The 144,179-nt window shown below is 48.9% G+C and overlaps 2 protein-coding genes across 2 annotated transcripts in view; both read left to right on the forward strand.

The window, feature by feature from the left end:
- Positions 1–8,522, forward strand: part of ppp4r1l (protein phosphatase 4, regulatory subunit 1-like) — a 66,925-nt gene extending 58,403 nt beyond the window's left edge. The window contains 5 exon segments of the mRNA XM_086005189.1: positions 1,622–1,722; positions 3,796–3,916; positions 5,300–5,434; positions 5,779–5,920; positions 6,556–8,522. Of these exon segments, the coding sequence (XP_085861315.1) occupies positions 1,622–1,722; positions 3,796–3,916; positions 5,300–5,434; positions 5,779–5,920; positions 6,556–6,704 (648 nt within the window). The 3' untranslated portion in view covers positions 6,705–8,522.
- A 10,542-nt stretch (positions 8,523–19,064) lies between these two features.
- Positions 19,065–117,220, forward strand: LOC147108527 (uncharacterized). The gene is made up of 4 exons (XM_086005190.1): positions 19,065–19,840; positions 21,615–21,745; positions 55,091–55,256; positions 116,496–117,220. The coding sequence occupies exons 1-4, from the start codon at positions 19,672–19,674 to the stop codon at positions 117,206–117,208; spliced, it is 1,179 nt and encodes a 392-aa protein (XP_085861316.1). The 5' UTR covers positions 19,065–19,671; the 3' UTR covers positions 117,209–117,220.
- The last annotated feature ends 26,959 nt before the right edge of the window (positions 117,221–144,179 follow it).

Raw genomic sequence — 144,179 nt, forward strand, 5'->3', positions numbered from 1 at the left:
CTTTCCATTGCAGATAGACACCAGGGCCGTGAATTTCCTCTGCATTTTCACCCAGAGGCAAGCATTACCGAGGCGCAAGTCAATTACGTGGCCTAAAAGATTGTGAATTTTGGTCGTGACGTGTGCACGCAAGTACAATATGTCCAAATCATTTTTGATCCCTCTGCCCGAACGCATCTCCGCCCATAAAGCTGGCCCCGCCCCCAAGTTTTAGAGCCTCCTATACACGAGTTTCTTGCAGTTGCGCTTGCTCAGAGGCTCTCTTCAAATTTCAACCAGATTTTCAAACGCAGCAGGAAACAGTAATTTCTCTGGTGTTTTATTGCCATTTTTTGAGCTTTTTAAAAAAATGTAACCTCACTGAGACCTGCACTGTGTTTTCTGTCTTTGAATGCATTTTTATGGCATCAGTTACGTCACCTTAAACATGCTGTACTTAATGTGCATGAATGATGCTTGAATGAGTTGAAATTTTAATTTTCGTACTTAGGAATATATGGTGTGAGTTTGGCGCTTTCCTTGGGCTCTAACTGTTTACGCTGATTTACGGCCATTTTACATTCAGGACTATTCTAATGAGATTCGTACTATAGACACAGTCTTTCTATGAGTTTACTGAAGCTGGAAGAACTATAAGGTCTTTTTTAAATGGTCAAGGCAGTTTGTATACAGTGTAATATGTTTGTGCTGTGGTAATCTGCCTTTTTTTTTTGCTTCTGTGAATAATCTTACTTTGTGAATAAATCTAGATCATAGTTTTAGCCTGTGGGTGGTGGTCCGATTATTTTTCTGTCATCCAGTTAACAGACATGGTAGGAATTGCCTATATTTCACAGTAGCCAGCTTGCCACAATAGTAGTCAATTCTGATACCTGGTAAGGCAGATATGGCCAAGATGTTTAAATGACACCATGTGGGTCACACAAGTCCCCCAGCCTTGGCAACCTGACCCACAAAGCTCAGGGTAATATGTCGCCTTTGAACTTTGTGGGCTTGGAGGTTTGAAAAGGGCAGTTCTTGGCAGTGTTGCCTCTTTAGTGGGTAAATCCCAACTTCAGTTAGTCTCAGCAATCTTGTGAAAGATGCAAATTAATGGGAATTTCCATTTCAACTTTACACATGGTCCCTAAGACTCCTTGGCACACACTAAGTGGCCTACGAAGAGACAAAGTCTGGATGCTCTTGTCTGCTGGGAGCCGTTTACATCGGAAAAGGTTGGGGGAGCCTGAACTAAGCTAGTCATCTCGTTGCCTGGATGGAGTCATGCTAAAAAGATTCAATAAGTACTGGGTTTGTGGTGGGTGTCTCTGTGTGTGTGTCTGTGTGTGTGTGTCTCTCTGTCTCCTGGGTACTTGTAGGAATTTTTTTGCTGTATTTTTCCCCTTCATTCTGGGAATCTTAAATGAGCTTCACTATAGAATCTCTTCTGTCCTGTCTGCTCTCCTGGTATTTATCCATATTGGTTTTGGAGACCTTTAAGCACGGTGATGGGCTTCCGCGTGTAGCAGACACACGGCTGCTCAGCGAGGGTTAGCGGCTTCCATTTAGAGTGTTGTGAAAACCCTGTTTAACTTGTTGTATCCGTCCACCCTGGAACTCATCGTATTCTCCTTGTTCACAGCTGCTTCACGTGGACAAGCGTCGCGAGTACCTGTACCAGCTCCAGGAGTTCATGGTAACGGATAACAGCCGGAATTGGCGCTTTCGATATGAGCTGGCAGAGTAGGTGTTCTGTACATTTTGAGTAGTGATCAGAAAGATCTGTTTGCTAGCAAATCTGAAACTGTTCTCCTGCAACCATATTGTGTGATTTGAGTGAGAGCGATTTGAGTTCAGCATGTTGGCTGGCAAGTATGTGAAGTAAAAGCCTGTATTGTCGTAAATGATGCAATGCTCAAAACATGGCTGTTCAAAAGTTATAAAATTTAAGAACAACATCTCAGTAAATGGCCTAATAGTGGGTGACAGCAATACGATCGTCACAACAGACGCTCCACTGGTTGGACTGTAAGCGGACTGAAGCGCAAACCGACTGTGTATTGCAAGCCCCCCCCCCTTCCCCACTGTTCCAATGTATGTTTTCTCTTTCTTCCTTGCCCTCCTCACAGGAAAGCACTGAGTCGAGCTGTAATTCAGTTTTTTTTCATTCATGGGATGTGAGCGTCACTGGCAAAGCCAACATTTATTGCCCAGCCCTAATTGCCCTTGAGAGGATGGTGGTGAGCCTCCTTCTTGAACCGCTGCAGTCTGTGTGGTGAAGGTACTCCCACAGTGGTGTTGGGGAGGGAGTTCCAGGATTTTGACCCAGCGACAATGAAGGAACAGCAATATGTCCAAGTTAGGATGATGTGTGACTTGGAGGTGATGGTGTTCCCATGCGCCTGCTACCCTTGGCGTTCTAGGTGGTAAGAGGTCGCGAGTTTGGGAGGGCGCAAGCTGCCCTCTAGTGCCTTGGAGAAATGGCCGTCCGACCCGCTATCATATTATCGGCCCCAGTGTGTCTGCTCTGCAGTATTTGTGTATTGCGTTGATGACTAGAAAGAAAATTTGGGACTTATTGCAGCAATAGAGGGGGGTACAGCAGAGATTCATTAGGATACTGCCTGGTGTGAGGAAATCCAAAGAAATACTTCAAAAATTGAGGCTGTTTTCATTAGAATGGAGAATGGGACAGAATAGATAGAAACAAACTGTTCACTGATTGAGGGGTCTAGAACGTGACAACGTAGATAAAAGGTTAAATGCAGCAGAAGAAACCTTTTTTACACAGAGGATTGTGAGGCTGTGGAATACACTACTGGAGTTAGTGATTGAAACAGAGACACTGTCAATGTTTAAGAATAGGTTAGATAGGAAAGGGAAATCTGGGGATGTGGGGACGAAGTGCACATATGGAATTAGGACTCGTGCTCATGTGGAGGATAAACACCATGCGGACTAGTTGGACCAAATGGCCTGTGAAGCGATCCATGCAAGAAGTGAAGTCCAGATGTGCTTGCTCCAGTCTTGTGATTCATTATCACTATAATTGTAATCTAGTTACCTGTTTTTGAAGAATAGCTGTCTGTAAAAACTGATGTATATGAATTGTCTTTAACTGCAGTTGAGGCATAGATGCTGCCTTCAGATCACTCGAGGAATGGACAATGAGAGGTTACTATGTAGAATTATTGGGTGATTGAACCCTGACTCCATTGTAGAGCAGGAACCATTGAACTTGACTTGGTAAAGCATATGCAGCCTTGTTGGCCTTGAATGAATGCCGATGAGTATGGCTCTAGTTTATTGTGGAGATTAAGCCCACTGTGCTATTACTGGCTATATGACCCTGCAACTAGGATCTGCAAACCATATGGGACTAAAAAATGCAAATGTTTCTTCTTTCCCTCCCACCCTTATTCCCCAAATGGCTCTGCAAAATGATCCAATGAAAAGCTGAGCCATACATACTAGGAGAGTCCCAGGTCTGTACTTGTCCTGAGTCAGCCTGTCTGGTAAGCGTGCTAATTGGCTTCAGGGTCCCTAGTTTAGGGAAGGCAAAATTAGGCAAGATTTTTGCACCTAGCTGTACATACTGGCTGTGATGCTCCCTGCAGATGGACCGTTTACCAAGGCTTTTACATGAGGTGAGTTACCTGAAGGTGCCTGGTACTTGTGGGACTGTTGTGGCAAGAGTTGGTGCTTTAAGAAAAGGAGAGGTGTGGACAGAAAATGGAAAAAGGCAAATTTGCCTTGTGTTTCAAGTGATTTTTCACTGTTTCATATGATGTTAACATTACTCTTAACCTATTTCAGACAAGTAATTTTGCTGCTGGAGCTCTACAACCCTAACGATGTGCACGACTACCTACGGCACATTGCGCTCTCTCTCTGTTCTGATAAGGTTGCTGAGGTTCGGTGGATTTCATTCAAGCTGGTATGTGCGACACGCATGTTACTGTTCCACGTTATTGTCAAATCACGTTTCAATTTTATATGATTCTCATTGATTTATTTTCACTTGGAGTTTGGGCCTGGCTAAGCTGTGGATTTGTCTTCAGCTGTTGAGGCCACTTCATGTCCGAATCTCCAACCTGCACCCCTGGTTGCACTTGTCGAAATTTTTAATTTCTGATTCTGAAATGTGGTTGCCTTCACTTAGTGACCCAGTGAGACTCAGTGATTGGCTGCCTTTCTAGCCTGTCAAGGTAAGGGTGGAAAATGGCAACATAAACTTGGCTCAGTGGTAGCACTCTCTGAGTCAGAAGGTTGTGGATTCAAGCTTGACTTGTAGGTGACATTTCAATGTAGTATGGAGTGTTGCAGTCTGAGGTGTTCCTTTAAGTGAGATGTTAAACCAAGGTCTGTTCAGCTGGATGTAAAAGATCCCAAGGTACTATTCAACAGCAAGAACAATTTTCATTTATATAGCACCTTTAATGTAGAAAAAATCCTTGTAATTTATCTCAGTAAGTATAAAAGGACCTTTAATTCAAAATGTTCTGACTATATAAATCGTTTTTTTGAGTGCCCTTGAGGTGAATGGATGACTGTGACTGGGCTGTATTCTGCTTAGTAGCTGGTCAAAGTGGCATTGAGTGTTAAGTTTAAACAATGCTCCCATTTTGTATTTTTAATTCTTATTGCTCAAGTAGAAGCTGGTTTTGAATGATTGCTTACCCCAAGCATTTGTGCTCTTGCACATCTCCTGTTTGGTTTTCCGAACATTCCAGCCTAAGATTGTGGCACCAGCAGGGTTTGCGTTTTGACATCCAAGAGTTGCTCACACCAGTTAGATTCCTGATCTATTGTCATTCGGTTTAATTGTCTGAACTTTAACCTTGTTTATGAAGCAAAAGGAAATTTGCATTGGCAGATAACTAGTCTTCAAAACTCTTGCCATGCAGATCGTCTGACTGCCAGCTCCCAAAAGAAATGTATATTTTTTAGAAAGAGTCTCAAATAAAATACAAAAGTCTGCAAATGTTGGAAACGTCAGCATCGGTAGAGAGAACAAATAAGTTAAAGTTTTGGGTTTCAGCCCTTCAGAATTGAAAAATGAATGGAGAAGCATTTTGGCAAGGTCAGAATGAAGGAGGGGGAAAGAGAGGAAGCGCTGGGACCTGCAACCTGCTGAATCATTTCTGTTTGAAAGTGTTAGGATAATGGGGGCCACTGGGGGAGGTTACCAAAGTGATACTGAGAGTGCATGGTGATATCCAAAGTCTACCTATGGAACAAATTCAGGTATTTAGCAGAAGCTGCTCCTTTTGCTGCTGCTAGCTTTCACTAATGGGCCTTGTTTGCTGCTGTTGAACAGGTAGTGGAGATCCTGAGGAAGTTCTATGCCACCGCCACTGACTCATTAGCCGTGAACTTCATGACCGAGCTCACCCTTCGGTTTTGCCACTGCTCCAAGTGGATCGGACGTCAGGCATTTGCCTTCATCTGTCAGGTGAGTGAGTGAGCAAAATAATTCCCTCTATTATTCAAATGGGTCCACATTTTTCACCGCTGACTCCTGGAGTCTTTGGCGGTAGGCCGGAGGAGAGGGGAACAGAATTGAGGTTGGCTATTGTTTTCCACTCTTGCTCATCCTCACTGTCCAGGTTCACGCACGGTCATTTGGTGGGGCTACTGGTGCATATGGGAATTGTGATCCCTTAAGAGTTGGTGCTGTTCAGGATAAAAGACAAGAAAAATGTTTTAAATACCAAAGAGATGTGGAGAGCAGTAAAGGGCACTAATTGATGGCAACAGTTGCTTTAATTGAGAAAATACACACTCGTTTCTACACAGGCCGTGGTGGAGGAAGAATGCATGCCAGTGAACCAGTTTGTTGAACACCTGCTTCCCAATCTGCTTGGTTTGGCTACTGATCCTGTCCCCAATGTTCGGGTATTGCTTGCCAAGGCACTGAGGCACACGCTGCTAGAGAAAGGTAAATATGAAAATGTATAGCGTTCTTAAAGGAAGGTATTGGTGGGTGTGATGTTCTAGGAATCATTATTCACACTGTGTCGCACTCTGTGTATAGTTTTATATATAATGAGCAATTCGGCTCTAAATGACCCAGGATTGCACAGCAATTACACCTTAGCAACATAATACATTTTGACTGCTTTGAGGAACACCATTGCTGTATTTTTAATAACCTAGGAACAGGGGTAGACTATTCACCCCCTCGAGCCTGTTCCGCCATTCACTTCGATCATGGCTGATTCACACCTCAACTCCATTTTCCCGCCTTACTCCATATCCTTTGATACCCATACCTAATAAAAATCTATCAACCCCAGTGTGTCTGCTCTGCAGTATTTGTGTATTGTGTTGATGACTAGAAAGAAAATGTTGGACTTATTGAGGCAATAGAGGGGGTACAGCAGAGATTCATTAGGATGCTGCCTGGTGTGAGGAAATACAAAGAAATACTTCAAAAATTGAGACTGTTTTCATTAGAATGGATAATGGGACAGAATAGATAGAAACAAACTGCCCACTGATTGAGGGGTCTAGAACGTGACCAAAGGCGAGGCGGCTCTGGTTAATGCTGCATTGATTCTTTGTTCTTCCCAGCGTATTTCACAGAGGCCGAGAACCCTCATGTAGAAGCCGTTGAAGAGATCGTTCTGATCCTGCAGTCGGACAGAGACCGCGATGTGCGGTTTTTTGCCAGCACCGAGCTCCGGAGCAACCCCGTAAACACCACCTCCTTCATAAACTGAGAACCTTTCTAACAAAGTTGTCTGACTTCCTAACCGCACGCAGTTCCAGAACTGGTGATACGTCCGGTGAGGCCCCGAGTCCCGCACAGGGTGGAGGCGACGCATAGCGGTGAAGTGGGCATTGCCTTGGTCTACAGGCTGGATCTGGACTGGAGGATGCAGAGCACCTTCCTCTTTGTTAAATATGTGTATAGATCTGCAACAGAGCTTTTATAAATGAGGGGAAGGGAAGGGGGGGGAATTCACTAACAAAGCTGGTAACCGCAAGAGCCTTACCTGTCCATATTTCCTCGACTACCTACTAATATTTTTGGATCAAAAAACTAACGGGAATGGTTTTTTTTTTTAAACTCCCTCCGATTCTTGACAAAACCTTTTTTATTTGCTAACACTTCTATTTCTAAAAGTGAAATTTCTAATTTGGAAACGGTTACGACTTGATTTTTTTTAAAAACACGCTCCTCATCTTTATAATTTTGTACAGATTCTTTGTATTAATATCCCCAACTGACACATGTTTGTACTTTTCAGAAAGCGTGTGAACAATAGTGATTTCAGGCACCGTTTAACTTTTTAGAAACTTACAGATCTCTTTTTATTTCCCCCCGCTCCGCCCCAAACAGCTACTTTCCCATTTGCACTTTGGAGGCTACACTGAGCTGTCCTCTTAGCTGGTTAACGACTGACTTCTGCTCACCGCCAGGGAGCGGTGCCTCCAAGCGGGCTGAGAGGGGAGACGAGCAGAGCGTCTACCGCTTTTACCCCCCCCCCCAAAACCTTTTTCTGAGTAACTGAGCCAGGTTAGTTGCGGGAAACCTAACCAGGAAGGTGCAGCCGCGCTTGTGAGACCAGCAGACTGGGCTCGGCCAGGCTGTTATACAGGTGCGTTTTAACTCTTTATAAATTCACAAGGTAATTGGGAACACTGCTGTAGAGTTCGATAGCACTGAGAATGCAGTTCATACCACTAATGACAAATGCTAGAGAATTGATATTCAGAGTTGAACGCAGTAAATGTGAGGTAGAATGAACGTTTAATCTTTTAAAAAATTAATTTAAATGTTTTTATCCTTGAACCAGCTGCTACGGGTTCCATATCTGCTGATTGGTTTGTGGTAAGGGCTTGGAGATGGGACTGCAGGGTAATGCAGGGACGCATTACATCTCCGTCTAACTACTTGGTGCTGAATTCATCTTGAATAGTGCTCTGGAGGATTTGCTGGTGCCAGTCTGGGCCTTCGTCAGTACTGTTCGTTGTTCATTGACTCATTCAGTGCTCAACACCTGCCACTGTTTCCACTGAGGTTCCCTCTCTTGAAGACTCGGTGCACTGTCAAATCTTGTAGCTCAGCATAATGAATGGAGGCTGGGACAGTTGGTATCTCCATGGCAGTGAACGAGGTAACCTGACTGGGTACAGTAGCTGAAATGTTCCCAGACTAGTTTTGCCTTTATGAAAGTGAGCTGGAACAGCTTGTAAAGCATCTTGATGGGACTGGTCTTGCCGAATGCAAGTTGATTCCTCTCCAATCTTTGTAAAGGAGGCTTTGGGTGTTACTGAATGTGCAGCATCTTTTTCTTTGTTTTGCCATCTCCTCCTCCTCCTCCTCCATGGTTTATGGTGAAAGAAATGCCCTGCATCAGGAATTCTGGCCTTTGCACTTCCCTTGTTTTGATGCCGACTCGTATTACCAAGCATTTTTTATTAAATGGTGTATAAGAATGAGGTTTTTGTATAGTGTAAAGACTGATTGTATTGTAACTATAGTTACAAGTTTTGAGTTTTTACAATTAACATTAAATACTGTGTTGCTGTAATGCTTTTGTGTATTCTCTTATTGCTTTCATCGAACTCCTTTGATGGGACCAGGAAAAGTTTATTTCTTTGTAGCCATTTATTATTCGTTCAGTTAATACCAATAATTAATAAAGTGTCATTGCCTCCAACACCTCCACCCATCCTGCCTAAATTATCATCGGTTTAGAGAGTGGCTTGCTCCTAAGGCCAGTCTCGTTCTCCCCACTCCTGGAAGGCACTGGCCTGCTGGGCTTCGGCTCCATGGGCAGCAGCCCTCCAGTCCCTCGCCATCCCTCGTGTGAGACCAGGTGGTGATTGCCAGCTCTCTATTCACCAAGGGGATATTATAGGTGAGCCCTAGCCCGGGGTGGAGAGGCATAATTGAGCTCGATCCTGTCCTCACCCGATGTCCACGTGTACTTTCCAGTAGCTGTTCATTTAATCTTCCTTGTTTTGTTCCCACCTGCAACAGGATGGCCCAAGTATTGCTTGGGGCAAGTCACTGGCACTTGGTTTCTTTACTAAGCAGTTTTATGTTATCCCCAGTCTGAGTAAGGCAACAAGCTGAAACTTAACAGAAGTCGTCCTTTTTTTTTTCATCAAATGTTATTTTGTTTTGAGTTAACTTGCTCTATTTGGGGTCTCCAATGTAGCCCATCTGGCCTGGACTTGTGCTATGATGCATTTCAAGACCCAAATCCATTAGTGGACCTCCTGTGCGGTTTGGGTTTGAAGGATTGACGTGAATGGCAGTAAAAGGCCTGATCTTCATGGCTCCCAAATCTGCACCATCCAACACGAGCCCGGCATTGGATGGGTGAATTATAGCACAGAAACAGAACCTTTGGTCCAACAGATCCATGCTGGTGTTTCTGCTCCACTCGAGCCTCATCCCACCTTCCCATCCTATCAGCATGTCCTTCTATTCCTTTCTTCCTCATGTACTTATCTAGCTTCCCCTTCAATGCATCTATGCTGTAACTCACTCCCAGGTATTTATTATTCTATGCATAAAACACCCAAACCCCTCAATTAGACTCCCAACTATAAAATATTTGATGGGTTCCTCCACTCGACATTAGGTTACTGTTCTATTCCGATTATCCATCGTTCCCGTACATTGGTTTTACAGAGCAGTTTTCCTATGTCCCTCAGCTTAAAAGCTTTACACACTGTTTTGATTGAATCACAGTCTCCTTGGTAACCCACGATTGGCCTGCTGTTCAAAACATTCTAGAAGAAGATTAGTTCCAAACCAATTGAGTTTGATTCCATGCACTACTTTAGAAGGTTTAAGGGACTTGGTTAAAGTACCAACCAGCTCCACTCGGGTAGGTTGACCTCTGTCTTCTAGGTTCTAGCCTGACATTTGAGGTTGACCAGTTCCTGAGGTTTGAGAATTAATTGTTTGGATTTAATATACTTTGGGGGAAGTTACCAATAACCAGGAGCGAATTTGACTAACCAAGGGGCAAGTGTGTGCAAGATTGACCGTGAAACTGGCCAATTAGCTTGTACAGCCTGAGATTTTTTTTTTGATCCTGGGATGTGGGCATCACTGGCAGGGCTAGCATTTATTGCCCATCCCTAACGCCCTTGAGACAGTGTTGGTGAGCCGCCTTCTTGAACCACTGCAGTCCTTGTGGTGAAGGTGCTCCCAAGAGTACTGTTTGGGAGGGAGTTCCAGGATTTTGACCCAGCGGTGATGAAGGAATGGCAGTATAATTCCAAATCAGGATGGTGTGGAACTTGGAGGTGATGGTGTTCCCATGTGCCTGTTGCCCTTCTAGGTGGTAGAGGTTGCAGATTTGGGAGGTACTGTCGAAGAAGCCTTAGTGATTTGCTGCAATGCATCTTGTCGTTGGTGCACACTGCAGCCATGGTGTGCCAGTGGTGGAGGGAGTGCATGTTTAAGGTGGTGGATGGGGTACCAATCAAGTGGGCTGCTTTGTCCTGGATAGTGCCAAGCTTCTTGTGGTGTTGGAGCTGCACTCATCCAGGCAAGTGGTGATATTCCATCACACTCCTGACTTGTGCCTTGTAGATGGTGGGGAGGCTTTGGGGAGTCGGGAGGTGAGACACTCGATGCAGAATATCCAGCCTCTGACCTGCTCTTGTAGCCACAGTATTTATATGGCTGGTCCAGTTAAGTTTCTGGTCAATGGTGACACCCAGGATGTTGATGGTGGAGGATTTGGTGATGGTAATGCCGTTGAATGTCAAGGGCAGTGGTTAGACTCTTGCTTGTTGGAGATAGTCATTGCCTGGCACTTGTGTAGCGCAAATGTCACTTGCCACTTATCAGCCCAAGCCTGAATGTTGTCCAGGTCTTGCTGCATGGGGGCATGGACTGCTTCATTATCTGAGAGTTGCAAATGGAATCATCTGTGCGAACATCCCCACTCATGACCTTTTGATGGAGGGAAGGTTATTAATGAAGTAGCTGAAGATGGTTGGGCCTAGGGCACTGACTTGAGGAACTCCTGCAGCGATGTCCTGAGACTGAGATGTTTAACCTCCCACAACCATCTTCCTTTGTGCTAGGAATGACTTCAGCCAGTGGCGAGTTTTCCCCCTGATTCTCATTGACTTCAATTTAACTAGGGCTCCTTGATGCCACACTCAGTCAAATGCTGCCTTGATGTCAAGGACCTCTCGCCTCACCTCTGGAATTCAGCTCTTTTGTCCATGTTTGGACCAAGGCTGTAATGAGGTCTGGAGCTGAGTGGTCCTGGCGGCATACTATGATTGAATTTTATATTAAGTTTGAGAGTGATGTAGTCCAATCTGAATAGAGGAAACTACAAGGGTGTGAGGGACAAGTTGGCCATGGTAGATTGGGAGACTACACTAAGGTATGAAGGTGGGCATACAATGGCTAACATTCAAGGAAATAATGCATAATTTGCAACATATATTCCTCTAGGGCATAAAAATCCAAAAGGAAAAGTGATCCAACCATGGCTAACAAAAGAAATTAAAGCTAGTATTAAGTCAAAGGAGGAAGCTTATAAAGTTGCCAGAAAAAGCGGTCAGCCTGAGGATTGGGATCTTTTTAGAAATCAGCAAAGGGGGGCCAAGAAATTGATAGAAAGGAAAAATGGAATATGAGCACAAACTAGCAAAAAATATAAAAACGGATTGTAAAAGCTTCTGTATGTATGTGAAAAGGAAAAGATTGGTGAATGTAAATGTAGGTCCTTTACAGTCAGAGACGGGAGAATTTATAATGGGGAATGAGGAAATGGCAGAGAAATTAAATACTTTTGTTTCTGTCTTCACGGAGGAAGACACAAAAAAACTCCCAGAAATACGAGAAAACCAAGGGTGTGGCGAGAATGAGGAACTTAAAGAAATTATTATTAGTAAAAAAAAAACAGTACTAGAAAAATTAATGGGACTAAAAGTTGATAAATCTCAAGGACCGGATGACCTAGAAACATAGAAGATAGGAGCAGGAGTAGGCCATTCGGCCCTTCGAGCCTGCTCCGCCATTCAATGAGATCATGGCTGATCATCCAAATTCAGTACCCTGTCCCTGCCTTCTCCCCATATCCCTTGATCCCTTTAGCCTTAAGAAATATATCCAACTCTTTCTTGAATATACTTAATGAACTGGCCTCCACCGCCCTCTGTGGCAGAGAATTCCACAGGTTCACCACTCTCTGGGTGAAGAAATTCCTCCTCATTTCAGTCCTAAATGGCTTACCCCTTATCCTTAGACTATGACCCCTGGTTCTGGACTCCCCGGCCATCAGAAACATCCTTCCTGCATCTAGTCTGTCCAGGCCTGACAGAATTTTATAGGTTTCGATGAGATCCCCTCTCAATCTTCTAAACTCCAGTGCGTATAAGCCCAATCGACACAATCTCTCCTCATACGTCATTCCTGCCATCCCAGGCATCAGCCTGGTTAATCTTCGCTGCACTCCTTCCATGGCAAGAACGTCCTTCCTCAGGTAAGGCGACCAAAACTGCACACAATACTCAAGGTGTGGTCTCACCAAGGCCCTGTACAACTGCAGCAAGACATCCTTGTTCTTGTACTCGAACCCTCTTGCTACGAAGGCCAACATACCATTTGCCGCCTTAACCGCCTGCTGCACCTGCATGCTTACCTTCAGCGACTGGTGCACAAGAACACCCAGGTCTCTTTGCACTTCCCCTTCTCCCAATCTATTGCCATTCAAATAATAATCTGCCTTCCTGTTTTTGCCACCAAAGTGGATAACCTCACATTTATCCACATTATAGTGCATTTGCCGTGTTTCTGCCCAATCACCCAACCTGTCCAAATCGTACTGGAGTTTCACGACATCCTCCTCACAGCATACCCTCCCACCCAGCTTTGTGTCATCTGCAAATTTGGAGATATTACATCCAATTCCCTCGTCCAGATCATTAATATATATTGTGAACAGCTGGGGTCCTAGGACCGATCCTTGCGGTACCCCACTAGTCACTGCCTGCCACTCGGAAAACGACCCGTTTATTCCAACTCCGCTTTCTGTCCGCCAACCAGTTCTCTATCCAAGTCAATACCTTGCCCCCAATCCCATGTGCCTTAATTTTGCATGCTAATCTCTTATGCGGGACCTTATTGAAAGCCTTCTGAAAGTCCAAATACACCACATCCACTGGTTCTCCCTTATCTATTTTACCAGTTACATCCTCAAAAAATTCCAGTAGATTAGTCAAGCATGATTTACCTTTTGTAAATCCATGTTGACTTTGTCCGATCCAGTCACTGCTTTCCAAGTGCTCTGCTATTACATCTTTTATAATGGACTCTAGCATTTTCCCCACTACCGATGTCAAGCTTACCAGTCTATAATTCCCCGCCTGTTCTCTACCACCTTTTTTGAATAGTGGGGTAACATTAGCTACCCGCCAATCCATGGGTACCGTTCCAGAGTCTATCGAGTTCTGGAAGATGACCAGCAATGCATCTACTATTTCTAGGGCCACTTCCTTAAGTACCCTGGGATGTAGATTATCAGGCCCTGGGGATTTATCCTCGGGTTTTGAAAGAGGTGCCCATTGGGATAGTGGATACATTGGTTGTCATCTTCCAAAATTCTATAGACTCTGGAATGGTTCCTGCAGATTGGAGGATGGCAAATGTAACCCCACTATTTTAAGAAAAAAGGGAGAGAGAAAATGGGGAACTACAGACCTGTTAGCCTCACATCAGTAGTTGGGAAAATGCTGAAATCTATTATAAAGGATGCAATAACTGGGCACTTAGAAACTAATAGTAAGTTTGGGCAGAGTCAACATGGATTTATGAAAGGGAAGCCTTGTTTGACAAACCTATTGGAGTTCTTTGAGGATGTAACTAGTGGAGTAGACAAAGGGGAACCGGTAGATGTGGTGTATTTGGATTTTCAGAAGGCCTTCGATAAGGTCCCACACAAGAGGTTGGTGAACAAAATTAGGGCACATGGAATTGGGGGTAATATACTAGCATGGATTGAGAATTGGTTAACAGACAGAAAACAAAGAGTAGGGATAAACAGGTCTTTTTCAGGATGGCAGGCTGTGACTAGTGGGGTACTGCAAGGATCGGTGCTTGGGCCCCAGCTATTCACAATCTATATCAATGATTTGGATGAGGGGACTAAATGTAACATTTCCAAATTTGCTGATGACACAAAGCTAGGTGGTAGTGTCAGTTGCGAAGAGGATGTGAAGAAGCTTCAAGGGGATCTCAACAGGCTCAGTGAGTGGGTGAGAACATGGCAGATGGAATATAATGTGGATTCATGTGAAGTTATCCACTTTGGTAGAAAAAACAGCAAGGCAGAGTATTTCCTAAATTGTGAAAGATTGGGGAATGCAGATGCTCAAAGGGTCCTGGGTGTCCTTGTACATGAGTCACTGAAAGTGAATGTGCAGGTGCAGCAAGCCATTAGGAAAGCAAATGGTATGCTGGCCTTCATTACAAGAGGATTTGAGTGCAGGAGTAAAGAAGTCTAATTCCAATCATATAGGGCCTTGGTGAGACCACAGCTGGAGTACTGTACAATTTTGGTCTCCTTACCTAAGGAAGGATATACTTGCCATAGAGGGAGTGCAACGAAGGTTCACGAGATTGATTCCTGGGATGGCGGGACTGTTGTATGAGAAGAGATTGAGTAAACTAGGCCTGTATTCTCTTGAATTCAGAAGAATGAGAAGGGATCTCATTGAGCATACAAAATTATTACAGGGCTTGATGGGGTGGATGCTGGGAGAATGCTTCCCCTGACTGGGGAGTCTAGAACCAGGGGCCACAGCCTCGGGATAAAGGGTAGGCCATTCAGGACTGAGATGAGAAGAAATTTCTTCACACAGAGGGTGGTGAATCTTTGGAATTCTCTACCCCAGAGGGCTGTGAAGGCTCAGTCATTGGGTACAGTATATTGAAAACAGAAGTTGATAGATTTCTGACTAGTAAGGGTATCAAGGGATATGGCGATAAGGCCGGTGAATGGAATTGAGGCAAAAGATCAGCCATGATCTCATTGAATGGCGGAGCAGGCTCGAGGGGCCGAATGGCCTACTCCTGCTCCTGTTTCTTATGGAACCCAAACTGAGTATCGGTGAGCAGGTTATTGGTGAGTAAGTGCTGCTTGATAGCACTGTCGATGACTCCTTCCATCACTTTGATGATTGAGAGTAGACTGATGGGATGGTAATTGGCTGGATTGGATTTGTCCTGCTTTTTGTGGACAGGGCATACCTGGGCAGTTTTCCAAATTGTCTGATAGATGCCTATGTTATAGCTGTACTGGAAAAGCTTGGCTAGAGGAGTGCCTAGTTCTGGAGCGCAAGTCTTCAGCACAATAGCCAGGATGTTGTCAGGGCCCATAGCCTTTGTTGTATCCAGTGCGTTCAGCTGTTTCTTGATCACGTGGAGTGAATCGAATTGGCTGAAGACTGGCTTCTGTGGTGGTGGGTCATCCACTCGGCTCTTCTGGCTGAAGATGTTTGCAAATGCTTCAGCCTTGTCTTTTGCATTTATGTGCTGAGCTCCATCATCATTGAGGATGGGGATATTCATGGAGCCTCCTCCTCCCGTTAGTTGTTTAATTGTCCACCACCATTCAGGACTGGATGTGGTAGGACTGCAGAGCTTTGATCTGATCTGTTGATTGTGGGATCGCTTAGCCTTGTCTATAGCATACTGCTTCCGCTTTTTAGCATGCATGTAGCCCTGTGTTGCAGCTTCTCCATTGGCGTCTCATTTTTAGGTACACCTGGTGCTGTTCCTGGCATGGTCTTCTGCACTCATTAAACCAGGATTGGTCCCCTGGCTTGATGGTAATGGTAGAGTGAGGGATATGCCAGGTCATGAGTATATAGATTGTGGTGGAATACAATTCTGCTGCTGCTGATGGCCCACAGCGCCTCATGGATGCCCAGTTTTGAGCTGCTAGATCTGTTCTGAATCTATCCCATTTAGCACGTTGGTAGTGCCACACAACACAATGGAGGGTGTCCTCAGTGTGAAGACAGGACTTTGTTTCCACAATGACTGTGCAGTGGTCAGTGCTGCCATGGACAGATGCATCTGCCACAGATAGATTGGTGAGGACGAGATCAAGTAGGTTTTTCCCTCGTGTTGCTTCTCACCACCTGCCGCAGGCCCAGTCTGGCAGCATGTCCTTCAGGACTCGGCCAGCAGTGTGCTACCAAGCCACTCTTGGTGATGGACATTGAAGTCCCCCACCCTTGCTACCCTCAGTGCTTCTTCCAGGTGGTGTTCAACATGGAGGAGTACTGATTCATCAGCTGAGGGAGGGCGGTAGGAGGTAATCAGCAGGAAGTTTCCTTGCCCATGCTTGACCTGAAGCCATGAGACTTCATGGGGTCCGGAGTCAATGTTAAGGACTTCCAGGGCCACTCCCTCCTGACTGTGGCACTGTGGGTTTCCACACTGACTCCATCCCTCTCCCGAACATCTGTCTGAGGCTGAACCACACTGTTCGCAACCTTAGTGTCATATTTGACCCTGAAATGAGCTTCCGACCACATAGCCGCAGCATAACAAAGACCGCCTACTTCCACCTCCGTAACATCGCCCGTCTCCGCCCTTGCCTCAGCTCATCCACTGCTGAAACCCTCATCCATGCCTTTGTTACCTCTAGACTTTGCTATTCCAACGCACTCCAGGCTGGCCTCCCTCAAAACACCCTACGTAAACTTGAGGTCATCCGAAACTCGGCTGCCCGTGTCCTAACTCGCACCAAGTCCCGTTCGCCCATCTCCCCTGTGCTCGCTGACCTACATTGGCTCCTGGTTAAGTAGCGCCTCGATTTCAAAATTCTCATCCTTGTTTTCAAATCCGACCATGGCCTCTCCCCTTCCTATCTCTCTAATCTCCTTCAGCCCCACAAACCCCCCGCCCGAGATATCTGCGCTCCTCTAATTCTGCCCTCTTGAGCATCCCTGACTATAATCGCTCAACGTTTGGTGACCGTGCCTTCTGTTCCCTGGGCCCTAAGCTCTGGAATTCCCTGCCTAAACCTCTCCACCTCACTACACCTCTTTCCTCCTTTAAGACGCTCCTTAAACCTACCTCTTTGACCAAGCTTTTGGTTACCTTTCCTAATTTATCTTTATGTAGCTTGGTGTCAAATTTTTGGTTTTAAAATACACCTGTGCAACGCTATGGGACGTTTTACTACGTTAAAGGTGCTATATAAGTACAAGTTGTTGTTGTTGTTCCTCCACCACCTCTGGTGGGTCTGTCCTGCCGGTAGGACAGGGATGACATACCCAGGGATGGTGATGGAGGATGCTGGGACATTGGCTTGACTAGTCTGTGGGACAGCTCTCCCAATTTTGGCACAAGTCCCCAGATGTTGGTGAGGAGGACTTTGCAGGGTCAACTGGGCTGGGTGTGCCTTTGTTGTGTCCGAACCCGATGCCGAGTTCGATGTTGGGTGGTCTGGCTTATTCTTATTATTGTTTTCCATAGTGATTTTTAACAACTGAGTGGCTTGCTCGGCCATTTCAGAGGGCAGTTATGAGTGAACCACATTGCTGTGGGTCTGGAGTCACATATAGGCCAGACCAGGTAAGGACTGCAGATTTCCTTCCCTAAAAGGGACATTAGCAAACCAGATGGGTTTTTAAGACAACCTGATCGCTTCATGGTCACCATTACTGATGCTAGCTTTATAATTCCAGATTTATTTAATTAACTGGTGGGATTTGAACTCATGTCTCTGGATCATTATTCCAGGCCTCTGGATTACTAGTCCAGTAACATAAACACTATGCTACCATTCCCTAACTGCTGACTATCTCAACGAATGCCTGGACACTAAATGCAGTGCAATTATAGTTTGATGTTATTCCATTCATAAATTCCCATGGTTGGTTCTGATTTATGAATTGGGAGCGAGCTTTTTGTACCTGGCGCTTTAAATTCCCACTCTGGAACACCATTTTTCATTTTGCTCCCAAAATTCCTTCTCGAGTTGCAGAATCCTTGCTCGATCCTGGCAATCCTCCCGCACTGAGCCATGTGACCAATCTCCACGTTATTTACATTTATTCTCAGCATGTGGGTGTTGCTGGCGAGGCCGGCATTTATTGCCCAACCCTAGTTGCCCTGAGAAGGTGGCGGTTGTGGGCCGCCTTCCTGAACCGCTGGTGCAATTGAGTGGCTCGCTGGGCCACTTCAGAGAGCAGTTAACAGTCAACCATGTTGGTGTGGGACTGAAGTCACATATCGGCCAGACTGGGTAAGGATGGCAGATTTCTTTTTCCATTGGTGAACCAGTTGGGTTTTTATGACACTCGGACAGCTTCATGGTCACTTTTAATGATATCAGATTTTATTTCCAGATTTAAAAAAAAACTGGTGTTCAAACTGCCTTTGTGGCATTTGAATTCACGTTCTACTGGATTTATTAGTCCAGGCCTCTGGATTGCCAGTCCAGTAACACGACCATTGTACCGTAGCCGTGTGAGCCTGGACAATGTTGGTCAGTGGGCTGTTTGACTGTGCTTCCCAGCCGTGCCTGTCCTCACTTGATGTCCTCTCTCATGACCTCATTCAGTGGGGAGGGGATGAATGGCCTCCTGCTGTTCCTATGTTCCAAGGCCAGTTGTGGTACACTGCCCAGCAGAGATCAAATCTGGGACCTTGCTGGCTCCTGTGGTTCAGTGCCACAATGACCAGTGACGTGACTCACTTGGTCAGTGTTGGGGTTGGATAGAGCTATTTCTTGTCCTTCAGAATGCTGAAACTGACCTCCAGGTCCAAGCTACGATGTAGCAGAGACTCGGTGGGCAACAGCGGTGGGTAGAAAAGGCCCTAAGTATGGCATTGGGCTTTAATGAGGGCAAATTGTCTCATCAATGGGGTGCTCTCCACAGACCGGGATTTACCTGGCTTTACTAAGGTTGATAGATTCTGGATATATTAAATAATTTTATATATTTTGCAATGATTTAGCATTCCGTCTGTCCAGCTCCCCACACATGGAGAGACGCACGCACGGAGACAGACACACACACACACATGGAGACAGACACACAAAGGCACGGAGACACGTGCGCACAGACACGAAGACAGACACGGAGACGGAGACACACACACACAGACAGACACACACGCGGAGACGGAGGCACACACACGCGGAGACGGAGACACACACATCTCCCTGAGCATACACACGTACTTCAGCTGGAGCTCTGACATTCCCAGTGAGGATTTGTTTTTTTATTAACTGTTGGTGCCATGTTTACTGCACTGGGACATGCAACATAATAAAACAGGTCCTTTAAACTAAGAGGAGCTGGCAGTGGCTGGGAGGCCCGCAGGAGGCTCCACCCCTCACACTGCTGAGGAAGCAAAGCCTGTCTCCAAGGAGATGTCAAACAGAAGCTCTGATTGTGATCCCCAGCCGATGCCACGAAGCAGAGAAACCCTCACCCTGCTTAAACCCAGGCACTGGAGGACATTTCTTTAGCCAATGCAACATTTAGGAATTTATGACTGATTAAATCCCTTATCATTCTTTGTGTTTTAATCTATATATTTTTAAATCCAGCTAGGTATCGGCGTGTGCTGGCCTCCCTACCTGGGCCACTGAGATCCTTTTATCAGCAGGTGGTCAGGAAGGCCCTGTCACTACCCCCGCCCCCAGACCCCAGCCCCTTACCTCCCTCATGCCACTTCAAAAGACCTTCGGCCTGAAAGTACTACTGGAGGACACGGGGGAGATCTTCCATATGCACAACTGTCACAACGACATGACGATAGGGGAGATGAAGTCCACGTTGGAGCTGGTGGCCGGAATACCCACCAACCTACAGAGGCTCTTCTACATCGACGAGGGTAAGGCTCTTGGTTAGCACCACTCCCCCACCCCTCGCCGTCGCCCCACCAATTGGCCATGTGTGTCGGGTATGGGTTGCCGACTCTTGGCTGGACATATTCAAGGTGGTTTCAGCACATGATCGCCATTGGTCGCCCGATATGTCCATCCTCAAATTGCCCCGCCTTCCCAGCCAATTGGAAAGCGAACAGACTCTTCGTTATCCAACTGGATGATTCCTGACTGTCGGTCGAACAGCCTTTTTCCCCCCCCCATGTCTAATATTTTTATAACTCGTAAACACAAGTGTTCAAATAATTTTTTATTGCTCCACTGATTTTTCATAGTGGTGTCCCGGAGATTAACCTTTAATTCATGGAGACTCCAGGGTAATCCTGGAGGGTTGGTAATCCTCTCCTTCCCTGTTTATGTTGCCAAATATCTCCCGCAAGGCAGGGAGTACCCCTCAGAGCTCGTTTAACCCGGGCGCCCTCCACATGCCAACGTTGGCAGGCTATTCGTCCATGAAGTCCCGCACCCGACTCTGCCCCGCGCAGGCCCACCTTCCAGCAGCCCGGGTTGCCGTCTGGTGATCAGGAGCCAGAACCCCTGGTCGATTGCTCCCCTCTCCAGCCCAGGGGACGCTGAAGCCAGCTGCAGCCGCCCGACTGCTGCCCAAATTTGAAGCTCAGCTACCTCAGCGCAGGCCGGGAATCAGGCCTGGGCCTTCCCTGCTCTGTAGGGCTGGGTCACGCTCCAAACGGTGCATGAACTAACCAGGTCAGTGGCGGACTGAAGTCCCCATCCACCATTCCGGGTCCCTCCACTTGCACTCCCCTTCTCTCTCCCCTCCCCTTCTTACATTCTATTATAGGGTATTGTTGCCTGGAAACGTGTCTCATTGATGAACTACGCACTGACATCATGACACACCTTGCCATTGTCATCACCGGAGACTCCCGGCCAATCCGGGAGGGTTGGCAACTGTGAAGTACATTTACTTGCATTGTGTGAGTGTGTGTGAGGTGTTTTCGACTGAAATTAGTGCACAAGGCTAAACTGGTGTCACCATTTTAGTGGCTAGTCAGTAATTTCTATTGGACGGCACGGATGTGGCCACACTTTCCATCATGGCTCACTGGATAGGGACCAGGAGCTGGCACCCTGGCTGATTCCCGTACCTCCTCTCCCCCCACCCCACCCCTCCCCGCCGACCCACTGGTACCGACACTAATCTTAACCTGACTGCTGCTCTGGATACTCTGCTGTCCATAGCTAGCCATTTAATAACGTGCTCCCTTTACAAACTGGGGCTCCCATGATCAGAGTCATCTCTTAGAGCATTTATACATCCTCGAGCACTTCATCACCAATCAATTACTTTTTTTTAGCTGAAGTGCAGTCACAAACGTTACGGAGGCAAATCTCGCAGCCAATTTGCACACAGCAAGATCCCAGAGACAGCAAATGAGACAGATCACCAGTTATTCCGATCTCAGCTAAGGGATACACCTTGGCCCAGGACACTGGGGGAACTGCCTTCCCCACGTCAGACAGAGCCCCGGGTTTCCAGGTCCACCTGAGTAGGTGAGCTGGGGCTCAGTTTAACAGCTCTTCTGAAAGACGGCACTTCCGAATCCAGCATTCCGCGGCACTGCCGAGGGTGTCAGTCTAGGTTACGGTCCACAGAGGCGTCGCTGATCCAAACTGACACTTCTTTTCGGTGTTTGAATGTTTCGTGTTATGTGTTGCCTAAAGTGTGGTAACACTGACAGAGGTGTGTGTGTTTCACAGGGGACCTGCCCGACAATGTCACCCTGCAATTCAACGGCATCATCAAAAATGCAACAATACACATGAAATCCTGGTTTCAAGATGGCTGGACGAAGCTGCTGCACGCTGCTGCACATGGTGATATTGAGGAGGTATCATTGCCTAATACTGAACAATAGATAATACAACTGGCCCATCAAACACTCCCAGTGCAGGTACAGCACAGGTTAGATACAGAGTAAAGCTCCCTCTACACTGAGCATCAAACACTCCCAGGGCAGGTACAGCACAGGTTGGATACAGAGTAAAGCTCCCTCAAGACTGTCCCATCAAACACTCCTACGACAGGTACAGCACAGGTCAGATACAGAGTAAAGCTCCGTCTACACTGTCCCAATAAACACTCCCAGGGCAGGTACAGCACGGGCTAGATACAGAGTAAAGCTCCCTCTACACTGTCCCATCAAACACTCCCAGTGCAGGTACAGCACGGGTTAGATACAGAGTAAAGCTCCCTCTACACTGTCCCATCAAACACTCCCAGGGCAGGTACAGCGTGGGATAGAAACAGAGTAAAGCTCCCTCTACACTGTCCCATCAAACACTCCCAGCTCAGGTACAGCACAGGTCAGATACAGAGCAAAGCTCCCTCTACATTGTCCCGTCAAACACTGTCCCATCAAACACTCCTAGGCAGGTACAGCATGGGTTAGATACAGAGTCAAACTCCCCCTACTCTGTCCCATCAAACACTCCCAGGGCAGGAACAGCACGAGTTAGTTACAGAGTAAAGCTCCCTCTACGTTGTCCCATCTAACACACCCAGGGCAGGTACAGCATGCGTTAGATACAGAGTAAAGCTCCATCGACACAGTCCCATCAAATAATCCCAGGCAGAAACTGCACGGGTTAGGAACAGAGTAAAGATCCCTCTACACTCTCCAATCAAACACTCCCAGGGTAGGTACAGCACGGGTTAGATACGGAGTAAAGCTCCCTCTACACTGGCCCATCAAACACTCCCAGGGCAGGTACAGCATGGGTTAGATACAATGTAAAGATTCCTTTACACTGTCCCATTAAACACTCCCAGGGCTGGTACAGCAAGGGTTAGTTACAGAGTAAAGCTCCCTCTACACTGCCCCATCAAACACTACCCAGGGCAGTTACAGCACGGGTTAGATACAGAGGAAAGCTCCCGCTACACTGGCCCATCAAACACTCCCAGGGCAGGTACAGCATTGGTTAGATACAGAGTAAAGATCCCTCTACACTGTCCCATCAAACACTCCCAGGGCATGTACTGCATGGGTTAGATCCAGAGTAAAGCTCCCTCTACACTGTCCCAACAAACACTCCTAGGGCAGGTACAGCACGGGTTAGATACAGAGTAAAGCTCCCTCTACACTGTCCCATCAAACACTGCCAGGGCCGCTACAGCACGGGTTAGATACAGAGTAAAGCTCCCTCTACACTGTCCCATCAAACATTCCCAGGGCGGATACAGCACGGCTGAGAGACAGAATAAAGCTCCTTCTACCGTCTCCCATCAAACACTCCCAGGGCGGGTGCAGCACGGGTTAGATATAGAGTAAATCTCCATCTACACTGTCCCATCAAACACTCACAGGGCGGGTACAGCACGGGTTAGATACAGAGTAAAGCTCCCTCTACGTTGCCCCATCAAACACTCCCAAGGCCGCTACAGCACGGTTAGATACAGGTTAAAGCTCCCTCTACACTGTCCCATCAAAGACTCCCAGGGCAGGTACTGCATGGGTTAGATACAGATTAAAGCTCCCACTACACTGGCCCATGAAACACTCCCAGGGCTGGTACAGCATTGGTTAGATATAGAGTAAATCTCCCTTTACATGTCCCATCAAACACTCCCAGGCAGAAACTGCATGGGTTAGATACAGAGTAAATCTACTTCGACACTGTCCCATCAAACACTCTCAGGGCAGGTACAGCACGGGTTACATACAGAGTAAAGCGCCCTCTACACTGTCCCATCAAACAGTCCCAGGGCAGATACCGCACGGGTCAGATACAGTGTAAAGCTCCATCTACACTGTCCCATCAAACACTCCCAGGGCAGGTACTGCACGGGTTAGATACAGAGTAAAGCTCCCTCTACACTGTCCCATCAAACACTCCCAGGTCAAGTACTGCATGGGTTAGATACAGAGTAAATCTCCCTCAACACTGGCCCATCAAACACTCCCAGGACAGGTACAGCAGGGGTTAGATACAGAGCAAAGATCCCTCTACACTGTCTCATCAAACACTCCCAGGGCAGGTACAGCACGAGTTAGTTACAGAGTTAAGCTCACTCTACACTGTGCCATCAAACACTCCCAGGGCAGGTACAGCATGGGTTAGATACAGAATAAAGCTCCCTCTACACTGTCCCATTAAACACTCCCAGGGCAGGTACAGCATGGGATAGATACAGAATAAACCTCCCTCTACACTGTCCCATCAAACACTCCCAGGGCAGGTACAGCATGGGATAGATACAGAATAAAGCTCCCTCTACACTGTCCCATTAAACACTCCCAGGGCAGGTACAGCATGGGATAGATACAGAATAAAGCTCCCTCTACACGTTCATAACAAACCGTCCCAGGCAGAAACTGCACGGGTTAGATACAGAGTAAAGATCCGTCTACACTGTCCCATCAAACACTCCCAGGGCAGTTTCAGCACAGGTCAGATACAGAGTAAAGCTCCCTCAACCCTGTCCCATCAAACACTCCCAGGACAGGTACGGCATGGGTTAGATACGGAGTAAAGCTCCCTCTACACCATCCCATCAAACATTCCCAGGACATGTACAGCATGGGTTAGATACAGTGTAAAGATCCCTCTACACTGTCCCATCAAACACTCCCAGTGCAGGTACTGCGTGGGTTAGATACAGAGTAAAGCTCTCTCTACACTGGCCCATCAAACACTCCCAGGGCATGGACAGCATGGGTTAGATACAGAGTAAAGACCCTCTACCCTGTCCCATCCAACAATCCCAAGGCAGTTGCTGCACGCGTTAGATACAGAGTAAAGCTCCCTCTACGTTGTCCCATCAAACACTACCAGGGCCGCTACAGCACGAGTTATATACAGAGTAAAGCTCCCTCTACACTGGCCCATCAAACACTCCCAGGGCAGGTACAGCATGGGTTAGATACAGAGTAAAGCTCCCTCTACACTGTCCCATGAAACACTCCCAGGGCAGGTCCAGCATGGGATAGATACAGAATGAAGCTCCTTCTACACTACCCATCAAACACACCCAGGGCAGGTACAGCATGCGTTAGACACAGAGTAAAGCTCCTTCTACACAGTCCCATCAAACAGTCCCAGGCCAGGGACAGCACGGGTTTAGGTACCGAGTAAAGCGCCCTCTACACTGTCCCATCAAACACTCCCAGGGCAGATACAGCACGGGTTAGATACTGTGTAAAGATCCCTCTACACGGTCCCATCCAACACTCCCAGGGCAGGTGCAGCAAGGGTTAGATACAGAGTAAAGCTCCCTCTAGACTGTCCCATGAAACACTCCCAGGGCAGGTACTGCATGGGTTAGATACAGATTAAAGCTCCCACTACACTGGCCCATGAAACACTCCGAGGGCTGGTACAGCATTGGTTAGATATAGAGTAAATCTCCCTTTACATGTCCCATCAAACACTCCCAGGCAGAAACTGCATGGGTTAGATACAGAGTAAAGCTCCTTCGACACTGTCCCATCAAACACTCTCAGGGCAGGTACAGCACGGGTCACATACAGAGTAAAGCGCCCTCTACACTGTCCCATCAAACACTCCCAGGGCAGGAACAGCAATGGTTAGATACAGAGTAAAGCTCCCTCTAGACTGTCCAATCAAACACTCCCAGGACAGGTACAGCACGAGTTAGTTACAGTGTAAAGATCCCTCTACACTGTCCCATTAAACACTCCCAGGGCAGATACAGCATGGGAGAGATACAGAATAAAGCTCCTTCTACAATGGCCCATCACACACTCCCAGGGCAGGCACAGCATGCGTTAGATACAGAGTAAAGCTCCCTCTACACAGTCCCATCAAACAGTCCCAGGCAGAATCTGCATGGGTTAGATTCATATTAAAGATCTCTCTACACTCTCCCATCAAACGCTCCCAGGGCAGTTACAGCTCGGGTTAGATACAGAGGAAAGCTCCCTCTACAGTGTTCCATCAAACACTCCCAGGGCAGGTACTGCATGGGTTAGATACAGAGTAAACATCCATCTACACTGTCCCATCAAACACTCATAGGCCAGGGACAGCATGGGTTTAGGTACAGAGTAAAGCGCCCTCTACACTGTCCCATCAAACACTCCGAGGGCAGATACAGCACGGGTCAGATACAGTGCAAAGCTCCCTCTACACTGGCCCATGAAACACTCCCAGGGCAGGTACAGCAAGCGTTAGATACAGATTAAAGCTGCCTCTACACTGCCCCATCAAACAGTCCCAGGGTAGGTACTGCATGGGTTAGATACAGAATAAATCTCCCTCTACATTGTCCCAACAAACACTCCCAGGACAGGTACAGCACGGGTTAGATACAGAGTAAAGCTCCCTCTACCCTGTCCCATCAAACACTCCCAGCGCAGGTACTGCTTGGGTTAGATACAGAGTAAAGCTCCCTCTAAACTGTCCCATCAAACACACCCAGGGCCGCTACAGCACGGGTTAGATACAGAGTAAAGCTCCCTCTACACTTTCCCATCAAACACTCCCAGTGCAGGTACAGCACGGGTTCGATACAGAGTAATGCTCCCTATACACTGTCCCATCAATCACTACCAGGGCAGTTTCAGCACAGGTCAGATACAGAGTAAAGCTCCCACTACACTGTCCCATCAAGCACTCCTAAGGCCGGGACAGCACGGGTTAGACACAGAGTAAAGCTCCCTCTACACTGTCCCACCAAACACTCCCAGGACAGGTACAGCACGGGTTAGATACAGAGTAAACTCCCTCTACACCAGCCCATCAAACATTCCCAGGGCATGGACAGCATGGTTTAGATACAGAGTAAACTCCCTCTACCCTGTCCCATCCAACACTCCCAAGGCAGTTACAGCACGCGTTAGATACAGAGTAAAGCTTCCTCTACATTGTCCCATCAAACACTCCCAGGATAGGTACAGCACGAGTTATATACAGTGTAAAGCTCCCTCTACACTGTCCCATCAAACACTCCCAGGGCAGGTACAGCACGGGTCAGATACAGAGTAAAGCTCCCTCTACATTGGCCCATCAAACACTCCTAGGGCAGGTACAGAACGGGTTAGATATAGAGGAAAGCTCCCTCGACCCTGTCCCATCAAACACTCCCAGGACAGGTACAGCACGAGTTAGTTACAGAGTAAAGCTCCCTCTACACTGGCCCATCAAACACTCCCAGGGCAGGTACAGCATGGGTTAGATACAGAGTAAAGCTCCCTCTACACTGTCCCATCAAACACTCCCAGGGCATGTACAGCACGGGTTAGATACAGTGTAAAGCTCCCTCTACACTGGCCCATCAAACAGTCCCAGGGCAGGTACAGCAAGGGTTAGATACAAAGTAATGCTCCCACTACGTTGTCCCATCAAACACTCCCAGGGCAGGTATAGCACGGGTTAAATAGAGAGTAAAGCTCCCTCTACACTGTCCCATCAAACACTCCCAGGGCAGGTACTGCATGGGTTAGATATAGAGTAAAGCTCACTACACTGGCCCATCAAACACTGCCAGGGCATGGACAGCATGGGTTAGATACAGAGTAAACTCCCTCTACCCTGTCCCATCCAACACTCCCAAGGCAGTTACTGCACGCATTAGATAAAGCGTAAAGCTCCCTCTACATTGGCCCATCAAACACTCCTAGGGAAGGTACAGCACGAGTTAGTTACAGAGTAAGACTCCCTCTAAACTGGCCCATCAAACACTCCCAGGGCAGGGACAACATGGGTTAAATACAGAGTAAAGCTCCCTCTACACTGTCCCATCAAACACCCCCAGGGCAGGTCCAGCATGGGATAGATACAGAATAATGCTCCTTCTACACTACCCATCAAACACACCCAGGGCAGGTACAGCATGCGTTAGATACAGAGTAAAGCTCCCTCCACACAGTCCCATCAAACAGTCCCAGGCCAGGGACAGCACGGGTAAGATACAGAATAAAGCTTCCGCTACAATGGCCCATCACACACTCCCAGGGCAGGCACAGCATGCGTTAGATACAGAGTAAAGCTCCCTCTACACAGTCCCAGGCAGAATCTGCACGGGTTAGATTCATATTAAAGATCACTCTACACTCTCCCATCAAACACTCCCAGGGCAGTTACAGCTCGGGTTAGATACAGAGTAAAGATCCATCTACACTGTCCCAACAAACACTCCCAGGCCAGGGACAGCATGGGTTCAGGTACAGAGTAAAGCGCCCTCTACACTGTCCCATTAAACAGTCCCAGGGCAGATACAGCACGGGTCAGATACAGTGTAAAGCTCCATCTACACTGTCCCATCAAACACTCCCAGGGCAGGTACTGCACGGGTTAGATATAGAGTAAAGCTCCCTCTACACTGTCCCATCAAACACTCCCAGGTCAAGTACTGCATGGGTTAGATACAGAGTAAAGCTCCCTCAACACTGGCCCATCAAACACTCCCAGGACAGGTACAGCAGGTGTTAGATACAGAGCAAAGATCCCTCTACACTGTCTCATCAAACACTCCAAGGGCAGGTACAGCACGAGTTAGTTACAGAGTTAAGCTCACTCTACACTGTGCCATCAAACACTCCCAGGGCAGGTACAGCATGGGTTAGATAGAGTAAAGCTCCCTCTACACTGTCCCATCAAACACTCCCAGGGCAGGTACAGCATGGGATAGATACAGAATAAAGCTCCCTCTACACGTTCATATCAAACCGTCCCAGGCAGAAACTGCACGGGTTAGATACAGAGTAAAGATCCGTCTACACTGTCCCATCAAACACTCCCAGGGCAGGTACAGCACGGGTTAGATACAGAGTAATGCTCACTCTACCCTGTCCCATCAATCACTCCCAGGGCAGTTTCAGCACAGGTCAGATACAGAGTAAAGCTCCCTCTACCTTGACCCATCAAACACTCCCAGGACAGGTACGGCATGGGTTAGATACAGAGTAAAGCTCCCTCTACACCATCCCATCAAACATTCCCAGGACATGTACAGCATGGGTTAGATACAGTGTAAAGATCCCTCTACACTGTCCCATCAAACACTCCCAGTGCAGGTACTGCGTGGGTTAGATACAGAGTAGAGCTCTCTCTACACTGGCCCATCAAACACTCCCAGGGCATGGACAGCATGGGTTAGATACAGAGTAAACTCCCTCTACCCTGTCCCATCCAACAATCCCAAGGCAGTCGCAGCACGCGTTAGATACAGAGTAAAGCTCCCTCTACGTTGTCCCATCAAACACTACCAGGGCCGCTACAGCACAAGTTATATACAGAGTAAAGCATTCTCTACACTGGCCCATCAAACACTCCCAGGGCAGGTACAGCATGGGTTAGATACAGAGTAAAGCTCCCTCTACACTGTCCCATCAAACACTCCTAGGGCAGGTACAGCACGGGTTAGATGCAGAGTAACGCTCCCACTACGCTGTCCCGTCAAACACTCCCAGGGCAGGTACAGCACGGGTTAGATACAGAGTAAAGCTCCCTCTACACTGTCCCATCAAACACTCCCAGGGCAGGTACTGCATGGGTTAGATACAGAGCAAAGCTCCCTCTACACTGGCCCATCAAACACTGCCAGGGCATGGACGGCATGGACAGCATGGGTTAGATACAGAATAAACTCCCTCTAACCTGTCCCATCCAACACTCCCAAGGCAGTTACTGCACACGTTAGATACAGAGTAAAGCTCCCTCTACATTGGCCCATCAAACACTCCTAGGGAAGGTACAGCACGAGTTAGTTCCAGCGTAAATCTCCTCCTACACTGGCCCATCTAACACTCCCAGGGCAGGGACAGCATGGGTTAAATTCAGAGTAAAGCTCCCTCTACACTGTCCCATCAAACACTCCCAGGGCAGGTCCAGCATGGGATAGATACAGAATAAAGCCCCTTCTACACTACCCATCAAACACACCCAGGGCAGGTACAGCATGCGTTAGATACAGAGTAAAGCTCCCTCTACACAGTCCCATCAAACACTCCCAGGGCAGGTACAGCACGGGTTAGATACTGTGTAAAGATCCCTCTGCATGGTCCCATCCAACACTCCCAGGGCAGGTGCAGCAAGGGTTAGATACAGAGTAAAGCTCCCTCCAGACTGTCCCATCAAACACTCCCAGGGCAGGTACTGCATGGGTTAGATACAGAGTAAAACTCCCTCTACACTGTCCCATCAAACACTCCCAGGGCAGATACAGCACGGGTCAGATACAGTGTAAAGCTCCATCTACACTGTCCCATCAAACACTCCCAGGGCAGGTACTGCATGGGTCAGATACTGTGTAAAGATCCCTCTACACTGTCCCATTCAACACTCCCAGGGCAGTGCAGCAAGGGTTAGATACAGAGTAAAGCTCTCTCTGCACTGTCCCATTCAACACTCCCAGGGCAGTGCAGCAAGGGTTAGATACAGAGTAAAGCTCCCTTTACATGTCCCATCAAACACTCCCAGGGCAGGTACAGCATGGGTTAGATACTGTGTAAAGATCCCTCTACACTGTCCCATTCAACACTCCCAGGGCAGTGCAGCAAGGGTTAGATACAGAGTAAAGCTCCCTCTACAATGGCCCATGAAACACTCCCAGGGCAGGTACAGCATGGGTTAGATATAGAGTAAAGCTCCCTTTACATGTCCCATCAAACACTCCCAGGCAGAAACTGTATGGGTTAGATACAGAGGGGGAGAAATTGGGTGGAGCCGCAAACGTGGCACCAAGCTCGCCTGGGCGCCAGATTTTGCGCTGCGATCGGAGCAGCAGCGATCGCTGGAAATTCAGCTTGAGCGCCCCAAGAGGGACACGGGGCGAGGCTCGAGGCGCTCCGCGTCCCTCTTAGGGCGCTGAAACTGAATATTGCAGCGCAACGTGCCGCAGTGCCACACGCTGCGGCACGGCGCGCTGCGGTACTGCAGGCCTTCCTCCCATTCTTAAGGGGGAGGGGCCTGCACCAGCGCGATGAGCGATCGCGAGTGCCAGCAAAAGAGCCCAGCACCGAGGAGAAGTGCCGGGCTCTCGGAAAACAGCCGGCAATGCCGCGGGGGGAGAACAGGAGGCCGGGGACGGAGGTGCTGGCAGGTGGCCGCCGAAAAAAGCGGCCGCCCCGCACTTCCACCTTAATTTGCGCCACCGCTGCCACAGGTAGTCCCCGTGAACCGGGTGCGGTTAGCGAGCAGCGCTACAGAGGCGGTCGCTGCCAAATATCGCGATCGGGGCGGTAGCGGGGCGCTGCGCACACTGATGACATCATCGGTGGCGGCGCAGCGCAACAGGCTAACGCCGACATTAGCGCCCAAGCTAAATATCGTGGGAGGTGTGGCCAGTGGCGCTAAAGCCACTGAGTGCCCTCTTTAGGTGCTAACTGGTGGCACAGCCCACCGAATTTCTAGGCCAGAGTAAAGCTCCCTCTACACTGGCCCATCAAACACTCCCAGGGCAGGTACAGCATGGGTTAGATACAGAGTAAAGCTCCCTTTACACTGTCCCATCAAACACTCCCAGGCAGAAACTGCACTGTTTAGATACAGAGTAAAGCTCCCTCTACCCTGTCCCATCCAACACTCCCAAGGCAGGTACAGCACGCGTTAGATACAGAGTAATGTTCCCTCTACACAGTCCCATCAAATACTCCCAGGCCAGGGACAGCACTGGTTTAGGTACAGAGTAAAGCGCTCTCTAGACTGTCCCATCAAACACTCCCAGGGCAGGTACAGCACGGGTCAAATACAGTGTAAAGCTCCAACTACGCTGTCTCATCAAACACTCCCAGGGTAGGTACAGCACAGGTTAGATAAAGAGTAAAGCTCCCTCTACACTGTCCCATCAAACACTCCTAGGGCAGGTACAGCACGAGTTAGTTACAGAGTAAAGCTCCATCTACACTGGCCCATCAAACACACCCAGGGCAGGGACAGCATGCGTTAGATACAGAGTAAAGCTCCCTCTACACAGTCCCATCAAATACTCCCAGGCAGAAACTGCACGGGTTAGGTACAGAGTAAAGATCCCTCTACGCTCTCCCATCAAACACTCCCAGGGTAGGTTCAGCATGGGTTAGATACAGAGTAAAGCTCCCTCTACACTGGCCCATGAAAGACTCCCAGGGCAGGTACAGCACGGGTTAGATACAGAGTAAAGCTCCATCTACACTATCCCATCAAACACTCCCAGGGCAGGTACAGCACGGATTAGATACAGAGTAAAGCTCCACCTACACTGTCCAATCAAACACTCCCAGGGTAGGTTCAGCACGGGTTAGATACAGAGTAAAGCTCCCTCTACACTGTCCCATCAAACACTCCCAGGGCAGGTACTGCATGGATTAGATTCAGTGTAAAGCTCCCTCTACTTTGTCCCATCAAACACTCCCAGGGCAGGTACAACACGGGTCAAATACAGAGTAAAGCTCCAACTACGCTGTCCCATCAAACACACCTAGGGCAGGTACAGCACGGATTAGATACAGGGTAAAGCTCCACCTACACTGTTCCATCAAACACTCCTAGGGCAGGTACAGCATGGCTTAGATACAGAGTAATGCTCCATCTACACTATCCCATCCAGCACTCACAATTCACAATTCACAATTCAAATCGCTTTATTGGCATGATAAGTTACATCTTATGTTGCCAAAACATCAAAATACATTTATGGTTTAGCACATAAACGCAGTTCTATTCATACAGTGTATAAACAGGTATATCCCTGAGTGTATAAATATACATTCGCATTGTTTATATATATTTTTTTCTTAGTTTACTGGTTGTCCCTCTGTTCATGGCAAGCTGTAACATAGTGTGCCGCCAGTGTTATACAGCTTCTCTCCTCTCCCAGTAGGAATGGGAGTTTTTGGTTGTCATTCAGATTTCTGAAATCAGGGCATATTTGTGAGAATTTTTGGTAGAAATTCTCCCTGATGCCCTGATATTTTCCACAAGCTGTGAGGAAGTGCATCTCTGTCTCCACCACTCCCTGACTGCAGTGAGAGCATATCCTGTCCTCTCTTGGCAGCCTGGTCTGCCTGTGTTTGCCTTTTTCGATCGCTAGGCTATGTTCGCTAAGTCTGTACCTTGTCAAGGTTCTTCTCAGTTTGTTATCCTTTACCATGGTCAGGTAATCAGCTATGTTGTATTGTCTGTTTAGGGCCAAGTAGCAATTGAGTTTGCTTTGGGTTTTTGTTGTTTCTGCCCAATATGTCAGATATTTTTCCTTTTGCTTAGCGACGATTGTGTTGGGTCGAATTCTTTGTGTTACCCTGTCACTGTCCTGGGGCTGGTTATTGTTAGTATTGTTAGTAGTTACTTCACTGAGTCCCAGGACTAGTTGACTGAGGGTATTCTTCTTTATGGTCAGCTCTTGGCACTTCAGGGCGTCGTAGTGATAGCATTGGGGATTGCTCATTTGCAGGTGATTCCAAAATTTGGTGGCTCTTTTTTGGATAGTGATTATTAATGGATATTGGCCTAGTTCCGCCCTGCATGCATTGTTTACTGTTTTCCTTTGAGTCCGGAGGATACTTTTACAGAATTCTGCATGTAGGATCTCAATTGGGTGTTTGTCCCATTTTGCAAATTCTTGTTGAGTTAGCGGTCCCCATACCTCACTGCCATAGAGTGCAATTGGTTCAATTACTGATTTGAAAATTTTGAGCCAAATGCTAATTGGGATTTCTATTTGGATTGATTTTTTGATGGCATAGAAAGCCCTTCTTGCTTTCTCTTTCAGTTCATTCACAGCCAGTTTGAAGTTTCCCGTAGAACTGATTTTTAAGCCCAAGTATGTGTAGTTAGTGGTTTGTTCAATTTTGGTTGTTCCTACTGTGAAATTTATTTTGGGTCCCTGATGTTTGGATCTTTGCTGGAACACAAGGACTTTGGTTTTTTGGGGATTTATTGTCAGGGCCCAAGTCTGGCAGTACGACTCCAGCAGGTCCAGGTTTTGCTGTAGCCCCTCTTTAGTAGGTGACAGCAGAACCAGGTCGTCTGCATAGAGGAGGAATTTAACCTTGGATTCATATAGGGTGAGGCCGGGTGCTGTAGATTGTTCAAGTAGTTTTGCCAATCCATTTATGTAAATATTAAAGAGTGTCGGTGAGATTGGCGAGCCCTGCGTCACCCCCCGCCCCTGTGGGAAGTATTTTGTTTGTTTGTCTCCAATTTTAACTGCACATTTGTTGTTTGTATACATTGATTTAATTACATCATATGTTTTCCCTCCTACCCCACTTTCGATAAGTTTCAGGAATAAACCGTCATGCCAGATGGAGTTGAAAGCCTTCTGGAAATCTACAAAGCATGCGTAGATTTTGCTTTTGTTATGGTGAACGTGTTTGTCAATTAGGGTCTGTAGGGTGAAGATATGATCGGATGTTCTATAGTTTGGCAGGAATCCAATTTGGCTTTTACTCAAGACATTGTGCTCCTCAAGGAAGTTTATAAGTCTTTTGTTTATGATGCTACAGAATACCTTCCCCAGGTTACTGTTTACACAGATGCCTCGATAGTTGTTTGGGTCGATTTTGTCCCCACTTTTGTATATGGGCGTTATGAGTCCTTTGTTCCAGATATCAGGGAAATAACCGACACTCAGAACCAAGTTGAAGAGTTTTAGGATAGCCAGTTTCATTTTGTTGTCTGTGTGTTTAATCATCTCGTTTAGTATGCCGTCTGTCCCGCAGGCTTTTCCTGGTCGCAGGTCCTTGAGTTTTTCAAGAAGTTCTTTTTCTGTTATTATGGCGTCCAGCGGGTTTTGGTTATCTTTTATGGCCATTTCTAGCTTTTCCAGTTTTTTGCATATTTGGTGTTGCTCTGGTCTTAGTGTATTTTTCTGGTATAATTTTTCAAAGTGGTTTACCCATGTGTCCCCATTTTGAATGGCCAAATCGTCTGTGTAGTGTTTTCAAGTTTTCCCAGAAACAATTGGAATCAATGGATTCCTCCATGGAGCTGAGTGTATTCTTAATATATTGCTCTTTTTTGGTTCTGAGTGTGTTTCTGTATTGTGTTAGTGTCTGACAATAAGTAAGGCGTAGTTCCTCGTTTTCTGGATGTCTGTGTTTTTGGTTTGATATTTTTCTAAGTTTTTTCCTCATGTTATGGCAATCTCGGTCAAACCATTTTTCATAGTTTTTTGTTTTGGGTTTGTTCTTGCGAGCTTTCAAGTTTGCATTTGTTGCCAAATTATCAAAAATATTGTTTAGTTTACTAACTGCCCGGTTTACGCCTTCTTTATTGTGAGTGTATATGTTACCCAGAAAGGTGTCTAAGAGAGCTTGAGTTGATGCATTGCTAATTGTTTTCTGGTATTTTTCCGTGTCGTTTTTGGCCCATCTGTACGATTTTTTGGTGTTGTACAGTTTACTGGGTTGTGTTTCTATGTTGTTTGTTTCTGTCTTTTTGAGGAACATAGTAATTTGACTGTGATCTGACAGTGTTGTTTGTGGTTTGACTGTGAATGCTCTGAAAGAGGATGGGTCTAAGTCTGTAATCATATAGTCTACTGTGCTGCAGCCAAGAGGTGAGCAATGGGTCGATCTTCCTAGGAGGTCTCCTATGAACCTACCATTGACAATGTACAGACCCAGGTTTCGACAGAGCTGTAGTAGCTGTTTTCCGTTGGTATTTGACTGCTTGTCGCAGTTATGCCTGTATGGAAGGGAAGGGATGTCAAAGTGGTTATTCCTGAAAACGTAATTGTTTCCCTGATTATTGGTGAAGTCTGGTTCTTCGCCCGTTCTTGAATTGAGGTCCCCACAGATCAACACGTTCCCCTGGGCCTGGTATTGGATAATTTCCCCCTCCATGTTGGAGAAGGTGTCCTCTTTAAAGTACGGGGAATCCATTGGAGGGATATAAAGTGCGCAAATGTAAACATCTTGGGTGTTTGAGATAATCTCCCTCTCAAGTTTGAGCCACATATGGTTTTCGCCCTTTTTTATAAATTTGATGTAATTCTTAAGTTCTGTTTTAAACCAGATCAGTATGCCTCCGGAGTCTCTGCCTTGGGTTACACTTGGTAATTTATTGGAGGGGACCACCAGCTCAGTGTACCCTTGGGGACAGCCAGTGTGTCCTTTTCCTTTCTACCAAGTTTCCTGTAAAATGATAATATCTAGGTCTTTAGTTTCACCTATGAACTCTGGGGTCCTACTTTTCACTTCTCGCAGTGAAGAGCGTAGACCTTGGATATTCCAGGTCGAAATATATAAGGATTTCATGTTAAGTTTGATCTTTTACTATGATAGGTTAAAGAGTGGTACGTGTTTGTCGTGTCTAAGTGTGGGGAAAAAAGAGATCACATCAGTTGTCCACAAAAGTTAATACAATTTGGTTACAGTTCTTTCTATTAATTAGTCCTTGATCCATAAGGCGGAAGTAGATGCTGCTGCACATCTGCTTATTGTCTCTTAATGGATTGTTTCTGTCTGAGGTATTGCGTACGTCCTGTGCATCTCTCCCTCTGTCTGGCTGGGAGCAGTCCTATTCCCCTGTGGGACAGGAGTGGTGCAGGTCTGATATTGTTGTTTTGCATGGGGATCCTCTCTGGTCTTGGTTGGTGTGTTGGTGGTCCTTGTAGTGTTCCTGATATGTACCCCGCTGATCTCTGGTGGTCGGGGGGGGGGTCCTCTTGGAGTCTGGGTATGGACCCGGTTAAAAGCGACGTCCTTCAGGGCTTTAGCAAAGATCGATATTCTTTGCCTTTGGATGTGGACGTGGTCGTAAAGACATTCCTCATCGAGGGTGGGGTGTTGGGCCAGGTGTACGTTGTGGTTTGATTCGCAGTCTCTTGCTATGCTGGCATTTATCTCATGAATTGTGTTGTTGTTGAAGTCTGTTCTCGGCAATATTGTGGAAACAGTGATTCTAGTGTTTGGAAATGTACTGCTTGCTTTCCTAATCATTGCTCTGAGCGATGTTGCTACTTCTTTCTGTTGGGTCTTTAGGTCATTTGTGCCCGTGTGTATTATTATGTGTTGGGGGGAGCCTAATCTGGCTTTGGTCAGCCATCCCATGGCTCTGTTTGTTGTTGGGCACCAGATCTTTTCTACTTTACTTCTAGGGAATAGCTTTTTCTCCCATAGAAATTTCCCATTTGAGTCTATGAGTATTACGACGTCAGCCTTGTTTGTGTTTACTGTCTGGTGGCTTTCGCTTGGACTCATAGTGTGTGTGCTGGGCTGGGGTGTCTGGTGTGTGCGTACCTCTTGTGAGCGGCCCGCTTGTGGTTCCACGGTGGTGGGGGAAGATTGCGAATCAGTATGCTGGTCGGTCTGTGTGGCACCCCTTGTATTGTGTGTCTGTTGCTTTTGTTCCGTGTGGGAGTGCAGCCGTTCCGTCCGGCTCTGTCTTGTCTTATCTCTAGCCTCTGGTTGCTGGTCTAATGGTGTTTTCTCTCCTCTATGGCTCTCTTCTTTTTCCTGCAGCTCTTTCACCTGATTCCTAAGTAGATTCACCTGGTTCTCAAGTAGCTTCAGCTCTCTCTTGTGTCTCTCCCTCTCCTGATTTTGATCGTCATTCATTTTGAGGAAGTCCTCTCTAAGTTTAACCATCTCTATCTCTAATTGATTAAATTTATCTTTTGGTTGTATCTGGCTGTGTGATCCCGGGGTATGTGTCTGGTCGGCCCTGGAAGGCTCACTCACTTCCTGGCTAGGCTGGTCGGCCCTGGAGGGCTCACTCACTTCCTGGCTATGCTGCTCTTCTCTTGGTGAGCTGGGAATGGTAGGGGGACTATGTGTGGCTTCCTCCCTGGTAGTTATGCTGGGGTTTGTCAGTTGTATCGTGTGGCTGTGGTTCCCCGGGGTTAGTGTCTGGCTTGAACTGTGTGGCTCGTTCACCTCCTGACCAGGCAGATTTTCTCCTGGTAAGTTGTCAATGTTGGGGGGAGTGCGGGCCACTCTGGGGCTGTTCCTTCCCCCCTTAGTTAATTTTTTCAGTGTCCTGAAGGCCGTTGCAAATTTGTCGAGGTTGCCTTGCACTAATATTGTTCCGGTATTGTACGCGTTGACTGTCGTAGTTGAACTGTCTCCTGGTGTGTTAATTTTCATTATGGACCCATTTGCGGTATTTTCTAGCTTAACATTGGTATAGTGTGATTTTATTGCTGTGATCCAAGCCACTGGCTGATCTGAGTAGAAAATGAGGTTACTTTTTGTCCCATTGTTGTAACAGTCAGCAAAAAGTGTTTCTGGTTTTTCTCTCATCTGCTCATGCTTGATCGCTTTTATAGCTTTTTTTGCGGTGTTGGGGGGAATCTGGAAGCGGGGCTGTTGTGGATCTTCTGATTCGCTCATTTTTGGTAAAGTATTGTTGATCTTAGAATAAGCTTTTCTGGGGCCCCGGGTTTGGTGTTTCCCTCTCCCTGTTCGCGAACTTTCCCGGTCCCCCTCTCTGACCCCGTGGTCCCTGGGCCTCGGCTTCTGGGTTCACCCTTCTCAGGTCTGGGTCTGTGAGCCGCTGTTTCCCGGTGCCTTCGGGCTGTTCCCCTCCCCCTCAGAGGTCTCTGTGCCTCTGTCTCGGCCTGGCTCCTCGGGCCTTTCCCTGGCTTCAGTCTCCCTCCCTGGGCCCTGTACTCACAGTCTTGGTTTGCTTCTGGAAGCCTTCTGGTTGCTCCCCTTCTTCTCAGAGGTCTCTGGGCCTGGCTCGTCGGGCCTTTCCCGGGCTTTCTAGCCCAGCCGCCGCTCGGGCTGTGCCTCGTTCGCCGTTCGGGTGCTGGACTGCGGTCGTCGCTCGGGTGCTGGACTGCGGCCATCGCTCGGGTGCTGGACTGTGGTCGTCGCTCAGGTGCTGGACTGCGGCCGCCGATCGGGCCGTGTCTCGTTCGCTGCTCGGGCTCCCCGAGTCACCTCGTTCCGGCTGCCGCTGCGTCTCCGTGCGGCCTCCCCGATTTCCTCGTTTCCCGAAGCGGCCTCCCCGAGTCTCCTCGCTCCGGCTGCCGCTGCGTCTCCGTGCGGCCTTCGCGCCTCGGTTCCCGATGCGGCCGAGTCACCTCGCTTCTGCTGCTGCTGTGGCCCCGTGCGGCCGCTGTTCTTTGGTTTGTATATTTTTTTTTTCCCTTATTTCTTTTTTTTTCTTTGGCTTTTTTTTCCTAATTTCCTCTGGTTTTATTTCCTTTGGTGGTCTTTTCCTTCCTTACTTAATCTAGACTAAACTTAAACTTAACTAAACAAACTAAACTAACTTAACTAGAACTAAATTTAACTTTAAAACCTTTTTAAACTTGAAATGAACCTTTTTTTCCCCCACTTTAAACACTAAAAACACTAAAAATTCAGCAGCCCATCTTCAGCGTGTGTATTCACTCTGTCTGGCTGTCTCAGGGCAGGTACAGCACGGGTTAGATACAGAGTAATGCTCCCTCTAGACTGACCGATCAAACACTCCCAGGACAGGTACAGCACGGGCTAGATACAGAGTTAAGATCCCTCTACACAATCCCATCAAACACTCCCAGGGCAGGTACAGCATGGGATAGATACAGAATAATGCTCCCTCTACACTGGCCCATCAAACACTCCCAGGGCCCGTACAGCATGGGATAGATACAGAATAAAGCTCCCTCTACACTGTCCCATCAAACACACCCAGGGCAGGCACAGCATGCGTTAGATACAGAGTAAAGCTCCCTCTACACATTCATATCAAACTGTCCCAGGCAGAAACTGCACGGGTTAGACACAGAGTAAAGATCCGTCTACACTGTCCCATCAAACACTCCCAGGGCGGATACAGCACGGGTTAGATTCAGAGTTAAACTCCATCTACACTGTCCCATCAAACACTCCAGGGCATGTACAGCACGGGTTAGATACAGTGCAAAGATCCCTCTACACTGTCCCATGAAACACTCCCAGGGCAGGTATAGCACGGGTTAGATACAGAGCAAAGCTCCCTCTACACTGGCCCATCAAACACTTCCAGGCAAGGTACAGCATGGGTTAGATACAGAGTAAAGCTCGCTCTACATTGGCCCATCAAACACTCCTAGGGCAGGTACAGCACGGGTTAGATACAGAGTAAAGCTCCCTCTACCATGTCCCATCCAGCACTCCCAGGGCAGGTACAGCACGGGTTAGATACAGAGTAATGCTCCCTCTAGACTGACCCATCAAACACTCCCAGGACAGGTACAGCACGGGTTAGATACAGAGTTAAGATCCCTCTACACAGTCCCATCAAACACTCCCAGGGCAGGTACAGCATGGGATAGATACAGAATAATGCTCCCTCTACACTGGCCCATCAAACACTCCCAGGGCAGGTACAGCATGGGATAGATACAGAATAAAGCTCCCTCTACACTGTCCCATCAAACACACTCAGGGCAGGCACAGCATGCGTTAGATACAGAGTAAAGCTCCCTCTACACATTCATATCAAACTGTCCCAGGCAGAAACTGCACGGGTTGTCCAAAGATGTGCGGGTTAGGTTGATTGGCCATGATAAAATATTGGCCCTTAGTGTTAGGGGGGATTAAATACGTGGGGTTACGGGGATAGGGCTTGGGTGGGATGGTTGCCGGTGTAGGGACCGGGTGCTAGGGTTTGGATGATCAGCCATGATCTCGTTGAATGGCGGAGCAGGCTCGAAGGGCCGAATGGCCTACTCCTGCTCCTATCTTCTATGTTTCTATGTTTCTATGGGTTAGATGCAGAGTAAAGATCCGTCTACACTGCCGCATCAAACACTCCCAGGGCAGGTACAGCACGGGTTAGATACAGAGTAATTCTCCCTCTACACTGTCCCATCAAACACTCCCAGGGCAGGTTCAGCACAGGTCAGATACAGAGTAAAGCTCCCTCTACACTGTCCCATCAAACACTCCCAGGGCGGATACAGCACGGGTGAGTATAGAGTAAAGCTTCCTTTACACTTTCCCAGCAAACACTTCCAGGGCGGTTACAGCACAGGTTAGATAAAGAGTCAAGCTCCCTCTACACTGTCCCATCAAACACTCCCAGGGCAGGTACAGCACGGGTTAGATTCAGAGTTAAACTCCATCTACACTGTCCCATCAAACACTCCATGGCATGTACAGCACGGGTTAGATACAGTGTAAAGATCCCTCTACACTGTCCCATCAAACACTGCCAGGGCAGGTACAGCAAGGGTTAGATACAAAGTAACGTTCCCACTACGCTGTCCCATGAAACACTCCCAGGGCAGGTACAGCATGTGTTAGATACAGAGTAATCTCCCTCTACCCTGTCCCATCCAACACTCCCAAGGCAGTTACAGCACGTGTTAGATACAGAGTAAAGCTCCCTCTACGTTGTCCCATCAAACACTCCCAGGGCCGCAACAGCACGGGTTAGATACAGAGTAAAGCTCCCTCGACCCTGTCCCATCAATCACTCCCAGGACAGGTACAGTACGGTTGAGATACAGAGTAAAGACCCCCCTACACTGTCCCATCAAACACTCCAAGGGCAGGTACAGCACGAGTTAGTTACAGAGTAAAGCTCCCTCTACACTGTCCCATCAAACACTCTCAGGGCAGGTCCAGCATGGGATAGATACAGAATAAAGCTCATTCTACACTAGCCCATCAAACACACCCAGGGCAGGTACAGCATGCGTTAGATACAGAGTAAAGCTCCCTCTACACAGTCCCATCAAACAGTCCCAGGCAGAATCTGCACGGGTAAGATTCATATTAAACATCCCTCTACACTCTCCCATCAAACACTCCCAGGGTAGGTACAGCACAGATTAGATACACAGTAAAGCTCCCTCTACACTGTCCCATCAAACACTCCCAGAGCTGTTACAGCTCGGGTTAGATACAGAGTAAAGATCCATCTACACTGTCCCATCAAACACTCCCAGGGCAGATACAGCACGGGTTAGATACTATGTAAAGATCCCTCTACACTGTCCCATCCAACTCTCCCAGGGCAGGTGCAGCAAGGGTTAGATACAGAGTAAAGCTCCCTCTAGACTGTCCCATCAAACACTCCCAGGGCAGGTACTGCATGGGATAGATACAGAGTAAAGCTCCCTCTACACTGACCCATCAAACACTCCCAGGGCAGGGACAACACGGGTTAGATACAGAGTTAAGCTCCCTCTACACTGTCCCATCAAACACTCCCAGGGCAGGTACAGAACGGGTTAGATAAGAGTAAAGCTCCCTCTTTTCTGTCCCATCAATCACTCCCAGGGCAGGTACAGCACGGGTCAGATACAGAGTAAAGCTCCATCTACGCTGTCCCATCAAACACTTCTAGGGCAGGTACAGCACGGGTTAGATACAGAGTAAAGCTCCTTCTACCCTGTCCCATCAAACACACCCAGGGCAGGTACAGCACCAGTTACATACAGAGTAAAGCTCCCTCTACGTTGTCCCATTAAACACACCCAGGGCCACTACAGGACGGGTTAGATACAGAGTAAAGCTCCCTCTACACTGTCCCATCAAACACTCCCAGGGCAGGTACAGCATGAGTTAGTTACAGAGTAAAGCTCCATTTACACTGGCCCATCAACCACACCCAGGGCAGGTACAGCATGCGTTAGATACAGAGTAAAGCTCCCTCTACACAGTCCCATCAAATACTCCCAGGCGAGGGACAGCACCGGTTTAGGTACAGAGTAAAGCGCTCTCTAGACTGTCCCATCAAACGCTCCCAGGGCAGGTACAGCACGGGTCAAATATAGAGTAAAGCTCCAACTACGCTGTCTCATCAAACACTCCCAGGGTAGGTACAGCACAGGTGAGATACAGAGTAAAGCTCCCTCTACACTGTCCCATCAAACACTCCTGGGGCAGGTACAGCACGAGTTAGTTACAGAGTAAAGCTCCATCTTCACTGGCCCATCAAACACACCCAGGGCAGGTACAGCATGCGTTAGATACAGAGTAAAGCTCCCTCTACACAGTCCCATCAAATACTCCCAGGCAGAAACTGCACGGGTTAGGTACAGAGTAAAGATCCCTCTACACTGGCCCATGAAAGACTCCCAGGGCAGGTACATCACGGGTTAGATACAGAGTAAAGCTCTATCTACACTATCCCATCAAACGCTCCCAGGGCAGGTACAGCACGGGTCAAATACAGAGTAAAGCTCCAACTACGCTGTCCCATCAAACACTCCCAGGGCAGGTACAGCACGGATTAGATACAGAGTAAAGCTCCACCTACACTGTCCCATCAAACACTCCCAGGATAGGTACAGCACGGGTTAGATACAGAGTAAAGCTCCCTCTACACGTCCCATCAAACACTCCCAGGGCAGGTACTGCATGGATTAGATTCAGTGTAAAGCTCCCTCTACTTTGTAACATCAAACACTCCCAGGGCAGGTACAGCACGGGTCAAATACAGAGTAAATCTCCAACTACGCTGTCCCATCAAACACACCTAGGGCAGGTACAGCACGGATTAGATACAGAGTAAAGCTTCACCTACACTGTCCCATCAAACACTCCCAGGATAGGTACAGCACGGGTTAGATATAGAGTAAAGCTCCCTCTACACTGTCCCGTCAAACACTCCTAGGGCAGGTACAGCATGGCTTAGATACAGAATAAAGCTCCCTCTACCCTGTCCCATCCAGCACTCCCAGGGCAGGTACAGCATGGGTTAGATACAGAGTAATGCTCCCTCTAGACTGACCGATCAAACACTCCCAGGACAGGTACAGCACGGGTTAGATACAGAGGTAAGATCCCTCTACACACTCCCATCAAACACTCCCAGGGCAGGTACAGCATGGGATAGATACAGAATAATGCTCCCTCTACACTGGCCCATCAAACACTCCCAGGGCAGGTACAGCATGGGATAGATACAGAATAAAGCTCCCTCTACACTGTCCCATCAAACACACCCAGGGCAGGCACAGCATGCGTTAGATACAGAGTAAAGCTCCCTCTACACATTCATATCAAACTGTCCCAGGCAGAAACTGCACGGGTTAGATGCAGAGTAATGATCTGTCTACACTGTCGCATCAAACACTCCCAGGGCAGGTACAGCACGGGTTAAATGCAGAGTAATGATCTGTCTACACTGTCGCATCAAACACTCCCAGGGCAGGTTCAGCACAGGTCAGATACAGAGTAAAGCTCCCTCTACACTGTCCCATCAAACACTCCCAGGGTGGATACAGCACGGGTGAGTATAGAGTAAAGCTTTCTTTACACTTTCCCAGCAAACACTTCCAGGGCGTTTACAGCACAGGTTAGATAAAGAGTCAAGCTCCCTCTACACTGTCCCATCAAACACTCCCAGGGCAGGTACAGCATGGGTTAGGTTCAGAGTTAAACTCCATCTACACTGTCCCATCAAACACTCCAGGGCATGTACAGCACGGGTTAGATACAGTGTAAAGATCCCTCTACACTGTCCCATCAAACACTCCCAGGGCAGGTACAGCATGTGTTAGATACAGAGTAATCTCCCTCTACCCTGTCCCATCCAACACTCCCAAGGCAGTTACAGCACGTGTTAGATACAGAGTAAAGCTCCCTCTACGTTGTCCCATCAAACACTCCCAGGGCCGCAACAGCACGGGTTATATACAGAGTAAAGCTCCCTCTACACTGTCCCATCAAACACTCCCAGGGCAGGTACAGCATGGGTTAGATACAGAGTAAAGCTCCCTCTACATTGGCCCATCAAACACTCCTAGGGCAGGTACAGCACGGGTTAGATACAGAGGAAATCTCCCTCGACCCTGTCTCATCAATCACTCCCAGGACAGGTACAGTACGGTTGAGATACCGAGTAAAGGTCCCCCTACACTGTCCCATCAAACACCCCAAGGGCAGGTACAGCACGAGTTAGTTACAGAGTAAAGCTCCCTCTACACTGTCCCATCAAACACTCTCAGGGCAGGTCCAGCATGGGATAGATACAGAATAAAGCTCATTCTACACTAGCCCATCAAACACACCCAGGGCAGGTACAGCATGCGTTAGATACAGAGTAAAGCTCCCTCTACACAGTCCCATCAAACAGTCCCAGGCAGAATCTGCACGGGTAAGATTCATATTAAAGAACCCTCTACACTCTCCCATCAAACACTCCCAGGGTAGGTACAGCACGGATTAGATACAGAGTAAAGCTCCTTCTACACTGTCCCATCAAACACTCCCAGAGCTGTTACAGCTCGGGTTAGATACAGAGTAAAGATCCATCTACACTGTCCCATCAAACACTCCCAGGGCAGATACAGCACGGGTTAGATACTGTGTAAAGATCCCTCTACACTGTCCCACCCAACTCTCCCAGGGCAGGTGCAGCAAGGGTTAGATACAGAGTAAAGCTCCCTCTAGACTGTCCCATCAAACACTCCCAGGGCAGGTACTGCATGGGTTAGATACAGAGTAAAGCTCCCTCTACACTGACCCATCAAACACTCCCAGGGCAGGGACAACACGGGTTAGATACAGAGTTAAGCTCCCTCGACACTGTCCCATCAAGCACTCCCAGGGCAGGTACAGAACGGGTTAGATAAGAGTAAAGCTCCCTCTTTTCTGGCCCATCAAACAGTCCCAGGGCAGGTACAGCAAGGTTTAGATACAAAGTAAAGCGCCCTCTACACTGTCCCATCAAGCACTTCCAGGGTAGATACAGCACGGGTCAGATACAGAGTAAAGCTCCATCTACACTGACCCATCAAACACTCCCAGGGCAGGTACAGCATGGGTTAGATACTGTTTAAAGATCCCTCTACACTGACCCATCAACACTCCCAGGGCAGGTACAGCAAGCGTTAGATACAGATTAAAGCTCCCTCGACACTGGCCCATCAAACAGTCCCAGGGTTGGTACAGCATGGGTTAGATACAGAGTAAAGCTCCCTCTACACTGGCCCATGAAACACTCCCAGGGCAGGTACAGCATGGGTTAGATACAGATTAAAGCTCCATTTACATGTCCCATCAAACACTCCCAGGCTGTAACTGCATGGGTTAGATACAGACTAAAGCTCCCTCTACACTGTCCCATCAAACACTCCCAGGGCAGGTACAGCATGGGTTAAATACAGATTAAAGCTCCATTTACATGTCCCATCAAACACTCCCAGGCAGAAACTGCATGGGTTAGATACAGAGTAAAGCTCCCTCTACACTGTCCCATCAAACACTCCCAGGGCAGGTACAGCACGGGTTAGATACAGAGTAAATCTCCATCTACACTGTCCCATCAAACACTCCCAGGCTAGGGACAACACGGGTTAGATACAGAGTAAAGCTCCCTCTACACTGTCCCATCAAACACTCCCAGGGCAGGTACAGCACGGGTTAGATACAGAGTAAATCTCCATCTACACTGTCCCATCAAACACTCCCAGGGCAGGTACAGCACGGGTTAGATACAGAGTAAATCTCCATCTACACTGTCCCATCAAACACTCCCAGGCTAGGGACAACACGGGTTAGATACAGAGTAAAGCGCCCTCTACACTGTCCCATCAAACACTCCGAAGGCAGGTACAGCACGGGTTAGATACAGAGTAAAGCTCCTTCTACACCGTCTCATCAAACACTCCGAAGGCAGGTACAGCACGGGTTAGATACAGCGTAAAGATCCCTCTACACTGTCCCATCAAACACTCCCAGGGCAGGGACAGCAAAGGTTCGATACAGAGTAAAGCTCCCTCTACACTGTTCCATCAAACACTCCTAGGGCAGGTACAGCACGGGTTAGATACAGAGTAACACTCCCTCTATTCAAGAAAGGAGGGAGAGACGAAACATGAACGACAGACCAGTTTGCCTGACATCAGTTGTCTGGAAAATGCTGGAATCCATTATTAAGGAAGTGGTAACAGGGCACTTAGAAAATCATAATATGATTAGGCAGAGTCAACCTGGTTTTATGAGAGGCAAATTGTGTTTAACAAGTTTATTAGAATTTTTTGAGGGTGTAACTAAAAGGGCAGATAAAGAGGAACCAGTGGAAGTAGTATATTTGTGTTCCCAAAAGACATTCGATAAGGTGCCACATAAAAGATTGTTAGCAAGATAAGGGTTCATGGGGTTGGGGTAATATATTAGCATAGATAGAGGATTGGTTAATGGACTGAAAGCAATAGGAATAAAAGGGTAATTTTCAGGTTGATAGGCTGAAACTAGTGGGATGCTGCAAGGATTAGTGCTGGGGCCTCAGCTATTTACAATCTATATCAATGACTTAGATGAAGGGACTGAGTGTAATGTATCCAAGTTTGCTGATGATACAAAGCTAGGTGGGAAAGTAAGCTGTGAGGAGGACACAAAGAGCCTGCAAAGGGATAGAGACAGGTTAAGTGGGCAATAAGGTGGCAGATGGTGTATAATGTGGATAAATGTGAGGTTATTCACTTTGGTAGGAAGAATAGAAAATCACAGAAAAAAATCACAGAAACCCCACAGTGCAGATAGAGGCCATTTCGGCCCATCGAGCCTGCACCGACACATATCCCACCCGATCCCCGTAACCCCTACACCAACACATATCCCACCCTATCCCCGTAACCCCACGTATTTAATCCCCCTAACACTAAGGGTCAATTTATCATAGCCAATCAACCTAACCCGCACATCTTTGGACTGTGGGAGGAAACCGGAGCACCCGGAGGAAACCCACGCAAACACGGGGAGAATGTGCAAACTCCACGCAGACAGTCACCCGAGGCCGGATTCGAACCCGGGTCCCTGGCGCTGTGAGGCAACAGTGCTAACCACTATGCCACCGTGCTGCCCGTCGAAATATTTTTTCAATGGTGAGAAACTATTAAATGTTGGTGTTCAGAGAGATTTTTAAGTGTCCTCGTACAGGAAACACAGAAAGTTAGCATGCAGGTCCAGCAAGCAATTAGGAAGGCAAATGGCATTTTGGCCCTCATTGCAAGGGGGTTGTAGTACAAGAGTAAGGAAGTCTTACTATAATTGTACAGGGCTTTGGTGAAACCATGCCTGGAGTACTGTGCACAGTTTTGGTCTCCTTATCTGAGGAAGGATATACTTGCCTTAGAGGCAGTGCAGCGAAGGTTCAGTAGATTGATTCCTGGGATGAGTGGGCTGTCCAATGAGGAGCAATTGAGTAGATTGGGCCTATACTCTCTGGAGTTTAGAAGAGTGAGAGGTGATATAATTGAAATATATAAGACTCTGAGGGGGATTGACAGGGTAGATGCTGAGAGATTGTTTCCCCTGGCTGGAGAGGCTAGAACTAGGGGGCATAGTCTCAGGATAAGGGGTCGGCCATTTAAGACTGAGATGAGGAGGAATTTCCTCACAGAGGGTTGTGAATCTCTGGAATTCTCTACCCCAAAGTGCTGTGGCTGCTGAATCGTTGAGTATATTCAAGGCTGAGATACATATGGAGATTGGGTGGGAAAGTGGAGTTGAGTTTGAAGATCAGCCATGATCTTATTGAATGGCGGAAAAGGCTTGAGGGGCCTTATGGCCTACTGCTGCTTCTAATTCTTATGTTTTTATGTTCTTATGATCTCTACACTGTCCCATCAAACGCTCCCAGGGTGGGTACAGCACGGGTTAGATACAGAGTAAAGCTCCCTCTACACTGTCCCATCAAACACTCCCAGGGCGGGTACAGCACGGGTTAGATACAGAGTAACGCTCCCTCTACACTCTCCCATCAAACACTCCCAGGGCAGGTACAGCACGGATTAGATACAGAGTAACGCTCCCTCTACACTCTCCCATCAAACACTCCCAGGGCAGGTACAGCACGGGTTAGATACAGAGTAAAGCTCCCTCTACACTGTCCCATCAAACACTCCCAGGGCAGGTACAGCACGGGTTAGATACAGAGTAAAGCTCCCTCTGCACTGTCCCATCAAACACTCCCAGGGCAGGTACAGCACGGGTTAGATGCAGAGTAAAGCTCCCTCTGCACTGTCCCATCAAACACTCCCAGGGCAGGTACAGCACGGGTTAGATACTGTAGTGTCCGTGTGTAGATAAAGACACTGAAGACAGGAGTTGGTTCATAGGTATTTACTAAGCAAGTCTGGGGGGGGGTGTTCTAAAGGATATACACAATACACAGGCTTATATAGCCCAAGTGGCAATTACCGGCATTACGCACACCTGGGGCTCTTAAAGGCACATACACCATAATTGCTCTTAAAGGCAGATACACCACAATTCCTCCCCTTCTAGCTAACTAGTACATCATATTTTAAGTAATTATTAATTACATGTTATATGCAAAATAATATACATTGCTGTATTAATTAATTATAAGTTAGTCTCTCAGGAGGCTTCCTGACTCGGTCCGGATAACGCCTCGGGGGTGTAGTAGTTTCTGGTGGTGTAGTAGGTTCTTCTGGCAAGGCTGATTCGGCTTGAAGGCCAGTGTCGGGTTCATCGGGCTCCAGTATCACCGGATCGGAGGTAGATATGGGTATCTCTACTTCATCGCTAGATGTATAGAGTGGTGGTGTAGGTTGTCCCTTTTCGGATGACTTGATGATTTGGTCAGCATGGCGCCTTATTATGCTGTCTCCGATGTCCACGGTATACATCAGTGGTCCTAATCGTGTGCAGATAGTTCCAGGCTGCCATTTCTCGGTACGGTAGTCCCGGGCCAAAACCGGTTGGCCTATCTGGAAGGCCCTAGTTGGCCTTTCATTCATGCCCTGAAACTGCCGGTTCTCCACGTCCCTTCGGATGTTGGGCTTGACCAAATCCAGCCGGCATCTTAGGTTTCTATTGTAGAACATCATGGCGGGAGTTTGGTTAGTAACCATATGCGTTGCATTCCTATATGCAAATAAGAAGTTATCCACCTTGTGCTGAAGTTTTATGTCTTCATTACCCATGGCCTTGATGGCCTTCTTGAAGGTCTGGACAAACCTTTCAGCCAATCCATTGGTGGCGGGATGGTATGGGGCGGACGTGTAGTGCTTTACCCCATTGTTCTTTAAGAACTTTCTGAATTCTTCGGACACAAATTGCGGTCCATTATCAGAACATATCTGCTCCGGCAGCCCATTCCTGGCAAATATGGTCCTTAATACTGTGATGGTTTTTTCCGTGGTGGTGGAGGACATCTTTATTACCTCCGGCCACTTGGAGTGTGCATCAACTGCGATTAAGAACATTGAGTCCATAAATGGACCAGCAAAGTCGATGTGCACCCTTTGCCAGGGAGATGAGGGCCACTCCCATGGATGTAGAGGGGCCTGTGGCGGAGCATTTTGGACCTTCTGGCATCCTAGGCAGCTCTTGGTCATGTCTTCGATGTCTCCATCGATACCTGGCCACCATACAAACGCCCTAGCTAGGTTCTTCATTTTCACTCCACCCAGATGCCCCTCGTGAAGCTCCTTTAGCACTTTATCCTGGAGTTTGGGTGGAATCACCACTCTGGATCCACACATCAAGGTTCCTCGGCACACTGACAGCTGTTCTCTTCTTTGCGAGAATGCTGGCAACAGTGGTTCGCCATGTGCTGGCCATCCCTTCACTGTTAAATCGTAGACCCGTGAGAGAGTAGGGTCATTTCTTGTCTCCCTTTCAATGGCAGAATTTGTCACCGGTAGACATTTCACTATGGTAGAGTGGAATATCTCTACTGGGTCTACTGTAGGTGCCTCTTCTATCGTTGGCAACGGTAGGCGTGATAAACCGTCAGCATTCCCATGCTGTTTTGACCCTTTGTATTCAATGTTGTATTGGTGTGCCCCTAGAAAAAAGGACCACCTCTGTAGTCTTTGTGCCGTCATAATGGGGACACCTTTTTTAGGGTTGAATATGGAGATGAGGGGTTGATGGTCAGTCAGCAAGGTAAATTTTTGTCCGTGTAGGTAATGGTTGAATTTCTTCACACCCCATACCAGGCTGAGTGCTTCCCTGTCTATCTGGGCATAGTTACGCTCAGCTGAGTTCAATGAGCGTGACGCAAAAGCTATCGGCCGTTCTGAGCCATCAGGGAATCTATGGGACAATACCGCTCCTATGCCGTAAGGGGATGCATCGCACGCCAGTCTGATTGGTAGTGATGGGTTGTAATGAGCCAAAATTTTCTCGGATGTGATTAAGTCTTTACATTTATGGAAGGCACGTTTACAGTCTTCGTTCCATTTCCAAATCACTCCTGTCTGTAGAATATCATTAAGAGGGTGTAGAATAGTTGATAAGTTCGGTAAAAATTTATGATAGTAACTTATTAATCCCAGGAATGACCTTAATTGTGAAACATTTTCAGGTGCTGGGTCTTTTATAACTGCTTCAATTTTTTCAGGTGACTTATGCAACCCTTCCTTATTAATTATGTGGCCACAATATGATATCTGATTTTGGAAAAATTCGCACTTGGGGCGATTTGCTCGTAGGCCCCGTTCTTTCAGCCTAGTGAGCACCTGCTCCAAATTGGCAAGGTGCTCGTTGTCGTTTTCTCCTGTTATAAGGGTGTCGTCTAGGTAGCATTGAGTCCCCGGAATCCCTTGCAGGACTTGCTCCATAGCTCTTTGCCAGATAGCTGGAGCTGATGCTATTCCAAAAACCAGTCGATTGTACTGGTACAGGCCTTTGTGTGTGTTTATTGTGAGATACTTTTTAGAGGTCTCCTCAACCTCCATCTGTAGATATGCCTGTGCCAAGTCAATTTTTGTGAAACGTTTCCCTCTGGATAGTGAGGCGAAAATATCTTCTATCCTCGGAAGAGGATACTGTACCGTGTGAAGGACCGGGTTTACAGTCACCTTAAAGTCCCCACAAATGCGAATTTTTTTCTGTTCCTCAGAGTTATTTTTCAATGTTTTTTTCATGACTGGAACGATGGGTGTTGCCCATTCGCTCCAATCTATTTTGGATAATACGCCTGCCTTTTCCAAATTCTTCAGCTCTGCCTCGACTGCCGGACGTATTGCGTATGGCACCGGTCTTGCCTTAAAAAATTTTGGAATTGCTGTATCTTCCACTTTTATTGAGGCGGTGATGCCTTTCAAGGTTCCTAGTTTCTCTTGAAACACTTCTTTGGCGTTGGCCAAGATGTCTTTTAATCGTTCAGGTATGATGTCATCATTGTTTTTTTCCTTACTGGTCACCGTCAGTGCCTGAATGGAGTGCCAGTCTAAACGTATCTTCCTTATCCATTCACGTCCCAACAACGGTGGACCACCATCTTGTAGAATGTATAAATACAACTTTTGTATTTCTTTGCCGTTGTATACCACAGGCACCCTTATTTTTCCTTTGGGGTAGACTTTCTGCCCCGTATATGTTTTTAAGATAATGGATGTGTCTTTTAGAGGTATATGCGAAAATAGCCTCTCGTAATCTCGTCGATTTATTACGGTTAGAGCTGATCCTGTATCTAGCTCCATTTTAACTGGGGACCCTGCTATTGTGAGGGTAACCCAAATGGTTTGGTAATCCTCTTTGGCAAGTACATTATGTAATTTGAGACAGCTTAGTCTCTTGTTTCCGGAGTCGCTATCGCTATTCTGGTCTTCGGAGCTATTGTCCGTCATCATTTGTACCTTCCTGTACTTTTCTTTATTGATTTTTTGTTTTCTGTCAGTGGATTTATTTTGTCCAGATTGGCATACCCGTGCAATGTGTCCAATCTTACCACATTGCCTGCATGCTTTGCCCTTGAACCAGCAGTCCCTCTGGTTATGGGTGGATCTGCCGCAGCGATAACATCTTCCGAACTCCTGTGTCATTTTATGGGTGCCGAAGTCCTGTGTCTCTTGTTGTATCTCTGCAGCTCCTTTTGCTGCTGCTTCGTATGATACAGCCATACTGAAAGCTTTGTCCAATGTTAAATCTTTTTCAGAAAGCAGTCTTTTTTGTGTTCCTTCACTTAAGAGACCGCAAACAAATTTGTCTCGAAGATAATCTGATAGTCCTGCTCCGAATTGGCAGTACTTTGATAGCTTTCTTAATTCGGTTAGGTAATCAGCGTTACTTTCATTCTTGTGTTGATTTCTCTTGAAGAACTTGAATCGTTCCGCTATCAGCAGCGGTGTTGGGTTTAAATGCTCCTGCAGGGTATCAACAATTTCTTTAAAAGTCTTGTCCTTTGGTTTGGCTGGAGAGATTAAATTTCGTAACAGCCCGTATGTCTTCGCGCCCATTAAGTTCAGAAGTACTGAAGCTTTTTTTTCATCTGTTATTCCATTTGCAGTGCAATAAACCTCTACTCTTTCCACGTATGTGGTCCAATCTTCTATTTCGCCATCAAAAGCCTCAATATTACCAGATTTAGGCATTTCAGAAAAGATATGGCGCTTCCCGCGCTTTTTTTTTCTCTCTGTAGCAACGATATGGCGCTTCCCGCGCTTTCCCGCCGCTGCTACCGATAACAACGCTGTTTTACTGTGGTTTCCGTTTATTCACTGTTGGAGACTCGTTCCCGACGGAGGTCTAAACGCTGACCTGCTTGCCGCGCCGGCCGTCTCTCGAGTGCACCCTCCCAGTCCGTTGTTGCTTGCCTCCGATTTCGCTGCCTGTCTCAGCTGTAGAGCCCGCCGCTGGAGCTCCAGCCTGACGCCCAGGAAGGATTAGCGCAGTACCTGTCACCAGCTTGGCCAGCTGGTGAAACAACAGTTTCTCTTACTTCCTTGAGTCTTCTGGACGCTGGAGGAATCGATGTCCTTGAGGTGCTGCCGAATTGCAGGTAAGTCCGTTTCCACTTCGTCGCCACTGTAGTGTCCGTGTGTAGATAAAGACACTGAAGACAGGAGTTGGTTCATAGGTATTTACTAAGCAAGTCTGGGGGGGGGGGGGGGGGGGGGGGGGTTTCTAAAGGATATACACAATACACAGGATTATATAGCCCAAGTGGCAATTACCGGCATTACGCACACCTGGGGCTCTTAAAGGCACATACACCATAATTGCTCTTAAAGGCACATACACCACAGATACAGAGTAAAGCTCCCTCTGCACTGTCCCACCAAACACTCCCAGGGCAGGTACAGCACGGGTTAGATACAGAGAAAAGCCCCCTCTACACTGTCCCATCAAACACTCCCAGGTCATTTCCACCCCCCCACCCCCCACTTTTCCTCTGATAGGGAGATGATATACCACTTTAAAGAGATCAATCAGAACTGTTGCTGTATTGATGACGAGTGCAGCCCTTCAGTGACTTAGTGTCCCATATTCCCTTCTTCACATGGGCAGATGGCTGTCGGCATTTCACCTCTCGGTCTCCGTGGCTGTGAATCCGGTGTTACCGCTGGCGACTTTCATATTCCCCGTTTGCTCCTATACACTCTCAAAGGCACTGAGTGCGTATCACCAGTGAGCCCGATCCTCTCCTCACTCGAAGTCCGCACAAACCCAATTTCCGGCAAGAGTCACTGGACGATGGTGAGGGCTGGCACACCTACCTGTAGATCAATATAGCACCCCTATCACCACCCACTGCGGTGATCAGTGAACTTATTGTAACCCCAGGGGATGGAAATTGCGATCCATAGCATATTTGGGGTTGCTGGATTTGAATCTCGTTGAGCTTACGAAGGTGGTGACTCTGTCATGTGATCAAGACTTGGAGGTGCGTTGCCTTTTGCTGCCTCTGTCGTAAATCGCCATGGCCTCTTCGGCAGCACCACCCAAACCCAAAACCTCCACCACCCACTTTCATTTATAGAGCGCCTTTCGCAAACTTTACAGCCAATGAAGTACTTTTGAAGTGTAATCACTGTTGTAATGTAGGAAACACGGCAGCCAAATTGCACACAGCAAGCTCCCACAAACAGCAATGTGGTAATGACCAGATAATCTGTTTTAGTGATGTTGATTGAGGGATAAATATTGGCCAGGACACCGGAGATAACTCGCCTGCTCTTCTTCAAAATAGTGCCATAGGAGCTTGAGGGGGCAGATGTTTCGTGTTTAATGACTCATCTGAAAGACAACACATCCAACATTGCAACACTTCCTCAGTACACGCTCTGGAGTGTCATGCTAGATTTTGTGCTCAAGTATCTGGAGTGAACTTGAACTCAACTTTAAAGGGCAGCAGGTGCATGGGAAGTCCTTCACCTCCAAGTTCCCCTCCAAGTCATACACCATCCCAACTTGGACAAATATCGCCGTTCCTTTACTGTTGCTTGGTCAAAATGTTCCCTCCCTAACAGCACTGTGGGATTACCTCCTCCCACAGACTGCAGCGGTTCAAGAAGAAGGCCCACCACCACCTTCTCAAGGGTAACTAAGGAGGGGCAATAAATGCCGGCCTTGCCGGCAACACCCACATCCCGAGAAGGAATATCAAAAAGGAGTGATTGGGCCCTGATTTTGTTGACGGTGTTTGTTAACTTGCAGTTAGTGTCTCTAGGCGTTACCAAGGACAGCGACTATTCCACTCCGAATTCGAGGCGAATGAATGCCGTTCAGAAGGCTGCCTGGATTACAGAACGTGCGTCCGTTGCACTCTTTGTCGCTGCTCACAGGGGTCACATCGATATTGTCAAATTTCTTCTGACGAACGGTAAGAATTCAGTAAAGTGTGAGTGGTTCAATGATGTGTTCTCATTCCCTGGAGACCAAATGGTGAGAAGAGGGATGCCACCACTAGGCAAAGGCAAAATTTTCTGCTTTCTGTACTCATTGCCAGCATCTCTAGTGCAGAGTAAAGCTTCCACTACAGTGATCTATCAAACAGTCCCAGGCCAGGGACAGCAGGCGTTAAATACAGAATAAAGCTTCCACTACAGTGCTCTATCAAGCACTCCCAGGCCAGGGACAGCTCACGTTAAATACAGATTAAAGCTCCCTCTACAGTGTAGTCTATATTGTTCCAGATAGGTAGAATCTTAGAACCCCATTCAGAGATGGACAGTGTGATAACCGACCCCATCACCTACTGATAGGGTGGGTTATCACACTGTCTATCACCCAGGGAAGACAATGTGATAACCTCACCCAATCACCCAGGGATGGACAGTGTGATAACCCACCACATCAACCAGGGATGGACAGTGTGATAACTCACCCCATTATTCGGGGCCCAGGGATAGACAGTGTGATAACCCAGCTTATCACCCAGAGACAGACAATGTGATAACTGTAGTGTATGTAACCTGTACCACCTTAAGAGGATACCTGTGGTAAACCACTGTTTGTATTCCACTGTGTACATGCCTGGACATGCCTCGGCTGACTCCTCCCACAAGTCCTAGTATAAAGGTGACTGCTCCCCAGCCCTTTGTATTCTGGACCGGTCGACCACTCGAGGCAGACCTTCATTCTTTTGTTAATAAAAGCCTTTAGTTACTCTCTTAACTCTCAGTCTTTTATGAGTAATTGATAGCGCATCAATTTTATTAACAAAATTTTTATAATGGAGAAGATCCTCACACCAGCATGCCTGGACTTAGATCATCGGGAGGCGGACTCATCCACCAAGTTTACTCACTGGCTTAAGTGTTTCGAAAAATTCCTGACCGCCTCCGCAGCAATCAAATCGGACGAGGACAAACTGGATGTCCTGACCTCCAAAGTGAACCACCGAGTGTACTCGGTCATCCAAGACGCGACCTCGTACGCGGACGCTATCAAGCTCCTCAAGGACCAGTACACGCGCCCAGTGAACGAAGTGTACGCCAGGCACCTTCTGGGGAGTCGTAAACAACAACCTGGGGAATCGACCGTGGAACACCTTCAGGCACTGTCTGTGCTTGGCCGGGCCTGTGGGTGTAAGGATGTAAAGGCCGCCGTGTACACAGAGGAACTTATCCGGGACGCTTTTGTAGCGGGCCACAGATCCAATTACACCCGACAGCGACTGTTGGAGCAGAGTGACCTCAACCTCAACAAGGCCTCTGAACTCGCACTATCATTGGATGCAGCCTACCGGGGCATGGATGCCTACTCCTCTGCACCGTGGACGCCGCGGGGAATGACAGCCTGGGACACGGTAGGACCGCTTCATAGCGCCGTGCCACCCCAGCCACACCCCAGCAACGGCCCAACTACCACAGAAGTGTCCCAAGGCCAGACAGCAGTGCCCCAAGGCCAGAAATGCTACTTCTGTGGCCAGGCAAAACACCCCAGAGCGCGCTGCCCGGCGAAAAACGCGATCTGCTCGGGCTGCGGGAAGAAGGGACACTACGCTAGCGTCTGCAGGGCCAAAGCCACCCCGAACCCCAGCAGCGCCGCATGTGGGCCATGCGGGCCGCCATCTTGGGCCTCCCCGGCCATGTGCGAACCACCGGTACAGCAGCCATTTTGGACGCCTCCAGCCACATGGGGATCATGGATGCCGCCATCTTGGACGACAGCCGGAACGCAGCAGGCCCCCAACACCGCCTCATCTGATACCCGCAGCGACACACCGACCCCTACGCTGGCATCCGTTACACTGGACCAAGCGAGACCGCACCAGCTGGCCAGTTCCACAATGGACATTGAGGTAAATGGTCACGATACAATCTGCCTTTTTGACTCTGGGAGCACGGAGAGCTTCATCCACCCCGACACGGTGCGGCGTTGCTCTCTCCCAGTCCTGCCTGCGCACCAGCGGATTTCTATGGCCTCCGAGTCCCAGTCGGCGGACATCGGCGGCTACTGCGTGGTGACACTCGTAGTAGACGGGACTGTGTACGATCATTTTAAACTTCTGGTCCTGCCCGACCCCTGCGCTGCCGTCCTGCTGGGGTTAGATTTTCAGTGCCACCTTAAAAGTGTTACGATGGCGTACGGTGGACCCCTACCCCCACTCAGTCCGCAGCCAGCAGCTTCCAAATTGCCCGCCGCGCACCAGGTGCAACCTCTCCACACTCAGAGTCACTCCCCCCCCACTGTTTGCTAACCTCACCCCCGACTGTAAGCCCATCGCCACAAAGAGCAGGCGATACAGTGCCGGGGACAGGGTTTTCATTAAAACCGAAGTGGAGCGGCTCCTGAAGGAAGGGATTATTGAGGGCAGCACCAGCCCCTGGCGAGCCCAGGTTGTGGTCGTTAAGACCGGCGAGAAGCAGCGCCTGGTCATCGACTACAGCCAGACAATAAATCGCTACACCCTGCTGGACGCCTACCCACTCCCCCGCATAGCTGATATGGTCAACCAGATCGCGCAGTACCGCGTCTTCTCGACCATTGACCTGAAATCAGCGTACCACCAGCTCCCTATCCGCCCTGAGGACCGCCAGTATACCGCCTTTGAGGCAAACGGCCGCCTCTATCACTTCCTTAGGGTTCCCTTTGGCGTCACCAACGGGGTCTCCGTCTTCCAAAGGGAGATGGACCGGATGGTAGATCAAAATGCGTTGCAGGCCACTTTCCCATATCTGGACAATGTAACCATCTGCGGCCGTGACTTGCAGGACCATGACGCAAACCTCGAAAAATTCCTCCGCACCGCCCAACTCCTGAAGCTGACATATAACAAGGAGAAGTGCATATTCCGCACAAACCGCCTCGCCATCCTTGGCTGTGTTGTGGAACACGGAGTCATCGGCCCCGACCCCGACCGGATGCGTCCCCTTATGGAACTCCCACTGCCCCACTGCCACAAGGCCCTGAAGAGGTGCCTAGGGTTTTTCTCCTATTACGCCCAGTGGGTCCCCTACTATGCGGACAAGGCCCGTCCGCTGATCAAGTCCACCTCTTTTCCCTTGACGGCAGAGGCCCGCTTAGCCTTCCACCGTATCAAGGAGGACATTGCCAAAGCCACCATGCACGCAGTGGACGAATCCATCCCCTTCCAGGTGGAAAGCGACGCGTCCGACTTTGCCCTGGCCGCTACCCTCAATCAGGCGGGGAGACCCGTGGCCTTCTTTTCACGAACCCTCCAAGGCCCGGAGACCAGACACTCCGCTGTTGAGAAGGAGGCCCAGGCGATTGTGGAGGCTGTGCGTCATTGGAGGCACTACCTGGCCGGAAAACGATTTACCCTGCTCACTGACCAGCGTTCAGTTGCTTTCATGTTTAACAACAAGCAGAGGGGCAAAATCAAAAATGACAAGATCTTGAGGTGGAGAATCGAACTTTCCACCTACAATTACGAGATCTTGTACCGGCCCGGGAAGCTCAATGAACCCCCGGATGCGCTATCGCGTGGCACCTGCGCCAGCGCGCAGATCGATAGACTGCGGGCCCTCCACAATGACCTCTGCCACCCGGGGGTCACCAGGTTCTTCCACTTCATCAAGGCCCGCAACCTGCCTTACTCTATTGAGGAGGTCAGGACCATGACCAGGAACTGCCAAGTCTGCGCTGAGTGCAAACCGCACTTTTATAGACCAGACAGGGCCCACCTGATAAAAGCCACTCGCCCCTTCGAGCGCCTGAGCGTTGATTTTAAAGGGCCTCTCCCCTCCTCCGACCGCAATGTGTACTTCCTCAATATTATTGATGAGTACTCCCGTTTCCCGTTCGCCATCCCCTGCCCGGACATGACCAGTGCCACGGTCATTAAATGTCTGAACGACCTCTTCACCCTGTTCGGTTTCCCCAGCTATATCCATAGCGACCGGGGCTCATCGTTTATGAGCGACGAACTCCGTCAGTACCTGCTAACTAGGGGTATTGCCACAAGCAGGACCACCAGTTACAACCCCCGGGGGAACGGACAGGTGGAAAGAGAAAATGCGACAGTTTGGAAGGCCGCCCTGCTAGCCTTAAAGTCTAGGGGCCTTCCAACCTCCCGCTGGCAGGATGTGCTCCCCAATGCGCTCCACTCTATTCGGTCACTGCTCTGCACTGCCACTAACGCCACCCCTCATGAGAAAATGTTTGTCTTCCCAAGGAAGTCCACATCGGGGACATCGCTACCGCCATGGCTGACGTCCCCAGGGCCGGTCCTACTGAGAAGACACGTGAGGACCCATAAAACGGACCCCCTGGTCGAGAGGGTCGACCTCCTCCACGCCAACCCCCAGTATGCTTACATTGCATACCCGGACGGGCGGGAGGACACAGTTTGCATAAGAGACCTTGCACCCTCGGGGGCCGCAGTAACCCACTACTCACTACCACCCCCCCCAACGACCCGATATCCAGCCCCAGCAGACGGCAGGCCTGGGCCCCGCGACCCGCTCGACATCTACGAGGACGACACGCCTGTGCCACAGCCTACGCAGGACTCGACGCCGGAAGCTCCACTACCCCTGCCATCGCCACGCCGATCACAGCGGCAGACAAGACCTCCGGAGAGACTCCAATACACTAACTTTTAATACACTTCACCCCGCCGGACTCAATTTTAAACAAGGGGTGAATGTGGTAAACCACTGTTTGTATTCCACTGTGTACATGCCTGGACATGCCTCGGCTGACTCCTCCCACAAGTCCTAGTATAAAGGTGACTGCTCCCCAGCCCTTTGTATTCTGGACCGGTCGACCACTCGAGGCAGACCTTCATTCTTTTGTTAATAAAAGCCTTTAGTTACTCTCTTAACTCTCAGTCTTTTATGAGTAATTGATAGCGCATCAATACCTTAAGGTGATGGACTACTTTTTGATGGCTCCTGTACATTGTAGTACCGGTGGTGACCACACCGGTATATAAACCCTGCGGAGCAAAGTGTATCTCAGTTCAGCCCTGACCCTCAATCACTAAAGACCTGTTTACTTACTTCTGTAGTCTGTGTCCTGTTATTCAGTATAACTGCATTTGAAAACACAGACTCAAGAGTGGCGACGAGTCTGATCTTACCTAGCGGCAGTTTTGCATCAAAGGAAGCTTCGTCCTCAGAAACGGGTGTCGAACAAGGGCATCCACCCTCAACATCCTGCTGAGCACTGCATCGCACGGGAGGCCATCGGGAACCCGGGTTGGTTTCTGGCCACGAAGTCAAACATCAGTGATCATCCCTTAGATGACAGCGGCGGGTAAGCCCGATCGAGTGGCACGGGAGGGAAGTCGGCCGAGTTGTCAGTGGGAGAAGGGGAGGGAAAACGACAAAAAGGGTGGAGAACACGACCGCAGCCGGTGTCTGGGCTGCAATCGGGACAGAGACGCGCAGCAGCCAGAAAGCGTTTTTGGCCACAAGGACCGCGGGAGCGGCGGGGGAACAAGAGCAGCAGCGCAGGGGAAAATAAAGGACCGCTGGGAGGCGTGGACGGCAACAGCGCAGAAATCGGCATTTTGAGTCGGCGGGGGAAGAAGACAAGCGCGGGAAAAGACGCCATCTTAAATAAAAAAATAAAAATAAAATAATAATAATAATAATACCCAAAGGGAAAGGAGAAACTCAGCAAGGATGCCAAAAACGGGTAACATCACTGCTTTTGATAGCGATGTGGAAGATTGGGCCACTTATATGGAACGCATCGAAGTTTACTGTACAACGAATGAGGTACCGGATGATAAGAAAGCACTAACCCTATTAAACTCGATGGGTGCGAAGATGTACGGGTTATTAAGGAACCTTGTAACACCAGACAAACCGGTAGGGAAGAGTTTTGCAGATATTGTTACTATCCTGCAAGAGCATTTAAACCCCACGCCGCTGCTGATAGCGGAGCGATTTAAATTCTACAAAAGAATTCAACTTAAAGAAGAAAGCAACGCGGAATTCCTAACAGAACTGCGCAAGTTATCAAAGTACTGCCAGTTCGGAACAGGACTAGCAGACGCACTGAGAGATAAGTTTGTGTGTGGGCTCCTAAGGGAAGGAACCCAGAAGCGACTGCTAGAGGAAAAGGACCTTACGCTGGACAAAGCTTTCAGCATTGCAGCATCCCACGAGGCAGCAGTACGGGGCACTGCAGAGATACAGCAAAGGCCATTGGAATTCAGCACCAATGAAATGGCATTGGGCACAGTAAAGTGCTATCGTTGTGGAAGGACAACGCATGACCAGAACCAGTGCTGGTTCAAAGATAAAGAATGCAGGCAATGTGGCAAACTTGGTCACATAGCGAGAGTATGCCGGTCAGGAAAGAAGACCAGCAGCAAAAAGTCACCGCAGGAGAAGTACAAAAAAGTACACAAGGTGACAGAGAACAGTTCGGATGAACAGAAGACGGATTCAGACTCCAGCAGTAAGGAACTGGGTTGTCTGAAAATACATAATGTGGGTAACACAGCAGACCACCAAACTATCTGGGTCATGCTTCGGATAGCAGGAGTCCAAGTGAAGATGGAATTGGACACTGGGTCGGCATTAACGGTCAGGAATAAGCAAGATTACAAAAGGTTATTCTCGCACATTCCCCTGAGGGATACGGAGATTGTATTGAAAACATACACGGGGCAAATAGTATACCTCAAAGGAAAGATAAAAGTAAATGTGGTCTACAATGGTAAAGAAAGTCAGAAAATGGACTTGTATGTGTTACCTGATGGAGGTCCGCCACTACTGGGACGGGAATGGATCCGGAGAATAAATGTGGACTGGCATTCCATACAAGCACTGACTGTGGATGCCTGTAAGGAGGACGACGTCAAACCTAAACGACTGTCCAAAATATTAGATGATGCTAAGGAGGTGTTCCAACAGGGACTTGGAACACTGAAAGGAATTACGGCAACCATCAAGGTTGAAGAACATGCAAACCCAAAATTTTTCAAAGCCAGATCGGTGCCTTATGCGATACGACCTGCTGTGGAAGCAGAGCTGGAAGGGCTAGAACGTTCAGGGGTACTGTCCAAGGTGGACTGGAGCGAATGGGCTACACCCATTGTTCCTGTCATGATGCGTTCGTTGAGCAACAAGCCGGGGGAACCTGGGAAGGTTCGCATCTGTGGCGATTTCAAGATCACTGTAAACCTGGTTCTTCACACGGTGCAATATCCGCTTCCGCAGATTGAAGATATCTTCGCTTCGCTGTCTGGCGGGAAACACTTCACTAAGATAGACCTGGCGCAGGCGTACCTACAGATGGAAGTTGATGAAGCGTCACGTCAGTATCTCACGATCAACACGCATAAGGGCTTATATCGGTATAATAGACTGGTTTTTGGAGTGGCATCGGCTCCAGCGATTTGGCAAAGGGCCATGGAGCAGGTTTGCAGGGAATCTCAGGCACACAATGCTACCTAGATGACATCCTGATTACAGGAGATAACGATAAGGATCACCTCGCGAATTTGGAGCAGGTGCTCATCAGATTGAAAGAATATGGGCTCAGAGTTAATCGCCAGAAATGCGAGTTCTTTCAAAAGCGAATCTCGTACTGCGGCCACGTCATTGACCGGGAGGGGCTCCATAAGTCACCTGACAAGATCGAAGCTGTTGTCAAAGCTCCTGCACCGGAAAATGTATCCCAGTTGAGGTCGTTCCTCGGGTTGGTTAACTATTACCACAAGTTTCTTCCAAATTTATCCACGGTGTTACACCCGCTAAACACTCTTTTGCAAATGGGAATACCATGGAAGTGGAGCGATGATTGTAAGCGGGCTTTTCAAAAGAGCAAGGCACTGATCACCTCTAAGGAAGTGTTGGCTCACTTTAACCCAACGCTGCCTATTCGCTTAGCTTGTGATGCTTCTCCATATGGTATCGGGGCAGTGCTCTCACATAAGTTTCCAGATGGCTCGGAAAGGCCAGTCGCTTTTGCATCCAGATCATTGACCTCCACTGAGCGCAACTATGCTCAGATAGATAGGGAGGCTCTCAGCCTCGTGTGGGGAGTTAAGAAATTTAACCATTACCTGCAAGGCCAAAAGTTTACGCTGCTGACAGATCACCAGCCGTTGGTTTCCATTTTCAACCCTAAGAAGGGTGTTCCGGTAATGACGGCGCAGAGGCTTCAGAGATGGTCCCTTTTCCTAGGGGCACATCAATATGATATTGAATTCAAAGGTACAAAGCAACATGGTAATGCTGATGGGCTGTCGCGCCTGCCACTACCTACAGCGGAAGGGGCACCGGCAGTTGACCCTGTCGAGATATTTCACTCGACCATCATCGAATGCTTACCAGTCACCAATGCGGGTATTGAGAGAGAGACCCGAAATGACCCGACACTGTCTCGGGTCTACGACTTGACAGTGAAGGGATGGCCAGCACATGGCGAACCACTGTTACTAGCATTCTCAGCCAGACGAGAACAGCTGTCCGTATGTCAAGGAACATTGTTGTATGGAACAAGAGTGATTATTCCTCCTAAATTAAGGGAGAGAGTTCTGAAAGAATTGCACGAAGGTCATCTGGGGGGGAGTTAAGATGAAAAGCCTTGCTAGGGCTTATGTGTGGTGGCCAGGTATCGACAAACAAATAGAGGATCTGACTAAAAGCTGCTCAGGGTGCCAAAAAGTTCAAAATGCACCTCCAATTGCACCGCTGCATCCGTGGGAATGGCCTTCAGCCCCATGGCAACGTGTGCATATCGACTTTGCAGGTCCATTCATGGATTCCATGTTTTTGATAGCAGTAGACGCACATTCTAAATGGCCAGAAGTGATTAAGATGTCGACCACTACCTCTGAGAAGACGATCGCCGTTCTAAGAACCATATTTGCAAGGAATGGGTTGCCGGAGCAAATATGTTCAGACAACGGACCACAGTTCGTGTCAGAAGAATTCCAGAAATTCATGAAAAAGAATGGGGTGAAACACTATACATCTGCCCCGTATCATCCGGCTACAAATGGGTTGGCCGAGAGATTTGTACAAACGTTCAAAAAGGCGATAAAGGCCACGAGTGAAGACCATATTCCACTACAACACAAGGTGGACAATTTCCTGATGGCGTACCGAAACGCCACGCATGCAGTGACAAATCAAAGCCCTGCCATAATGTTCTATAACAGAAGGTTGCTGTCCCGGTTGGTTTTGTTAAAACCCAATGTGCGACGGGAAGTCGAAAACAAGCAATTCCAGCATGTAAATAACAAGGCCACTCGTAGTTTCGAAATAGGACAACCAGTGTTGGCCAGGGACTATAGGGATGATAAATGGCAACCTGGGACAATTCGTGCACGACAAGGACCCTTGATGTACATGGTAGACGTTGGAGAGAACGTAATACGACGTCATGCTGACCAACTTGTGGAATCGAGAACAAGGGTCGACCCCATGTCTACGGCAGAGACACCAGTTGAAGAACTTATTGAGCCTGTAGCATCTACCTCAGACTCGAATGTATATGATGATGTTAAAACCATAGGAGATCAAGTGGATGAGTCACCCCAGCAACGAGAACCAGAGACCCCTGAAAGGCGTTATCCGGCCGGATCAGGAGGCCTCCTCAGAGACTGAATCTTCGAACAATTCTTGTGTGCAAATTGTATATATGTTATCCATGTAATGTTTAATTTGGGGTGTACACTGTTAAGCTAAAAGGGGAGGAATTGTAGTGTATGTAACCTGTACTACCTTAAGAGGATACCTTAAGGTGATGGACTACTTTTTGATGGCTCCTGTACATTGTAGTACCGGTGGTGACCACACTGGTATATAAACCCTGTGGAGCAAAATGTATCTCAGTTCAGCCCTGACCCTCAATCACTAAAGACCTGTTTACTTACTTCTGTAGTCTGTGTCCTGTTATTCAGTATAACTGCATTTGAAAACACAGACTCAACAATAACCTCACCCCATTACCCAGAGATAGACAGTGTGATAACTTCACCCCATCACCCAGAGATAGACAGTGTGACAACATACCCCATCACCCATAGATAGACAGTGTAATAACGTCATGCCATCACCCAGAGATAGACAGTGTGATAACTTCACCCCATCACCCAGAGATAGACAGTGTAATAACGTCATGCCATCACCCAGAGATAGACAGTATGATAACCTCACCCCATCACCCAGTGATAGAGAGTCTGAAAACCCACCCCATCACCCAGAGATGGAAAGTACGATTACCTAACCCCATCACCAGGGGATGGACAGTGTGACAAACTCACCCCATCACCCAGTGATAGAGAGTTTGTTAACCCCCCCATTACCCAGGGCCCAGGGATAGACAGTGTGATAATGCACCCCATCACCCAGAGATTGAAAGTGTGATAACCTCACCCCATCACCCAGGTGATAGCCCACCCGATCACCCAGGGCCCAGGGATAGACAGTGTGATAACGCACCCCATCACCCAGGTATAGACAGTGTAATAACATACCCAGTCACCAAGGGATAGATATTGTGATAACGCACCCCATCACCCAGGGATAGACAGTGTGATAACACACCCCATCACCCAGGGATAGACAGTGTGATAACCCACCCCATCACCCAGGGCCCAGGGATAGACAATGCGATAACCTCAGCCCATCATCCATGGATGGATAGTGTGCTAACCTCACCCCATCAGCCAGGGATAGACAGTGTGATAACTTCACCCCATCACCCAGAGACAGACAGTGTGATAACCGACCCCATCACCCAGGGCCCAGGGATAGGCAGTGTGATAACCTCACCCCATCACCCAGAGATAGACAGTGTGATGACCCACCCCATCACCAAAGGATAGACAGTGTGATAACCTCACCCCATCACCCAGGGATGGATTGTGTGATAACCTCACCCCATCATCCAGAGATAGAGAGTGTGATAGCCCACCCCATCACCCAGGGCCCAGGCATAGACAGTGTGATAACGCACGCCATCACCCAGGGATAGACAGTGTAATAACACACCCAACCACCCAGGGATAGACAGTATGATAACTGACCCCATCACCCAGGGCCCAGGGATAGACAGTGTGATTACCTCACCCCATCACCCAGCGATGGATTGTGTGATAACCCACCAAATCACCCAGGTATAGACAGTATGATAACTCACGCCATCACCAGAGATGCACAGTGTGATAACCTCACCCCATCATCCAGGGATTGACAGTCTGAAAACCCACCCCATCACCTAGGGATGAAATGTGCGATTACCTAATCCCATCACCAGGGGATGGACAGTGTGGTAAACTAACCCGATCACCCAATGATAGAGAGTTTGTTAACCCACCCCATCACCCAGCGCCCAGGTATAGACAGTATGATAACTCACGCCATCACCCAGAGATGGACAGTGTGATAAACTCAACCCATCACCCAGGGACTGACAGTGCGATAACCCACCCCATCACCCATAAATAGACAGTGTGATAACCCACCCAAGCACCCAGAGATAGACAGTGTGATAACTCAGCACATCACCCAGAGATAGACCGTGTGATAACTTCACCCCATCACCCAGGGCCCAGGAATAGACAGTGTGATAACCCAGCCCATCACACAGAGATGGAGAGTTTGTTAACCCACCCCATCATCCAGGGCCCAGGGATAGATAGTGTGATAACGCACCCCATCACCCAGGTATAGACAGTATGATAACTCACGCCATCACCCAGGGATAGACAGTGTAATAACACACCCAATCACCCAGGGATAGATAGTGTGATAACACACCCCATCTCCCAGAGATGGACAGTGTGATAACCGCCCCCACCACCAAGAGATAGACAGTGTGATAACCCACCCCATCACCCAGAGATAGACAGTGTGATAACCCACCCCATCACCCAGAGATAGACAGTGTGATAACCCACCCCATCACCCAGAGATAGACAGTGTGATAACCGCCCCCATCACCCAGAGATAGACAGTGTGATAACCGCCCCCATCACCCAGAGATAGACAGTGTGATAACCGCCCCATCACCCAGAGATAGACAGTGTGATAACCCACCTCATCACCCAGAGATAGACAGTGTGATAACCGCCCCATCACCCAGAGATAGACAGTGTGATAACCGCCCCCATCACCCAGAGATAGACAGTGTGATAACCGCCCCCATCACCCAGAGATAGACAGTGTGATAACCCACCCCATCACCCAGAGATAGACAGTGTGATAACCCACCTCATCACCCAGAGATGGACAGTGTGATAACCCACCTCATCACCCAGAGATAGACAGTGTGATAACCGCCCCCATCACCCAGAGATAGACAGTGTGATAACCCACCCCATCACCCAGAGATAGACAGTGTGATAACACACCCCATCACCCAGAGATGGACAGTGTGATAACACACCCCATCGCCCAGAGATAGACAGTGTGATAACACACCCCATCACCCAGAGATAGACAGTGTGATAACCCACCCCATCACCCAGAGATAGACAGTGTGATAACCGCCCCATCACCCAGAGATAGACAGTGTGATAACCGCCCCCATCACCCAGAGATAGACAGTGTGATAACCCACCCCATCACCCAGAGATAGACAGTGTGATAACCCACCTCATCACCCAGAGATGGACAGTGTGATAACCCACCTCATCACCCAGAGATAGACAGTGTGATAACCGCCCCCATCACCCAGAGATAGACAGTGTGATAACCTCACCCCATCACCCAGAGATAGACAGTGTAATAACGTCATGCCATCACCCAGAGATGGACAGTGTGATAACCGCCCCCATCACCCAGAGATGGACAGTGTGATAACCCACACCATCACCCAGAGATGGACAGTGTGATAACCGCCCCCATCACCCAGAGATAGACAGTGTGATAACCGCCCCCATCACCCAGAGATAGAAAGTGTAATAACACAGCCAATCACACATGGATAGACAGTGTGATAACACACCCCATCACCCAGGGATAGACAGTGTGATAACACACCCCATCACCCAGAGATGGACAGTGTAATAACACACCCAATCACCCATGGATAGACAGTGTGATAACCGACCCCATCACCCAGGGCTAGACAGTGTAATAACACACCCAATCACCCAGGGATAGACAGTGTGATAACACACCCCATCACCCAGAGATAGACAGTGTGATAACACACCCCATCACCCAGAGATAGACAGTGTGATAACCCACCCCATCACCCAGAGATAGACAGTGTGATAACCGCCCCCATCACCCAGAGATAGACAGTGTGATAACCGCCCCATCACCCAGAGATAGACAGTGTGATAACCGCCCCCATCACCCAGAGATAGACAGTGTGATAACCCACCCCATCACCCAGAGATAGACAGTGTGATAACCCACCTCATCACCCAGAGATGGACAGTGTGATAACCCACCCCATCACCCAGAGATAGAAAGTGTGATAACCCACCTCATCACCCAGAGATAGACAGTGTGATAACCGCCCCCATCACCCAGAGATAGACAGTGTGATAACCTCACCCCATCACCCAGAGATAGACAGTGTAATAACGTCATGCCATCACCCAGAGATGGACAGTGTGATAACCGCCCCATCACCCAGAGATGGACAGTGTGATAACCCACACCATCACCCAGAGATGGACAGTGTGATAACCGCCCCCATCACCCAGAGATAGACAGTGTGATAACCGCCCCCATCACCCAGAGATAGAAAGTGTAATAACACACCCAATCACACATGGATAGACAGTGTGATAACACACCCCATCACCCAGGGATAGACAGTGTGATAACACACCCCATCACCCAGAGATGGACCGTGTAATAACACACCCAATCACCCATGGATAGACAGTGTGATAACCGACCCCATCACCCAGGGCTAGACAGTGTAATAACACACCCAATCACCCAGGGATAGACAGTGTGATAACACACCCCATCACCCAGAGATAGACAGTGTGATAACACACCCCATCACCCAGAGATAGACAGTGTGATAACCTCACCCCATCACCCAGGGATTGACAGTCTGAAAACCCACCCCATCACCCAGGGATGAAAAGTGCGATTACCTAACCCCATCACCAGGGGATGGACAGTGTGATAAACTAACCCCATCACCCAGTGATAGAGACTTTGTTAACCCACCCCATCCCCCAGGGCCCAGGTATAGACAGTGTGATAACGCACCCCATGAGCCAGGTATCGACAGTATGATAACTCACGCCATCACCCAGAGATGGACAGTGTGATAACCTCACACCACCCCCCATAGGTAGACAGTGTAAGAACACACACAATCACCCAGGGATAGACAGTGTGATAACCCACCCCATCACCCAGGGCCCAGGGATAGACAGTATGTTAACCCACCCCATCACCCATAGATAGACATTGTGATAATGCACCCCATCACCCAGGGCCCATGGATAGACAGTGTGATAACCTCACCCCAACACCCAGGGATGGATTGTGTTATAACCTCACCCCATCATCCAGAGATAGAGAGTGTGATAGCCCACCCCATCACCCAGGGCCCAGGTATAGACAGTGTGATAACGCACCCCATTACCCAGGTATACACAGTATGATAACTCACGCCATCACTGAGAGATGGACAGTGTGATAACCTCACCCCATCACCCAGAGAGCGACAGTGTGATAACCCACCCCATCACCCAGGGATAGGCAGTGTGATAACCCACCCCATCACCCAGGGATAGTCATTGTGATAACGCTCCCCATCACACAGAGACAGACAGTGTGATAACGCACCCCATCACCCAGGTATAGACAGTATGATAACCGACCCCATCATCCAGTGCTCAGGGATAGACAGTGTGATAATGCACCCCATCTCCCAGGTATAGACAGTATGATAACTCACGCCATCACTGAGAGATGGACAGTGTGATAACCCACCCCATCACCCAGGGATAGACAGTGTGATAACCCAACCCATCACCCAGGGATAGACAGTGTGATACCCCACCCCATTACCCAGGGATAGACAGTGTGCTAACCCAACACATCACCCAGGGATAGACAGTGTGATAACCCACCCCATCACCCAGGGATAGACAGTGTGATAAAACACCCCATCACCCAGAGATAGACAGTGTGATAGCAAACCCCACCACCCAGGGATAGACAGTGTGATAACAAACCCAATCACTCAGAGATAGACAGTGTGATAACCGACCCCATCACCCAGACATAGACAGTGTGATAAACAATCCCATCACCCAGAGATAGACAGTGTGATCACCCACCCCATCACCCAGCAATGGACAGTGTGATTACCCACCCCATCACCCAGAGATAGACAGTGTGATAAACAAGCCCATCACCCAGAGATAGACAGTGTGATCACCGACCCTATCACCCAGCAATGGACAGTGTGATTACCCACCCCATCACCCAGAGATAGACAGTGTGACAACCCACCCCATTTCCCAGTGTAAGACAGTGTGCTAACCCCGCCATCACCCGGGGATGGACAGTGTAATAACCCAACCCAACACACAGAGATAGACATTGTGATAACCTCACCCCATCACACAGAAATAGGCAGTGGGATAACCCATCCCATCACCCAGAGATAGACAGTGTGATAACCCACCCCATCACCCAGGGATAGACCGTGTTATAACCTCACCCCACCACTCAGGGTTAGACGGTGTGATAACACACCCCATCACCCAGAGATAGATAGTGTGATAACCCATTTCATCACCCAGTGGTAGACAGTGTGATAACCCAACTCATCACCCAGGGATAGACAGTGTGATAACCCACCCCATCACCCAGGGATAGACAGTGTGATAACCCAACCCATCACCCAGAGATGGACAGTGTGATAACCTCACCCCATCACCCAGGGATAGACAGTGTATTAACACACCCAATCACCCAGGGATAGACAGTGTGATAACCCACCCCATCACCCAGGGATAGACAGTGTGATAACCTCACCCCATCACCCAGGGATAGACAGTGTATTAACACACCCAATCACCCAGGGATAGACAGTGTGATAACCCACCCCATCACCCAGGGATAGACAGTGTGATAACCTCACCCAATCACCCAGGGATAGACAGTGTATTAACACACCCAATCACCCAGGGATAGACAGTGTGATAACCCAACCCATCACCCAGGGATAGACAGTGTGATGACCCAACCCATCACCCAGAGAGCGACAGTGTGATAACCCACCCCATCACCCAGAGAGCGACAGTGTGATAACACACCCAATCACCCAGAGATAGACATTAGAAATTCAGGTTGGGGGCTTCCCGCGGGTGTGTAAGCCTACCTTGCGCGCCGGCAGTTGAGCTGTAGGGCCCCGTGGAATTCCGCTCCGGGGCCTGGCCCAGCTGCCGGCGCGCTGTGCTTGCGTGTCCCAGGGGTGTAGTTAGTGCGATGCGTCCCCTGGGATCATGTGAGCCTTGGGCAGCCAATCGGAGGAGGGAAAAGCCCATTCATATGATTGACAGGAAGGCCTGTCTAAACTTATGAATACTACGGGCCTCAAAATAGCATTAAACCTTCAAATAATTTTGTTTTTAAATCACACTTTTTCAATAAACCACAAATTACATTAAATAACTATTTTAAACAATAATTTAAATTTTTGAAAAAAATAATATTAATAAAACGGGGCTAAAAATAAACTTACCTTGCTTTAAAGTATTTAAAAATAATAAACCTGTGGAAAAAATGTTTTAATTTTAATTAATTGACCACTTACCTTGTAAAAAGCAGGCCTTACGCCTGCTTTTTAAATGTGTATATCCTACAGGTTTAACCTCACGTTGAAACCTGCAAAAAAAACCTAAGTTCAAAGCAGCGCGTTCGACCTCTGAACCCCTTCGTTCAGAGGATCGGAAGTGCCGGTTTCCCGTGCATGCGCAGTGCATGCAGGAAACCCGCACTTCCATTCGGCCTACGGGTGAGTACCCAGTGCGTACTCACCCGTGGAGAGCCGAATTTCTGGGCCAGTGTGATAACCCACCCCATTACCCAGGGATAGACAGTGTGATAACCCAACACATCACCCAGGGATAGACAGTGTGATAACCCACCCCATTACCCAGGGATAGACAGTGTGATAACCCAACACATCACCCAGGGATAGACAGTGTGATAACCCTACACATCACCCAGGGATAGACAGTGTGATAACCCAACACATCACCCAGGGATAGACAGTGTGATAACACACCCCATCACCCAGGGAAAGACAGTGTGATAACACACCCCATCACTCAGAGATAGACAGTATGATAACTGACCCCATCACCCAGGCCCCAGGTATAGACAGTGTGATAACGCACCCCATCACCCAGGGATAGACAGTGTGATAACACACCCCATCACTCAGAGATAGGCAGTATGATAACGCACGCCATCACCCAGGGATAGACAGTGTAATAACACACCCAACCACCCAGGGATAGACAGTATGATAACTGACCCCATCACCCAGGGCCCAGGGATAGACAGTGTGATTACCTCACCCCATCACCCAGCGATGGATTGTGTGATAACCCACCAAATCACCCAGGTATAGACAGTATGATAACTCACGCCATCACCAGAGATGCACAGTGTGCTAACCTCACCCCATCAGCCAGGGCTGGACAGTGTAATAACACACCCATTCACCCAGGGATAGACAGTGTGGAACCCAACCCATCACCCAGGGATAGACAACGTGATAACGCACCCCATCACCCAGAGACAGACAGTGAGATAACGTCACCCCAACACCCAGAGATAGACAGTGTGCTATCCCAACCTATCACCCTGAGATAGACAGTGTGATAACCCACCCCATCACCCAGGGACGGACAGTGTGATAACCCATCTCATCACCCAGGGATAGACAGTGTGATAACACACCCCATCACCCAGAGATAGACCGTGTGATAACCCACCCCATCACCCAGGGCCCAGGAATAGACAGTGTGATAACCCAGCCCATCACACAGAGATGGAGAGTGTGATAACCCATTTATCCCCCAGAGATAGACAGTGTGATAACCTCACCCCATCATCCAGGGATTGACAGTCTGAAAACCCACCCCATCACCTCGGGATGAAATGTGCGATTACCTAATCCCATCACCAGGGGATGGACAGTGTGGTAAACTAACCCGATCACCCAATGATAGAGAGTTTGTTAACCCACCCCATCACCCAGCGCCCAGGTATAGACAGTATGATAACTCACGCCATCACCCAGAGATGGACAGTGTGATAACCTCAACCCATCACCCAGGGACTGACAGTGCGATAACCCACCCCATCACCCATAAATAGACAGTGTGATAACCCACCCAAGCACCCAGAGATAGACAGTTTGATAACTCAGCACATCACCCAGAGATAGACCGTGTGATAACCTCACCCCATCACCCAGGGCCCAGGAATAGACAGTGTGATAACCCAGCCCATCACACAGAGATGGAGAGTTTGTTAACCCACCCCATCATCCAGGGCCCAGGGATAGATAGTGTGATAACACACCCCATCACCCAGGTATAGACAGTATGATAACTCACGCCATCACCCAGGGATAGACAGTGTAATAACACACCCAATCACCCAGGGATAGATAGTGTGATAACACACCCCATCTCCCAGAGATGGACAGTGTGATAACCGCCCCCACCACCAAGAGATAGACAGTGTGATAACCCACCCCATCACCCAGAGATAGACAGTGTGATAACCCACCCCATCACCCAGAGATAGACAGTGTGATAACCCACCCCATCACCCAGAGATAGACAGTGTGATAACCGACCCATCACCCAGAGATAGACAGTGTGATAACCGCCCCCATCACCCAGAGATAGACAGTGTGATAACCGCCCCATCACCCAGAGATAGACAGTGTGATAACCCACCTCATCACCCAGAGATAGACAGTGTGATAACCGCCCCATCACCCAGAGATAGACAGTGTGATAACCGCCCCCATCACCCAGAGATAGACAGTGTGATAACCGCCCCCATCACCCAGAGATAGACAGTGTGATAACCCACCCCATCACCCAGAGATAGACAGTGTGATAACCCACCTCATCACCCAGAGATGGACAGTGTGATAACCCACCTCATCACCCAGAGATAGACAGTGTGATAACCGCCCCCATCACCCAGAGATAGACAGTGTGATAACCCACCCCATCACCCAGAGATAGACAGTGTGATAACACACCCCATCACCCAGAGATGGACAGTGTGATAACACACCCCATCGCCCAGAGATAGACAGTGTGATAACACACCCCATCACCCAGAGATAGACAGTGTGATAACCCACCCCATCACCCAGAGATAGACAGTGTGATAACCGCCCCATCACCCAGAGATAGACAGTGTGATAACCGCCCCCATCACCCAGAGATAGACAGTGTGATAACCCACCCCATCACCCAGAGATAGACAGTGTGATAACCCACCTCATCACCCAGAGATGGACAGTGTGATAACCCACCTCATCACCCAGAGATAGACAGTGTGATAACCGCCCCCATCACCCAGAGATAGACAGTGTGATAACCTCACCCCATCACCCAGAGATAGACAGTGTAATAACGTCATGCCATCACCCAGAGATGGACAGTGTGATAACCGCCCCCATCACCCAGAGATGGACAGTGTGATAACCCACACCATCACCCAGAGATGGACAGTGTGATAACCGCCCCCATCACCCAGAGATAGACAGTGTGATAACCGCCCCCATCACCCAGAGATAGAAAGTGTAATAACACACCCAATCACACATGGATAGACAGTGTGATAACACACCCCATTACCCAGGGATAGACAGTGTGATAACACACCCCATCACCCAGAGATGGACAGTGTAATAACACACCCAATCACCCATGGATAGACAGTGTGATAACCGACCCCATCACCCAGGGCTAGACAGTGTAATAACACACCCAATCACCCAGGGATAGACAGTGTGATAACACACCCCATCACCCAGAGATAGACAGTGTGATAACACACCCCATCACCCAGAGATAGACAGTGTGATAACCCACCCCATCACCCAGAGATAGACAGTGTGATAACCGCCCCCATCACCCAGAGATAGACAGTGTGATAACCGCCCCATCACCCAGAGATAGACAGTGTGATAACCGCCCCCATCACCCAGAGATAGACAGTGTGATAACCCACCCCATCACCCAGAGATAGACAGTGTGATAACCCACCTCATCACCCAGAGATGGACAGTGTGATAACCCACCCCATCACCCAGAGATAGAAAGTGTGATAACCCACCTCATCACCCAGAGATAGACAGTGTGATAACCGCCCCCATCACCCAGAGATAGACAGTGTGATAACCTCACCCCATCACCCAGAGATAGACAGTGTAATAACGTCATGCCATCACCCAGAGATGGACAGTGTGATAACCGCCCCCATCACCCAGAGATGGACAGTGTGATAACCCACACCATCACCCAGAGATGGACAGTGTGATAACCGCCCCCATCACCCAGAGATAGACAGTGTGATAACTGCCCCCATCACCCAGAGATAGAAAGTGTAATAACACACCCAATCACACATGGATAGACAGTGTGATAACACACCCCATCACCCAGGGATAGACAGTGTGATAACACACCCCATCACCCAGAGATGGACCGTGTAATAACACACCCAATCACCCATGGATAGACAGTGTGATAACCGACCCCATCACCCAGGGCTAGACAGTGTAATAACACACCCAATCACCCAGGGATAGACAGTGTGATAACACACCCCATCACCCAGAGATAGACAGTGTGATAACACACCCCATCACCCAGAGATAGACAGTGTGATAACCTCACCCCATCACCCAGGGATTGACAGTCTGAAAACCCACCCCATCACCCAGGGATGAAAAGTGCGATTACCTAACCCCATCACCAGGGGATGGACAGTGTGATAAACTAACCCCATCACCCAGTGATAGAGACTTTGTTAACCCACCCCATCCCCCAGGGCCCAGGTATAGACAGTGTGATAACGCACCCCATGAGCCAGGTATCGACAGTATGATAACTCATGCCATCACCCAGAGATGGACAGTGTGATAACCTCACACCACCCCCCATAGGTAGACAGTGTAAGAACACACACAATCACCCAGGGATAGACAGTGTGATAACCCACCCCATCACCCAGGGCCCAGGGATAGACAGTATGTTAACCCACCCCATCACCCATAGATAGACATTGTGATAACGCACCCCATCACCCAGGGCCCATGGATAGACAGTGTGATAACCTCACCCCAACACCCAGGGATGGATTGTGTTATAACCTCACCCCATCATCCAGAGATAGAGAGTGTGATAGCCCACCCCATCACCCAGGGCCCAGGTATAGACAGTGTGATAACGCACCCCATTACCCAGGTATACACAGTATGATAACTCACGCCATCACTGAGAGATGGACAGTGTGATAACCTCACCCCATCACCCAGAGAGCGACAGTGTGATAACCCACCCCATCACCCAGGGATAGGCAGTGTGATAACCCACCCCATCACCCAGGGATAGTCATTGTGATAACGCTCCCCATCACACAGAGACAGACAGTGTGATAACGCACCCCATCACCCAGGTATAGACAGTATGATAACCGACCCCATCATCCAGTGCTCAGGGATAGACAGTGTGATAATGCACCCCATCTCCCAGGTATAGACAGTATGATAACTCACGCCATCACTGAGAGATGGACAGTGTGATAACCCACCCCATCACCCAGGGATAGACAGTGTGATAACCCAACCCATCACCCAGGGATAGACAGTGTGATACCCCACCCCATTACCCAGGGATAGACAGTGTGCTAACCCAACACATCACCCAGGGATAGACAGTGTGATAACCCACCCCATCACCCAGGGATAGACAGTGTGATAAAACACCCCATCACCCAGAGATAGACAGTGTGATAGCAAACCCCACCACCCAGGGATAGACAGTGTGATAACAAACCCAATCACTCAGAGATAGACAGTGTGATAACCGACCCCATCACCCAGACATAGACAGTGTGATAAACAATCCCATCACCCAGAGATAGACAGTGTGATCACCCACCCCATCACCCAGCAATGGACAGTGTGATTACCCACCCCATCACCCAGAGATAGACAGTGTGATTACCCACCCCATCACCCAGAGATAGACAGTGTGACAACCCACCCCATTTCCCAGTGTAAGACAGTGTGCTAACCCCGCCATCACCCGGGGATGGACAGTGTAATAACCCAACCCAACACACAGAGATAGACATTGTGATAACCTCACCCCATCACACAGAAATAGGCAGTGGGATAACCCATCCCATCACCCAGAGATAGACAGTGTGATAACCCACCCCATCACCCAGGGATAGACCGTGTTATAACCTCACCCCACCACTCAGGGTTAGACGGTGTGATAACACACCCCATCACCCAGAGATAGATAGTGTGATAACCCATTTCATCACCCAGTGGTAGACAGTGTGATAACCCAACTCATCACCCAGGGATAGACAGTGTGATAACCCACCCCATCACCCAGGGATAGACAGTGTGATAACCCAACCCATCACCCAGAGATGGACAGTGTGATAACCTCACCCCATCACCCAGGGATAGACAGTGTATTAACACACCCAATCACCCAGGGATAGACAGTGTGATAACCCACCCCATCACCCAGGGATAGACAGTGTGATAACCTCACCCCATCACCCAGGGATAGACAGTGTATTAACACACCCAATCACCCAGGGATAGACAGTGTGATAACCCACCCCATCACCCAGGGATAGACAGTGTGATAACCTCACCCAATCACCCAGGGATAGACAGTGTATTAACACACCCAATCACCCAGGGATAGACAGTGTGATAACCCAACCCATCACCCAGGGATAGACAGTGTGATGACCCAACCCATCACCCAGAGAGCGACAGTGTGATAACCCACCCCATCACCCAGAGAGCGACAGTGTGATAACACACCCAATCACCCAGAGATAGACATTAGAAATTCAGGTTGGGGGCTTCCCGCGGGTGTGTAAGCCTACCTTGCGCGCCGGCAGTTGAGCTGTAGGGCCCCGTGGAATTCCGCTCCGGGGCCTGGCCCAGCTGCCGGCGCGCTGTGCTTGCGTGTCCCAGGGGTGTAGTTAGTGCGATGCGTCCCCTGGGATCATGTGAGCCTTGGGCAGCCAATCGGAGGAGGGAAAAGCCCATTCATATGATTGACAGGAAGGCCTGTCTAAACTTATGAATACTACGGGCCTCAAAATAGCATTAAACCTTCAAATAATTTTGTTTTTAAATCACACTTTTTCAATAAACCACAAATTACATTAAATAACTATTTTAAACAATAATTTAAATTTTTGAAAAAAATAATATTAATAAAACGGGGCTAAAAATAAACTTACCTTGCTTTAAAGTATTTAAAAATAATAAACCTGTGGAAAAAATGTTTTAATTTTAATTAATTGACCACTTACCTTGTAAAAAGCAGGCCTTACGCCTGCTTTTTAAATGTGTATATCCTACAGGTTTAACCTCACGTTGAAACCTGCAAAAAAAACCTAAGTTCAAAGCAGCGCGTTCGACCTCTGAACCCCTTCGTTCAGAGGATCGGAAGTGCCGGTTTCCCGTGCATGCGCAGTGCATGCAGGAAACCCGCACTTCCATTCGGCCTACGGGTGAGTACCCAGTGCGTACTCACCCGTGGAGAGCCGAATTTCTGGGCCAGTGTGATAACCCACCCCATTACCCAGGGATAGACAGTGTGATAACCCAACACATCACCCAGGGATAGACAGTGTGATAACCCACCCCATTACCCAGGGATAGACAGTGTGATAACCCAACACATCACCCAGGGATAGACAGTGTGATAACCCTACACATCACCCAGGGATAGACAGTGTGATAACCCAACACATCACCCAGGGATAGACAGTGTGATAACACACCCCATCACCCAGGGATAGACAGTGTGATAACACACCCCATCACTCAGAGATAGACAGTATGATAACTGACCCCATCACCCAGGCCCCAGGTATAGACAGTGTGATAACGCACCCCATCACCCAGGGATAGACAGTGTGATAACACACCCCATCACTCAGAGATAGGCAGTATGATAACGCACGCCATCACCCAGGGATAGACAGTGTAATAACACACCCAACCACCCAGGGATAGACAGTATGATAACTGACCCCATCACCCAGGGCCCAGGGATAGACAGTGTGATTACCTCACCCCATCACCCAGCGATGGATTGTGTGATAACCCACCAAATCACCCAGGTATAGACAGTATGATAACTCACGCCATCACCAGAGATGCACAGTGTGCTAACCTCACCCCATCAGCCAGGGCTGGACAGTGTAATAACACACCCATTCACCCAGGGATAGACAGTGTGGAACCCAACCCATCACCCAGGGATAGACAACGTGATAACGCACCCCATCACCCAGAGACAGACAGTGAGATAACGTCACCCCAACACCCAGAGATAGACAGTGTGCTATCCCAACCTATCACCCTGAGATAGACAGTGTGATAACCCACCCCATCACCCAGGGACGGACAGTGTGATAACCCATCTCATCACCCAGGGATAGACAGTGTGATAACACACCCCATCACCCAGAGATAGACCGTGTGATAACCCACCCCATCACCCAGGGCCCAGGAATAGACAGTGTGATAACCCAGCCCATCACACAGAGATGGAGAGTGTGATAACCCATTTATCCCCCAGAGATAGACAGTGTGATAACCTCACCCCATCATCCAGGGATTGACAGTCTGAAAACCCACCCCATCACCTCGGGATGAAATGTGCGATTACCTAATCCCATCACCAGGGGATGGACAGTGTGGTAAACTAACCCGATCACCCAATGATAGAGAGTTTGTTAACCCACCCCATCACCCAGCGCCCAGGTATAGACAGTATGATAACTCACGCCATCACCCAGAGATGGACAGTGTGATAACCTCAACCCATCACCCAGGGACTGACAGTGCGATAACCCACCCCATCACCCATAAATAGACAGTGTGATAACCCACCCAAGCACCCAGAGATAGACAGTTTGATAACTCAGCACATCACCCAGAGATAGACCGTGTGATAACCTCACCCCATCACCCAGGGCCCAGGAATAGACAGTGTGATAACCCAGCCCATCACACAGAGATGGAGAGTTTGTTAACCCACCCCATCATCCAGGGCCCAGGGATAGATAGTGTGATAACACACCCCATCACCCAGGTATAGACAGTATGATAACTCACGCCATCACCCAGGGATAGACAGTGTAATAACACACCCAATCACCCAGGGATAGATAGTGTGATAACACACCCCATCTCCCAGAGATGGACAGTGTGATAACCGCCCCCACCACCAAGAGATAGACAGTGTGATAACCCACCCCATCACCCAGAGATAGACAGTGTGATAACCCACCCCATCACCCAGAGATAGACAGTGTGATAACCGACCCCATCATCCAGTGCTCAGGGATAGACAGTGTGATAATGCACCCCATCTCCCAGGTATAGACAGTATGATAACTCACGCCATCACTGAGAGATGGACAGTGTGATAACCCACCCCATCACCCAGGGATAGACAGTGTGATAACCCAACCCATCACCCAGGGATAGACAGTGTGATACCCCACCCCATTACCCAGGGATAGACAGTGTGCTAACCCAACACATCACCCAGGGATAGACAGTGTGATAACCCACCCCATCACCCAGGGATAGACAGTGTGATAAAACACCCCATCACCCAGAGATAGACAGTGTGATAGCAAACCCCACCACCCAGGGATAGACAGTGTGATAACAAACCCAATCACTCAGACATAGACAGTGTGATAAACAATCCCATCACCCAGAGATAGACAGTGTGATCACCCACCCCATCACCCAGCAATGGACAGTGTGATTACCCACCCCATCACCCAGAGATAGACAGTGTGATAAACAAGCCCATCACCCAGAGATAGACAGTGTGATCACCGACCCTATCACCCAGCAATGGACAGTGTGATTACCCACCCCATCACCCAGAGATAGACAGTGTGACAACCCACCCCATTTCCCAGTGTAAGACAGTGTGCTAACCCCGCCATCACCCGGGGATGGACAGTGTAATAACCCAACCCAACACACAGAGATAGACATTGTGATAACCTCACCCCATCACACAGAAATAGGCAGTGGGATAACCCATCCCATCACCCAGAGATAGACAGTGTGATAACCCACCCCATCACCCAGGGATAGACCGTGTTATAACCTCACCCCACCACTCAGGGTTAGACGGTGTGATAACACACCCCATCACCCAGAGATAGATAGTGTGATAACCCATTTCATCACCCAGTGGTAGACAGTGTGATAACCCAACTCATCACCCAGGGATAGACAGTGTGATAACCCACCCCATCACCCAGGGATAGACAGTGTGATAACCCAACCCATCACCCAGAGATGGACAGTGTGATAACCTCACCCCATCACCCAGGGATAGACAGTGTATTAACACACCCAATCACCCAGGGATAGACAGTGTGATAACCCACCCCATCACCCAGGGATAGACAGTGTGATAACCTCACCCCATCACCCAGGGATAGACAGTGTATTAACACACCCAATCACCCAGGGATAGACAGTGTGATAACCCACCCCATCACCCAGGGATAGACAGTGTGATAACCTCACCCAATCACCCAGGGATAGACAGTGTATTAACACACCCAATCACCCAGGGATAGACAGTGTGATAACCCAACCCATCACCCAGGGATAGACAGTGTGATGACCCAACCCATCACCCAGAGAGCGACAGTGTGATAACCCACCCCATCACCCAGAGAGCGACAGTGTGATAACACACCCAATCACCCAGAGATAGACATTAGAAATTCAGGTTGGGGGCTTCCCGCGGGTGTGTAAGCCTACCTTGCGCGCCGGCAGTTGAGCTGTAGGGCCCCGTGGAATTCCGCTCCGGGGCCTGGCCCAGCTGCCGGCGCGCTGTGCTTGCGTGTCCCAGGGGTGTAGTTAGTGCGATGCGTCCCCTGGGATCATGTGAGCCTTGGGCAGCCAATCGGAGGAGGGAAAAGCCCATTCATATGATTGACAGGAAGGCCTGTCTAAACTTATGAATACTACGGGCCTCAAAATAGCATTAAACCTTCAAATAATTTTGTTTTTAAATCACACTTTTTCAATAAACCACAAATTACATTAAATAACTATTTTAAACAATAATTTAAATTTTTGAAAAAAATAATATTAATAAAACGGGGCTAAAAATAAACTTACCTTGCTTTAAAGTATTTAAAAATAATAAACCTGTGGAAAAAATGTTTTAATTTTAATTAATTGACCACTTACCTTGTAAAAAGCAGGCCTTACGCCTGCTTTTTAAATGTGTATATCCTACAGGTTTAACCTCACGTTGAAACCTGCAAAAAAAACCTAAGTTCAAAGCAGCGCGTTCGACCTCTGAACCCCTTCGTTCAGAGGATCGGAAGTGCCGGTTTCCCGTGCATGCGCAGTGCATGCAGGAAACCCGCACTTCCATTCGGCCTACGGGTGAGTACCCAGTGCGTACTCACCCGTGGAGAGCCGAATTTCTGGGCCAGTGTGATAACCCACCCCATTACCCAGGGATAGACAGTGTGATAACCCAACACATCACCCAGGGATAGACAGTGTGATAACCCACCCCATTACCCAGGGATAGACAGTGTGATAACCCAACACATCACCCAGGGATAGACAGTGTGATAACCCTACACATCACCCAGGGATAGACAGTGTGATAACCCAACACATCACCCAGGGATAGACAGTGTGATAACACACCCCATCACCCAGGGATAGACAGTGTGATAACACACCCCATCACTCAGAGATAGACAGTATGATAACTGACCCCATCACCCAGGCCCCAGGTATAGACAGTGTGATAACGCACCCCATCACCCAGGGATAGACAGTGTGATAACACACCCCATCACTCAGAGATAGGCAGTATGATAACGCACGCCATCACCCAGGGATAGACAGTGTAATAACACACCCAACCACCCAGGGATAGACAGTATGATAACTGACCCCATCACCCAGGGCCCAGGGATAGACAGTGTGATTACCTCACCCCATCACCCAGCGATGGATTGTGTGATAACCCACCAAATCACCCAGGTATAGACAGTATGATAACTCACGCCATCACCAGAGATGCACAGTGTGCTAACCTCACCCCATCAGCCAGGGCTGGACAGTGTAATAACACACCCATTCACCCAGGGATAGACAGTGTGGAACCCAACCCATCACCCAGGGATAGACAACGTGATAACGCACCCCATCACCCAGAGACAGACAGTGAGATAACGTCACCCCAACACCCAGAGATAGACAGTGTGCTATCCCAACCTATCACCCTGAGATAGACAGTGTGATAACCCACCCCATCACCCAGGGACGGACAGTGTGATAACCCATCTCATCACCCAGGGATAGACAGTGTGATAACACACCCCATCACCCAGAGATAGACCGTGTGATAACCCACCCCATCACCCAGGGCCCAGGAATAGACAGTGTGATAACCCAGCCCATCACACAGAGATGGAGAGTGTGATAACCCATTTATCCCCCAGAGATAGACAGTGTGATAACCTCACCCCATCATCCAGGGATTGACAGTCTGAAAACCCACCCCATCACCTCGGGATGAAATGTGCGATTACCTAATCCCATCACCAGGGGATGGACAGTGTGGTAAACTAACCCGATCACCCAATGATAGAGAGTTTGTTAACCCACCCCATCACCCAGCGCCCAGGTATAGACAGTATGATAACTCACGCCATCACCCAGAGATGGACAGTGTGATAACCTCAACCCATCACCCAGGGACTGACAGTGCGATAACCCACCCCATCACCCATAAATAGACAGTGTGATAACCCACCCAAGCACCCAGAGATAGACAGTTTGATAACTCAGCACATCACCCAGAGATAGACCGTGTGATAACCTCACCCCATCACCCAGGGCCCAGGAATAGACAGTGTGATAACCCAGCCCATCACACAGAGATGGAGAGTTTGTTAACCCACCCCATCATCCAGGGCCCAGGGATAGATAGTGTGATAACACACCCCATCACCCAGGTATAGACAGCATGATAACTCACGCCATCACCCAGGGATAGACAGTGTAATAACATACCCAATCACCCAGGGATAGATAGTGTGATAACACACCCCATCTCCCAGAGATGGACAGTGTGATAACCGCCCCCACCACCAAGAGATAGACAGTGTGATAACCCACCCCATCACCCAGAGATAGACAGTGTGATAACCCACCCCATCACCCAGAGATAGACAGTGTGATAACCCACCCCATCACCCAGAGATAGACAGTGTGATAACCGCCCCCATCACCCAGAGATAGACAGTGTGATAACCGCCCCCATCACCCAGAGATAGAGTGTGATAACCGCCCCCATCACCCAGAGATAGACAGTGTGATAACCCGCCCCATCACCCAGAGATGGACAGTGTGATAACCCACCCCATCACCCAGAGATAGAAAGTGTGATAACCCACCTCATCACCCAGAGATAGACAGTGTGATAACCGCCCCCATCACCCAGAGATAGACAGTGTGATAACCTCACCCCATCACCCAGAGATAGACAGTGTAATAACGTCACGCCATGACCCAGAGATGGACAGTGTGATAACCGCCCCCATCACCCAGAGATGGACAGTGTGATAACCCACAACATCACCCAGAGATGGACAGTGTGATAACCGCCCCCATCACCCAGAGATAGACAGTGTGATAACCGCCCCCATCACCCAGAGATGGACAGTGTAATAACACACCCAATCACACATGGATAGCCAGTGTGATAACACACCCCATCACCAGGGATAGACAGTGTGATAAAACACCCCATCACCCAGCGATGGACAGTGTAATAACACACCCAATCACCCATGGATAGACAGTGTGATAACCGACCCCATCACCCAGGGCCAGACAGTGTAATAACACACCCAATCACCCAGGGATAGACGGTGTGAAAGCACATCCCATCACCCAGAGATAGACCGTGTGATAACACACCCCATCACCCAGAGATAGACAGTGTGATAACCTCACCCCATCACCCAGGGATTGACAGTCTGAAAACCCACCCCATCACCCAGGGATGAAAAGTGCGATTACCTAACCCCATCACCAGGGGATGGACAGTGTGATAAACTAACCCCATCACCCAGTGATAGAGACTTTGTTAACCCACCCCATCCCCCAGGGCCCAGGTATAGACAGTGTGATAACGCACCCCATTACCCAGGTATACACAGTATGATAACTCACGCCATCACTGAGAGATGGACAGTGTGATAACCTCACCCCATCACCCAGAGAGCGACAGTGTGATAACCCACCCCATCACCCAGGGATAGGCAGTGTGATAACCCACCCCATCACCCAGGGATAGTCATTGTGATAATGCTCCCCATCACCCAGAGACAGACAGTGTGATAACGCACCCCATCACCCAGGAAAAGACAGTATGATAACCGACCCCATCACCCAGTGCTCAGGGATAGACAGTGTGATAATGCACCCCATCTCCCAGGTATAGACAGTATGATAACTCACGCCATCACTGAGAGATGGACAGTGTGATAACCCATCCCATCACCCAGGGATAGACAGTGTGATAACCCAACCCATCACCCAGGGATAGACAGTGTGATACCCCACCCCATTACCCAGGGATAGACAGTGTGCTAACCCAACACATCACCCAGGGATAGACAGTGTGATAACCCACCCCATCACCCAGGGATAGACAGTGTGATAAAACACCCCATCACCCAGAGATAGACAGTGTAATAACAAACCCCACCACCCAGGGATAGACAGTGTGATAACAAACCCAATCACTCAGAGATAGACAGTGTGATAACCGACCCCATCACCCAGACATAGACAGTGTGATAAACAACCCCATCACCCAGAGATAGACAGTGTGATCACCCACCCCATCACCCAGCAATGGACAGTGTGATTACCCACCCCATCACCCAGAGATAGACAGTGTGATAAACAAGCCCATCACCCAGAGATAGACAGTGTGATCACCGACCCTATCACCCAGCAATGGACAGTGTGATTACCCACCCCATCACCCAGAGATAGACAGTGTGACAACCCACCCCATTTCCCAGTGTAAGACAGTGTGCTAACCCCGCCATCACCCAGGGATGGACAGTGTAATAACCCAACCCAACACACAGAGATAGACATTGTGATAACCTCACCCCATCACACAGAAATAGACAGTGGGATAACCCATCCCATCACCCAGAGATAGACAGTGTGATAACCCACCCCATCACCCAGGGATAGACCGTGTTATAACCTCACCCCACCACTCAGGGTTAGACGGTGTGATAACACACCCCATCACCCAGAGATAGATAGTGTGATAGCTGCGAATGGACTCACTCTGGAGCATACGCGATGCTGAGGATGTTGTGGATAGCACATTCAGTGAGTTGGTCACACCGCAGGTAAAGGCTAGCTCAGACAGTAAATGGGTGACCAAAAGGCAGGGTAAAGGCAGGAAGGTAGTGCAGGAGTCACCTGCGGTCATCTCCCTCCAAAACAGGTTTACCGTTTTGGGTACTGTTGGGGGAGATGACTTATCAGGGGAAGGCACCAGCAGCCAGGTTCAGGGCACCATGACTGGCTCTGCTGCACAGAAGGGCGGGAAAAAGAGGGATAGGGCTATAGTGATAGGGGATTCAATTGTAAGGGGGATAGATAGGAGTTTCTGTGGCCGAGACCGAGACTCCAAGATGGTATGTTGCCTCCCTGGTGCAAGGGTCAAGGATGTCTCGGAGCGGGTGCAGAGCATTCTGAAGGGGGAGGGGGATCAGCCAGTTGTCGTGGTACATGTAGGTACCAACGATGTAGGTAAAAAGAGGGAGGAGGTCCTACAAGCTGAATTTAGGGAGTTAGGAGCTAAATTGAAAAGTAGGACCTCAAAGGTAGTAATCTCTGGATTGCTACCAGTGCCACGAGCTAATAAGTTTAGAGAGAGTAAGATAGATAAGCTAAATACGTGGCTTGAGCAGTGGTGCAAGGGAGAGGGATTTAAATTCTTGAGGCATTGGAACCAGTTCTTGGGGAGGAGTGACCTGTACCAAGGGGACGGTCTACACCTGAACTGTGAGGGAGCCGATGTCCTCGGGGTAATATTTTCTAGGGCGGTTCGGGAGGATTTAAACTAATTTGGCAGGGGGATGGGAACCTAGGTAGTGGAAAAGAGGGAAGTCATATGAAGTTAGAAATAGATGGTAGAAAGGTGAGAAGCAATAAGCAAAGGAGAGAAACACAAAGGGCCAAACTAATTCATAATGAGAGTGTGAAAAAAGCAAGCCTGAAGGCTTTGTATCTTAATGCTAGAAGCATTAGGAACAAGGTGGATGAATTAGTTGTGGAAATAGAGGTAAACAAGTATGATTTGATTGGGATTACAGAAACGTGGCTGCAGGGTGGGCAAGGCTGGGAACTTAACATCCAGGGATATACAATATTTAGGAAGGATCGGCAAAAAGGTAGGGGAGGTGGGGTAGCATTGCTGGTAAAGGAGGGGATTAATGCAATGGAAAGGAAGGATATTAACTCGGATGAAACGGAATCTGTATGGGTAGAAATGAGAAATAGCAAGGGGAGGAAAACGTTAGTGGGTGTGATATATAGGCCTCCAAATAGTAATATGGAGGTGAGGGAAGGCATAAAAAGGGAAATTAGAGAAGCGTGCGATAAGAGCACAGCGGTCATCATGGGTGACTTTAATTTACATATTGATTGGACTACCCAAATTAGTAAAAATTCTGAGGAGGAGGAATTCCTGGAATGTTTTCGGGACGGTTATCTGGACCAATATGTCGAGGAGCCGACTCGAGATCAGGCCATTTTAGACTGGGTATTGTGCAATGAGAAGGGACTTATCAGCAATCTTCTTGTACGAGGCCCCTTGGGTCAGAGCGATCATAATATGATCGAGCTCTCAGTCGAGATGGAGAGTGAGGAAATTGAATCAGAGACTAAGGTCCAGAACTTAAATAAAGGGAATTACGAGGGTATGAGACGGGAATTGGGTAAGATTGATTGGGTGGTGTTTCTGGGGGGATTGACAGTGGATAGACAATGGCAAGCATTCAAAGATAGAATGGAAGAATTCCAGAACATGTTTATACCGGTTTGGCATAAAAATAAACCTAAAAAGGTGACTCAACCGTGGATAACGAGGGAAATTAGGGACAGCATAAAATCAAAAAAAAGGGCATATCAACTGGCAAAAAAAAGCACCAGACCGGAAGATTGGGGGCAGTACAGGATACAGCAAAAGAGGACAAAGGGATTAATCAGGAAGGGGAAAATAGAATACGAAAGTAAACTTGCAGCAAACATAAAGACAGACTGCAAAAGCTTTTATCGGTATATCAGGAGGAAAAGACTGGTAAAATCCCAAGTCGGTCCCTTGCAGTCCGATTCGGGAGAATATATAATGGAGAATAAGGAAATGGCAGACCAATTAAACTCATACTTTGGTTCTGTATTCACAAAGGAGGACACAAATAACCTCCCAGGAATATCGGCAAACATAGGGACTAATGAGAGGGAGGAGCTGACAGAAATTAGTATCTCTAGGGATATGGTGTTGGGTAAGTTGAGGGGACTGAAGGCCGACAAATCCCCGGGGCCTGATAAACTACATCCTAGGGTACTTAAGGAGGTGGCCCTGGAGATAGCAGATGCTCTAAGGATCATCTTCCGGAACTCCATTGACTCGGGAACAGTACCCGTGGATTAGAGGGTAGCTAATGTTACCCCAATATTTAAAAAGGGGGGTAGAGAGAAAGCAGGGAATTATAGACCAGTAAGCCTTACATCGGTTGTGGGCAAAATGCTAGAGTCCATTATTAAGGATAAAATAGCGGAGCACTTGACAAATGGGGAAAGGATCGGACAGAGTCAACATGGATTTACAAAGGGTAAATCGTGTTTGACTAATCTGCTGGAATTTTTTGAGGAGGTAACTGGTAGAATAGATGGGGGAGAGCCAGTGGATGTGGTGTACCTTGACTTCCAGAAAGCCTTCGATAAGGTTCCACACAAAAGATTATCATGCAAAATTAAGGCTCATGGGATTGGGGGCAAAGTATTAACATGGATAGAGAACTGGCTGGCGGATAGAAAACAGAGAGTTGGAATAAACGGCTCGTTTTCGGAGTGGCAGGCAGTGACCAGCGGGGTGCCGCAAGGATCTGTCCTGGGACCCCAGCTGTTCACAATATATATAAATGATCTGGATCAGGGAATTGGATGCAATATTTCCAAATTCGCTGACGACACTAAACTAGGAGGAGGGGTGGGCTCTGATGAGGATGTCAGGAGGCTACAGTGCGATTTGGACAGGTTGGGGGAATGGGCGGATACGTGGCAGATGCACTATAATGTGGATAAATGCGAGGTTATCCACTTTGGGGGTAAAAACAGGAGGGTAGATTATTATCTAAATGGCAATAGATTGGGAGATGGGGAAGTGCAGAGGGACCTGGGTGTTCTTGTGCACCAGTCACTGAAGGAGAGCATGCAGGTGCAACAGGCGATTAAGAAGGCAAATGGTATGTTGGCCTTCATATCAAGGGGGTTCGAGTATAGGAATAGGGATACCTTACTACAGCTGTACAAGGTGCTGGTGAGACCGCATCTGGAGTATTGTGTACAGTTTTGGTCGCCCCATCTGCGGAAGGATGTTCTTGCCATGGAAAGAGTGCAACGGCGATTCACCAGGCTGATACCTGGAATGGCGGGAATGACCTACGAAGAGAGATTAAATAGCTTGGGCTTGTACTCACTGGAGTTTAGAAGATTGAGAGGGGATCTCATCGAAACATATAAAATTATGGCAGGCCTGGACAGGCTGAATTCAGAGAGAATGTTTCCAATGGCCGGGGAGCACAGAACCAGGGGCCACAGTCTAAAAATAGCGGGCAAATCATTTAAAACAGAGATGAGGAAGAATTTCTTCACTCAAAGAGTGGTGAGCCTGTGGAATTCCCTGCCACAGAGGGCTGTGAAGGCTAATTCAATAAATATTTTCAAGAGAGAATTGGATATATTTCTGAAGGCTAAGGGGATTAAGGGTTACGGAGAAAAGGCGGGGACGGGGTACTGAACTGGTAAGATCAGCTATGATCTCAGACGAAGATCAGCCATGATCTCATTGAATGGCGGAGCAGGCTCGAAGGGCCGAATGGCCTACTCCTGTTCCTATCTCTATGTTTTCTATGTTTCTATAACCCATTTCATCACCCAGTGGTAGACAGTGTGATAACCCAACTCATCACCCAGGGATAGACAGTGTGATAACCCACCCCATCACCCAGGGATAGACAGTGTGATAACCCAACCCATCACCCAGAGATGGACAGTGTGATAACCTCACCCCATCACCCAGGGATAGACAGTGTATTAACACACCCAATCACCCAGGGATAGACAGTGTGATAACCCACCCCATCACCCAGGGATAGACAGTGTGATAACCTCACCCCATCACCCAGGGATAGACAGTGTATTAACACACCCAATCACCCAGGGATAGACAGTGTATTAACACACCCAATCACCCAGGGATAGACAGTGTGATAACCCAACCCATCACCCAGGGATAGACAGTGTGATAACCCAACCCATCACCCAGAGAGCGACAGTGTGATAACCCACCCCATCACCCAGAGAGCGACAGTGTGATAACACACCCAATCACCCAGAGATAGACATTAGAAATTCAGGTTGGGGGCTTCCCGCGGGTGTGTAAGCCTACCTTGCGCGCCGGCAGTTGAGCTGTAGGGCCCCGTGGAATTCCGCTCCGGGGCCTGGCCCAGCTGCCGGCGCGCTGTGCTTGCGTGTCCCAGGGGTGTAGTTAGTGCGATGCGTCCCCTGGGATCATGTGAGCCTTGGGCAGCCAATCGGAGGAGGGAAAAGCCCATTCATATGATTGACAGGAAGGCCTGTCTAAACTTATGAATACTACGGGCCTCAAAATAGCATTAAACCTTCAAATAATTTTGTTTTTAAATCACACTTTTTCAATAAACCACAAATTACATTAAATAACTATTTTAAACAATAATTTAAATTTTTGAAAAAAATAATATTAATAAAACGGGGCTAAAAATAAACCTACCTTGCTTTAAAGTATTTAAAAATAATAAACCTGTGGAAAAAATGTTTTAATTTTAATTAATTGACCACTTACCTTGTAAAAAGCAGGCCTTACGCCTGCTTTTTAAATGTGTATATCCTACAGGTTTAACCTCACGTTGAAACCTGCAAAAAAAACCTAAGTTCAAAGCAGCGCGTTCGACCTCTGAACCCCTTCGTTCAGAGGATCGGAAGTGCCGGTTTCCCGTGCATGCGCAGTGCATGCAGGAAACCCGCACTTCCATTCGGCCTACGGGTGAGTAACCAGCGCGTACTCACCCGTGGAGAGCCGAATTTCTGGGCCAGTGTGATAACCCACCCCATTACCCAGGGATAGACAGTGTGATAACCCAACACATCACCCAGGGATAGACAGTGTGATAACCCACCCCATTACCCAGGGATAGACAGTGTGATAACCCAACACATCACCCAGGGATAGACAGTGTGATAACCCTACACATCACCCAGGGATAGACAGTGTGGTAACCCAACACATCACCCAGGGATAGACAGTGTGATAACACACCCCATTACCCAGGGATAGACAGTGTGATAACCCAACACATCACCCAGGGATAGACAGTGTGATAACCCAACACATCACCCAGGGATAGACAGTGTGATAACCCAACACATCACCCAGGGATAGACAGTATGATAACTGACCCCATCACCCAGGCCCCAGGTATAGACAGTGTGATAACGCACCCCATCACCCAGGGATAGACAGTGTGATAACACACCCCATCACTCAGAGATAGGCAGTATGATAACGCACGCCATCACCCAGGGATAGACAGTGTAATAACACACCCAACCACCCAGGGATAGACAGTATGATAACTGACCCCATCACCCAGGGCCCAGGGATAGACAGTGTGATTACCTCACCCCATCACCCAGCGATGGATTGTGTGATAACCCACCAAATCACCCAGGTATAGACAGTATGATAACTCACGCCATCACCAGAGATGCACAGTGTGCTAACCTCACCCCATCAGCCAGGGCTGGACAGTGTAATAATACACCCATTCACCCAGGGATAGACAGTGTGGAACCCAACCCATCACCCAGGGATAGACAACGTGATAACGCACCCCATCACCCAGAGACAGACAGTGAGATAACGTCACCCCAACACCCAGAGATAGACAGTGTGCTATCCCAACCTATCACCCTGAGATAGACAGTGTGATAACCCACCCCATCACCCAGGGACGGACAGTGTGATAACCCATCTCATCACCCAGGGATAGACAGTGTGATAACACACCCCATCACCCAGAGATAGACCGTGTGATAACCCACCCCATCACCCAGGGCCCAGGAATAGACAGTGTGATAACCCAGCCCATCACACAGAGATGGAGAGTGTGATAACCCATTTATCCCCCAGAGATAGACAGTGTGATAACCTCACCCCATCATCCAGGGATTGACAGTCTGAAAACCCACCCCATCACCTAGGGATGAAATGTGCGATTACCTAATCCCATCACCAGGGGATGGACAGTGTGGTAAACTAACCCGATCACCCAATGATAGAGAGTTTGTTAACCCACCCCATCACCCAGCGCCCAGGTATAGACAGTATGATAACTCACGCCATCACCCAGAGATGGACAGTGTGATAAACTCAACCCATCACCCAGGGACTGACAGTGCGATAACCCAACCCATCACCCATAAATAGACAGTGTGATAACCCACCCAAGCACCCAGAGATAGACAGTGTGATAACTCAGCACATCACCCAGAGATAGACCGTGTGATAACCTCACCCCATCACCCAGGGCCCAGGAATAGACAGTGTGATAACCCAGCCCATCACACAGAGATGGAGAGTTTGTTAACCCACCCCATCATCCAATGCCCAGGGATAGATAATGTGATAACACACCCCATCACCCAGGTATAGACAGTATGATAACTCACGCCATCACCCAGGGATAGACAGTGTAATAACACACCCAATCACCCAGGGATAGATAGTGTGATAACACACCCCATCTCCCAGAGATGGACAGTGTGATAACCGCCCCCACCACCAAGAGATAGACAGTGTGATAACCCACCCCATCACCCAGAGATAGACAGTGTGATAACCCACCCCATCACCCAGAGATAGACAGTGTGATAACCCACCCCATCACCCAGAGATAGACAGTGTGATAACCGCCCCCATCACCCAGAGATAGACAGTGTGATAACCGCCCCCATCACCCAGAGATAGACAGTGTGATAACCGCCCCCATCACCCAGAGATAGACAGTGTGATAACCCGCCCCATCACCCAGAGATGGACAGTGTGATAACCCACCCCATCACCCAGAGATAGAAAGTGTGATAACCCACCTCATCACCCAGAGATAGACAGTGTGATAACCGCCCCCATCACCCAGAGATAGACAGTGTGATAACCTCACCCCATCACCCAGAGATAGACAGTGTAATAACGTCACGCCATCACCCAGAGATGGACAGTGTGATAACCGCCCCCATCACCCAGAGATGGACAGTGTGATAACCCACACCATCACCCAGAGATGGACAGTGTGATAACCGCCCCCATCACCCAGAGATAGACAGTGTGATAACCGCCCCCATCACCCAGAGATGGACAGTGTAATAACACACCCAATCACACATGGATAGCCAGTGTGATAACACACCCCATCACCCAGGGATAGACAGTGTGATAACACACCCTATCACCCAGAGATGGACAGTGTAATAACACACCCAATCACCCATGGATAGACAGTGTGATAACCCACACCATCACCCAGGGCTAGACAGTGTAATAACACACCCAATCACCCAGAGATAGACCGTGTGATAACACACCCCATCACCCAGAGATAGACAGTGTGATAACCTCACCCCATCACCCAGGGATTGACAGTCTGAGAACCCACCCCATCACCCAGGGATGAAAAGTGCGATTACCTAACCCCATCACCAGGGGATGGACAGTGTGATAAACTAACCCCATCACCCAGTGATAGAGACTTTGTTAACCCACCCCATCCCCCAGGGCCCAGGTATAGACAGTGTGATAACGCACCCCATGAGCCAGGTATAGACAGTATGATAACTCACGCCATCACCCAGAGATGGACAGTGTGATAACCTCACACCATCACCCATAGATAGACAGTGTAAGAACACACACAATCACCCAGGGATAGACAGTGTGCTAACCCACCCCATCACCCAGGGCCCAGGGATAGACAGTATGTTAACCCACCCCATCACCCATAGATAGACATTGTGATAACGCACCCCATCACCCAGGGCCCATGGATAGACAGTGTGATAACCTCACCCCAACACCCAGGGATGGATTGTGTTATAACCTCACCCCATCATCCAGAGATAGAGAGTGTGATAGCCCACCCCATCACCCAGGGCCCAGGTATAGACAGTGTGATAACGCACCCCATTACCCAGGTATACACAGTATGATAACTCACGCCATCACTGAGAGATGGACAGTGTGATAACCTCACCCCATCACCCAGAGAGCGACAGTGTGATAACCCACCCCATCACCCAGGGATAGGCAGTGTGATAACCCACCCCATCACCCAGGGATAGTCATTGTGATAACGCTCCCCATCACCCAGAGACAGACAGTGTGATAACGCACCCCATCACCCAGGTATAGACAGTATGATAACCGACCCCATCACCCAGTGCTCAGGGATAGACAGTGTGATAATTCACCACATCTCCCAGGTATAGACAGTATGATAACTCACGCCATCACTGAGAGATGGACAGTGTGATAACCTCACCCAATCACCCAGGGATAGACAGTGTGATAACCCAACCCATCACCCAGGGATAGACAGTGTGACAACAAACAACATCAGCCAGGGATAGACAGTGTGATAACCCAACCCATCACCCAGGGATAGACAGTGTGATAACCCAACCAATCACCCAGAAATGGACAGTGTGCTAACCCAACACATCACCCAGGGATAGACAGTGTGATAACCCACCCCATCACCCAGGGATAGACAGTGTGATAAAACACCCCATCACCCAGAGATAGACAGTGTGATAACAAACCCCATCACCCAGGGATAGACAGTGTGATAACAAACCCAATCACTCAGAGATAGACAGTGTGATAACCGACCCCATCACCCAGACATAGACAGTGTGATAAACAACCCCATCACCCAGGGATAGACAGTGTGATCACCCACCCCATCACCCAGCAATGGACAGTGTGATTACCCACCCCATCACCCAGAGATAGACAGTGTGATAAACAAGCCCATCACCCAGAGATAGACTGTGTGATCACCGACCCTATCACCCAGCAATGGACAGTGTGATTACCCACCCCATCACCCAGAGATTGACAGTGTGACAACCCACCCCATTTCCCAGTGTAAGACAGTGTGCTAACCCCACCATCACCCAGGGATGGACAGTGTAATAACCCAACCCAACACACAGAGATAGACAGTGTGATAACCTCACCCCATCACACAGAAATAGACAGTGTGGTAACCCATCCCATCACCCAGAGATAGACAGTGTGATAACCCACCCCATCACCCAGGGATAGACCGTGTTATAACCTCACCCCACCACTCAGGGTTAGACGGTGTGATAACACACCCCATCACCCAGAGATAGATAGTGTGATAACCCATTTCATCACCCAGTGGTAGACAGTGTGATAACCCAACCCATCACCCAGGGATAGACAGTGTGATAACCTCACCCCATCACCCAGGGATAGACAGTGTATTAACACACCCAATCACCCAGGGATAGACAGTGTGATAACCTCACCCCATCACCCAGGGATAGACAGTGTATTAACACACCCAATCACCCAGGGCTAGACAGTGTGATAACCCAACCCATCACCCAGGGATAGACAGTGTGATAACCCAACCCATCACTCAGAGAGCGACAGTGTGATAACCCACCCCATCACCCAGAGAGCGACAGTGTGATAACACACCCAATCACCCAGAGATAGACATTAGAAATTCAGGTTGGGGGCTTCCCGCGGGTGTGTAAGCCTACCTTGCGCGCCGGCGGTTGAGCTGTAGGGCCCCGTGGAATTCCGCTCCGGGGCCTGGCCCAGCTGCCAGCGCGCTGTGCTTGCGTGTCCCAGGGGTGTAGTTAGTGCGATGCGTCCCCTGGGATCATGTGAGCCTTGGGCAGCCAATCGGAGGAGGGAAAAGCCCATTCATAAGATTGACAGGAAGGCCTGTCTAAACTTATGAATACTACGGGCCTCAAAATAGCATTAAACCTTCAAATAATTTTGTTTTTAAATCACACTTTTTCAATAAACCACAAATTACATTAAATAACTATTTTAAACAATAATTTAAATTTTTGAAAAAAATAATATTAATAAAACGGGGCTAAAAATAAACTTACCTTGCTTTAAAGTATTTAAAAATAATAAACCTGTGGAAAAAATGTTTTAATTTTAATTAATTGACCACTTACCTTGTAAAAAGCAGGCCTTACGCCTGCTTTTTAAATGTGTACATCCTACAGGTTTAACCTCACGTTGAAACCTGCAAAAAAAACCTAGGTTCAAAGCAGCGCGTTCGACCTCTGAACCCCTTCATTCAGAGGATCGGAAGTGCCGGCTTCCCGTGCATGCGCAGTGCATGCAGGAAACCCGCACTTCCATTCGGCCTACGGGTGAGTACCCAGCGCGTACTCACCCGTGGAGAGCCGAATTTCTGGGCCAGTGTGATAACCCACCCCATTACCCAGGGATAGACAGTGTGATAACCCAACACATCACCCAGGGATAGACAGTGTGATAACCCACCCCATTACCCAGGGATAGACAGTGTGATAACCCAACACATCACCCAGGGATAGACAGTGTGATAACCCAACACATCACCCAGGTATAGACAGTGTGATAACGCACCCCATCACCCAGGGATAGACAGTGTGATAACACACCCCATCACTCAGAGATAGACAGTATGATAACCCAACACATCACCCAGGGATAGACAGTGTGATAACCCAACACATCACCCAGGGATAGACAGTGTGATAACACACCCCATCACTCAGAGATAGACAGTATGATAACTGACCCCATCACCCATGGCCCAGGTATAGACAGTGTGATAACCCAACCCATCCCCCAGGGATAGACAGTGTGATAACCCACCCCATTACCCAGGGATAGACAGTGTGATAACCCAACACATCACCCAGGGATAGACAGTGTGATAACCCAACACATCACCCAGGGATAGACAGTGTGATAACACCCCCATCTCCCAGGGATAGACAGTGAGATAACGTCACCCCATCACCCAGAGATAGACAGTGTGATAACACACCCCATCACCCAGGGATAGACAGTGTGATAACCCACCCCATCACCCAGGGATAGACAGTGTGATAACACACCCCATCACCCAGAGATAGACAGTGTGATAAAACACCCCATCACCCAGAGATAGACAGTGTGATAACACACCCCATCACCCAGGGATAGACAGTGTGATAAAACACCCCATCACCCAGAGATAGACAGTGTGATAACACACCCCATCACCCAGGGATAGACAGTGTGATAACACACCCCATCACCCAGAGATAGACAGTGTGGTAACCTCACCCCATCACCCAGGGATAGACAGTGTGATAACCCAACCCATCACCCAGGGATAGACAGTGTGATAACACACCCAATCACCCAGGGCCCAGGGATAGACAGTGTGATCACCCACCCCATCACCCAGAGATAGACAGCGTGATAACCCAACACATCATCCAGGGATAGACAGCGTGATAACACACCCAATCACCCAGGGCCCAGGGATAGACAGTGCGATAACCTCAACCCATCACCCAGGGATGGATAGTGTGATAACCTCACCCCATCATCCAGAGACAGACAGTGTGATAACCTCACCCCATCACCCAGGGATAGACAGTGTGCTAACACACCCCATTACCCAGAGATAGACAGTGTGATAACACACCCCATCACCCAGAGATAGACAGTGTGATAACACACCCCATTACCCAGAGATAGACAGTGTGATAACAAACCCCATCACCCAGGGATAGACAGTGTGATAACCCACCCCATCACCCAGGGATAGACAGTGTGATAACAAACCCCATCACCCAGGGATAGACAGTGTGATAACACACCCCATCACCCAGAGATAGACAATGTGATAACAAACCCCATCACCCAGGGATAGACAGTGTGATAACAAACCCAATCACCCAGAGATAGACAGTGTGATAACAAACCCCATCACCCAGAGGTAGACAGTGTGGTAACAAACCCCATCACCCAGGGATAGACAGTGTGATAACAAACCCAATCACCCAGGGATAGACAGTGTGATAACCGACCCCATCACCCAGACATAGACAGTGTGATAAACAACCCCATCACCCAGAGATAGACAGTGTGATCACCCACCCCATCACCCAGGGATAGACAGTGTGATAACAAACCCCATCACCCAGGGATAGACAGTGTGATAACCCACCCCATCACCCAGGGATAGACAGTGTGATAACAAACCCCATCACCCAGGGATAGACAGTGTGATAACACACCCCATCACCCAGAGATAGACAATGTGATAACAAACCCCATCACCCAGGGATAGACAGTGTGATAACAAACCCAATCACCCAGAGATAGACAGTGTGATAACAAACCCCATCACCCAGAGGTAGACAGTGTGATAACAAACCCCATCACCCAGGGATAGACAGTGTGATAACAAACCCAATCACCCAGGGATAGACAGTGTGATAACAAACCCAATCACCCAGGGATAGACAGTGTGATAACCGACCCCATCACCCAGACATAGACAGTGTGATAAACAACCCCATCACCCAGAGATAGACAGTGTGATCACCCACCCCATCACCCAGCAATGGACAGTGTGATTACCCACCCCATCACCCAGAGATAGACAGTGTGATCACCCATCCCATCACCCAGCAATGGACAGTGTGATTACCCACCCCATCACCCAGAGATAGACAGTGTGACAACCCACCCCATTTCCCAGTGTAAGACAGTGTGCTAACCCTGCCATCACCCAGGGATGGACTGTGTAATAACCCAACCCAACACACAGAGATAGACTGTGTGATAACCTCACCCCATCACACAGAAATAGACAGCGTGTAAACCCACCCCATCACCCAGAGATAGACTGTGTGATAACCCATCCCATCACCCAGAGATAGACAGTGTGATAACCCACCCGATCACCCAGGGATAGACCATGTGATAACCTCACCCCACCACTCAGTGTTAGACGGTGTGATAACACACCCCATCACCCAGAGATAGATAGTGTGATAACCCATTTCATCACCCAGTGATAGACAGTGTGATAACCCAGCCCATCAACCAGAGATAGACAGTGTGATAACCTCACCCCATCACACAGAGATAGACAGTGTGATGACCTCACCCCATCACACAGAGATAGACAGTGTGATAACACACCCCATCACCCAGAGATAGACAGTGTGCTAACTCACCCCATCACCCAGAGATAGACAGTGTGATAACACACCCCATCACCCAGGGATAGAGAGTGTGATAACCTCACCCCGTCACCCAGAGATAGACAGTGTGATAACCTCACCCCATCACCCAGAGATAGACAGTGTGATAACCTCACCCCATCACCCAGAGATAGTGTGATAACCTCACCCCATCACCCAGAGATAGACAGTGTGATAACCTCACCCCATCACCCAGAGATAGACAGTGTGATAACCTCACCCCATCACCCAGCGATGGACAGTGTGATAACCTCACCTCATCACCCAGAGGTAGACAGTGTGTAAACCCACCCCATCACCCAGAGATAGACAGTTTGATAACCTCACACCATCACCAAGGGATGGACAGTGTGCTAACTCACCCCATCACCCAGAGATAGACAGTGTGATAACCCCTCCCATCACCAAGGGATGGACATCGTGATAACCTCACCCCATCACCCCGAGTTGGACAGTGTGATAACCTCACCCCATCACCCAGAGATAGACAGTGTGATAACCCACCTCATCACCCAGGGATAGACAGTGTGCTAACTCACCCCATCACCCAGGGATAGACAGTGTGATAAACCAACACATCACCCAATGTTTGACAGTGTGTTAACCCACCCCATCACTCAGAGATAGATAGTATGATAACCTCACCCCATCACCAAGGGATAGACAGTGTGATAACCCTCCCCATCACCCAGAGATAGACAGTGTGATCACCCACCCCATCACCCAGAGAAAGACAGTTTGATCACCCACCCCATCACCCAGAGATAGACAGTGTGATCACCCACCCCATCACCCAGAGAAAGACAGTTTGATCACCCACCCCATCACCCAGAGAAAGACAGTTTGATCACCCACCCCATCACCCAGAGATAGACAGTGTGATCACCCACCACATCACTCAGGGATGGAGAGTGTGATAACTCACCCCGTCACCCAGAGATAGAGAGTATTATAAACTCACCCCATCACCCAGAGATAGACAGTGTGATAAACAACCCCATCACCCAGAGAGAGACAGCGTGATAATCTCACCCCACCACCCACAGATAGACAGTGTGATAACCCAACCCATTACCCAGGGATAGACAGTGTGATAACACACCCCATCACCCAGAGATAGACAGTGTGATAACACACCCCATCACCCAGGGATAGAGAGTGTGATAACCTCACCCCATCACCCAGAGATAGACTGTGTGATAACCTCACCCCATCACCCAGAGATAGACAGTGTGATAACCTCACCTCATCACCCAGAGGTAGACAGTGTGTAAACCCACCCCATCACCCAGAGATAGACAGTTTGATAACCTCACACCATCACCAAGGGATGGACAGTGTGCTAACTCACCCCATCACCCAGAGATAGACAGTGTGATAACCCCTCCCATCACCAAGGGATGGACAGCGTGATAACCTCACCCCATCACCCCGAGTTGGACAGTGTGATAACCTCACCCCATCACCCAGAGATAGACAGTGTGATAACCCACCTCATCACCCAGGGATAGACAGTGTGCTAACTCACCCCATCACCCAGGGATAGACAGTGTGATAAACCAACACATCACCCAGTGTTAGACAGTGTGTTAACCCACCCCATCACATAGAGCTAGACAGTGTGATAACCTCACCCCATCACCCAGGGATAAACAGTGTGATCACACTCTCCATCACCAAGCGATGGACAGTGTGATAATGCACCCGATCACCCAGAGATAGACAGTGTGATAACAAACCCCATCACTCAGAGATAGATAGTATGATAACCTCACCCCATCACCAAGGGATAGACAGTGTGATAACCCTCCCCATCACCCAGAGATAGACAGTGTGATCACCCACCCCATCACCCAGAGATAGACAGTGTGATAACCTCACCCCATCACCCAGAGATAGACAGTTTGATCACCCACCCCATCACCCAGAGATAGACAGTGTGATAATCAACCCCATCACAAAGAGATAAACAGCGTGATCACCCACCCCATCACCCAGCAATGGACATTGTGATTACCCACCCCATCACCCAGACATAGACAGTGATAAATCAGCCCATCACCCAGAGATAGACAGTGTGATAATTAACCCCATCACAAAGAGATAAACAGCGTGATCACCCACCCCATCACCCAGCAATGGACATTGTGATTACCCACCCCATCACCCAGAGATAGACAGTGTGATAATCAACCCCATCGCAAAGAGATAAACAGTGTGATCACCCACCCCAACACCCAGAGATAGACAGTGTGCTATCCCAACCTATCACCCTGAGATAGACAGTGTGATAACCCACCCCATCACCCAGGGACGGACAGTGTGATAACCCATCTCATCACCCAGGGATAGACATTGTGATAACACACCCCATCACCCAGAGATAGACCGTGTGATAACCCACCCCATCACCCAGGGATTGACAGTCTGAAAACCCACCCCATCACCTATGGATGAAAAGTGCGATTACCTAATCCCATCACCAGGGGATGGACAGTGTGGTAAACTAACCCGATCACCCAATGATAGAGAGTTTGTTAACCCACCCCATCACCCAGCGCCCAGGTATAGACAGTATGATAACTCACGCCATCACCCAGAGATGGACAGTGTGATAAACTCAACCCATCACCCAGGGACTGACAGTGCGATAACCCACCCCATCACCCATAAATAGACAGTGTGATAACCCACCCAAGCACCCAGAGATAGACAGTGTGATAACTCAGCACATCACCCAGAGATAGACCGTGTGATAACCTCACCCCATCACCCAGGGCCCAGGAATAGACAGTGTGATAACCCAGCCCATCACACAGAGATGGAGAGTTTGTTAACCCACCCCATCATCCAGGGCCCAGGGATAGATAGTGTGATAACGCACCCCATCACCCAGGTATAGACAGTATGATAACTCACGCCATCACCCAGGGATAGACAGTGTAATAACACACCCAATCACCCAGGGATAGATAGTGTGATAACACACCCCATCTCCCAGAGATGGACAGTGTGATAACCGCCCCCACCACCAAGAGATAGACAGTGTGATAACCCACCCCATCACCCAGAGATAGACAGTGTGATAACCCACCCCATCACCCAGAGATAGACAGTGTGATAACCCACCCCATCACCCAGAGATAGACAGTGTGATAACCGCCCCCATCACCCAGAGCTAGACAGTGTGATAACCGCCCCCATCACCCAGAGATAGACAGTGTGATAACCCACCCCATCACCCAGAGATAGACAGTGTGATAACCCACCTCATCACCCAGAGATGGACAGTGTGATAACCCACCCCATCACCCAGAGATAGAAAGTGTGATAACCCACCTCATCACCCAGAGATAGACAGTGTGATAACCGCCCCCATCACCCAGAGATAGACAGTGTGATAACCTCACCCCATCACCCAGAGATAGACAGTGTAATAACGTCACGCCATCACCCAGAGATGGACAGTGTGATAACCGCCCCCATCACCCAGAGATGGACAGTGTGACAACCCACACCATCACCCAGAGATGGACAGTGTGATAACCGCCCCCATCACCCAGAGATAGACAGTGTGATAACCGCCCCCATCACCCAGAGATGGAAAGTGTAATAACACACCCAATCACACATGGATAGACAGTGTGATAACACACCCCATCACCCAGGGATAGACAGTGTGATAACACACCCCATCACCCAGAGATAGACAGTGTGATAACCTCACCCCATCACCCAGGGATTGACAGTCTGAAAACCCACCCCATCACCCAGGGATGAAAAGTGCGATTACCTAACCCCATCACCAGGGGATGGACAGTGTGATAAACTAACCCCATCACCCAGTGATAGAGACTTTGTTAACCCACCCCATCCCCCAGGGCCCAGGTATAGACAGTGTGATAACGCACCCCATGAACCAGGTATAGACAGTATGATAACTCACGCCATCACCCAGAGATGGACGGTGTAAGAACACACACAATCACCCAGGGATAGACAGTGTGATAACCCACCCCATCACCCAGGGCCCAGGGATAGACAGTATGTTAACCCACCCCATCACCCATAGATAGACAGTGTGATAACGCACCCCATCACCCAGGGCCCATGGATAGACAGTGTGATAACCTCACCCCAACACCCAGGGATGGATTGTGTTATAACCTCACCCCATCATCCAGAGATAGAGAGTGTGATAGCCCACCCCATCACCCAGGGCCCAGGTATAGACAGTGTGATAACGCACCCCATTACCCAGGTATACACAGTATGATAACTCACGCCATCACTGAGAGATGGACAGTGTGATAACCTCACCCCATCACCCAGAGAGCGACAGTGTGATAACCCACCCCATCACCCAGGGATAGGCAGTGTGATAACCCACCCCATCACCCAGGGATAGTCATTGTGATAACGCTCCCCATCACCCAGAGACAGACAGTGTGATAACGCACCCCATCACCCAGGTATAGACAGTATGATAACCGACCCCATCACCCAGTGCTCAGGGATAGACAGTGTGATAATGCACCCCATCTCCCAGGTATAGACAGTATGATAACTCACGCCATCACTGAGAGATGGACAGTGTGATAACCTCACCCAATCACCCAGGGATAGACAGTGTGATAACCCAACCCATCACCCAGGGATAGACAGTGTGACAACAAACCCCATCACCCAGGGATAGACAGTGTGATAACCCAACCCATCACCCAGGGATAGACAGTGTGATAACCCAACCAATCACCCAGAAATGGACAGTGTAATAACCTCGCCCCATCACCCAGGGATAGACAGTGTGATAACCCACTCCATTACCCAGGGATAGACAGTGTGCTAATCCAACACATCACCCAGGGATAGACAGTGTGATAACCCACCCCATCACCCAGGGATAGACAGTGTGATAAAACACCCCATCACCCAGAGATAGACAGTGTGATAACAAACCCCATCACCCAGGGATAGACAGTGTGATAACAAACCCAATCACTCAGAGATAGACAGTGTGATAACCGACCCCATCACCCAGACATAGACAGTGTGATAAACAACCCCATCACCCAGAGATAGACAGTGTGATCACCCACCCCATCACCCAGCAATGGACAGTGTGATTACCCACCCCATCACCCAGAGATAGACAGTGTGATAAACAAGCCCATCACCCAGAGATAGACAGTGTGATCACCGACCCTATCACCCAGCAATGGACAGTGTGATTACCCACCCCATCACCCAGAGATAGACAGTGTGACAACCCACCCCATTTCCCAGTGTAAGACAGTGTGCTAACCCCGCCATCACCCAGGGATGGACAGTGTAATAACCCAACCCAACATACAGAGATAGACATTGTGATAACCTCACCTCATCACACAGAAATAGACAGTGTGATAACCCATCCCATCACCCAGAGATAGACAGTGTGATAACCCACCCCATCACCCAGGGATAGACCGTGTTATAACCTCACCCCACCACTCAGGGTTAGACGGTGTGATAACACACCCCATCACCCAGAGATAGATAGTGTGATAACCCATTTCATCACCCAGTGGTAGACAGTGTGATAACCCAACCCATCACCCAGGGATAGACAGTGTGATAACCCACCCCATCACCCAGAGATGGACAGTGTGATAACCCACCCCATCACCCAGGGATAGACAGTGTATTAACACACCCAATCACCCAGGGATAGACAGTGTGATAACCCTCCCCATCACCCAGGGATAGACAGTGTGATAACCCAACCCATCACCCAGAGAGCGACAGTGTGATAACCCACCCCATCACCCAGAGAGCGACAGTGTGATAACACACCCAATCACCCAGAGATAGACATTAGAAATTCAGGTTGGGGGCTTCCCGCGGGTGCGTAAGCCTACCTTGCGCGCCGGCAGTTGAGCTGTAGGGCCCCGTGGAATTCCGCTCCGGGGCCTGGCCCAGCTGCCAGCGCGCTGTGCTTGCGTGTCCCAGGGGTGTAGTTAGTGCGATGCGTCCCCTGGGATCATGTGAGCCTTGGGCAGCCAATCGGAGGAGGGAAAAGCCCATTCATAAGATTGACAGGAAGGCCTGTCTAAACTTATGAATACTACGGGCCTCAAAATAGCATTAAACCTTCAAATAATGTTGTTTTTAAATCACACTTTTTCAATAAACCACAAATTACATTAAATAACTATTTTAAACAATAATTTAAATTTTTGAAAAAAATAATATTAATAAAACGGGGCTAAAAATAAACTTACCTTGCTTTAAAGTATTTAAAAATAATAAACCTGTGGAAAAAATGTTTTAATTTTAATTAATTGACCACTTACCTTGTAAAAAGCAGGCCTTACGCCTGCTTTTTAAATGTGTAAATCCTACAGGTTTAACCTCACGTTGAAACCTGCAAAAAAAACCTAAGTTCAAAGCAGCGCGTTCGACCTCTGAACCCCTTCGTTCAGAGGATCGGAAGTGCCGGTTTCCCGTGCATGCGCAGTGCATGCAGGAAACCCGCACTTCCATTCGGCCTACGGGTGAGTACCCAGCGCGTACTCACCCGTGGAGAGCCGAATTTCTGGGCAAGTGTGATAACCCACCCCATTACCCAGGGATAGACAGTGTGATAACCCAACACATCACCCAGGGATAGACAGTGTGATAACCCAACACATCACCCAGGGATAGACAGTGTGATAACCCAACACATCACCCAGGGATAGACAGTGTGATAACCCACCCCATTACCCAGGGATAGACAGTGTGATAACCCAACACATCACCCAGGGATAGACAGTGTGATAATGCACCCCATCACCCAGGGATAGACAGTGTGATAACACACCCCATCACTCAGAGATAGACAGTATGATAACGCACGCCATCACCCAGGGATAGACAGTGTAATAACACACCCAACCACCCAGGGATAGACAGTATGATAACTGACCCCATCACCCAGGGCCCAGGGATAGACAGTGTGATTACCTCACCCCATCACCCAGCGATGGATTGTGTGATAACCCACCAAATCACCCAGGTATAGACAGTATGATAACTCACGCCATCACCAGAGATGCACAGTATGCTAACCTCACCCCATCAGCCAGGGCTGGACAGTGTAATAACACACCCATTCACCCAGGGATAGACAGTGTGGAACCCAACCCATCACCCAGGGATAGACAACGTGATAACGCACCCCATCACCCAGAGACAGACAGTGAGATAACATCACCCCAACACCCAGAGATAGACAGTGTGCTATCCCAACCTATCACCCTGAGATAGACAGTGTGATAACCCACCCCATCACCCAGGGACGGACAGTGTGATAACCCATCTCATCACCCAGGGATAGACAGTGTGATAACACACCCCATCACCCAGAGGTAGACCGTGTGATAACCCACCCCATCACCCAGGGCCCAGGAATAGACAGTGTGATAACCCAGCCCATCACACAGAGATGGAGAGTGTGATAACCCATTTATCCCCCAGAGATAGACAGTGTGATAACCTCACCCCATCATCCAGGGATTGACAGTCTGAAAACCCACCCCATCACCTAGGGATGAAATGTGCGATTACCTAATCCCATCACCAGGGGATGGACAGTGTGGTAAACTAACCCGATCACCCAATGATAGAGAGTTTGTTAACCCACCCCATCACCCAGCGCCCAGGTATAGACAGTATGATAACTCACGCCATCACCCAGAGATGGACAGTGTGATAAACTCAACCCATCACCCAGGGACTGACAGTGCGATAACCCACCCCATCACCCATAAATAGACAGTGTGATAACCCACCCAAGCACCCAGAGATAGACAGTGTGATAACTCAGCACATCACCCAGAGATAGACCGTGTGATAACCTCACCCCATCACCCAGGGCCCAGGAATAGACAGTGTGATAACCCAGCCCATCACACAGAGATGGAGAGTTTGTTAACCCACCCCATCATCTAGGGCCCAGGGATAGATAGTGTGATAACGCACCCCATCACCCAGGTATAGACAGTATGATAACGCACCCCATCACCAAGAGATAGACAGTGTGATAACCCACCCCATCACCCAGAGATAGACAGTGTGATAACCCACCCCATCACCCAGAGATAGACAGTGTGATAACCCACCCCATCACCCAGAGATAGACAGTGTGATAACCGCCCCCATCACCCAGAGATAGACAGTGTGATAACCGCCCCCATCACCCAGAGATAGACAGTGTGATAACCGCCCCCATCACCCAGAGATAGACAGTGTGATAACCCACCCCATCACCCAGAGATGGACAGTGTGATAACCCACCCCATCACCCAGAGATAGAAAGTGTGATAACCCACCTCATCACCCAGAGATAGACAGTGTGATAACCGCCCCATCACCCAGAGATAGACAGTGTGATAACCTCACCCCATCACCCAGGGCCCAGGAATAGACAGTGTGATAACCCAGCCCATCACACAGAGATGGAGAGTTTGTTAACCCACCCCATCATCCAGGGCCCAGGGATAGATAGTGTGATAACGCACCCCATCACCCAGGTATAGACAGTATGATAACTCACGCCATCACCCAGGGATAGACAGTGTAATAACACACCCAATCACCCAGGGATAGATAGTGTGATAACACACCCCATCTCCCAGAGATGGACAGTGTGATAACCGCCCCCACCACCAAGAGATAGACAGTGTGATAACCCACCCCATCACCCAGAGATAGACAGTGTGATAACCCACCCCATCACCCAGAGATAGACAGTGTGATAACCCACCCCATCACCCAGAGATAGACAGTGTGATAACCCACCCCATCACCCAGAGATAGACAGTGTGATAACCCACCCCATCACCCAGAGATAGACAGTGTGATAACCCACCCCATCACCAAGAGATAGACAGTGTGATAACCCACCCCATCACCCAGAGATAGACAGTGTGATAACCCACCCCATCACCCAGAGATAGACAGTGTGATAACGCACCCCATCACCCAGAGATAGACAGTGTGATAACCGCCCCATCACCCAGAGATAGACAGTGTGATAACCGCCCCCATCACCCAGAGATAGACAGTGTGATAACCGCCGCCATCACCCAGAGATAGACAGTGTGATAACCCACCCCATCACCCAGAGATAGACAGTGTGATAACCCACCTCATCACCCAGAGATGGACAGTGTGATAACCCACCCCATCACCCAGAGATAGACAGTGTGATAACCCACCTCATCACCCAGAGATAGACAGTGTGATAACCGCCCCCATCACCCAGAGATAGACAGTGTGATAACCTCACCCCATCACCCAGAGATAGACAGTGTAATAACGTCACGCCATCACCCAGAGATGGACAGTGCGATAACCGCCCCCATCACCCAGAGATGGACAGTGTGATAACCCACGCCATCACCCAGAGATGGACAGTGTGATAACCGCTCCCATCACCCAGAGATATACAGTGTGATAACCGCCCCCATCACCCAGAGATGGACAGTGTAATAACACACCCAATCACACATGGATAGACAGTGTGATAACACACCCCATCACCCAGGGATAGACAGTGTGATAACACACCCCATCACCCAGAGATGGACAGTGTAATAACACACCCAATCACCCATGGATAGACAGTGTGATAACCGACCCCATCACCCAGGGCTAGACAGTGTAATAACACACCCAATCACCCAGGGATAGACAGTGTGATAACACACCCCATCACCCAGAGATAGACAGTGTGAAAGCACACCCCATCACCCAGAGATAGACAGTGTGAGAACCTCACCCCATCACCCAGGGATGAAAAGTGCGATTACCTAACCCCATCACCAGGGGATGGACAGTGTGATAAACTAACCCCATCACCCAGTGATAGAGACTTTGTTAACCCACCCCATCCCCCAGGGCCCAGGTATAGACAGTGTGATAACGCACCCCATAAGCCAGGTATAGACAGTATGATAACTCACGCCATCACCCAGAGATGGACAGTGTGATAACCTCACACCATCACCCAGGGATAGACAGTGTAAGAACACACACAATCACCCAGGGATAGACAGTATGTTAACCCACACCATCACCCATAGATAGACATTGTGATAACGCACCCCATTACCCAGGTATACACAGTATGATAACTCACGCCATCACTGAGAGATGGACAGTGTGATAACCTCACCCCATCACCCAGAGATAGACAGTGCGATAACCCCTCCCATCACCCAGGGATAGACAGTGTGCTAACTCTCCCCATCACCCAGGGATAGACAGTGTGATAAACCAACACATCACCCAGTGTTAGACAGTGTGTTAACCCACCCCATCACATAGAGCTAGACAGTGTGATAACCTCACCCCATCACCCAGGGATAAACAGTGTGATCACACTCTCCATCACCAAACGATGGACAGTGTGATAATGCACCCGATCACCCAGAGATAGACAGTGTGATAACCTCACCCCATCACACAGAGATAGACAGTGTGCTAACTCATCCCATCACCCAGAGATAGACCGTGTGATAACCTCACCCAATCACCCAGAGATAGACAGTGTGATCACCCACACCATCACCCAGAGATAGACAGTGTGATCACCCACCACATCACTCAGGGATGGAGAGTGTGATAACTCACCCCGTCACCCAGAGATAGAGAGTATTATAAACTCACCCCATCACCCAGAGATAGACAGTGTGATAAACAACCCCATCACCCAGAGAGAGACAGCGTGATAATCTCACCCCATCACCCACAGATAGACAGTGTGATCACCCACCCCATCACCCAGCAATGGACAGTGTGATAATCTCATCCCATTACCCGGAGATATACAGTGTGATAACCCAACCCATTACCCAGGGATAGAAAGTGTGATATCCCACCACATCACTCAGGGATGGAGAGTGTGATAACCCACCCCATCACATAGAGATAGACAGTGTGATAAACAAGCCCATCAACCAGGGATAGACAATGTGATAACCTCAACCCATCACCCAGAGATAGACAGAGTGTAAACCCACCTCATCACCGAGAGATAGACAGTTTGATAACCCATCCCATCACCCAGGGATGGAGAGTGTGATAATCTCATCCCATTACCCAGAGATAGACAGTGTGATAACCCAACCCATTACCCAGGGATAGAAAGTGTGATATCCCACCACATCACCAAGGGATAGACAGTGTGATAACAAACCCCATCACTCAGGGATGGTCAGTGTGATAACCCACCCCATTGCCCAGAGATAGAGAGTGTGATATCCTCACCCCATCACCCAGGGTTAGACAGTGTGATAACACACCCCATCACCCAGGGATAGACAGTGTGATAACACACCCCATCACCCAGGGATAGACAGTGTGATAACCCACCCCATCACCCAGGGATAGACAGTGTGCTAACCCACCCCATCACCCAGGGTTAGACAGTGTGATAACACACCTCATCACCCAGAGATAGTCCATGTTATTACCGCACCCCATCACCCAGGGATAGGTAGTGTGATAAAACTCCCCATCACCCAGGGATAGAAAGTGTGATAACCTCACCCCATCACCCAGAGATTGACACTATGATAACCCACCCCATCACCCAGAGATAGACAGTGTGATAACTCACCCCATCACCCAGAGATAGACATAGAAGATAGGAGCATTTGGCCCCTCGAGCCTGCTCCGCCACTCAATGCCATCATGGCTGATCATCCAAATTCAGTACCCGGTACCTGCTTTCTCCCCATACCCCTTGATCCCTTTAGCCTGGAGAAATATATCCAACTCCTTCTTGAATATATTTAATGAATTGGCCTCTACTGCTTTCTGTAGTAGAGAATTCCACAGGTTCACCACTCTCTGGGTGAAGAAATTCCTCCTCATTTCTGTCCTTAATGGCCTACCCCTTATCCTTAGACTGTGACCCCTGGTTCTGGACTCCCCGACCATCGGGAACATCCTTCCAGCATCTAGTCTGTCTAGTCCTGTTAGAATTTTTAAAGTTTCGATGAGATCCCCTCTCATTCTTCTAAACTCCAGCTCGTCATTCCTGCCATCCCAGGTATCAGCCTGGTGAATCTTCGCTGAACTCTTTCCATGGCAAGAACATCCTTCCTCAGATAAGGTGACCAAAACTGCACACAATACTCAAGATGTGGTCTCACCAAGGCCCTGTACAACTGCAGCAAGACATCCTTGTTCCTGTACTCAAACCCTCTCACTACGAAGGCCAACATACCATTTGCCTTCTTAACCGCCTGCTGCACCTGCATGCTTACCTTCAGCGACTGGTGCACAAGGACACCCAGGTCTCGTTGCACTTCCCCTTCTCCCAATCTATTGCCATTCAGGTAATAATCTGCCTTCCTGTTTTTGCTACCAATGTGGATAACCTCACATTTATCCACGTTATATTGCATCTGCCATGCTTCTGCCCAATCACCCAACCTGCCCAAATCATCCTGGAGTTTCTCGGCATCCTCCTCACAGCACACACGCTCACCCAGCTTTGTGTCGTCTGCAAATTTGGAGATATTACATCTAGTTCCCTTGTCTAGATCATTAATATATATTGTGAATAGCTGGGGTCCAAGGACCGATCCCTGCGGTACCCCACTAGTCACTGCCTGCCACTCGGAAAAAGACCCGTTTATTCCAACTCTTTGCTTTCTGTCTGCCAACCAGTTTTCTATCCAAGTCAGTACCTTGCCGCCAATCCCATGTGCCTTAACTTTATACGCTAGTCTCTTATGCGGGACCTTATCGAAAGCCTTCTGAAAGTCCAAATACACCACACCCACTGGTTCTCCCTTATCTATTTTACCAGTTACATCCTCAAAAAATTCCAGTAGATTAGTCAAGCACGATTTACCCTTTGTAAATCTATGTTGACTTTGTCCGATCCTGTCACTGTTTTCCAAGTGCTCTGCTATTACATCTTTTATAATGGACTCTAGCATTTTCCCCACTACCGATGTCAGGCTGAACATCCATGGCAGGTCTGTAATTCCCCGTTTTCTCTCTACCACCTTTTTTGAATAGTGGGGTAACATTAGCTACCCTCCAATCCATGGGTACTGTTCCAGATTCCATCGAATGTTGGAAGATGATCAGCAAGGCATCTACTATTTCTAGGGCCACTTCCTTAAGTACCCTAGGATGTAGATTATCAGGCCCTGGGGATTTATCGGCCTTCAATCCCATCAATTTCCTTAACACCATTTCCCTACAAATACTGATTTCTTTCAGTTCCTCCCTTTCATCAGACCCTATGTTCCCCGACATCTCTGGGAGGTTATTTGTGTCCTCCTTTGTGAAGACAGAACCAAAATATATATTTAATTGGTCTTCCATTTCTTTGTTCCCCATTATAAATTCCCCTGATTCTGACTGCAAGGGACCTACGCTTGACTTCACCAATCTTTTTCTCTTCACATATCTATAAAAGCTTTTACAGTCAATTTTTATGTTCCCTGCAAGCTTCTATTCTATTTTCCCCTTCTTAATTAATACCTTTGTCCTCCTTTGCTGAATCCTAAACTGCTCCCAATCCTCAGGTTTACTGCTTTTTCTGGCCAATTTATATGTTCTCGCCTTGGATCTTATGCTATCCCTAATTTCCCTTGTTAGCCACGGTTGAGTCACCTTTTTTGTTTTATTTTTATGCCAAACTGGGATGAACAAATTCTGTAGTTCATCCATGCGATCTTTGAATGTTTGCCATTGCCTATCCACCGTCAACCCTTTGAGTGACATTCCCCAATCAATTCTACCCAACTCGCGCCTCATACCATCGTAGTTTCCTTTATTTAAATTCAGGACCCTAGTCTCTGAGTCAACTACTTCACTCTCCATCTTAATGAAGAATTCTATCATATTATGATTGCTCCGACCCAAGGGGCCTCGCACAACAAGATTGCTAATTAATCCTTTCTCATTACATAATACCCAGTCTAAGATGGCCTGATCTCTGGTTGGTTCCTCGACATATTGGTCCAGGAAACCATCCCGTAAACACTCCAGGAATTCCTCCTCCACAATATTGTTACTAATTTGGTTCGCCCAATTTATATGTAGATTAAAGTCACCCATGATGACTGCTGTGCCGTTATTGCACGCTTCTCTAATTTCCCTTTTAATGCCATCCCCAACCTCCGCATTACTGTTTGGAGGTCTATATTCCACTCCCACTAACGTTTTCTGCCCCTCGGTATTTCTCAGTTCTACCCATACAGATTCCACATCATCAGAGCTAATATCCTTCCTTCACAATTGTGTTAATCCCTTCTTTAACCAGCAATGCTACCCCACCTCCCTTTCCTTTTTACCTATCTTTCCTGAATATTGAATACCCCTGGATGTTAAGTTCCCAGCCTTGGCCACCCTGGAGCTATGTTTCCATAATCCCAATCAAATCATAATCATTTACCTTTATTTGCGCAGCTAATTCACCACCTTATTACGAATGCTCCTCGCATTAAGACACAAAGCCTTCAGGCTTGTTTTTTTAACGCTCTTAGACCTATTAGAATTATTATTTACTGTGGCCATGCTTGATTTAAACTGTTGATTTCTCTGACTGCCACTTTTGTTTTTCTCCTTCCTATCTTTTTCTTTTACCCTTGTTTCCCTTTCCTCTGTCCCTCTGCTCAGGTTCCCAACAGTGTGATATCCCACCGCATCACCCAGAGATAAACAGTGTGAAAACAACCCCATCACCCAGAAATAGACAGTGTGATAACCCATCCCATCACCCAGAGATAGACAGTGTGATATCCCACCGCATCACCCAGAGATAAACAGTGTGATAACCCACCCCATCACCCAGAGATAGACAGTGTGATAACCCACCCCATCACCCAGAGATAGACAGTGTGAAAAACAACCCCATCACCCAGAAATAGACAGTGTGATAACCCATCCCATCACCAAGCGATAGACAGTGTGATAACCTCACCCCATCACACAGGGATAGAGAGTGTGATAACCCACCCCATCACCCAGGGATAGACAGTGTGATAACCCACCACATCACCCAGGGATAGACAGTGTGATATCCCACCCCATCGGCCAGAGATAGACAGTGTGATAACCCACCCCATCACCCAGGGATAGGCAGTGTGATAACACACCCCATCACCCAGAGATAGACAGTGTCATAACCCACCCTATCACCCAGAGATAGACAGTGAGATCACCCACCCCATCACCCAGGGATAGACAGTGTGATAACCCACCACATCACCCAGGGATAGACAGTGTGATAACACACCCCATCACCCAGGGATAGGCAGTGTGATAACCCACCACATCACCCAGGGATAGACAGTGTGATATCCCACCCCATCACCCAGAGATAGACAGTGTGAAAAACAACCCCATCACCCAGAAATAGACAGTGTGATAACCCATCCCATCACCAAGCCATAGACAGTGTGATAACCTCACCCCATCACACAGGGATAGAGAGTGTGATAACCCACCCCATCACCCAGGGATAGACAGTGTGATAACCCACCACATCACCCAGGGATAGACAGTGTGATAACACACCCCATCACCCAGGGATAGGCAGTGTGATAACACACCCCATCACCCAGAGATAGACAGTGTGATACCCCACTCCATCACCCGGGGATGGATAGTGTGATAACCTCACCCCATCACCCATGGATGGACAGTGTAATAACGTCACCCCATCACCCAGGGCCCAGGGATGGACAGTTACCTTTTTAAACATTTTTTCAAAATTGTTATACGGCTAAAAATGTGAATGCAGTGGTTTATACACAGGACCACTGGCCTCTCCAATTCTCATTGAATGGTGCATTTGGCGTGTTTTTAAAACCAGATCAGTGCCATCTGTAGCTGTCTTTATTGCAGCCTTTCTTTTATTTATTTTATTATCAATCTGACTTTGGGTCTGTGCTACTCTGAAACTTCCTTGGTTGTTCCTCCTACTGAGAGCGATAGATTTTTGTTGGTTAAGGGTATCAAGGAATATGGACCGAAGGCAGATCAGTGGGGTTGAGGTGTAGATTAGCCATAATCTAATTGAGTGGCAGAACAGACTTGAGGGGCTGAATGGGCAATTTTTGTTCCTATGTCAATGTTTCTTTTAAATGTGCTCCTATGTGCCTATGTCTGTTTACAGGTGCCAATCCGAAGACCAAAACGATAGACGGGCACACTGCTCTTCACATGGCGGTGATCATGGCCAAAGCCGAGTGCATCAACTACCTGCTGTTTCACGGAGCTGAGGCCGAGGGCACTGACAGTAAAGGCCGGACATTGATGGATCTGGCGCAAATGACGCAACACCCGGAGAACGTCGGCAAGATCTTCCAGTTCCAGTGGATGAAGCGGACAGCCGGCATGCCACCCTTGCGCCTCATGAACAAGTCGGATCTCTTCGCCCACCAGAGGTTTGACTCCACGCTGAAGACGTGGCACTCTGGTCCGGAAAGAAAGCTCTACATGGCCAACTTGCTGAAACCGGGTGAGCCCCGGGGGACCTACATTGTAGCGTGGAAAGGCCCAGCCCTCAACCAAGCTAGGAAAAACCAGACCACCAGCTCTGCCGGTCCCGCCAAGCGGAGGGTTAGCTCTAAATGGACCCGGAAACACAACCCAGGCCCTGCCCAGGTGGGGAAGCCCCCCGCACAGCCCCAGTACACTTGGCAGGAAGAGGCCACTGGCACCAAGGTGCACCGGAGCAGCATCGGTGCCCACCGGCCAGACATCCTACCGCCCCTCGCAAAATCAGCCTCGCTAGCTGCTGCCGGCCACGATCACAAGCCCCCCACCGGGAGCAGGGAAGCTACCCGTCCTGGGACAGGTAAACCAGGGGCAGACAGGAAGAAGTGAGGGCGGAGGGGGGAAGGGATGGAGGGGGATGAGGGGGGAGGGGATGAGGATGGAGGGGGAGGGGATGGAGGGGGATGCGGGGGGAGGATGAGGGGGAGGGGGAAATGATGGGGAGGAGGGGATGAGGGGGAGGGGAGGGAATGAGTTGGAGGGGAAGGTGTTGAGGGGGAGGGGAGGGAGAAGTGATGGGGAGGGGGGAGGGGATGAGTTGGAGGGGAAGGTGTTGAGGGGAAGGGGAGGGAGAAGTGATGGAGAGGGGATGAGCGGGAGGGGAGGGGAGGGAATGAGATGGAGGGGTAGGTGTTGAGGGGGAGGGGAGGGAGAAGTGATGGAGAGGGGATGAGCGGGAGGGGAGGGGAGGGAATGAGTTGGAGGGGAAGGTGTTGAGGGGGAGGGGAGGGAGAAGTGATGGGGAGGGGGGAGGGGATGAGTTGGAGGGGAAGGTGTTGAGGGGAAGGGGAGGGAGAAGTGATGGAGAGGGGATGAGCGGGAGGGGAGGGGAGGGAATGAGTTGGAGGGGAAGGTGTTGAGGGGAGGGGAGGGAGAAGTGATGGAGAGGGGATGAGCAGGAGGGGAGGGGAAGGGAGGGAATGAGTTGGAGGGGAAGTGTTGAGGGGGAGGGAGAAGTGATGGGGAGGGGGGAGGGGATGAGCGGGATGGGAGGGGATGAGTGGGAGGGGAAGGGGAGGGAGAAGTGATGGAGGGGGGGAGGGGATGAGCGGGAGGGATGGGGATGAGGGGATGTGGATGGTGTGGAGGGGGAGGGGGAAGTGATGGAGGGGAAGGGAGGGAAAAGTTATGGGAGCAGGGGAGTAGGGATGAGGAGGGGGAAGTAGTGAGGGGAGGAAGATGTGATGGGGACGGGGGCAGTAGTGATCATCCCATAGGCCTGACACTGAGTGCCGGTGTTAGTGAAGACGCTGTTTTTATTGGTGAATGACTCACTGCAGGGAGAGAAGCTCGACTACCTGCTGCCCGACACTCCCTTCATCCCCCTCTGGCCCCTTCTCTCCCACAACCTACAATTTACATCATCCTACCTGCTCAATTATTATACAAATAGATGTCGAAAACTAAAGCCCAAAACATTCCCAATCCGAATCTGACAATTTGACACAGTTCTTTATTTGGAACATCAACGTTAAAATAAAAAAAAGGTCTTACCCAATGGTCTCAAATTTTGCATGTTTACACTTGGAGGAGAAGGATTATGGGCCACGTGTCTTTGGATGGTTCGGTCACCCTCTCCAGATCACAACATATACCAAGCTCACTGCAGATTCACCACAACCATTGCTGATCTCATCGGCCAATAAACGAGTCCCCTGGACACCCTATACATTACATTGTTGCACCTATACCACAGCCCCCTGGGCACCCTATACATTACATTATTGCACCTATACCACAGCCCCCTGGGCACCCTATACATTACATTATTGCACCTATACCACAGCCCCCTGGGCACCCTATACATTACATTATTGCACCTATACCACAGCCCCCTGGGCACCCTATACATTACATTATTGCACCTATACCATAGTCCCCATGGCACCCTATACATTACATTATTGCACCTATACCACAGTCCCCTGGGCACCCTATACATTACAGCATTGTACCTATACCACAGTCCCCTGGGCACCCTATGTATTACATTATTGCACCTATACCACAGTCCCCTGGGCACCCTATACATTACAGTATTGTACCTATACCACAGCCCCCTGGGCACCCTATACATTACAGTATTGTACCTATACCACAGTCCCCTGGGCACCCTATACATTACAGTATTGTACCTATACCACAGCCCCCTGGGCACCCTATACATTACAGTATTGTACCTATACCACAGTCCCCTGGGCACCCTATATATTACATTATTGCACCTATACCACAGTCCCCTGGGCACCCTATACATTACATTATTGCACCTATACCATAGTCCCTTGGGCACCTTATACATTACATTACTGCACCTATACCACAGTCTCCTGGGCATCCTATACATTACATTATTGCACCTATACCACAGTCTCCTGGGCACCCTATACATTACATTACTGCACCTATACCACAGTCCCCTGGGCACCCTATACATTACATTACTGCACCTATAGCACAGTCCCCTGGGCACCCTATACATTACAGTATTGTACCTATACCACAGTCCCCTGGGCACCCTATATATTACATTATTGCACCTATACCACAGTCCCCTGGGCACCCTATACATTACAGTATTGTACCTATACCACAGTCCCCTGGGCACCCTATACATTACATTATTGCACCTATACCACAGTCCCCTGGGCACCCTATACATTACATTACTGCACCTATACCACAGTCTCCTGGGCACCCTATACATTACATTATTGCACCTATACCATAGTCCCCATGGCACCCTATACATTACATTATTGCACCTATACCACAGTCCCCTGGGCACCCTATACATTACATTACTGCACCTATACCACAGTCTCCTGGGCACCCTATACATTACATTATTGCACCTATACCACAGTCCCCTGGGCACCCTATACATTACATTATTGCACCTATACCACAGTCCCCTGGGCACCCTATGATGTAAGAAAACTACTAGGCACTTGGTCAGAGTATTAAACAAGGCTTTAATTGACTGTTTCACAACATGGAAGTCTAGTTATCCTTCACTAGTTCCTGTTTACAAAATGTCCCTGAGCAAGCTGGGCCCATGCCCGAATATTTATACTCTCCCTGGACAGCGCCACCAACAGGCCACCCAGTATATTTCATAAGTCATTTCTACATGAATGGCATGATTTATGTCACCCTATACATTACATTATTGCACCTATACCATAGTCCCCATAGCACCTTATACATTACATTATTGCACCTACACCACAGTCCCCTGGGCAGCCTATAGATTACATTATTGCACCTATACCACAGTCCCCTGGGCAGCCTATAGAATACATGGTCATTTTCACATTCTAATGTGTTCTTTAGACATCACAAAAACACGAGTCAGTTATTGTGTCGAGTATAAAAACTTCATCAGCGGTGATCGTCAATTGGCTCACGTTTTCGCGACTGCTGCTGTCTGACCGACTGACTGTCTCCAGCAATCTATATTCCCGATTTCCAGCATCTGCAGTATGGTGCTTTCTGTTCATTGGCCAAGCTGAGTTCAGAGAGAATGATCACCATCACAGAGCCAGCAGAGGGCGGCCTGTGATAAAGAACCAGCGGCTCACTCACTTCGATTCCCAGGAACCTGTTCAGTTCAGGATTCTGACTCTCCCAAATTCAGGCAGGGTTTCCCCTGCTTTTCTTTCATTGTTTTAAAAAAAATATTTTCTTGCAAATCCCTATATATGTACGCGCACATATATATATTACACACACACACGTTATATGGTTAATTTTAACCTAACATGCCTCGCGGAAAACTGACAAGGTTGGATCGGCCGCCTATTTAACACTGTGCCCCAATTTTGCTTTCCGTTGACTTCAATGTAGAGTAAAATTGGGCGGCTGAAACGATCCCGTCAGTTGCCCGCTGGCAGGTCAGGTTAAAATCCAACATGTTTCCAGATAGTCCCAAGACCCAGGGTAAGGGAGAAGAACGTAAGAGAGGAGTAAGGGCGAGTAATGGGGCCAGGGTTAATGGCCCTGAGTTTCTTAACAGGCGAGGGAACTCGTGTGCCCAATTTGCGGAAGGGCTAGATTTTGTACCTGCTGCGTTTGGTTGGAGAGGCCAGCCTCTGCTGCTGGCAAGGGCAGGCCTCATGTCAGTAGAATCATTACTCAGATTAGCACAGTTTCACAAAGCTGTACCCCCAGCACCCACTGAACCCCCAGCACCTACTGTACCCCCAGCACCCACTGAACCCCCAGCACCTATTGTACCCCCAGCAACCACTGAACGCCCAGCACCCACTGTATCCCCAGCACCCACTGTACCCCCAGCACCCACTGTACCCCAGCACCCACTGTACCACCAGCACCCAATGAACCTCAAGCACTCACTAAAACCCAGCACCCAATGAACCCTCAGCACCCTCTGTATCCCCAGCACCCACTGAACCACCAGCACCCACTGAACCACCAGCACCCACTGAACCCTCAGCACCTACTGCATCCCCAGCTCCCACTGAACCCCCAGCACCCACTGAACCACCAGCACCCACTGTACCCCAGCACCCACAGAAACACCAGCATCCACTGTACCTCCAGCACCCACTGAACTTCCAGCACCCACTGTATACCCAACACCCACTGAACCCCAGCACCAACTGAAACCCCAGCACCCACTGAACCACCAGCATCCACTGAATCCCCAGCACCCACTGTACCCCAAGCACCCACTGAACCCCAAGCACCCACTGAACCCCAAGCACCCACTGAACCACCAGCATCCACTGAATCCCCAGCACCCACTGTACCCCAAGCACTCACGGAACCCCAGCACCCACTGAACCCTCAGCACCCACTGAACCCCCAGCGCCCACTGTACCCCCAGCACCCACTGAACCCCCAGCGCCCACTGTACCCCCAGCACCCACTGTACCCCCAGCACCCACTGTACCCCAAGCACCCACTGAACCACCAGCATCCACTGAATCCCCAGCACCCACTGTACCCCAAGCACCCACTGTACCCCAAGCACCCACTGAACCACCAGCATCCACTGAATCCCCAGCACCCACTGTACCCCAAGCACCCACTGAACCCCAAGCACTCACGGAACCCCAGCACCCACTGAACCCTCAGCACCCACTGAACCCCCAGCGCCCACTGTACCCCCAGCACCCACTGAACCCCCAGCGCCCACTGTACCCCCAGCACCCACTGAACCCCCAGCGCCCACTGAACCCCCAGCGCCCACTGTACCCCCAGCACCCATTGAACCCCAACATCCACTGAATCACCAGCACCTACTGTACCCCCAGCAACCACAGTACCCCCAGCACCCACTGTACCCGCAACACCCACTGAACCCCAGCACCCTGGTGTGGGAGAAATGGGTTTTGCTTCCTGGGACACTGGCATCAGTACTGGGATAGGAGAGAGCTGTTCCGTTGGGATGGACTTCACTTGGCCAGTGCTGGGACTAGAGTCCTGGCGAATCGAATAACTAGGGCTGTAGAGAGGGCTTTAAACTAATTAGTGGGGGGGAGGTTTTAAGAGAGCGAAAAATTAAAATGACAGTGGAGAAGGCAATAGAGCAAGGTAGCAGTGGGGGAATTAAAAACCAGAGCGTGTCAGGAAGGGACAGAATGTATAATGATAAAGGTAAAGTAGTAAAAGGGGTAAAAGCAGGAATAAATTGTCAGAAAACATATTTGAAAGTTCTTTATCTGAATGCACGCAGCATTCGTAACAAAATTGACGAGTTGACGGTACAAATAACTACACATGGGTATGATCTGGTGGCCATTACGGAAACATGGCTGCAGGATAATCATGACTGGGAACTAAACATACAAGGGTATTTGACAATTAGGAAGGACAGACAGGAAGGAAAGGGAGGTGGGGTTGCTATATTAATCAGGGATGGAATCACTGCAATAGTCAGAAATGATATTGGCTCAAAGGATCAGGATAGTGAAACAGTTTGGGTGGAGATAAGGAATAATAAGGGGAAAAAGTCACTAGTGGGCGTAGTCTATAGGCCTCCTAACAGTGGCAACTCTGTTGGTCGGAGTATAAATCAGGAAATAGTTGGGGCTTGTAATAAGCGAACAGCTATAATCATGGGGGATTTTAACTTTCATATTGACTGGACTAATCAAATTGGGCATGACAGCCTTGAGGAAGAGTTCATAGAGTGTATTAGGGACGGGTTCCTTGAGCAGTATGTAACTGAACCAACCAGGGGGCAGGCAATCTTAGATCTGGTCCTGTGTAATGAAACAGGATTAATAAAAAATGTCCTAGTAAAGGATCCCCTTGGAATGAGTGACCATAATATGGTTGAATTCCAAATTCAGTTTGAGGGTGAGAGATTTGGATCTCAAACCAGCATACTGAGCTTAAATAAAGGAGACTATGAAGGTATGAGAGTAGAATTGACTAAAGTGGACTGGGAAAACAGATTAAAGTGTAAGACGGTACAAGAGCAGTGGTCTACATTCAAGGAGATATTTCACATCTTTCAAGATAAATATATTCCACTGAGGAAAAAGGGGAGTAAAAGAAAAGACAGTCATCCGTGGCTTAGTAAAGTAATAAAGGATAGTATCCAACTGAAAACAAGGGCATATAAAGTAGCCAAATCTAGTGGGAGGATAGAAGATTGGGAAGCATTTAAAAGCCAGCAAACAATAACTAAAAGATTAATTAAGAAAGGGAAGATAGATTATGAAAGTAAACTAGCAAAAAATATAAAAACAGATAGCAAGAGTTTCTACAGCTATATAAAAAGAAAAAGGGTGGCTAAAGTGAACATTGGTCCCTTAGAAGATGGGACCGGGAAACTAGTGGTGGGGAACATGGAGATGGCAAAGACGCTGAACAAATATTTTGTATCAGTCTTTACAGTAGAGGACACTAAAAATATCCCAACACTGGACAAACAGGGGGCAATGGGGGGGGGGGAGGGGGAGCTAAAGACGATTAAAATCACTAAGGAGATGGTACTTGTAACGATCAATAACATGTCATTCTATAGTGGACACTAGGTGGAGCCGTAGAGCTGTGTATAGCTGTATGTATAAGACTACACTACCCAGCTATATATATATTAAGACTACATTACCCATGAAGCACTAGGCTACCCACAAGGCAACAGTCAAGATGGCAGCCTGCACACAGGAGCACACTGATGCACTATCAATTACTCATAAAAGACTGAGAGTTAAGAGAGTAACTAAAGGCTTTTATTAACAAAAGAATGAAGGTCTGCCTCGAGTGGTCGACCGGTCCAGAAATACAAAGGGCTGGGGAGCAGTCACCTTTATACTAGGACTTGTGGGAGGAGTCAGCCGAGGCATGTCCAGGCATGTACACAGTGGAATACAAACAGTGGTTTACCACATTCACCCCTTGTTTAAAATTGAGTCTGGCGGGGTGAAGTGTATTAAAAGTTAGTGTATTGGAGTCTCTCCGGAGGTCTTGTCTGCCGCTGTGATCGGCGTGGCGACGGCAGGGGTAGTGGAGCTTCCGGCGTCGAGTCCTGCGTAGGCTGTGGCACAGGCGTGTCGTCCTCGTAGATGTCGAGCGGGTCGCGGGGCCCAGGCCTGCCGTCTGCTGGGGCTGGATATCGGATCGTGGGGGGGGTGGTAGTGAGTAGTGGGTTACTGCGGCCCCCGAGGGTGCAAGGTCTCTTATGGAGACTGTGTCCTCCCGCCCGTCCTGGTATGCAGTGTAAGCATACTGGGGGTTGGCGTGGAGGAGGTCGACCCTCTCGACCAGGGGGTCCATTTTATGGGTCCTCACGTGTCTTCTCAGTAGGACCGGCCCTGGGGACGTCAGCCATGGCGGTAGCGATGTCCCCGATGTGGACTTCCTTGGGAAGACAAACATTTTCTCATGAGGGGTGGCGTTAGTGGCAGTGCAGAGCAGTGACCGAATAGAGTGGAGCGCATCGGGGAGCACATCCTGCCAGCGGGAGGTTGGAAGGCCCCTAGACTTTAAGGCTAGCAGGGCGGCCTTCCAAACTGTCGCATTTTCTCTTTCCACCTGTCCGTTCCCCCGGGGGTTGTAACTGGTGGTCCTGCTTGTGGCAATACCCCTAGTTAGCAGGTACTGACGGAGTTCGTCGCTCATAAACGATGAGCCCCGGTCGCTATGGATATAGCTGGGGAAACCGAACAGGGTGAAGAGGTCGTTCAGACATTTAATGACCGTGGCACTGGTCATGTCCGGGCAGGGGATGGCGAACGGGAAACGGGAGTACTCATCAATAATATTGAGGAAGTACACATTGCGGTCGGAGGAGGGGAGAGGCCCTTTAAAATCAACGCTCAGGCGCTCGAAGGGGCGAGTGGCTTTTATCAGGTGGGCCCTGTCTGGTCTATAAAAGTGCGGTTTGCACTCAGCGCAGACTTGGCAGTTCCTGGTCATGGTCCTGACCTCCTCAATAGAGTAAGGCAGGTTGCGGGCCTTGATGAAGTGGAAGAACCTGGTGACCCCCGGGTGGCAGAGGTCATTGTGGAGGGCCCGCAGTCTATCGATCTGCGCGCTGGCGCAGGTGCCACGCGATAGCGCATCCGGGGGTTCATTGAGCTTCCCGGGCCGGTACAAGATCTCGCAATTGTAGGTGGAAAGTTCGATTCTCCACCTCAAGATCTTGTCATTTTTGATTTTGCCCCTCTGCTTGTTGTTAAACATGAAAGCAACTGAACGCTGGTCAGTGAGCAGGGTAAATCGTTTTCCGGCCAGGTAGTGCCTCCAATGACGCACAGCCTCCACAATCACCTGGGCCTCCTTCTCAACAGCGGAGTGTCTGGTCTCCGGGCCTTGGAGGGTTCGTGAAAAGAAGGCCACGGGTCTCCCTGCCTGATTGAGGGTAGCGGCCAGGGCAAAGTCGGACGCGTCGCTTTCCACCTGGAAGGGGATGGATTCGTCCACTGCGTGCATGGTGGCTTTGGCAATGTCCTCCTTGATACGGTGGAAGGTTAAGCGGGCCTCTGCCGTCAAGGGAAAAGAGGTGGACTTGATCAGCGGACGGGCCTTGTCCGCATAGTAGGGGACCCACTGGGCGTAATAGGAGAAAAACCCTAGGCACCTCTTCAGGGCCTTGAGGCAGTGGGGCAGTGGGAGTTCCATAAGGGGACGCATCCGGTCGGGGTCGGGGCCGATGACTCCGTGTTCCACAACACAGCCAAGGATGGCGAGGCGGTTTGTGCGGAATATGCACTTCTCCTTGTTATATGTCAGGTTCAGGAGTTGGGCGGTGCGGAGGAATTTTTCGAGGTTTGCGTCATGGTCCTGCAAGTCACGGCCGCAGATGGTCACATTGTCCAGATATGGGAAAGTGGCCTGCAACGCATTTTGATCTACCATCCGGTCCATCTCCCTTTGGAAGACGGAGACCCCATTGGTGACGCCAAAGGGAACCCTAAGAAAGTGATAGAGGCGGCCGTTTGCCTCAAAGGCGGTATACTGGCGGTCCTCAGGGCGGATAGGGAGCTGGTGGTACGCTGATTTCAGGTCAATGGTCGAGAAGACGCGGTACTGCGCGATCTGGTTGACCATATCAGCTATGCGGGGGAGTGGGTAGGCGTCCAGCAGGGTGTAGCGATTTATTGTCTGGCTGTAGTCGATGACCAGGCGCTGCTTCTCGCCGGTCTTAACGACCACAACCTGGGCTCGCGAGGGGCTGGTGCTGCCCTCAATAATCCCTTCCTTCAGGAGCCGCTCCACTTCGGTTTTAATGAAAACCCTGTCCCCGGCACTGTATCGCCTGCTCTTTGTGGCGATGGGCTTACAGTCGGGGGTGAGGTTAGCAAACAGTGGGGGGGGGGTGACTCTGAGTGTGGAGAGGTTGCACCTGGTGCGCGGCGGGCAATTTGGAAGCTGCTGGCTGCGGACTGTGAGTGGGGGTAGGGGTCCACCGTACGCCATCGTAACACTTTTAAGGTGGCACTGAAAATCTAACCCCAGCAGGACGGCAGCACAGAGGTCGGGCAGGACCAGAAGTTTAAAATGATCGTACACAGTCCCGTCTACTACGAGTGTCACCACGCAGTAGCCGCCGATGTCCGCCGACTGGGACTCGGAGGCCATAGAAATCCGCTGGTGCGCAGGCAGGACTGGGAGAGAGCAACGCCGCACCGTGTCGGGGTGGATGAAGCTCTCCGTGCTCCCAGAGTCAAAAAGGCAGATTGTATCGTGACCATTTACCTTAATGTCCATTGTGGAACTGGCCAGCTGGTGCGGTCTTGCTTGGTCCAGTGTAACGGATGCCAGCGTAGGGGTCGGTGTGTCGCTGCGGGTATCAGATGAGGCGGTGTTGGGGGCCTGCTGCGTTCCGGCTGTCATCCAAGATGGCGGCATCCATGATCCCCATGTGGCTGGAGGCGTCCAAAATGGCTGCTGTACCGGTGGTTCGCACATGGCCGGGGAGGCCCAAGATGGCGGCCCGCATGGCCCACACGCGGCGCTGCTGGGGTTCGGGGTGGCTTTGGCCCTGCAGACGCTAGCGTAGTGTCCCTTCTTCCCGCAGCCTGAGCAGATCGCGTTTTTCGCCGGGCAGCGCGCTCTGGGGTGTTTTGCCTGGCCACAGAAGTAGCATTTCTGGCCTTGGGGCACTGCTGTCTGGCCTTGGGACACTGCTACGGTAGTTGGGCCGTTGCTGGGGTGTGGCTGGGGTGGCACGGCGCTATGAGGTGGTCCTACCGTGTCCCAGGCTGTCATTCCCCGCGGCGTCCACGGTGCAGAGGAGTAGGCATCCATGCCCCGGTAGGCTGCATCCAATGATAGTGCGAGTTCAGAGGCCTTGTTGAGGTCGAGGTCACTCTGCTCCAACAGTCGCTGTCGGGTGTAATTGGATCTGTGGCCCGCTACAAAAGCGTCCCGGATAAGTTCCTCTGTGTACACGGCGGCCTTTACATCCTTACACCCACAGGCCCGGCCAAGCACAGACAGTGCCTGAAGGTGTTCCACGGTCGATTCCCCAGGTTGTTGTTTACGACTCCCCAGAAGGTGCCTGGCGTACACTTCGTTCACTGGGCGCGTGTACTGGTCCTTGAGGAGCTTGATAGCGTCCGCGTACGAGGTCGCGTCTTGGATGACCGAGTACACTCGGTGGTTCACTTTGGAGGTCAGGACATCCAGTTTGTCCTCGTCCGATTTGATTGCTGCGGAGGCGGTCAGGAATTTTTCGAAACACTTAAGCCAGTGAGTAAACTTGGTGGATGAGTCCGCCTCCCGATGATCTAAGTCCAGGCATGCTGGTGTGAGGATCTTCTCCATTATAAAAATTTTGTTAATAAAATTGATGCGCTATCAATTACTCATAAAAGACTGAGAGTTAAGAGAGTAACTAAAGGCTTTTATTAACAAAAGAATGAAGGTCTGCCTCGAGTGGTCGACCGGTCCAGAAATACAAAGGGCTGGGGAGCAGTCACCTTTATACTAGGACTTGTGGGAGGAGTCAGCCGAGGCATGTCCAGGCATGTACACAGTGGAATACAAACAGTGGTTTACCACACACACATGCTGCATCTCTACAGATACTGTACATAGAGAACGTGTACTGAATAAATGACTAGCTAGAAGCTAGCTGTGTTCATAATAAGAATGTCTCATTATTAATGAACATAACATGGTACCAGGATGGTGAAGATCTGCTGAAAATTGTGAAAAGCGACATGGAGAATTTGAAGCCACCAGAGCGTTTGAATCTCACAGAAAAAATCGACTACAATTGGCAGGCTTTTAAACAGCAATTCGAACTCTACATTGCAGCCATCGGATTTGGTACGAAGCCAGACGCAAGGAAGATAGCGTTGCTGCTTACGGTTGCAGGCCCACAGGCGATAGAGGTATTTAATACATTTGTATTTAATCCAGCGGAGAACAGAGAAAAATTAGAAGATGTGCTAAAAAAATTTGATGCACATTGCTCTCCCAAAAAGAATGAGACGTATGAAAGATACATCTTCCATTCTCGGACACAGCAACAAAATGAGACTTTTGATAGCTTTATAACTGATCTGAAACTGAAAGCACAGACATGTAATTTCTCTGAGCTGAAATCATCCATGATTCGTGACCAGGTTGTGTTTGGTATTCATGATAAAAAAGTCAGGGAACGTCTGTTGAGAGAAACCGAACTAAATTTGGAAAATGCGGTGAAAATATGCCAAGCCAGCGAGCTAGCTCGAAAGCACGCGAAGACTTTCAGTGAAATCAATAATGATGCGATTGTAATGAGTGATAATGCTGCTGTCGGTGCTGTGTCCTACAAGGGGAAGAAACGTGGGCAGAACAGAAATGAAAAGCAATCGGAGGATGACATTTTTAATTGTAAACGCTGTGGTTACAAACACCAGTTAAGACAATGCCCAGCATTTGGAAAAATGTGCACAAAGTGTAATGGAAAGAATCACTTTGCCAAACAATGCTTTTCAAAAGTAAAAACAACGAAAGGGCAACAAGTTAATGTGATTGAGGACACTGATTTAAGTGAGACATTTTTTGTAGGAATGGTGTCATGTGATGATATCAAAAAAGATACAGAAAATGTGCAGCCCTCAGAAATGGACAATGCTGAACATAAAGTCAATGCAGTAAAAGTGGACAAATGGATGATCCCATTGCAGATAAATGGAGCATTAGTTACATTGAAACTGGACACTGGGGCAAAAGCAAACTTAATCAGTATGAGTGACATAAAAAATATGAAAGAAAAGCACAAAATACAGAAAAAGTCAGTACTACTGAAGAGCTATAATGGACAGATAATAGATAGCTTATGTGTATGCAGACTTAAAGTGACAGTCAAAGACAAAGTGCATCATCTCATGTTTTCTGTTGTGGCTGAAAGACTTGATTCGATACTAGTTGACAAAGCTTGTGAGGACTTAGAACTCGTCAAAAGAGTCTACCATATAAACTGTGCCATAAGCAGACCAGATGACTCAGGTGATGAATCAGAGAGCCCATCAAGGATGAAAAGGCCAAAGGGTATCCATGTCTTCAAAAAGCCTAGTTTCTCCAAGAAGAAAGAAAAAGACTTTAAGGTCAAAGAGAAGCCAAAGGAAGAAAAGCACAAAGAGGAAAAACACAAGGAGAAAAAGTCCAAAGATATAACCGCAGCAGATGTTGTTAAGCAGTGGAAAGAGAAAAAGAAAAAGAAGAAGCCTGCACCAGAGCAGGAAGCAGTTCCGGTGGATACTCCTTCTTCCCTCAGGCCAATCTTTGGTGTTCCATCAGCCGAGGCTGCTGAGAGGACTATGCTGTATGATGGGATCCAGCTGCCAGCAGTTTTTCGAGAGTGCATTGACTACATTGAGAGTTATGGCATGAAGAGTGAAGGAAACACTGAAACCCTCTCCAAGCAAAGATCGCAAGGAGACCTTGATCTATACAAGAGCAGATTGATGACAATGCCGCAACTGCATCTTGTCATTCACCGCCAGAACAATCTCATGAAGACACATCAGACTTACCCGTGTTGAAAAGATCCACACGTGAAGTAAAAGAGCCTGATAGACTTAATCTTTGAGTACAATGTAAAGCTTTGAAAATGTGTTGACTGTTTTGAAAATGTTTATGTTTATAGAGCACTAACAAAAGTGTTACTGATATTATCTTTACTGTTTTCTTGAAAGTTGATTGATATTGATTTTGTTAAACCTCAAAGAAAGGGGGATGTAACGATCAATAACATGTAATTCTATAGTGGACACTAGGTGGAGCCGTAGAGCTGTATATAGCTGTATGTATACATAGATACATAGAGATAGGAACAGGAGTAGGCCATTCGGCCCTTCGAGCCTGCTCCGCCATTCAATGAGATCATGGCTGATCTTCGTCTGAGATCATAGCTGATCTTACCAGTTCAGTACCCCGTCCCCGCCTTTTCTCCGTAACCCTTAATCCCCTTAGCCTTCAGAAATATATCCAATTCTCTCTTGAAAATATTTATTGAATTAGCCTTCACAGCCCTCTGTGGCAGGGAATTCCACAGGCTCACCACTCTTTGAGTGAAGAAATTCTTCCTCATCTCTGTTTTAAATGATTTGCCCGCTATTTTTAGACTGTGGCCCCTGGTTCTGTGCTCCCCGGCCATTGGAAACATTCTCTCTGAATTCAGCCTGTCCAGGCCTGCCATAATTTTATATGTTTCGATGAGATCCCCTCTCAATCTTCTAAACTCCAGTGAGTACAAGCCCAAGCTATTTAATCTCTCTTCGTAGGTCATTCCCGCCATTCCAGGTATCAGCCTGGTGAATCGCCGTTGCACTCTTTCCATGGCAAGAACATCCTTCTGCAGATGGGGCGACCAAAACTGTACACAATACTCCAGATGCGGTCTCACCAGCACCTTGTACAGCTGTAGTAAGGTATCCCTATTCCTATACTCGAACCCCCTTGATATGAAGGCCAACATACCATTTGCCTTCTTAATCGCCTGTTGCACCTGCATGCTCTCCTTCAGTGACTGGTGCACAAGAACACCCAGGTCCCTCTGCACTTCCCCATCTCCCAATCTATTGCCATTTAGATAATAATCTACCCTCCTGTTTTTACCCCCAAAGTGGATAACCTCGCATTTATCCACATTATAGTGCATCTGCCACGTATCCGCCCATTCCCCCAACCTGTCCAAATCGCACTGTAGCCTCCTGACATCCTCATCAGAGCCCACCCCTCCTCCTAGTTTAGTGTCGTCAGCGAATTTGGAAATATTGCATCCAATTCCCTGATCCAGATCATTTATATATATTGTGAACAGCTGGGGTCCCAGGACAGATCCTTGCGGCACCCCGCTGGTCACTGCCTGCCACTCCGAAAACGAGCCGTTTATTCCAACTCTCTGTTTTCTATCCGCCAGCCAGTTCTCTATCCATGTTAATACTTTGCCCCCAATCCCATGAGCCTTAATTTTGCATGATAATCTTTTGTGTGGAACCTTATCGAAGGCTTTCTGGAAGTCAAGGTACACCACATCCACTGGCTCTCCCCCATCTATTCTACCAGTTACCTCCTCAAAAAATTCCAGCAGATTAGTCAAACACGATTTACCCTTTGTAAATCCATGTTGACTCTGTCCGATCCTTTCCCCATTTGTCAAGTGCTCCGCTATTTTATCCTTAATAATGGACTCTAGCATTTTGCCCACAACCGATGTAAGGCTTACTGGTCTATAATTCCCTGCTTTCTCTCTACCCCCCTTTTTAAATATTGGGGTAACATTAGCTACCCTCTAATCCACGGGTACTGTTCCCGAGTCAATGGAGTTCCGGAAGATGATCCTTAGAGCATCTGCTATCTCCAGGGCCACCTCCTTAAGTACCCTAGGATGTAGTTTATCAGGCCCCGGGGATTTGTCGGCCTTCAGTCCCCTCAACTTACCCAACACCATATCCCTAGAGATACTAATTTCTGTCAGCTCCTCCCTCTCATTAGTCCCTATGTTTGCCGATATTCCTGGGAGGTTATTTGTGTCCTCCTTTGTGAATACAGAACCAAAGTATGAGTTTAATTGGTCTGCCATTTCCTTATTCTCCATTATATATTCTCCCGAATCGGACTGCAAGGGACCGACTTGGGATTTTACCAGTCTTTTCCTCCTGATATACCGATAAAAGCTTTTGCAGTCTGTCTTTATGTTTGCTGCAAGTTTACTTTCGTATTCTATTTTCCCCTTCCTGATTAATCCCTTTGTCCTCTTTTGCTGTATCCTGTACTGCCCCCAATCTTCCGGTCTGGTGCTTTTTTTTGCCAGTTGATATGCCCTTTTTGTTGATTTTATGCTGTCCCTAATTTCCCTCGTTATCCACGGTTGAGTCACCTTTTTAGGTTTATTTTTATGCCAAACCGGTATAAACATGTTCTGGAATTCTTCCATTCTATCTTTGAATGCTTGCCATTGTCTATCCACTGTCAATCCCCCCAGAAACACCACCCAATCAATCTTACCCAATTCCCGTCTCATACCCTCGTAATTCCCTTTATTTAAGTTCTGGACCTTAGTCTCTGATTCAATTTCCTCACTCTCCATCTCGACTGAGAGCTCGATCATATTATGATCGCTCTGACCCAAGGGGCCTCGTACAAGAAGATTGCTGATAAGTCCCTTCTCATTGCACAATACCCAGTCTAAAATGGCCTGATCTCGAGTCGGCTCCTCGACATATTGGTCCAGATAACCGTCCCGAAAACATTCCAGGAATTCCTCCTCCTCAGAATTTTTACTAATTTGGGTAGTCCAATCAATATGTAAATTAAAGTCACCCATGATGACCGCTGTGCTCTTATCGCACGCTTCTCTAATTTCCCTTTTTATGCCTTCCCTCACCTCCATATTACTATTTGGAGGCCTATATATCACACCCACTAACGTTTTCCTCCCCTTGCTATTTCTCATTTCTACCCATACAGATTCCGTTTCATCCGAGTTAATATCCTTCCTTTCCATTGCATTAATCCCCTCCTTTACCAGCAATGCTACCCCACCTCCCCTACCTTTTTGCCGATCCTTCCTAAATATTGTATATCCCTGGATGTTAAGTTCCCAGCCTTGCCCACCCTGCAGCCACGTTTCTGTAATCCCAATCAAATCATACTTGTTTACCTCTATTTCCACAACTAATTCATCCACCTTGTTCCTAATGCTTCTAGCATTAAGATACAAAGCCTTCAGGCTTGCTTTTTTCACACTCTCATTATGAATTAGTTTGGCCCTTTGTGTTTCTCTCCTTTGCTTATTGCTTCTCACCTTTCTACCATCTATTTCTAACTTCATATGACTTCCCTCTTTTCCACTACCTAGGTTCCCATCCCCCTGCCAAATTAGTTTAAATCCTCCCGAACCGCCCTAGAAAATATTACCCCGAGGACATCGGCTCCCTCACAGTTCAGGTGTAGACCGTCCCCTTGGTACAGGTCACTCCTCCCCAAGAACTGGTTCCAATGCCTCAAGAATTTAAATCCCTCTCCCTTGCACCACTGCTCAAGCCACGTATTTAGCTTATCTATCTTACTCTCTCTAAACTTATTAGCTCGTGGCACTGGTAGCAATCCAGAGATTACTACCTTTGAGGTCCTACTTTTCAATTTAGCTCCTAACTCCCTAAATTCAGCTTGTAGGACCTCCTCCCTCTTTTTACCTACATCGTTGGTACCTACATGTACCACGACAACTGGCTGATCCCCCTCCCCCTTCAGAATGCTCTGCACCCGCTCCGAGACATCCTTGACCCTTGCACCAGGGAGGCAACATACCATCTTGGAGTCTCGGTCTCGGCCACAGAAACTCCTATCTATCCCCCTTACAATTGAATCCCCTATCACTATAGCCCTATCCCTCTTTTTTCCGCCCTTCTGTGCAGCAGAGCCAGTCATGGTGCCCTGAACCTGGCTGCTGGTGCCTTCCCCTGATAAGTCATCTCCCCCAACAGTACCCAAAACGGTAAACCTGTTTTGGAGGGAGATGACCGCAGGCGACTCCTGCACTACCTTCCTGCCTTTACCCTGCCTTTTGGTCACCCATTTACTGTCTGAGCTAGCCTTTACCTGCGGTGTGACCAACTCACTGAATGTGCTATCCACAAGATCCTCAGCATCGCGTATGCTCCAGAGTGAGTCCATTCGCAGCTCCAGCGCCGCCATGCGGTCCGCTAGGAGCTGCAGCTGGACACACTTCCTGCACACATAGTTGTCAGGGACAGTGTCCCTGATTTCCCACATGGCACAGGAGGAGCATGGCACGGGTCCGAGCTGCCCTTCCATGACTTAACCCTTACAATACCCTTTTATTTACTACGATTTAGCTTAATTATTGAATTCTACTTAGAATAAGTTTGTGAAAGTACTCACCAACCAGTCACCTACCTGTTTTCTGGTGTTGTATTTTCACTGCCGCCTCCTGTCCTGGAACCTTTTCCACCTAGGTTAGGCTCCTGAAATAAAATAAATTGAACCTACCTTTTCAACTTCCCCTAACCCCTAAAAGGTTAGAGGAGGTGGAAGGGTGGGAGACACTACACTGTAGTGTTTCGGGTTTAGCAACAGCTCCACCTATATAAGAGTTACTGGCCTCCTGCTCTCCTGATTGCACCAGCTGTGAAAGAAAAAGCCTGCGAAAGGTGAGCTTTTAAACTCTCCCGCCTCGGGCTGCTTCCGCGCAGGTCCGCTGCTCCTCCGGTCTCGGGGCTGTGGGCCTCGGTGCCTCTGACTGCTCCCTCTCAAGCCTTTAAGCTCTCCCGCCTCGGGCTGCTTCCGCGCAGGTCCGCTGCTCCTCCGGTCTCGGGGCTGTGGGCCTCGGTGCCTCTGACTGCTCCCTCTCAAGCCTTTAAGCTCTCCCGCCTCGGGCTGCTTCCGCGCAGGTCCGCTGCTCCTCCGGTCTCGGGGCTGTGGGCCTCGGTGCCTCTGACTGCTCCCTCTCAAGCCTTTAAGCTCTCCCGCCTCGGGCTGCTTCCGCGCAGGTCCGCTGCTCCTCCGGTCTCGGGGCTGTGGGCCTCGGTGCCTCTGACTGCTCCCTCTCAAGCCTTTAAGCTCTCCCGCCTCGGGCTGCTTCCGCGCAGGTCCGCTGTTCCTCCGGTCTCGGGGCTGTGGGCCCGAGACTACACTACCCAGCTATATATATATTAAGACTACATTACCCATGAGGCACTAGGCTACCCACAAGGCAACAGTCAAGATGGCAGCCTGCACATACCCATGAGGCACTAGGCTACAAACAAGGCAACAGTCAAGATGGCAGCCTGCACACAGGAGCACACATGCTGCATCTCTACAGATACTGTACCTGGAGAACGTGTACTGAATAAATGACTAGTTAGAAGCTAGCTGTGTTCATAATAAGAATGTCTAGTTATTAATGAACATAACAGTACTCAGTAAAATAATGGGACTTAAGGCGGATAAATCCCCCGGACCTGATGGCCTGCATCCTAGGGTCTTGAGAGAAGTGGTGGTAGGGATTGTGGATGCATTGGTGATTATTTTCCAGAACTCCCTGGACTCAGGAAAGGTCCCGGCAGATTGGAAAACTGCTAATGTAACACCCTTATTTAAGAAGGGAAGTAGACAAAAAGCTGGAAACTATAGACCAGTTAGCCTAACATCTGTGGTTGGCAAAATGTTGGAGTCCATTATTGAGGAAACAGTAACACAGCATTTGGATAAACATAATTTAATAGGACAGAGTCAGCATGGTTTTATGAAGGGGAAGTCATGTCTGACAAATTTGCTTGAATTCTTTGAGGATGTAACATACAGGGTGGATAAAGGGGAACCAGTGGATGTAGTGTATTTGGACTTCCAAAAGGCATTTGACAAGGTTCCACACAAAAGATTACTGATCAAGATAAGAAATCACAGGATTGGGGGTAATATACTTGTAAAGTCTGTGGGTTGTGCAGTTAATAAATACACAGACTTCAGAAGTAACAAACAAACAGATCTTTACTATTCGAAGGTCCGGGCGAATCTGCCCCAGCAATCCTGCTACAACACTTATATACTGGTGTGGTCACTATCGGTATTACAGCATACAGAAGCCAAACAAATAGTGCCACACCTAAAGTAGTTCCCTTAAAGGTGAACGGTTACATTCAATAGTTCCCTTAAAGGTAGACGGGTACATACACTACAATCCTCCCTTTTTAGCTTATTACTTACAGAGTCCCCGTTAAACATACATATCTTCAACTTCCTATAAAACAAATTGCAGATATAATCTCGGTGGAGTCAATGTCATATAAAACAATTTACAAATATAATCTCGGTGGAAACAGTTCACAGGTTCAGTCTCTGCGGAAACAGTTCATAGATTCAGTCTCTGATCTTGACTCGTTCCGAACAACATTTCTTTGGTGTAGCCGGTTCACCTGGCTAGCGTGACTCCTCCATAGCCTTTTTCTTGATGTAACAGCTTGAACTTTCGTCCTGTTGAACCAGCAGTGCGGACTTTTACAACCAACTGGCTGTCTTGACATTTTCCAGTTTTTCAACTAATTAGCTCCTTTCGTAATGTCCCGCCTGGAATGGTAGAAGTGCTAATATTTTAGACAGTTATTATCTTCTGCTTCTTCTTTTTCTTTTCTGCCTTTTTGAAACTCTCGGAGCTCCTTTCTCGGCTGCCAGCTGTAGCGCCACCAACTCTCTATGTTCCTTAGACCTTAAGTGCTTCATCTGGATTTCAGCACTTTGAGAGTTTTCATCACAAGCTGGGCAGACCACATCCTCGTAATATTCAGTGTCACTCAACAGGTCATGGTAATATTCAGGGTCGTCCTGAGTTAGGCCAGCGAGAGAGACTTCTTCTTCCTCCTCACCCGTCTGGACGTTAGCTGATGGTGGTTCCTTCCCTAAACATCTTTCTTGAAAAGCCTTCTTCATGCATTCATATTCATTCCGCTCTTCCTGGGTTATCTGCCATTCCTTCACGACGGACCTCATTTGTGAGTTCAATACCTTCCTTTCCATCGGTAATTGCGTTATCAGGCTATTTAACCCTTCTACTGAAGTAACGGTTTCCACCTTCTTCTGTTCACCTTGACGTGATTCAACGTACTTTTGGCATCCTTGTAAAATTTGTGTTGCCACCTCAGCTATCTCCGTGACTTTTGAGAGCTCCGAACTCATTCCCCCTGAAGATTGAAGCTCGTGTTCAGATTGTTCCCCTTGCAGAGTCTTGTCCTTCAGAATATGAAGGAGTTGGCCGACCGTTAACTCTTCCCTGGGAACACGGTGGATCAGAGTCTTCTCCATTTCATCCACCTCTTTCTCCAATACTTCCACCTTACGTTCCTCTTGAACTTTGGCTTTCAGCGCTCGGAAAAGTTGCGCCCTGATGCTCTCTAGTTCATGTTCAGGGACCATTCTTACAGTGTCCTGTTCTTCCACTGAAAGGATTCCCAGTTGAATCTGTTCTTCAAGTTGTTGAACCTCGGTCATTGCCGCCTCATATTTGTCTTGGGTGTCCTTCAATGTTTTTATAAGTTCTTGGACATCCTGTCTTTCATGCTCTGCCATGATTTTCACCTCTAATTTCTCATCTATGGATGGAGCTCCTACCGATGAGTCTGTCTTGGCCTTGAGCTCATCAAGAATTTCCTGCAGCCTTTGGACTTCTTGCTCATGTTCAACCTTTAGTTGTTCATATGCTTCTACTGAAACTAGCTTTTCGGAGGCTGCCGAGTTAACACCCTCCAGAATTGGCGCCTGGGCCTGTTCATACTGTTCTTTCAACTTCTCACACTCTGCTTGTAAGGAGTCGTAGAGAAGAACTGGAATAAACTCCTGGCTCCCTGAAGATTCCTCTTCCGCTGGTTCATTCTGTAAATATTCTAGTTCCTGAACAGCATCAGGGGAATGTGATTGGTATTTGACCACGATGGCTCTATGGTCGCTCTCTGCTTGAGCTAGCTGCCTCTGTAGTCTTTCCAGGTTCTCCCATTCGGTGTCCCAGAACCTTTCCATATTTTTCATCTCTTGTACGAGACGGTCACTCAACTGTTCTAATTGTTGTCGTACTTTGACATAAGTTTGCGTCCGAGCTCGGTGTTCTTCCGTCATGGATGAATCCTTTGCTTGAACAGGCTCAGAATTCTCTGTCAACCTGGAATTCTGCTCTGCAGCTTTATTCTTCTTGGTACCATAAGTCCTTCTGCATGTCTTCGTTTTCTTTCCCATCGTCGGCAAGTCCCTTTTAGCCTTGTCTTCCATATTCGACTTGGTCTTATCATCATCCATTTCAGAATCTGAGCTAATAGCTTGCACCGAGTCCTCCCTCATTATGGCTTTTAGGTAATGCCATTCCATGTCTATTTTCTTAATCCACTCCCGTCCTAGAAGTGGTGGTCCTCCCTCAGGTAATACGTACAAGTTCATTCTTGGGTGTTCTTTACCCCTATCTCTCACCTTGACTCTTATTTTCCCCACGGGGTATACGTTATGCCCCGTGTATGTCTGTAATACGAACTTGGTATTTCTTAAAGGTATGTGAGAGAATAGCCGGTGGTAGTCCCTTCGGTTGATGACTGATAGAGCTGATCCAGTGTCCAGCTCCATTCTTACTTGGACTCCAGCCATTTTTAGTATGACCCAGATGGCCTGTAGATCCGTTTCTTTACCCACATTGTGGATTCTCAGCCTACCCAGCTCCTGGTTGTTTGGGTCTGAGTCTGAATTCTTCTCAGCCACCTTGTGTACCTTGTTGTACTTTTCTTGTGGTGGCTTCCTTTGATTATTGGTCTTTTTCCCGGACCGGCATACCTTCGCGATGTGACCCAGTTTGCCACATTTCCTACACTCTTGGTTCTTAAACCAGCATTGATTCTGGTCATGCGTTGTCTTCCCACAACGGTAGCATTTTGTTGTGCTTGAAGTAATTGGTCCACCCCGAGTGCCGCCGCCTTTAGTTGCATTTCCGCCGTTCCTTTCGCTGCGGCTTCGTGCGATGCAGCTATAAGGACAGCCCTGTCCAGTGTGAGCTCGTTCTCTTCCAGTAGTCGCTTCTGCGTCCCTTCTTTGGACAATCCGCATACGAACTTGTCCCGCAGCGCTTCTGTCAGATTCCCTCCGAACTGGCAGTATTTCGCTAGCCTACGCAGTTCGACCAAGTATTCCGCATTGCTTTCGTCTTTCTTCTGCGTTCTTGCGTAGAATTTGAATCGTTCAGCCAGCATCAGCGGTGTGGGGTTCAAGTGGTCCTTCAGCACAGCCACAATCTCTTCGAAGGTCTGATCCGCTGGTTTATTTGGTGCTATTAGAGGCTTCAAGAGCCCGTATGTTTTTGCCCCCATCGAGTTTAGCAATGTTGTCGCCTTGTCGTCTTCCTCTATTTTGTTGGCTTCGCAATAGATCTCTATGCGTTCCACGTACGTGGCCCAGTCTTCTATTTCAGAATTAAAGTCGTTAATATTCCCTCGCTTAGGCATTTTTCTTCCCTTGGGAGCAGCACCAGTATTTCTTTAAGTATTCTTATTTATTTGTTTGTTTCTAAGATGGCGGTTTTCCCGCGAAATCGGCGGTTTCCCGCTCTTTCCTTCTCTCCCCGCCCACTTCAATGGCGGTATGTCAATCAAGATGGCGGTTTTCCCGCGAAAATGGCGGTTTCCCGCTCTTCCTTTCTCGCCCTGCCCACTTCAATGGCGGTTTCCCGCTTCTTCCCGGTGGAAGGGGTACGCTTCCCCCACAGCGGACAGGTTCAGCCGCTGGCTGGCTTCCGCACAGCTCCCCTCACTCGGCTATGTCCTTTCCTCCCGCCCGCACGGCTATACCGGCACTGGGTACACCCCGTTAACGGATGACAGTTCAGCCGCAGGACTGGCTCTCGCGCAGTCTCTCTCTCCGTACCCGGCTCTGTCGCTCTCTCACCCGCACGTTCGGTGCTACCGGCCCTGGGTACCCCGTTGGTGGAGAACAGTTCAGCCGCTGGACTGGCTCTCGCGCAGTCTCTCACCCCGTTTTCGGCTGTGTCTCTCACCCACTCCCGCACGTTCGGTTTTGCCGGCTCTGAGTACCCCGTTGGTGGAGAACAGCTCAGCCGCTGGACTGGCTCCTCGCAGTCTCTCTCTCCGCACCCGGCTCTCACCTGCACGGTTCCCGTTCGCCTCCCCAGCCCTCTCGCAGACCGGTGTTTCCCTCCCCGGCTGCGGCTGGGTTTCTCTTCCCGCGCCTACTCGCAGGCTCAGCGCTTCGTGGCTGCGGTCGCTGCCCGGATTTTTCCCGCCGATCGCGGTCCGGCTGTCACCCGACGCCGTTGGACCCGACTTTTGGCCGGCACAGCTCCCCCTCGACCGAGGTCGAGTGCTCTGCCCTTATCCTCCGGATACTTCTACACCTTCCCCTACTCACAGTCTCTTCGGCCGCCTTGTTCCCTGCTGATCGGCTCACTCCGCACCGTGGTAGAAGGGTAGTCAGTGCCTGTTGCTAATGGAAGCTTTTGTTGCTAAAGTCTTCCACCTTTCTCCTGCTGCAGCCTCGTGTTTTCTTCCAGCAGCACGACGAGGGCGGTTGCCTCCCTTCGACGCTCTTCTTGCTTTGGTAATCTTGCCGCAGGGTACGATCGGACTCGTCGCCACTGTAAAGTCTGTGGGTTGTGCAGTTAATAAATACACAGACTTCAGAAGTAACAAACATACAGGTCTTTACTATTCGAAGGTCCGGGCGAATCTGCCCCAGCAATCCTGCTACAACACTTATATACTGGTGTGGTCACTATCGGTATTACAGTATACAGAAGCCAAACAAATAGTGCCACACCTAAAGTAGTTCCCTTAAAGGTGAACGGTTACATTCAATAGTTCCCTTAAAGGTAGACGGGTACATACACTACAATACTGGCATGGGTGGAAGATTGGCTATCTAACAGAAAACAAAGAGTTGGGATAAATGGTTTATTCTCGGGCTGGCAATCAGTAACTAGTGGTGTTCCGCAGGGGTCAGTGCTGGGACCCCAACTCTTTACAATCTATATTAACGATTTGGAGGAAGGGACCGAGTGCAACATATCCAAGTTTGCCGACGATACAAAGATGGGAGGGAAAGCAATGAGTGAGGAGGACATAAAAAACCTGCAAAAGGACATAGACAGGCTAAGTGAGTGGGCAGAGATTTGGCAGATGCAATATAATGTTGGAAAGTGTGAGGTTATGCACTTTGGCAGAAAAAATCAAAGAGCAAGTTATTATCTAAATGGAGAGAAACTGCAAAGTGCTACAGTACAAAGGGATCGAGGGTCCTGGTGCATGAAACACAAAAAGTTAGTATGCAGGTGCAGCAGGTGATCAGGAAGGCCAATGGAATCTTGGCTTTTATTGCAAGGGAGATGGAGTATAAAAACAGGGAAGTCTTGCTGCAGTTATACAGGGTATTGGTGAGGCCACACCTGGAATACTGCGTACAGTTTTGGTTTCCATATTTAAGAAAAGATATACTTGCTCTCGAGGCAGTTCAGAGAAGGTTCACTCGGTTGATTCCGGAGATGAGGGGGTTGACGTATGAGGAAAGGTTGAGTAGGTTGGGACTCTACTCATTGGAGTTCAGAAGAATGAGAGGCGATCTTATCGAAACATATGAGATTGTGAGGGGGCTTGATCGGGTTGATGCGGGGAGGATGTTTCCACTGATGGGTGAAACTAGAACTAGGGGGCATAGTCTAAGAATAAGGGGCTGCCCTTTCAAAACTGAGATGAGGAGAAACTTCTTCACTCAGAGGGTAGTAAATCTATGGAATTTGCTACCCCAGAGAGCTGTGGAAGCTGCAACATTAAAAAAAATTAAAAATGGAGATAGACAGTTTCCTAGAAGATAAGGGAATTAGGGGTTACGGGGAGAGGGCAGGGAAGTGGACGTGAGTCTAGTTTCGGATCAGCCATGATCCTATTGAATAGCGGAGCAGGCCCGAGGGGCCGTATGGCCTACTCCTGCTCCTACTTCTTATGTTCTTATGTTCTTATTACCCTCTGAACCCCCAGCACCCACGTAATCCCCAGCACTCACTGAACCCAGCACACTGAACCCCCAGCACCCACTGTATCCCCAGCACCCACTGTGTCCGCAGCACCCATTGAACCCCCCTGCACCCACTGTATCACCAGAACCCACTGAACCCCCAGCACCCACAGTTTCCACAGCACCTACTGAACCCCAGCACCCACTGAACCCCCAGCACCCGCTGTGTGCACAGCACCTACTGAACCCCAGCACCCACAGAACCACCAGCATCCACTGAATCCCCAGCACAAACTGAAAACCAGCACCAACTGAAACCCCAGCACCCACTGTAACCCCAGCACCCACTTTATCCCCAGCACCCACCGAACCCCAGCACCCACTAAACCCCCAGTACCCACTGAACCCCAGCACCAAATGTACCCCCAGCACCCACTGTATCACCAGAACCCACTGAATCACCAGCACCCACTGGACCACCAGCACCCACTGTATCCACAGCACCTACTGAACCCCAGCACCCACTGTATCCCCAGCACCCACTGTATCCCCAGCACCCACTGAACACCCAGCACCCACTGTACCCCCAGCACCCACTGTACCCCCAGCACCCACTGTATCACCAGAACCCACTGGACCACCAGCACCTACTGAACCCCAGCACCCACTGTATCCCCAGCACCCACTGTATCCCCAGCACCCACTGTATCCCCAGAACCCACTGAACACCCAGCACCCACTGAACACCCAGCACCCACTGTATCCCCAGCACCCACTGTACCCCCAGCACCCACTGAACCACCAGCACCCAATGTATCCACAGCACCCACTGTATTCCCCAGCACCCACTGAAACCCAGCACCCACTGAACACCCCGCACCCGCAGTATCCTCAGCACCCACTGTATCCACAGCACCTATTGAACCCCAGCACCCATGGGACCACCAGCACCCACTGATTCCCAGCACCTACTGAAACCCCAGCACCAACTGAACGCCCAGCTCCCACTGAACCCCCAGCACCCACTGAACGCCCAGCTCCCACTGAACACCCAGCACCCACTAAACCCTAGCACCAACTGAAACCCCAGCACCCACTGTATCCCCAGCATCCACTTTATCCCCAGCACCCACTAAACCCCCAGCCCTCACTGTAGCCCAAGCACCCACTGACCCCAGCACCCACTGTACCCCCAGCACCCACTGTATCACCAGACACCACTGGACCACCAGCACCCACTGTAGCCACAGCACCTACTGAAACCCAGCAGCCACTGTATCCCCAGCACCCACTGTATCCCCAGCACCCACTGAACACCCAGCACCCACAGTATCCCCAGCACCCACAGTATCCCCAGCACCCACTGAACGCCCAGCTCCCACTGAACACCCAGCACCCACTAAACCCCAGCACCAACTGAAACCCCAGCACCCACTGTATCCCCAGCATCCACTTTATCCCCAGCACCCACTAAACCCCCAGCCCTCACTGTAGCCCAAGCACCCACTGACCCCAGCACCCACTGTACCCCCAGCACCCACTGTATCACCAGACACCACTGGACCACCAGCACCCACTGTAGCCACAGCACCTACTGAAACCCAGCAGCCACTGTATCCCCAGCACCCACTGTATCCCCAGCACCCACTGAACACCCAGCACCCACAGTATCTCCAGCACCTACTGTAACCCCAACACCCACGGAATCCCCAGCACCCACTGAAACCCCAGCACCCACTGTATCCCCAGCACCCAAAGGACACCCAGCACCCACTGAACTGCAGCACCCACTGAACCCCCAGCACCCACTGAACCATCAGCACCCACTGTACCCCCAGCACCCATGGAACCACCAGCACCCACTGTACCCCCAGCACCCATGGAACCA

The sequence above is a fragment of the Somniosus microcephalus genome, chromosome 13 (genome assembly GCF_052327205.1).
Source record: "Somniosus microcephalus isolate GS21.2 chromosome 13, FLI_Smic_1.0, whole genome shotgun sequence".
NCBI classification, from domain to species: Eukaryota; Metazoa; Chordata; class Chondrichthyes; order Squaliformes; family Somniosidae; genus Somniosus; species Somniosus microcephalus.

What these genes read in the sequence shown, in the direction of transcription:
- LOC147108527 (XM_086005190.1), top strand. Translation starts at nt 19,672, where the DNA reads ATGCCACTTCAAAAGACCTTCGGCCTGAAAGTACTACTGGAGGACACG. An exon ending in GCTCTTCTACATCGACGAGG is followed by an intron (nt 19,841 to 21,614) that starts GTAAGGCTCTTG and finishes TGTGTTTCACAG; the next exon opens with GGGACCTGCCCGACAATGTC. An exon ending in CACATGGTGATATTGAGGAG is followed by an intron (nt 21,746 to 55,090) that starts GTATCATTGCCT and finishes GTTAACTTGCAG; the next exon opens with TTAGTGTCTCTAGGCGTTAC.